General features: G+C 34.5%; 4 protein-coding genes across 7 annotated transcripts; 1 reads left to right on the forward strand and 3 right to left on the reverse strand.

Moving 5' to 3' along the window:
- Positions 1-2,948: 2,948 nt before the first annotated feature.
- LOC111508629 (RNA-binding protein 47) lies at positions 2,949-30,669 on the reverse strand. Of its 3 annotated transcripts, none has more exons than XM_074178938.1 (9): positions 30,470-30,669; positions 26,068-26,588; positions 19,578-19,752; positions 15,368-15,545; positions 12,078-12,162; positions 11,499-11,700; positions 6,160-6,224; positions 4,779-5,100; positions 2,949-3,469 (listed from the first exon to the last, which is right to left on the reverse strand). In XM_074178938.1, the coding sequence occupies exons 2-8, from the start codon at positions 26,574-26,576 to the stop codon at positions 4,779-4,781; spliced, it is 1,536 nt and encodes a 511-aa protein (XP_074035039.1). In that variant the 5' UTR covers positions 26,577-26,588; positions 30,470-30,669; the 3' UTR covers positions 2,949-3,469. The 3 variants fall into 3 exon arrangements, with proteins under 3 accessions (XP_074035039.1, XP_074035037.1, XP_074035038.1); XM_074178936.1 differs by having other exon boundaries at positions 26,068-26,698; XM_074178937.1 differs by having other exon boundaries at positions 26,068-26,754.
- Positions 30,670-40,943: 10,274 nt separating this feature from the next.
- On the reverse strand, positions 40,944-97,047 carry LOC111515519 (probable RNA-binding protein 46). 2 transcript variants are annotated; one of them, XM_074178934.1, is made up of 10 exons: positions 96,947-97,047; positions 96,599-96,885; positions 89,334-89,743; positions 63,753-63,930; positions 61,462-61,561; positions 56,306-56,453; positions 54,636-54,707; positions 52,619-52,696; positions 49,921-49,998; positions 40,944-41,266 (listed from the first exon to the last, which is right to left on the reverse strand). In XM_074178934.1, the coding sequence occupies exons 3-10, from the start codon at positions 89,658-89,660 to the stop codon at positions 41,198-41,200; spliced, it is 1,050 nt and encodes a 349-aa protein (XP_074035035.1). In that variant the 5' UTR covers positions 89,661-89,743; positions 96,599-96,885; positions 96,947-97,047; the 3' UTR covers positions 40,944-41,197. The 2 variants fall into 2 exon arrangements, with proteins under 2 accessions (XP_074035035.1, XP_074035034.1); XM_074178933.1 differs by lacking the exons at positions 96,599-96,885; positions 96,947-97,047 and having other exon boundaries at positions 89,334-90,150.
- Positions 97,048-98,092: 1,045 nt separating this feature from the next.
- On the forward strand, positions 98,093-102,529 carry LOC141483980 (uncharacterized). Its single transcript, XM_074179118.1, has one exon. It carries the CDS (start codon positions 98,093-98,095, stop codon positions 102,527-102,529), a length of 4,437 nt encoding a protein of 1,478 aa, XP_074035219.1.
- Positions 102,530-114,533: 12,004 nt separating this feature from the next.
- Positions 114,534-116,734, reverse strand: LOC141483902 (uncharacterized). Its single transcript, XM_074178935.1, has 3 exons — positions 116,353-116,734; positions 116,191-116,297; positions 114,534-115,243 (listed from the first exon to the last, which is right to left on the reverse strand). The coding sequence occupies exons 1-3, from the start codon at positions 116,588-116,590 to the stop codon at positions 114,638-114,640; spliced, it is 951 nt and encodes a 316-aa protein (XP_074035036.1). The 5' UTR covers positions 116,591-116,734; the 3' UTR covers positions 114,534-114,637.
- Between the last annotated feature and the right edge of the window lie 27,445 nt (positions 116,735-144,179).

Below are 144,179 nucleotides of genomic sequence, written 5' to 3' on the forward strand. Positions count from 1 at the left end.
TCCAATTCAGGAACGTATTCCAAAAACACTTTATTGTGAGATTTTCACTAAATTGTTTTACAAAAACGCAACACGTGTTTCGCCATACAATGGCTTCATCTGGCGTGTCTTTCAACTAATTCTACACATTCAATACTAAATATATATATAGTTTATGGAGTACCTGAAATCAAAGTACCTGTAAACGAAGTACCTGAATTTTAAGTAGCTGATATTTTACCTGAGTTTCTAACGAATTAAATTACCTGCACTTATGTTCCATTTTCACATTTGAAAAAATATATTCAGTAACGGAGAGTTATTGAGTTCTAATTGATTATTCAGTAAATTACCCGAATTCCTGAATCTATTGATTTCTAAACATTCTAGATGATTAAGTTTCAAACTCTTCTCTTCTAAATGTAACACCTCGTACTCATGATTGAACTCGTGTCCTTCTGCTAAAAGATGGTTTGCAAATGTGGAATTGGTCTTTCTATTTACAAAACTACTCCTATGTTCTTTAATTCGTTGGAAAAATGTTCTTCCTGTTTGCCCAATATACAGTTTTGGACAGGAGCCACAAGTCAGCTTATATACTCCTGATCTATCCGACACCAAAGTTTTGTCCTTATTGTTTTTAATAAATTTACTTAGGTTATTATTCGTTCTATAAGCTACGTTTACGCCTTCTTTCTTCAAAAAACGGGCAATATTCCTGTTTGGTTCCCCCACATATGTCAATGTCTTATAACTCACGTTATCGCATCTTGAATATGGGTAGACCAGATCCATGGCTTGCTTTTGTCGTTTTTTGGAAAGAATGGAGTTTACAATATCTACCTTATAACCGTTATTAATCGCGATTTGTTTGATCAAATTCAGCTCTTTCTGGAAATCCCTATCAGACAGTGGAATATTCAATAATCTGTGAATCATACTATTGAATGCAGCAACTTTATGCTGGTACGGGTGTGTGGAGGAATTATGTATGATAATGTCCGTGTACGATGGTTTGTGGAAAATTGCCAATTTACTGAATGATCAATTAGAACTCAATAACTCTCCGTTACTGAATATATTTTTTCAAATGTGAAAATGGAACATAAGTGCAGGTAATTTAATTCGTTAGAAACTCAGGTAAAATATCAGCTACTTAAAATTCAGGTACTTCGTTTACAGGTACTTTGATTTCAGGTACTCCATAAACTATATATATATATTTAGTATTGAATGTGTAGAATTAGTTGAAAGACACGCCAGATGAAGCCATTGTATGGCGAAACACGTGTTGCGTTTTTGTAAAACAATTTAGTGAAAATCTCACAATAAAGTGTTTTTGGAATACGTTAGTTATGGATTTTCATCAAGTATCGGCCGATTCCATCATATATCCAATTCAGGAAGTTAGTCAAACAATTTCTATCTGATAGACTCTATTAAACTTTGGATGAATATTATAACAATAGCTTTTAACTGACTTACTCATATTTTTTATTTTTATTTATTGAGTTCCTAAGTTGTTACTTTTTATGTCTACTTTTTTATAAACTTAACTTTTATTAACGATACCTATATAAGATCTGCCTAGAAGATTATGTCTTATGATAATGAAACATATTATCATTATTATAGCATTCCACCTTTTATTAAATTGAATTTGTCTCGTTTGTATTTTAATTTCTGATCATTTCACGTTTGATAATAAAAACCACCCCCTAACCAGGATCGTGAGGTGACTCTTTCCTCTCTTGAACATCTCTTCGACTCTTCATTGTGGTCTTTGCCTTTTCATGCTTTCTCTTTTCTCTAACATATGCTAATATTCCCTTTACCCCTCCCAAGTCGAAGATGTATTTGTTTCAAGAACATAGTTTTTTATATTTGTAATGTTTAAATAAATATTTTTGTATTTTGCTTGTTTGGTAAAGATATACAATATTACTTCCACTAATTTTTCAAAAATCTTTGGAATCATAGGTATAATTGGACAATAGAAGGATCAATAGGGTCACCCCCTTTCTGCACTAGAATAGAATAGAATTTATTCCTCATAGGACATAATTAAGGTTTTATTTATTCGAGAAATATTCCAGAATTAAAGGACTGGTTTATGAAGATCCATAACGTATTCAAGAAATACTTTATCGTGAGAGAACAGTTTTACAAAAATGTAACAAGTGTTTCGTCACACAACGGCATGTCTTTAGAAGAAGCCATTGTATGACGAAACACGTGTTGCGTTTTTGTATCCATAACGTGACCCTCCGAAATTACATGCTCTGCTAAACCATGTTATGGACTATAACAATACCAGAATCCTGTCTGTATAAAATAACAAAACTAAAAGATTAATTCTTGAAATGGTTCACATTAGTAAAAGTCGGAATCCTTCAAACAAAAATCAGAAATATAAAATTTGAGCAGAACTTATAATTACATTTCAACTTATTAATAAAAATAATAACTCTTAAAATTACCTTAATTGAATTTGTAATACTGGTTTATTTATGTATTTTTACTGGTAATTATGTTCATGGAAATTCTTTATAGACCAAAATTATATTCAGATCCATTTCCTCAGGTGATAGGACTGATTTTTCAACGTTTGTTGAATTTTTCATCTGTCACTTTTTATTTTTGTTAATGTAGGTATCCATTTCATTTTCAAACCTTAGTTTGGGTGAGTTATTTCCTCAAGTTATTCGATTTATTTGCTAAAATATTTGCATTTGGTTCTGCGAATAACATTATAGCTAGTCGATCAAGTACCTACAATTGCTTTTCTGAATTTTTTCATATACATCTTATTGGACACATAATTGTTGTTCCACAATATCCCACCTTCAAAGCAGTAATTTGTTTATAAATAGGTATCTTCAAGAGGAGAGAAAAAGTGTCATGCTTACATGTGATTTTTGGTTAGTTATTTCAAATCGTGTTGATTGAAGAACAATTTGAATAAACAAGTAATCTATTACAAAAGGACAAATTCTTTACAATTGCACATAAAATTTACTAAATGAGAATAAGAAAATATAATGTAATAACTGAAATACAATTTACGTCACAAGTTTGAAATGAAAGTATAGAACATTGGACGACACATACACTTTTTTAACACATAATAAGGAACCTCAGAGTAATGTACACAAAGAAACAAAAATTGTTTATAATAGTCTGTGCAAATTTGACAGAAAATATATAGAGTGAAATAAAACAGATTTCTCTAAAATGCAAAAAAACAGTGTTTTCAAATGAATTGTAGGCTCTGGTAATGAGGCCTGGGTGACAAAAATGCAATTGAGAATGATCGCAGTAGCTCGAAGTCACACTAGAAGTTAGCAAAAAGTCCTGCATGTTGCTCGAAGTCACACTTGAAGTTAGCAAAAAGTCCTACATGTTCGCTGCTATTAGTGTGGTGTCATTTGATGTGTGAGGGTTGCGTGCTTGAATAATGAAAAATCGTTCGACTCCAAAAGAACGAAAACTGAAAAGAAAAAGATGTATTACTTCAAGTTATGGAAGTTTATCATTCTTATTTCTGTGACTGATAACCAATTTCGAATATTATTGACATTTCAAGGATATTAATAGTTTATTTAGGTACCCAGGTATGCATGAATCCAATCAGATGATCTAAAAATATTGTTGGTCTAAATATGACTACAATTGTTGATCAATATTGTTTTGATGCAGGAATGTTTGGGAAGTGATTTTCCACCTGTCTAGTGATTCCTGGTTTGTACAGAATGTTCATTTCATTACAATACAATTGTTTGTTTCTACTGATACTGGCAAGTAAAACATATTTTTGTTACTTACTATTCTCAGAATGATGTACCAATAACATTTTCCTACAACTGGATTATATTAATGTTTAAGATATGTACTTAGACTACTGGTTTCATTCGACTGACCATTTACGGGAGTCCTTCTGCCTTTCAATTCAAAGACAGACAAATCCAATTGAAAAGATAAGTTATATTCAAATACAATAAGAATATGTCTGCATTCAAATCATTTGGAAATAGATACAGGTCTTCAATCATGAAGGACCAGAGAAAAATTGGTTGATATTAGTGGGAATATTTAGGAAAATGAATCTAGAATAAAAAATCTAAATATTATCAGTTACCTAAGTAATTTGTTTCATTTTATAGTAGCCTACGAAAATGCTCTGAATTTGGAAATATCTACTATTGCCTGAATATTCTACAGGAGTTTAATGTGAAACTTATGACAGGAAGCCTTTCAAATAAAAATCTGCCTCAAGATTATGTTTCCTAGTGCTCTAGTTGTACAAAGAAACGTCTGAAGTTATAACCTAAAATCGAATTCGAAAAGGATTGTGGTACAACCATGAATTTTCAATTTTCACCACGTCGTCAAAATATTAAATGCTTCACATTCAACTCTAGACATATAGGTAGACATTCCTCCTGTAGCATTGCTTAAAAAATATATTCAACAAGCTTAGGTTTGTGAAATTATTCATGTGGATTTAGCCGACCCACTTTATGGAGAGAACTCATGGATATATTTGATACACGGCCATTTATAAAGCATTCTTTCGCTATGTATTTTAGATTGGACCCAAAGTGAGTTGGCTAAATATAAGTTCAGATTCTTAATGAAGCCGATTGCTTTATTTGGTGGGTGATATTTTGAGTCAAGTGACAAGAATAAAACTTGGTCAAATTGTGAGAACCTAATTCGCTCTGCAAAATAGGGCAGGCGCATGTGTTCTACTGTATCATCATATCACAAACATATCACAAACAAACAAAATTACTCACTTAATCATGAAAGTAAGTTCCCATCTTGGTTTTTGGTTTTTCACCATATAGTTCGCTCATTCGCCTTTGGTATTCCTGAATCGGATCGTATTCTTCAGATGTTCTCATGGATGCAAAATAATTGCAATCAACTGGATCAGGATTTCTAGGCAGAGGGAGTGAATTAGTACATCGATGAGCCAATAACGTTGAACTATCATTTGCGGAGAAATTAGGTACAGTAAAAAGTGGTGGAGTCGAGTGGTATCCAAATCTAAGTGGTGATTCAGCATGACATCTTGTGATGAAATGTGCATTACATTGACATAAAGGTCTGTACAGGCTGGAAAAATAATAAAAACGTATCATTTAAATCTGTTTGCAATCTTGAACTTTGGAAGTATTCAATTAATAATATCTTCAATGGGTTTATTGACATGGCTCTACTTTTTTGTTACAATGAATTACTATATTTATTGTAAAAAAATATTGATTTTATGAAAAAAGAAGGTATCAAATAATGAATGCAATAAAGAAATCTAACAAATATAATATCAATGAGAATTGCAAAATCAAGAAATAACTTATTATGATTCATTTCAGTTTAATGATCATTATAATGAATACGTTATGATTTTTCAGGCCAAATTAATTGAGGATTCTCAATCTATTTTTGTTGTATATAATGTGTAAGAAATCAAATACCAAACTCTACTAAACGAAATTCCGATTGCAAAAATCAAAATATGCAGGTATAAAATAGGGGGACTCATCATCATACAAGGTAAAGAATATTACAAGAGTTTTATCCCAACACCAAGACGTTATTTTTAACACCTCGACACGTATTTTGATCACCATATGATTATCTTCAAGAAGAAACTCCAGTAATATTCATTACTACATCAAAGGTTCGAAACAGTGCATTACAAATTTTACAAAGTCCTATCTTTTATCTTACTTGAGGCCCTCGTTTGTTAAAGAAACTCAAAAAAAAATAAAAAAGCAGGGGAAGAGTAGTTAGTTGTTTTCAGCAGGGTAGGGGGTCATTTTAAAATTAGTAAGTTGGTAAGCACAGTAGCTGACCATATTCTACTATGGTTTGATTATGCCAATGTTAAAGGAACATCAGCTACATTTTCAATATTCATTGTATTATATTATATTAACCAAAATAACATTTATCAAGATCAAACTTTGTTCTTGAAGGATTAAAAGATTGAGTAATATTTCCGAGGTATCATTCCCTACTTTTGAAAGAGAACATTTTTCAATTGTCAAACTTTAAATGAAGATCTCGTTCATAAATAGCGGGCATCATGTGTGAGAATGTTGAAATGTGAGTAAAAATGTTAGCAAATAGATAACTTTGTAATAATAAATGATAACAAAGTTTGCTTACCCTCTCGCAGCTGAATCATATGCAATTCCACACATGAAATTGTCTGTAGTCTCTGGTCTCAATTCCTGTAATCAGTTCAAGAAATTGTTTATCAGAATAACGAGTATTTATTAATAATGATAATAATCAACGCATTTCATATAAAGCTGTAGATGGACACAATCTATTTTTTATTTAATCTAGACCTCGCCAGAAACTTAGGTTTCGAAATTTACTAAATTGTGTAAATCTCCAGGAGAAGGCAAAATATAACAAAACAAGTGTATAACTTATAATTTGACTGACGGGAAGTAAAGGTACTTCCCAGACTAGTCTGGAAAGAATCACATCATTGTATCTTGTAACTTCTGTGTGACTCTTATAATTGGAACTTTTGTTCTGTCGAGTTGCCAAAGCTGTAAATAAATAAGTAAATAAATGAATTGTTGTCATTGTAATTATGAAATACTTGGTAGATATGGTTTTGATAAAAGTAGCTGATCATTACCATAGCAGCGATGTAACGACTGACAGCTAGTTGACATTTTGATTTTCGAAAGTTTGCATGGTTTTTGCTCGCAGTTATCACAATAAACTATGGAAAGCAGCAGCGATAGCGAGTTTGAAAATGTGCCTTATGAAATTTCCAATGCAACAGCTGGTGTTACAGCAGAACTATTACTGTCAAATCCTCTACCTTGTGGAACATGTACTCTATGTTGAAAAGTACCATTTCATTAAAGAACAATGGAGACACCCTACATTTTGTTTTATGAGAGAGGAAATTGTTAGATCAAGATCTTCAGATGATGTGGTGCTGCAGGTTTTTCCGGGTTTTCCTGCAGCTGAAAAAGCAAATGCGCCACTGGAATCAGTGAAGTCGCCCCGGAGCGCCAATTAATTTTTATTGTTGTATTTATTTTATTTTTATCGTTGTTTTAACACTAGGAAATAAATATAAAAGAACAATGTAAACATAGCGAGCAGATCAACAAATTATAAGAAAGCAAATAATCAAACATATTTAACGCTGAAGGTAATTTTCAACAGAATATTTTGATTGTAGGATATAACTTAATTTGCTTCATTTTGAGGTAGCAACAATTATTGAGTAAGCCGGCACTTGTAGAATGTTTTTGTTAGTATCTATCTTCTGTTCCAATGTCAATAATTATCATAAATCAGAATTAAAATGTTCGAAATTTTGTTCTGGTTTTTTGGAAAGACTTGTTCTGGAGTTATCTACCAATGTCAATATTAGTTAGTGAATTCCCAATTTCTAATTGTTGAAAAAGGCAGCAGACGATTAGGTAATATAAATTCTGATCTAGCGTAATACTCCTTTAGGAAAAAAGCCAGCAATGCATTGAGTCTTCATCACCTATCTATCATATTGGTTTGAATTTATAAAAATAATTTATTTGGCAAAATCATCACAAATCATTATTTGATAAAAACGTCATGCTTTCATGAATATGAAATTGGCAAAAAATTACTGGTAGTCTTCTCCATGAAACGACATTTTTTTGGTATTTTCACCTTCCACAATATGAACATTTTGATGAAGAATTTTATACACGTGTATAATGGCAAACTTTAGTTACTCCGATAGAATACTGCGTAAATTCAAAGTATTTTTCACAACTTATTATGCACTGTTTGGAACCTTTGGTGTAGTAATGAATATTACTGGAGTATATTTCCCAACACCAAATCGTTATTTTTAACACCTCGACACGTGTTTTGATCACCAAGTGATCATCTTTAAGAGGAAGAATAAATTAAAAACTGTTTCTAGTTTAATCTTCCTCAGGAACATGAGACTGTCAGGCATGTCATATGCGAGTGCCCAGAGTTATCGTCAATAAGATAGTGTGTGTTCGGCGAGTCTTGGCCTACACCTGCTGATATAAAGGAGATGTCTTCAAGTGACCTGTCCACCTTCCTGGAAAGGACAGGATGGACGATGACCTAGAAGAACAACTCTTCGGGAGGATGTACAATGGGTCACATGTGGCCTAAGTGCTGTGGGCTTACACTCACCCTCCCTACTCTACAGATACAGATTGTGTTGTTCAATATATGCGTGAAGCCCTTCATGCACTCGTTTGTTCTGCAACAGTCACCTAGTGACTGATGTTACATACTATATCGATTAATGTTGAGCTGTATGAACTTGTAATACAAAATACTATTAAATAATATCCATCAAATCAAAATCAATCAAAATGAAGTTTTTGGGATTTTAGTAGAAGGTATGAGTCTTGAGAGGGAAAATTTTACACAATTATCTAACTGAAGTAGGTACTCAAAACTATTTCTTATAAGTCAAATTTCACCCATTTGCATTTTTTTATTGACCAAGCCAAATGAATGTTATAATTCTGTTTTTGAAAACGATAAAGATTGTCATTATTATCATTATTAGGCATACTACTTGTCACTAACTACTGAATTATGTCATACTAACAGTATGTAAAATGTCTTCAGAGAGTAGACACCTACTTATGAAACTTTTTAAAATGGAAATGAATTCCTTCCGTAATCAATTCTGTAACTTTTACATGTGTAGCTTTTTCAAAGGAAACACCCTGTATCAGTTTATAGTTTAATTTGTTCTGCAATATTTTTCAAGCATTCTCAGTAATTTTTGTAAAACTGGCAACGCTGTCGACAGCCTCAACTGATTTTCTCAACGAATGCTCTTTTCAATAAATTTGAGAAGTTGGCCATGATTTAATATTTTTTTGAGACAATAGATTTCAAACTGGTAAAAACCAGTTCTCATTTAGATATCATGCAGTTTTGATGTAAAAAGCAGTGAATAAATGAATTGATTTTTATTGAGTCTATTGTGAATGTGTTTTAAGCATAATATTAGTGACAAAAAAGTGTAATAGACTTTTGAAAAAATCAGTGAAATGCTATACACGAACCTAAATGTGAGTCACATTTTGAATATTTATCAATTCTATTTTGTATTATATAGAAAATGTAGAATGTATTATATAGAAATGTAAAAAAAAGCAGAATTTAAGGGATTTTTCTAAATATGGTCATATTTGCTGTGGTCAAGCATGATGATGAAACTAGTCAATAGAGAAACAATATATATAAAATAAAAAATCTTGTTCATCCAACATAATCAATTGGAAATGTATTTTTAATTTATCGCCAACTAAAGGATGTTTGTGAATGTCAAAATCATTAATTATACTTCACTTTCCGGAAACTGTACTGTAAAGTGGCTATATCTTATCTAGTTTCGAAAAAGGCAAGCAAAACCCCCTCTGTACTATTTCTGCATTTTTTGCAACCATTCGATACGTTTTTTGAATTTTTATCAAAAGTTCTTTCTGACATTTTCAAAATGCAATACTAATGCTGCGGCGTTGTTTCGTCAAACAAGTAAATAGACTTAAGTATTTGAATTTTCAAAGTTATCTTTAAAAACACTTGACCAAAAAATATGTTATTTTCCCACAAAAATAGATTATATGATTAATAAAAGTAAAAAAACTTGAATATAATAAATAGTGAGTTGGGATGAAAAAAAGAAGTCTTGTACTGGAAATACTATTACACTTACTCAAAATTCAGTTGTGGTGGATGACCCACCTAGCATAGCTGAATTATTTGTTGAACACTTCGAATTCTGATTTGCAATAAATTCTCACTTAGGTTAATAGAATAGAAATTTATTTATACTGAACAACAAACAAAATGGTTTCCACTTACATGATGCACAGTTTTTTTTAAAGTTCCTTACATATATTATTAATTGGGCATCATTGATACAGTTAAAATAGATATAAAATATAACAATATAAATCAATAAATAATAAAATGATCGTTAAAAATTCAGAAACATTAGAGCATTAGAAGGAGTTGTATCCTCTGTAATACTGAATATATCCAGTTCACAGATCCTCACCCTTTTGTTAACGGTTTCGAGACATTGTTGAAGAGGAGACAAATTGTTTGAGACACCAAATAGATTGTCTCTTCTTCTCAGTCTTACGCCAGGTACAATAAAATCTAGTATAGAGAATTTCAGGTACTTTCAGAATGTTAAATACAAAAATCACTTCCGAGGAATCATGGCGGCCTTTCAATGGTTGCGTATTAAATTAATTAATAATAATCATTTCTGGACTTTTTCTATAGTATCAAAATATAAAAAGGTATCTGGATTCCAAATGACACAACCATATTCCAGCTTAGAACGAACAATGGAGTTAAAGAGTAACAAACAAGTAGGTATCGTGAGTGAATTCACGGCTGGATCTTAATACAAAGTTCATTTTTCTGTAACATTCAAATACTAAGTATTCAATGTGCTGAGAGAAACTGAACACACCAGTAAAAATGATTCTCGGTAAATTGGTGTGATTAATGAAATAGTCCTTGATAGTGGGTGACTTCCTTCGTGTGAAACTCATTATTTTGCATTTAGCTTCGTTGAGAGATAGGTCAGATACTGAAAAGTAGGTAGATAGATTATTGAGATCATCCTAAAGCATATATCAGAATCTTTTTCGCTTTCTATTCTTCTAAAAATATTGGGATCATCGGTATATTGGAGAAATTGACAATGCCTGATACATTGAGAAACGTCATCAACTAATAACAGGAAAAGGAGAGGTCCCAAAATCGAGCCCTGCGGAACTCCAGAAGTAGCAGTGAATTCGAACGAAGATACGTTGTTGAACTGTACGAACTGTATTATGTTGGATAGATAGCAGTGAAAGAAATCAAGTGTGTTGTTTGTGAAACCGAATGCTTTTAATTTCATGATAAAAACCCCGTGGTTAACTCTGTCGAATGCCTCTGGATCCAAAGGATCCAAACATATTTCAGTATTGATATTCAAATATCAAGGGTTAACCTTATCAAATATCATCCAGTTATTTTTGGAAAAGAAATATTCCATTTATCACTCCAAATTTATTGCTTTTTTCATTCCTTAGGAAGCTTCCTACAATTTTTTGTATAAATATTGAGAAGTAAAAAGCCAAAACCTTTCCCAAAAATCCTATCATATAAAATCCCCCTTTCAATTTAAACAAAATTCCTACGACTGGAATTTAATCGAATAAGCGAATTAATGTTATGCATGTACTGTCACGATGAAATGAGTGGATTCGACCCATTTCCTGACAAAAAGTCGTGATTTTATGAACGATTTGAGTGTTTTTCTTATAAATTTATCCGTATTTGATACTGAAGAGCCAACAAGGCAAGTACCTTATGGCGAAACATCAAGTTGTCTACCAGTGAGGATGGACCTAACCTAACCTATTACTCATCAGTATGAAGGATCACATTTTTTCCTACTGTTCGTAAGAAGTATACATCACCTGTTTATTATCTATATCCAATTGATTTAATAAAATTGGAGGAGATTCCTGTGATACTTTGCAAGTCTGCGTTTCTTTGTCAGACTTGGCAGATTGTTCCAATGGCTTGGGACTCCATCTAGAGGAGCTGCATTCATCACTATTCTGCGACAAATTTGATGAGGAAGAGCATGTTCGTGAACGTGGCTTTGAAAAACTACATCTGTAAATTGAAGGCAAACAATTCATTATGAATCAAAATAGATATATTTTGAAAGTTTTACATTTTTTGTGAATGTGGATTGAACGAGTTTCATGAATTTTCAAATGTGAATTGTTTGAATTGAAAATATCCTTTTAAGGAGTGATTAGTTATAGGGGAAATTAGAAATTATTGTTTCAGACAAGTCTTTCAAACTCATCTGATTTATACTTTTAGAGTCTTTGAACCGTACCATACTTTTTTCAATAATCTACTTTCATCTTTCCCAAGAAACATTGGTTGTTTATAATAAGAAAATTTAAACTCAAGATGTGTTTTAGGAAAAATGTTATGTTTTTAATCTTGGCTGGCAGTATAATCTTGATTAAAATACTTACATCTTCTGATGGCGATATTCTGGACTTGTATATTTACTGGGTGGTCTGGCCCATTCAATTTCCACAAGAGTATCCTTATAATGATCTGAAAATGAGGCATTCCAAGATAAAAATGCACCAATCACAAAATTATTTGTAACTAGGGTAAATAATAGGGCACAATAAACTGCTAGGTGTTCAAAGAAGGAAGTTATTCTGGAGAAGAAATATAGTTTTCATAATTTTCTGGTCTATTTTTAATTGGTTGTGTATAACATACATTGTTTTTATCACAATGAATTTCTATTAAGAGGCATCAGTTTGAGATTGTATGGAGATACAAAGTCATCAGCAAACGAACGAAGTTCTAGCCACGGTTTATTTTTATATCATATATGTTATGTTGAAATAACATAATTAATACACCTCCTTGAGGTACCCCACAAGAATCAAGTATCATGCTCTCTTAAATAACTAGAATAATTGAAGAGATAATTAATTCAAAAACATAAATTTTTTTGAAAAATTTATCATCTACTCTTTCACTATCGACTTTATTACCGAAACCATTAGCAATTATAGAAAGTTAACTTATTGCTCTTTGTTTGAACTGTGTGATTCGGCTATCAACAACTGTAGAAACAGGAAACTTTTTGTTACTATTTATATTTCTGAGAATCTATTTTTACAAATTACTTGATGGATGGACATTTATGATTGAAGTAGAGAGTTAATGTTTTGTATAGCTTTGTTCTGAAGAATCAGGAGTGAGTCCGCTCATTTATGATATGTAACAAACTATAGGACAGTTGAATATTGAAAGTGGCAATAGATGAGTGAGAAATATAATGAACGAACTGGATATCTTTGGAGTGTATAGGTTAAGTTTTTTCAAAATTCCTACTGAGAAGAATTTTTTTTAGCCAGTATGAGTTTTCTTTGACAAATCTGAGTCTTTATATCGACCAAGGTACTTTACTTCATTTGTGTATTCTATTTTACTAGACCCCAAACCTAATTATGTGTTGATGTAGATATTGATGATAATGTATGCTGACTTTTTTGTATTCAGTGTCAGTTCGTAGTTGAAAAGTCAAGCTGATACTTCTATTAAGTCGGAGCTGATGTAACTTTTGAAGTTCTGAACAGATTAATCAAAATACAAGTGATAATGAGGAAGCACTACAGGAAAATCCTGAAGGCGCTCTCAGAGCGGTGCCTGTGCGAAAGTAGCGATTCACATTGGATTTGAATTGCTAGAGATTAAATCCATTTGGGAAAACGTTCTCAGGAAGTTTACTCCACATAAACTCAGTTCTTCAGATGAAAGAGTTAAACAGTGAAGTTCGAGGTGTATTGAGTTGAACCTTAAAACGATGAGCATTCAGCAGTCACAGTGTGTCACGTATTTCTGATATGTACCGCTCTTGGTGGAATCAAATGTACCAAGTCACTTGAACACTTCCCGTGAAAGTATCTATAGAAGACAGACAAATATTCAACCTTTCTTCGAAGTTCCAGGCTATCAAGGTTGCATGTGATTTTCGCGTCTCCAATCAGGCGGATGGCTCTTTTCTGGATGGAATCCAGCAACTTAAGGGTATGTCTGGGGGCAGATCTCCATATACGAGTACAATACTCCAAAGAACGTCTGATCTGAGCTTTATAAAGCATCAAAAGTTGCTGGGTTGTGTACAGTTTTCTGGTTTGGAACAATGTTCCAAGCTTTTGAGAAGCAGCCTTTGCAATTCCAGCGACATGATTGTGCCAAGACATATTGGTGTCCATTTCAACCCCCCAACAAACTTATCGAAACAGAAAGCGGAATTGTCTGACCTGACATCATTATATCTGGTTCGGAGACATTTATCTTCTTGGAGAAAACCGATGCCTGCGTTTTTGTGGCATTGAATTGAACCAGGTTACTTTCACCACAATTCGAAATCACTTTTAGATTGTCATTAAGATATGCAACGTCCTGCTGCCGTTGAAGATGTGCCTCCGTAGCCGATGTCATGGAATCCAAATGGAATGACAAGACAAGTGTGCTGTCGTCAGCAAAGCAATATATTGGATTCTCAATGTTTTCCAATAAGTTGTTGATATACAATAAAAAAAAAAGTTGGAGACAATATGGATCCTTGGGGAACACCAGAGTTGATGCATGTGCATGTGTTTTCATGTAACTAGTAACTGATTTCAATTAAATGGTTTTATTTAGCTTGGCCTGTTTGTTTATTTGAGTCATATATAGTAATTGAAGTTTGACCCCCTTCCTATTCACCAATTAATCTTATATTTGGTACATACATACAGTTTTGATGACATTACAATTATTTCACAGCTACGTCACCATGGGTATCAAATGACAGGGCTTTACTAGTAGAACAGTAGTTCACTTTGAAAAAGATGCAAATTCAAGATGGCCGCAGCTACAAAATGGCGGATTAAATATTGCATTGTAATACTAAGGCACTAAATGACGAAACAGGATGATAATTCAGCAACAAAATTAGAAACTAAAAACTTGAAAATAAAATAGGTGAAACATTTTTAATTTTCAACTGTTTTATTAAAAAGATAATAATGATGCAGATAATCTAATAAACTAAAAATAACTCTGAAGATCCTAAGTAGAAGTCATCACACCATTCACCTTAGCAATCTATGGTATTTATTTATTCAAAATTTGGGATACAAACAAGTAGATACCCATAAAAGCATCCACTGCTATTAGTGGTTACAGAGATAGGTACTGGGTGTCAACAGATACCTAACGATTTTATTATTATTTCACCTGATCAATACCGTAGATTGCTGAGGAGAGTAGTGTGATGACTCCTACCTAGGACCTTTCGAATTCTTTAGTTTTTAGTACATTATTACTTACTTACATTATTACTACCTCATTATCATCTTTTTTTCAATAAAACCGTTTAACATAAAAAAAATAACTTGTTTTATTGATGTTAAGATAAAACTGGAACCTTTGGCAAATAAATAATTCAAAGCAAGCACTTTTTCCAATTATCAGACATGCACTACTCCTCTCGACGCGCGTTTTACCAACTAAGTTGGCGTCTTCAGAAGATGAACGCTCCAATTTGGTTGGTGAAACGCGAGTCGAGAAGATTATTATATTTCTGGAGATTGGAAAAAGTGCTTGTTTTGAATGTTGAGTATGTTCATGTTTATGTAAAGCCAATACTTTGGTTGATTATACTCATATTTATGTTTTGTGTATATTTGTTGCTTTGCATTAGGATTGATCATCTATTCCTCTCTCTGTCAACTCAAAAAATATGCAGTACCTTTCAAGAGTACCATCAGCTTTTCTGCCTCTTCTCTCGTTGACAAATGGACGAAGGCGTAATCTTTGAATTTATATACTTTCTCGAGACATTTTTTTTCCACGTATTGAAGCAGCATTCCTTCAAGATTTTCTGGTGTCTCAGTAACCTCCAGGTTTCTCAGATAAATTATCTTTACCTTAAACAAAAAACATAACATTTTAGGATAGTTATATGTTCACATATACAAAACAAATGTATACATTCCTTGGTGTTTTTTGAATTTTTAACCTTCCAAAACGAAACAGAGATCAAGAAACGTCAACTTTTCCACAAAAATAATGCCTTTCAAAGGATATTGAGTATACAATACGGATATTGGTTAGGATGTGAAAAATCAATAAAATTTAAAAACGGTATATTTTTCATTACTTTCTCCATTCAAGTAGTTGAGTTTCAGCCAACCAAAATTATATATTATGAATGAATTAGAATCACACCCGTGATATGGAATACAATCGAGGGGTTCGTGTAGACACGAATGTTTTCAAAATTCATATTCGTACTACAGAAGAGAATTTTGAGATACAAAACAAACAGAAGGGATTCATGTATATTCATCATTTATTTTGGAAACAGAAGGTCTCAAAACATACAGACAAAAGTCAATTATATTCAGAAAATGTTTAGAACTCTTTGCATACAGCCTTAGTATGTGATAACTATATGCGATATGTAATAACTATACAGGATGTAAAAGCCAAATGGAATAAACTCATTATTTCGGTTACGGTGCATATTTTAACAAAATCCCAAAACACGTCAAATTTGAATTATAATTTGACATACTTCAAAGGAAAAATGCTACCCCTACCTTCAACCCCCGTCGAATGACAGGTACAACCCCCAATTTTTTAATTGGGAAGTATTGTTCGAAAGGTCTCTACATTCTCTATTCAAAAATGGTATCGCTTTCAAGTTTATTGTAACAATTAAGATAAAATAAATTAAAATCATGTGGTTACCGAAATTCGATAAAATACACTCAAAACTTATTGCAGTATACTCAAAACATATTTCGTGTTGAGGTATTGATAATGAGAAAGTAAGCAAAAACCATAGCATTGTTCATTTTAGATGGTATACTTAAAAAAAACTGTAAATAATGTCTGAGGCAACGGTAGTTTAAAACGTTTTGTCAACATGTTTTGTAAGTTACAACATTAATTGTCAGTATTTTAATTTGAGTTTAAAATTCGTTAACTTCGAGTCTGACAAATGGTTAGATTAACGGAAATGCATAAATTAATAGTTTTACAAATGATTGGTTACGGAGATAAAACCCGAATACAAAAGGAAGTAGCTTGCCTATTTCATGAGGAATTTTTTAATTTACCACCCATATCTCAAGGAATAATGAGCAAAATAGAGAAGCAGTTTCGCGAGCTTGGTCATGTGGGGCAGATGAAAAAAGCAGCTGTCAATGCAATGAGTGATGAACTCAAATTAGATGTGATGCTTGAGTTTGAGGAAAACCCATATACATCGAGTAGACAGGCATCCACTACATTCAATGTTAGCCATACATCGATAGTAAACATATTGAAAGAAAATAAAATGCATCCCTATAAAATGATACCTACTCAGGAGCTCATTGAAGACGATTTTGATTGAAGAACTCATTTTTGTGAGCAAATGATGGACATCTGGGATAACAATACCATCCAATTAGAGGACGTTATGTTTTTTGATGAGTGTACTTTGTCTCTGCTAATCTGGTCATGCTAATCTGGCTGTTACTGGTCAACAGAAAATCCTCACTGGATGAGATAAAGGTTAATGTTTGGGCAGGGATTATAGGAAACCATATCATTGGTCCCTTTTTTCATTAAGGGCAACTTGTATGGCGATAATTATTTGATACTACTTCAAAATTATTTCATTCCAAATTTAGCAAATTTATATCCTGATACTGGAAACCATCAAGTTCCAGTGAATACGATATGGTGCAGGATAGAGCACCACCACATTACCAAGTGAATGTCCGGCAATACCTCAATACAACATTTCCCAATCGGTGGATAGGTAAACGAGGATCGATTGAATGGCCAGCGTGATCACCTGATCTTTCATCATTAGATTTCTTTTTATGGGGATACGTATAGAGCAATGTGTACAAAACTAAACCTTCAGATTTGAATGACTTAAAAGAACAAATTACGCTTGCGATTATGTCGGTCACGCCTGATATATTAAATAATGTTTTAAGACAGTTTTATTTGAGATTAGGATGTTGCCAAGACGTTCTCGGTGAACATTTTAAACATCAACAAGTCAACATCCATAGTTTTTTCTTATTCTACATTTAATTACGTTTTGCATTACATTTCAATTCTAGTGTATTTTATCGAATTTCGGTAACCACATGATTTTAATTTATTTTATCTTAATTGTTGCAATAAATTCGAAAGCGATAACATGTTTGAATAGAGAATGAAGAGACTTTTCAAACGATACCTATATCACAAACCTATACTTCCCATTTAAAAAATTGGGGTTGTACCTGTCTTTCAAAGGGGGTTGAAGGTAGGGGTGGCTTCTTTACGTTGAAGAATGTCAAATTATAATATACATTTGACGTGCTTCGGGATTTTTTTTAATATGTACAATAACTGAAATAATGAATTTATTCCATTTGGCTTTTGCATAGTGTATATGTAATATGTAATACAAGTACCTGCACTTATGAGATGTAACTGAGACAGTAAATAAAGTCTTTGAAGTATTTAAAACTTGATCACGGATGCCTGGTACAATTTAAACGAATTTTATACATCCTACTTCAATGGGTCATTCTACATTGGAACCACGAAAAGAAGTATAGATACGCGTCTCTCTCTCTCTCTCTCTCTCTCACTCTCACGAGTATGGCAATAGAAAATAAAAAACAGGGATAATTTCAATAGAAAAAAAGAGGCAATGAACATTAATGAAACCTGGCTACCTGTCCTTAATTGTACACAAACAAGGACAGGTCATCCCATTGAGAAAAATCAAGCCATGACCACCAATAATAATATAAAACCAGTATTGTAGTTTCTGCGTTGGGAACAACAATTAGAGCACTGCACACATTACCTCATCGGCTTTGATGATATCTACGGCAGTAGTAGGCATAAAAACCTGCAGACCACGGCCAAAAATCCCGAAAAATAGTTCTCACATATTGATGACTTTGTTACAATTATTGTAACTGTGTATACAGTGTGTCCCACTTCTCATGAATCCATTCCCATATCTCTGTTGTTTAAAATGAATTTCGGAACATATTTGGAACGTTGATGTACATGCGAAATTCTTTCAAATTGACCAAAGTAAAGCTCATCATTCTCGTAGGCGTGCTGTGTTATGGGGGTGGGAGGAAATGGGGTTGATTATTCTTGAAAAGTATGAATATTACTGGAGTTTTTTCGAACACCAAATCGTTATTTTTAACAACATGACACGTGTTTCGATCACCAAGTGATCATCTTCAAGAGGAAAATCAAACTCGGTTTGATCTTTCTCTGGAAGATATTCACTTTGTGATCGAAACACGTATCGTGGTGTTGAAAACAACTGTTTGGTGTTGGAAAAAACTCCAGTAATATTCATTACTACACCAAAGGTTCCAAACAGTGCATCACTAGCTTGAAAAGTGTATTAGAAGTCATTATAAATGAGGATTGTTTACAAATTAGGATTCAGCATCTCCAAAAACTCTTATGAACGTAAAAATTTTGGAAGAGCACAAAAACTAATGTAAAAAAGATTGAAAATCGTGTTTTTTTACAAATGATTTGTCTCCCTGAGACTTTTTCCCGTTCCCAAGATCGAAGAGATCCGTAAAAGGACGGCGTTTGGCGACGATTGAGGAGATAAAAACTAAACTGCACTCTGCACTGAATCGCACTCCTACGAACGACAAACCTCAGAAGTCGAACCTTGTGCGAGCTAATGACTAATGAGGTCTAACCTTTTAACGTGTGATTCCTAACACGGGTTGGACGATAGCAAGTGAAAATCGAGCGTTCAGCCTGGGGCTTGAACCATCGACTCGCACATAGGCCGATTGACTGAGTGAAGGGACAAAATAGAAATTGATGAATAAATATTTTTTGGGTGAAATGAAAATTCACCTTATTTTTTTGAAGAGACAACGTATTTACATGTTTACAATTTTATAACTTACACTTTCTAAAACTGATGTATCAGGTACTGGAATCGGTATAGACCAATCAACTATAGCTGGCTTTCCCCATAATTTCAGCGAATCTACATATTTAACACGGAAACTTGCAGCTTGCTCGTGTGTTTGAAACTCCACAAAAACGAATCCTCGGTTTTCTGCTCTGTTAATGTAACTCCTGCAAAATATCATTATGTAAAGAGATGCAGTTCTGATGAAATAATCATTATTGTGGAGACATGCCTCTTCTTTGTGTCAGAACTCAAGAATACACATTGATTTATGCCGGGAGTCAACGAATCTATTAAAAAAAAATCTGTTTTTCCGTTAACTAGCTGTCGCAGCCCTACGAACGACAACCCTGAGAAGTCGAAACTTGTGCGAGCTAAGGACTAACGAGGTCTAACCTTTTAACGTGTGATTCCTAACACGGGTTGGACGATAACGAGTGAAAATCGATCGCTCAGCCTGGGGCTTGAACCAGCGACCAACACGGCGGTCGATTTGAATGAGTGAACAAAGCACCCACGTCGAACCGACCTTCTAGATTGTAGACTATTAGGTATATTAAAACGAGATTTGGTATAGGTAAATGGTATGTGAAGAGGAGAACTTTCACATATTTTTCACTTCCGGTCACTTCCGGTTTCACCGGAAACAGCTCCGGTTCTAAATTTTTAAATGGAACACCCTGTATATTATAACATTTTTGGATTTCTGAGACAATTCTCGATCAGAATGTGACATTTTCGAAAGTTTTTACGCCTACTTGATGTTTTTGAGTCACTTTTGAAATTGCATCTAGGTGGCCGTGATCGGACGTAAACAAATCTAAGGAAAATTACAATCGCGGATTTTTAGTGACTAGTATGTTAGATATGAATCAGACAAGTTGGCGAAATACATGTCTGTGTCTAACTATTAATTTTCAAATGACCATTTTTTGACAAGCACTTTCCGAAAAAGAGGTTTTTTAACGAATCTAACGGTGGGTACTAATTTATTTGCGATTTGATTACAAATAAGACCTGACTCTAAAAAATTAAGTAAGCGTAAAAACTTTTGAAAATGTCACATTCTGATCCAGAATTGTCTCAGAAATCAAAAAATGTTGCAATATACAGGGTGTTCCATTTAAAAATTTAGAACGGGAACCTATGTCCTGTGAAATCGGAAATGATCGGAAAGTGAAAAATACGCGAAAACTATTCTCTTCACATATCATTTCCCTATGCCATATCTCATTTTGATACACCTAATAGTCTAGAAGTTATGAATTGTCTAATAGATTCGTTGACACCCGGTATATATTTAGTAAAATCAATGATATATTGAGTCCATATTCTCAGTTTTCGATCTTCAAAAGAAGATTTGAAAAAGTTTCTTGGATGAAATAATACTAAAATCAAATCTAATTCATTCAATTCAATGATTCATGAGAAATCAAAACAAAAAATACTTTCTGTCACATTGAAATGTTTTAAGACCCGTCTAGATGAAACAGGAAAACCTAGAAAACTCTATAAAACAGATTTCAACTATTGAATTGAAAAACAGTTTCAAACAAATATTCAAACAACTAAAAATCATTTCTCAAATAGCTTTCCTTAGAAATGACTTTGAGAATCAGAGTATCCTTAACTTGGAAAACAAAATTTATTATATTCATTTTCTGAATCATGTTATGTATTTTTTTCTGGTTCACTTTTCTTGAAATTTGAAGTGATTTGATCTTCGATAAGTTTCATTATTTTTTTTTTATTTCAAACGATTTATAATCATCAATCAAATTATAATTTTTTTTCAAAAAATTCCAACAATTGGGTTATTTCTCACAATATAGAAAAAAAATGTTGTCCATATTCAAAATTTCAGCTACTTGAGATGATTTTGTATTATTTTTTGTAAATTGTTTCACTGATGCAAAGGACTCGGAGCAGTCTACATAAAACTTCTTAGTTTTTTTTGACCACGCCTCATCCCAGGAACGTTTACTTAGAAGTACCGCCATATAAAAAAATTACGTTTTTCTACAAATTTGAAATAGAACTTCTAAAAATTGGTCACAGGTGATGCAAAGTTCAGTTGTTTTTGATTCTGATCATGAAATATCTATTTTTGAAGAAGTAGTTTGTATCTAAAAGTAAAACACATCAATATTAGGAAGATCATTCAATTTTCTTGATATTACTTCAGAGACAAACTCCTTTACAGCTATATATTTCATGAAAGTTCCTTATACAGGATTAAAGACAAAACTGTGAGCATCACCTGTGATCAATTTTTAATTGATTTTGTAGAAACACACATTTAATATGGTGGTACTTTAAAGAAAATGTATACCTGAAATATAGAATAGTCAAGACTAAGGAGTTTTATGAAGATTGTGCCGAGTTTTATTTTGAAAGCTGAAATTTTGCACATGGACTGAAAATGGCATTTGAAAAAACAATTCAAATAACTTTTTTCGATTTTTTGAAAAATAACCTCACACGTTTGGATTTTTTGGAAAAACAAAAATTTTACAGATAATGGGAAACACGTGAATACATTTTTTTGGGTTTGTTTTCATCTTGATTGAAGTAGAGGTAGACGGCAAAGTCAAATTTCGAATAAGGCTAATAAAAAAAACTCCATGTGAAGCGGATTGTGAAAAAATATGCAGATGAAAATAAACATAATGAGCAATTAAACTATTCATGATACAATTTGATGAGACGACATTTTGTCGTTTATTTTTCAATGTCTTTCTATCAACAAAATTCATTAGTACCTATTATTAACGCTCTAATATTGATTTAACCATCGGAAATATAAATTTGTAACATTATTATTATCCATTATAATCTTCATAATGTTCAGTTCCCAAATGAGGTATAAGTATAATTTTGTGGATAATGCACAATTTCTAACTCAATTATCATTGTTAAAGTGTATTGCATAAGGAAAATAAACTGGTATTGTGGATTTCAAGTTAGCAATCATTAGGTATTATGCTTATCCCTTATGAATGAGCTTTCAGAGAAATGAAACTGAAAAACAAATCATACAATTCAGATGTTCCATTGTTCACTCACCTATTGTACTTTATACCGGTTCACAATTTTATCCTGTAATTCTGTATTCAATTATTTCGAAGAAAAAAAAAACACATTTTCGATTTCCGCAAATAAGGCACTAGCATACAGCGTGACTCACGGTCGATGATAGGTTAGACGTTTCTGGAAAACGCAAAACATGTTTTTTCTGAAAATTTCACCTCTCACATTTCCTTACCTGTTCTATCGATCTAAAATATTTTCAGCATTGCGGCGTTGCCACTTCTATCAAAAAGTCCTAGCAAATATATTTTTTTAAATGGAACACCCCGTATATTAATACATTTTTGGAATCGCTCTAGTATTTCAATACTTTTTTGTTAATAATGTCCTATACCTATCTCTATCTGTTTTCGAAATAAAAAATAAATTGTGCTAAATATGGTCCAAAACATAGACTTAATTGAAATTAAGTACATCAGTACTCTCAATTCATGAAAAGTTGATATTTGGATGATAGTTTGGACAAACTCGAAATATTCAAATAACACCAAGAAATCGACTCCATATCATACAGGGCGTGCTGAAATTACTATTATTTCCATTGTACATAAAAGTAGTCAAAAGTTCACTTTTTCAAATAAAACCCCCTGTATATTACTCGGTAAATTGAAAGATGATGGAAAATGCTTCAAGATGATATATCATGTCCCTAGACCTAAATCGTCAAGTTTTCTCAATAAAGTCGCCTCTTCTAGAAACATTTTTTTTTTAGAATTTGGATTTAGGTAGCAGTGGAATTATCAAGCTTATAGCAGTTCGGTTACTTTTATAAGTAATTTACAAAGAGTTATCGACGGTGTTTCGAATCATCTTTCAAAATGAATGCAAATATCGATTATTCAAACGAAGTTCTTATGAAATTATTTATTATACACATGAACAAAGTGATCAAATCATTGTCAGAACGTGTAAAAAATTCAACCAAATGTATGCTGAATCAACACCAATGAACGAGAGGAAGTTTGTAAGGTTACAAAAAATTTCCTTAACTATGGCTCAAAGTTTCCAGGGAATAACTGTACCAAAAATCAGTCATTTCTAGGTAGAAAGTAAGATTTTGTGGGCTAAAACATGTGAAAGTACAGACAATAACAGAATAGGATGATTCAAAATAACAAAATTGTAAACAAAATATCACATTTTCACAATAAATGCTGAAAATGTTGTCCATTACATTCTAAACATTTTTTTTTTGTACGCGACTTGGGGTTGCTTTTTCAATTTCCTGGGGATCCACATCTTCAATACTCCGCACTATTCGCCGTCGCAATTCTTCTTTGGTAGGCACTGGAGTCCTGTATACCCTTTCTTTTAAAACACCCCATAAAAAAAGGCAAGTGGCGTGAGATCGGGTGATCTCGGTGGCCAATCCCACGGCCCTAAACGCCTAAACCAACGATCGTCGAAGAGTTCAAGTTTCCTGGAAACTTCCTGGGTGGAATGAGCTGGCGCTCCGTCCAGTTGAAACTACGAATTCCTATATTCCTCTAAAGGCAAATTTTCAAGAAAATCGGTTACATTCGTCCTTAATATTTGGAGATATCTCTCTGCATTCAGTGTCTTCATAAATAAAAAAGCTTATTTTATTGTTCTTCAGATCACAGAAAACATTCAGGTCAAATTTTTCTTGAAAACCCATTTCTTTTGTAACATGAGGATTATGATCAGCCCAAAAATGTTTATTCCTTCTATTGAAAATACCATCCCTCGTAAATTTTGATTCGTCGCTCCAAATTATTTTTGACAAAAATTCCCGATCTTCCTGTGTATGAATCAAAAGGGATTCACAAAAATGCATTCAACGTTCGAAGTAAATTTATACGGATGCATTCAGTGATTTTTCAAAATTCGTTGTACTGAAGCATGTGATACACCTAAATCTTTTTCTGCACTGCGAATGGAAGCTTCTGGATATGGATAAAAATATGCCAAAACGTTAACAGTATTGACCTAATTTTAAGTAACAGGTTTTGGTAATGTTGAAGGCGCTTTTAACATGGAGCCATAGTTAAGGAAATTATTTTGTAATCTCACAAACTTCCTCTCGTTCATTGGTGTTAATTCAGGATACATTTGGTTGAATTTTCTACAAGTTCTGGCAATGATTTGATCACACTGTCCGTGTATAATAAATAATTTCATTTCGTTTGAATAATCAATATTTGCATTCATTTTTGGCGATTTTTTGAAACACCGTCAATAACCATTTATCAATTACTTATAAAAGTCACCAAACTGTCATAAGCGTGATATTTCCACAGCTACCTAGAAATCAAATTCTTTAAAAATTATTTTTTGTACTTTTTGTTATTGAAAATCTCTTTGATAGAAACGCTTCAATCAGAACACCTACCAAAAAATCATTTAGAAAAGTTCACACATGCAGTTCGTGCTATTGGTAATATTAAATCCCTGTGAAGTTACTGACGATGACGAAGTAGTATTCAGTCCAACTGTAGAAAGTCTTTCATGACTAACCAATAATCCTCCTTAAAATAACGTGACTTGGCGTATGTAGTTGTAACATATGCCTTGTAATCCAAAGATAGTGTGTTCAAATCCCATGGACCCTATAATTTTTTTTATTATCAGCAGTAACGTTATACAAAAAAATTTGTATGATACATTTGTTAAAAGTGATTTTATTTGAATAACTATTTTTCCACAAAAACGACTTCATTAATAAAACTTGACGATTTAGGTATAGGGACATGTATATCATCTTGAAGCATTTTTCACCATCTTTCAATTTATCGAGTAATATACAGGGGGTTTCATTTGAAAAAATGAACTTTCGACTACTTTTATGCACATTGGAAATAATAGTAATTTTAGCACGCCCTGTATGATATGGGGTCGATTTCTTGGTGTTATTTGAATATTTCGAGTTTGTCCAAACTATCATCAAAATATCAACTTTTCATGAATTGAGAGTACTGATGTACTCAATTTCAATTAAGGCTAAGTTTTGGACCATATTTAGCACAATTTATTTTTTATCTCGAAAACAGATAGAGATGGGTATAGGAAATTATTAACAAAAAATATTAAAATACTAGAGCGATTCCAAAAATGTATTAATATACGGGGTGTTCCATTTACAAAAATATAATTGCTAAGACTTTTTGATAGAAGTGGCAACGCCGTAATGCTGAAAATATTTTAGATCGATAGAACAGGTAAGGAAATGTGAGAGGTGAAAGTTTCAGAAAAATCAGGTTTTGCGTTTTCCAGAAACGTCTAAGCTACCATCGACCGTGAGTTACGCTGTATAAAAGCGAAATTTCATAAAAAGCAGGTATTTTCGAGGGGGAAAAATATATTCGTTCAATGAGATTATCATCCATTTATAATTCCTGTTCAATAGACTGTTGAAAAATGAAATAACTTGCCTGTACATGATGACGTCTACGATGTTTTTTACCCCGTTTTTTTCCAGTTCTTGCCAGATCTGATCCTTAGTCTTGAAGGTGGGAATTCCTCCTATGAATATTCGACAATTATTCAAGGAACTCTCGATGCTGAGGAATACATTTGACCGAAATGCGGTACATTTCAGTTCCTTTGCAGCCTTTTTTGCTTCTTCTGGAGACATATAGGACACGTAGCAGAATCCTCTGTTTAAAACTCCGTCATCTGCCATCATCAGTCTCAACTGAAATATTTCACCACATTTTTCGAAAAAATCGACCAACTCATCTTCCTCAGCGTCGAAGGGAATATTCTTTACGAAAAGTTCAGAGCCATTTTTTGGAACAAACTCAGTTTTTTTGATGGGATGATACAGGATTTTTTGAAACCTTATACACTCTGTAATCAGACGTTTGCCCTCCATTGTCATAACTTCACAGTTGTACACTAGATTGAAACTATTCTGGACAAAATTGTGACGGTGCCCCATTATTTGATCCTTCTGAAAGGGTGGTAACCAATTCAACATTCTTCTCCGGGGCATCTCTATTGGTACAGCTATATAGGGGTTCGTTATTATTGGTAGGTAGTTTAGTAGCAGGTAAGAAGATTCTGTGACAATAAAGGTTGGGAATGTTAATCTCTTTGGTATTTTAGGGTTTTATTTTCTGCGAAATGAAAGTTTAAACTGATGTTTATTCTATTGAAGTATTTACGATTCATAAATTATGGGAAACATGATAATATTTACACCACAGAATTATTTAACAAGGTCTCAGAACATAAATTTGATTTGATATATCTATCTACTATGAAAAAAGTATAGAAACGAAAAATATTCAAAATACGAAATTTGAATGAATTCATTGTTAGCAAAGAATTGATTTGTTGACGGTAGTGAATTTAAGGCGCAAAATAAACAAGTCGACTGTATTTAAAATTATAGAAGAGTTATAAGAAACTGTTTTATTTCATGATAACGCTGTCATGGAGTATTTTTCAGATGATATACAGGGCGATAGAATATAATATGTGAAAGTACGTAAGAGTAAACAGTGATTTTACTAAAAGTAGAATAGATTGAAGGGTTTTTTGACAAAATCGTCAAAGCTTTCACCGAGGGGGTTGCTTAGTGTCACTATTTTTCGGGTTTGAATATGTCAAGCAAACACGAGCGAACATGAACGAACACGAGCAAATATACACGAATGCTCGCTCGTGCTCGCTTTTTTGGTGAATACGCACCTTAAGAGAAAGATTGTTAATTAGTAACAGCTCCATCTCGTGAAGAAAGTCTCAAGAGAAAAAAAACATCTCATGTACCAATACTCTGATAGAGATAAAACCGTGTCTGAAGACTGTATTGAGGAGGACTGTATACAGAGTGTTTCAAATTCGAACCTCACCATTGGAATTTCGGAAACTATGAGAGATACAAAGATGGTTAAATTGGGGCAAATTTGCCCATTTACCTGACTAACAATATGCGGTTGTAAAAGTTCTTAAATTCCGAGTATATCCGGAAAAAACAGAAATTCCGGAAAATGGTTTTTATTTTTTTTTTGTTTTATGGTGTTTTCAGATTTGCTATCCGACGTTTCGTCTTCCGGCCACCATCATCAACTTTATTTTTTCTTATGGGCGCTACATTGGATTCTTACTGTTTTGAATAGAACCAGGTTTTACTTTTTCAATGATGTATCATAAGTTATCATTCTTTTTCGAAAAATTGGAGGTATTGAAAAAAAATCAATTCTTATTATAATAGGTTTTGACTTTGATGTTTCTAAATTTGACTTTCAATTTGTTACACTCAATGACATTTTGTCACTGTACAAGTCATCGAATTATTGGTGAAAAATGGCTTTCACGAATAAAGAAAAAAAGAGATATGATAAAAATGTATTACAAATACGATAGAAACAGTGTTAGGACATGGGAAATGTGTTTAAACTTGTATCCCGAAAGATGATAACCAGATTGAACTATGTTCTAGTTATTGGATCAAAATCTCGCCGAGGTTGGTTCATTTGAAAAGCCGAGAAAAAAATACGGAGACAAAATGGACCAGGAAACTTTAAGACAATTTGATAAATGAGGTAAGTCAGACATTGTGTCCTTTTCAATAAAAATTAATAATTTGCAGATAAACATGAACCCGGAAAAATCTACACGTTAAATTTCCTCCGAAATGAATATTTGTCATACAAGTGCTTGGACACATCTCAAAAAAGCGTTACAAAATACACATATCTCTAAAATTGTATCCAGGTGTAATTTGAACAGATGAACGCACTTTTACGAATTGTGGGATATTCAACCGAAATAACGAACACATTTGGAGCATAGACAACCCCTGGCAGTTCCGAAAAATTCGACCTCAAGTGCGATTTAGTATTAACGTGTGGGCCGCAATTTACAAAGATATAATTTTGGGTCCTCATTTATTTGACGGAATTCTCAATGGAGAAACCTATCACCAATTTATAATGTCGATTTTTGAAGACTATTTGGATGATCTACCTTTAACTAACATCTGGTTTCAACATGATGGTGCTCCACCGCACTCTATCAGACGAGTATCTAATTACCCGACTGAAAGGTTTGGTGATGAATGGATAGAAAATATTGGGCCGGTGAGGTGGCCAGCAAGGTCTCCAGACTCAAGTGTTATGGATACATTCTTATGGGGTAAACTGAAAAATTAGAGTTTATGGTCAGAGGGAATATTAAAATATTGAGTACCTTCAACACAACATTGTTAAGAGTTTGGAAACTTGAGGAGAAGGGAAATTAATCGTGCAGTGAATAATATTCGAAGAAAGACACAGTTGCGTTATCATGAACTATGCCAGCATTTTGAGCATTTGCTGTGATTTACTTTTGTCTTTACATTTTAGTTAATTATTGTTATTTGTTCAAAGTTCTATTTTCATTGAAAAGAACACAATGTCTAATTTACCTCATACACACCTCATTTATCAAATTTTGATTGTTGATTATGTCTCCGTATTTTTTCCTAGGCTTTTCAAATGAACCAAACTAGGTAAGATGTTGATTCAATAACCTGAACATAGTTTGATGTGGTTCTCGTATTTCGAGCTACAAGTTCAAATACATTTCCGATGTCCTAACACTGTTTCTATCGTTTTTTTTTTAATTTGTATCATATATCTTTTTTCTTCATTCGTGAAAGCCATTTTTCGCTAAAAATTCAATGACTTGTGCAATAAGAAAATGTCGTTGACTGTAAAAATTTAAAATTCATCGTAAAATCTGGTTCTATTCAAAACAGAAAGAATACAGTGTAGCGCCCATAAGAAAAAATAAAGTAGATGATGGTGTCCGGAAGACGAAACGTCGGATAGCAAATCTGAAAACGCCATTTTGTAGCAGGGAAAAGTGGCAATGTGGAAGTGCAATTTATTTTCGAATCCTTCAAAAAATAAAACCAGAAAAAAATAAAAACCATTTTCCCAAAATTTCTGTTTTTTCCGGATATCTCCGTATATACTCGGTATTTCAGAACTTTCTTAACGGCATATTGTTGGTCAGGTAAATGCGCAACTTTACCTCAATTCAACCAGCTTCGTATCTCTCATAGTTTCCGAGATCCCAATGGTGAGGACCGAATTTGAAACACCCTATAGTAGCTAGTAGTAATAACTAAGAGCTTAGGTCAAAATGCAAATGAGCCTGCTCCAAACTAGAATATTCAAAGATGTTATGGACCTTTAGAAAATAAATTTGATACGATCATTTTGAATTTTTACCAATTATAATAATGGAAAAAATTAATGAAAGAATGTGGAACATTTTTTTGTTCATATGGATTTATTTTCAGTACTTAGTATAATAACATATTAAATGAAGAATAAATGTGGATATGTCAACATGTGTATGAACGGCAAACTTTTTTTTATAAATAGTCGTAATTAATAGGTATTGGGTTTAGTTCTTAGGTATTGTTGCATAAACCCGCTATCGAACTTTCTCCCTCAATGAAACACAACCCCGGTAAAAAAACTATGCCACTATCTCAAAAGTAATTTCACAAAACAGCAAAAATGAAGTTTTCTCACAATAAAAAATAATAGTTCATCATGTCCAACGCGTATGTACGTTCATTTGGGAAATCGAATTACTTTTATGCCTATCATATACTACATTTATAGGTAGATATTTTCTAAAACTAACATAACTTTAATTTCTGCATTTGTTTCAAACAAATTGTTTGAGACATTATTCTTCGAGTACGATATATTAATTTATTGAAAACTTGATATATTTCCAACTTGTTTTATAAAAAAACATTCCGACGATGGGGTTTGTTGTTCATACTTAGAATAGTTAAATTTTGAAAGTAAAATAATAATATCTTACCTTATTTTTCGAAAAATTTACCAGAAATTGAATGAAACGTCCAAGCAAACTCAGTTCATGACTGATTCAACTTCCAAAGAATACTGCTACAAGCTACAACGGGTATTGCGTCGATTGAAACAAAAACTGTAGTCAAAGCGGCCCGATTGTTGCGGCATCTTTGATCTGTGCTCAGGCCAGTAACGTGTTCTTCCCTGTGAATAAATTCAATAATCAGGATCGCAATGTGTAAAGTAAAAATTGGCTAGAGTACAATTCCATAATAGTAGACAATTCTCAGACAAATTATTGCATTAAAACGACAACATTGTTGTCAAGGTTGTGATTCTATATATTTTATCATCATTTTTTCTCATCTATTTAGTATAATTTTCGTACGCCACTGCAAGAGACATATTAAGGCAAAAACGTCAGCCATTTGTGAGAATTTAGTGCCTACTATTTTTGAATTATGGTTTAGCGTTATCGTTTTGGAGAAGGGGTCGATTAGTTACATAGATATAAATATACTTACTTATCAAGTCGGTCGGTAGCCGGTCGGTTCGACGTGGGTGCTTTGTTCACTCACTCAAATCGACCGCCGCGTTGGTCGCTGGTTCAAACCCCAGGCTAAACGATCGATTTTTACTTGCTATCGCCCAACCCATGTTAGGAATCATACGTTAAAAGGTAAGACCTCGTTAATCCTTAGTTCGCACAAGTTTTGACTTCTGAGGGATGTCGTTCGTGGGGGTGCGACAGCTGGTTAACGAAAAAACAAATTTCAAACAGATATAGGTAATATACAGGGTGTAACTAAATGAGTGTAAAACATTCAAGGAGGTGATTCCTCATCGAAAAAAAGATAGGATCTTTCATATAAAGAAATTTCATTGGAGCATCCCTTGTTAAGATACAGCCCCTTTATGCCCCTTAGAGGGTACATAAAATTTGTATAATAATTTTTTTCACAAGCACTGAAAAAGTTACAATATTGAAATTAACCTGACGTTTTGTACTACCAAAAAGACACTTACCCAGTAATTTATTTGGTTTACCCCATGGTTGTAAGGGGTGGAAAACGCAACCCCTAAAATTTATTTCCAATGTAACTTTTTGTCTTATTATTTGTAAATCATTCAAAAATTTATTTCCGATAGCCTGTTTCATTCTAAACAAAAAATGTTTCTTGGGTTTTTTTGCCGAAAATAAACCAGTTCACAGCAACAAATTATTTTAGGAACAACTACAGAGATATATCGTCAAAAATATGAAACTAATCTATCTAGTAGATCGCTATTAGCGATAGTGACAATTAAATTGGTATGATGCTGTCAGTTTGGATGAATACTAATTGTGTGTTGTTGTTCTGTTCCTAATTTGTTACTTTAATAATCCACTTGTTATTAAAATGGCATACACAAATGAGGAAATGGCTGATATGCATTACGTTTACGGTCTGTCGCAGGGGAATGGGTTAGAAGTTTCTAGAAGATATGCTGAAATGTATCCTCAACGGCAGTATCCTTCACATAGAATATTTGCTCGACTTCATCAACGATTACGAGAATATGGTTCATTCGACTAAAGAACGCAGGATTGTGGTCGCCATCGAGAAGTACAAACACCACAGCTTGATAAAGCAGTACTTAATTTGATTGAACAACAACCTACTACCAGTACTACAAAGATTGCTTTCCAACTAAATGTTGATCATATGACGGTATTTCGAATTTTAAAGGAACAACTCTTATACCCTTACCATCTGCAACGAGTACAGGCACTGTTACCGCGAGACTTTCTGAATCGTCTTGAATTTTGCAATTGGATGCTGGAAATGATTAGAAGAAATTGTGACTTTCTGAAGACAGAATTCACAGACGAATGTAGTTTAGTTTTTCTCGAGACAAAATTATCAATTTACATAATTACCACATATGGGCTGATGAAAACCCTCACGCTATTGTCGAAACTAACCATCAAGAACAGTTTTCCCTTAACGTGTGGCTCGGAGTTATTGGGGATGATTTAATTGGGCCTCATTTTCTACCTCCTCGATTAAATGGTGAGGCATACGTTCAATTTTTGAGAGAAGTGCATCCAGTACTGCTGGAGGAAGTTCCTTTGAGCGTCAGAAGGGATATGTTTTTTATGCATGATGGGGCTCCCGCCCATTTTAGTCAAGTAGCACGTCAGCATTTAACTGAGCCATATGCAAATCAGTGGATAGGTCGAGGAGGACCACAGAACTGGCCCGCTCGATCCCCGGATCACAATCCTCTCGATTTGGTTTGTCGTACTCATGTTCGCGATGTAGAGGACTTAAGAAACCGCATCATCGATGCGTGCAGGGTAATCAGAGAGACTCCAGGAATATTTGAGCGAATACGTGGCTCAATGCGCCGACATCTAGACGCATGCGTAATGTCTAAAGGTAGACATATTGAACATTTACTATGATTTCTACATAATGTGTTTTGTTATTAATAATTTAGTTTTGTTTATTACTCTTTAATCGTTCAATGCAGGTACTAACTACAAAATAACAATAAATTCACTTCGCATTTATGACGATGTATCTCTGTAGTTGTTCGTAAAATAATTTTTTACTGCGAACTGGTTTATTTTGGGCAAAAAACCCAAGAGACATTTTTTGTTTAGAATGAAACAGGCTATCAGAAATAAATTTTTAAATGGTAAACAGATAATAAGACAAAAAGTTACATTGGAAATACATTTTAGGGGTTGCGTTTTCCACCCCATACAACCATCGGGTAAACCAAATAAATTACTGGCCAAGTGTCTTTTTGGTAGTACAAAACGTCAGTTTAATTTCAATATTGTAACTTTTTCAGTGCTTGTGAAAAAAATTGTTATACAAATTTAATGTACTCCTTTAAGAGGCTGTATCTTAACAAAGGATGCTCCAATGAAGTTTCTTTATATGAAAGATCCTATCTTTTTTTCGATGAGGAATCACCTCCTCAAATGTTTTACAATTATTCAGTTACACCCTGTATATTGTTACCAATATATTTAGAAACGCTAGTAGCAAAGCAGTTGAGGTAGCGTTATTTGTATTTAAAGTGCATTTACTGCCCCATAACCTACCGTTAGGAAAAAACCCTGTATTAACAAGGATTTTGTTGGAAGATATCTTGAATTTAGTGAATGCATATGGAACATATGATATTATAAAAACCGTGGAATGAAAATGAACATGGTTCGTGCTAGTTTATGCTAATTGTATTCTCTCATGGTTAAATTATTAACATATATCACATTACGTAACTCTGCCCAAATTCATTCCCGATTTCTGGTGGTCTTTTTCATACTAAGAGCCAATTCAGACATCCTAGTCCTTGTCTCTGTCTTCATTTCACTGTAATTTTAGTCTTAAGAAAAAGTTCAATGTCTTCATCCTCAATGAGTGATCTTGAAAGTTCTCGAATGTCAACTCTTACAACTATGATTAAGACAAACAATAATGCGCATCTCCTTTGTCCCCAAATAAAGGTTCTTCTTCATGTGATGGCCTACAAATACGGGTTAATTCAGTTGAGTTGATTGTTGACAGCTGGTGGTGTTCGCTTTGAAGAATATTCTCATTTCAATGGTAGTACAACAAAAGATCATGCTGTTCACCAAGAAAAATTACAAATCACCTTTTATAAAAATGGATGCGATGTGAAGGACATCACAGAACGTATAATTATATTTTACAGGTCTAAAACGCCCTCGTTTGTTTTAATCTGTGTCTTTATATTGCATAAATTATAGCTAAAAAATCTCAATATTTAGCTGTCAGAGAGAAAGTGCGAAACAGTTTGTTAACAATACTTTGATGGCATTTTGGGTCCTTTACTCCTGTTGAAAGGTATCAAAATTGTGTAATGTTATTAAATAACAATATTGTTATACTTCGCATCGTGTAAAACGTGTTAGGGTGAATTGTTTTGTTAAGAAATGTGCTAGTTCGAAAATAAAAAAAACCAAAAAGAGAAATCTTGAATAACATTACCCATTTTCCCTTGTTATGCTACGCACATTATTTATGTGACGCCACTGTAAATGAAACGCTTTCTAAATTATGATGAGTTCTGTTCAACAAAAACAAAGCTCGTGCTGTCATTTGTCTTAATTTTCAGGATTGAAATTATGTTTTGTACATTTGCGAGATGCTATAGTCGGCAGATTTTTATAAGGCTTCTGTCCGAATGAAACCAGCGTCCAAATACAAAGCATCTGGTTTCATCTTCATCCAATAGTGGTCTTGCAGTGAAAGTTACAACACGAGTCTCGTCCGGCGATCGTAGAATCTTGGCTTTTTATCAGATCACCTTAATGAGACAGCTTCTTTTATCTTTGATATTCGTGAAAGGAGTCTTATTTCGAATCCTCAGATGGCATCTTTGGAAGGACATGTTATCGCGAGAATTTTATAAATAGTCGGGTCAATTTAGACATTCGAAGCTACCTAAATTCCCACCAAGCTGAAAATCAGTAAGACTGTTTAAAATATGAATAAAAATAAAATTTGAAAGTTCCCCATATTTTCCCTGTATGGAAAAAAATGTATTCAAGGTCAAAGTTTAAAAAATGAGTTTTTCGCGATTTTTAGCAAGATGGTAAGTTTTATCACAAACATCCTTCAGACAAAAATTGTAGATCATAAATTTATCTTCAAAAAATGTATGAATACTTTTTTCCTACGAGCTACCGTTTTTGAGATATAACGATTCAAAGAGTTGTAAAAGTTGTAATCGTCCATAGGTAATACGCACACGTTACCACGCCACTTATGAGGTAGTGTCCTTAGCGCATTTTTTTAAACATGGTTTCCCCAGTAGGCCTATTCTACGGCTCAGTTGTGATCCTGTTTAATTTGAAACCATTGCAAAATAATGGATATTAGCAGAGATTGAAAAAATAAAAGCAATTTAAGTTATAGAGCACGATCGCCCTTGACAATGTGTACATGCCAGAGAACAAAACAGTCCGGCTTTTTTGCAACCACATTTAGCACTACACTCCTTTTTACAGTTGCAAAAAATTGTGTTCAGCAGTTTTTCAGGCGCAGGTGGAGGTAAAGTTTGGATTGGTTCTAATGAGTTGTTGATCAACTTCCAACCCCAGTCTGTAGGGTCTAGCTGAGAGCCAAGCCACACTTGAACTTGGTAATATACCCGAAAAAAGATGTTGATGAGCAGCAACTGAGGTTGGAGGAGGACAAGGTAATTGTACTCGTTTTTTACTTTTGGTATTTTTAACGAAACATGCATATCTATACTTACCTAAGCAGGTAGTATTTCAGGAACTCCGTACATAGAAAGAAGAAAGCGAATGCCGTTAATGATAATTTCTTGTCGAGTTGAATTACTATTTTTAAAAACTTCAGTACATTGAACTAAATTTTGTTTTTCAAACATTTTGAAAACTGTTATAGTTATAAATATTATTATATATTTTATAAGTGAAAAATATTTTAACATATATTACAACTACAGATATATATATATATATATATATATATATATATATATATATATATATATATATATATATATATATATGATATATATATATATATATATATATATATATATATATATATATATACGTGGCGTACTCATGCATATTATGACGATTACAACTTTTACAACTTAAACGGTGGCTCGTAGGATAAAAAATGTTGATACATTTTTTGTAGATAATTTTATGATCTACAAATTTTGTCGGAAGTATTTTAATGATAAAACTTACCGTTTTGCTGAAAATCGCGAAAACTCATTTTTTGACCTTTGGCTTTGAATAAAAATTTTTACATACAAGGGAAGGACGGGGAACTTTCAAATTTTATTTTTAATCATATTTTAAACAATCTTACTGATTTTCAGCTTGGTGGGAATTTAGGTAGCTTTACTCTTATTTTTTGGTCTAATCTGACCGGCCTAAATTGAATACATGTAAAGCTTTGAAAAACCATGCACTCCGGGAGTAAATGATCTTCCTTCTCTTAACTTTCGAATGGGGCAAAATATCAGAGTCGGACAAAATGTAAAAAGGAATAATTTTTAGTACTTTTCGAGAGAAAAGCTATATGGCACTGTATGGTTTCCCAATATTTTTGCCCCGAGTTAGAATGTGACCCTCTCGAAAAACATGTGGGTTTATGTCTGACCAAAGTCTGAAAAAAGTGCATTCGTCACTAAAACTAATACTTTTCATGCAGTTTCGATTTGCAATCAAACGTTTGGAGATTAACTCACAAAACTGCATTCTTATGCCAAGGTCAGCTTCAATTGATTTACGTAATATCTTCAGTTTATCGGGGTGAAACTTATTTCTTCTGAGGTATTTTTCAACGGTGGTTGATGAGACATCATTCTTTTGAGAAACTGTTGTTGCGGACTGCGAGAGGTTATTTACAAATTACGCAAAACGCTTTCTATCTGTTTCTCTTCCAACATAAATTTTACTCCAGTTCCTTTAGCTCTAACTTACTTCTAGTTATTTGAAAATGTTCAACCAATTCCCTGATATATTTTCGTCAGATTGAATTATCAGGAAATACTGTATTAAACGCCCATTCTGCATCATGCAAATAACGACCGGCCCCGGCGTGAATAAGGATTGCTTTTGTTTATTCCTGTAAAGATCTGTCGCGAACCATGACTGAAAATTCAAACGAAAAGAAGGGAAATCTCAGTATCAATACCTACTAATAGTTGTCAACCTAACACAGTACACTTTGTTTGTTGAGAATACTTAGTTTGAATAGGTTACTGAGAGACCAATTTGACGTATACATACAGGCTGATTCACGGTGGATGGCACATTAGACGTTTCTGGTGAACCAGACAACGGATCACTTTGAAAATTTAATGGAGGGCATATTCGGACATTCTCTAGCCAACTAAAATATTTTCGGCAATGCGGTGTTGCCGCTTCATTAGAAAGCAGTAGCAACTTTGATTTTTCAAATTGAACACTCTGTATATAATATTATTTTTGGAATCTCCAACAATTGCCCGACAAATTTTCTTGATATTTCCCTATACCTATCTGTTACCGTTTTCGAAATAAAAATTAATTTCAATTTTTTTCTTCGAAAATCATGACTTCTAAAAATGCCGATATCTTTTAGTTAAGAAGTACTATGATATCGAAATTTGGTTTGGAGTTAGGTGATACTTGGACACTTCCCACACGTCAGCCTAATCTCCGTTACTTCAATACAGGGTGGTAAAAAAGTACAGTTTTTTCGTTTGCTTGAAAAAGTTGCTGAAATTTGATTATTTTAAATGGAACACCCTGTATATTATTGAAAATTCGGAAAGCTGCTGAAATTTGCTTTCTTTCTATGTATATCATACCAATACCTAACTAGTCAAGTTTCGGACTTATGAACATTTATTTGTGAAAATGTCCCTTCAGAATGGTATTTCCATTCGGTATTTGGTAAGCAGGCCATGATTACTATTTGACAAAAGCGTTGTGACATTCTCCTAATAATATCGACATTTTCGTCACTTCAGAAGTTGTAAATACCTTCAAAACGATGGAACAAAACTATTCAAACGAAGTTCTTATGAATTTGTTTATTATTTTTGGACAGTGTGACAAAATTATCAGCAGAACATGTAGAAAGTTCAATGAAATGTATCCGAATCTACCGCCAATGAACCTCAAGAAATTTATACGAATTCAGAACAATTTCAATGCATTTGGATCAACTTTAAAAGCACCAAGAAACTTGCCTCGACCCGTAACTTTCGAAGACAACCAGATTAATGTCTTAGCATATTTTCACGCATTTCCCGAGTCATCGATAAGAAGTGCTGAAGAAGATTTGGGTATAAAATATTCATCGGTTCAAAGAATCTTGCGAACACATAAAATGGATGATTATAAATTCACCAAAATTCAAGCAATGAAGCCTCAAGATCCTCAACAGATAGTAGAATTTTGTGAAATGTTGTTGACACGCATTCAAGAAGATCCACTTTTTTTGAATAAAATTATTTGGACTGATGAATCGAAATTTTCGAGAGAAGGGATTTTCAATAGAAAAAATCGTCATTATTGGTCCAGTGAAAATCCTCACGTCACAAAAGAAGCCGGATTTCAAGAAAAATTTAGTTTTAATGTCTTCTGCATGTTGATGGACAACAAATTGAGGTACGTGATATACGAGGAGTCATTAACATCCAGAAGCTACCTGAATATTTTGGAGAATACTGTAGACAGTTTCGTGGATAATCTGCCACTCGAAGATTATCGAAACTGTTGGTACCAACTAGACGGAGCTCCTGCACATTGCACAAGAGAAGTGAGCGCAGAACTGGATAGACTATTTGACGATCGGTGGATGAGGCGCTTGGGACCATGGAATTGGCCAGCGAGATCACCCGATCTTAATCCATTAGATTTTTATTTGTGGGGAATGTTTAAAGAAAAAGTTTACAAAATACCCGTGCGTTCGAGAGATGAATTGTTAGAAAGAATTGCCCAAACATTTCAAGATTTGGATCCCAATGAAATCAGATCTGCCACCACGAAAGCAGTCAACACCCGCATTTTAAAGTGCTTGGAAGTGAACGGCCAGCGATTCGAACATATTTTGAAATATTCCACATGATTGTTTTACTTTTTTATAATTATTCATATCAATATTTCCATCATCACATATATATCAATATATATATATATATATATATATATATATATATATATATATATATATATATATATATATATATATATATATATATATATGTGTTTCCCGGAAAACGTGAGGGTTGGTGTCACTCCAATAACGGAAATTTTGTCTGTGAACATTGCCGTTTAAAAAAATGTATATTCGTCACCAAAATAATTATTGTGGAGATAAGTACGATACCTTGCAATGGTTTCTGTCATTATTACACAGAATTCTGTTCTTCGATCAGGGTCATTTTCAATTGAATGGTGTACCATTTTAATTTTGTATGGATGATACCTATTCCTCTTCAAAAGTCTACACACAGTAGGAAGAGACACCTCACAAACATTCGCAACGGAATAAGTAGAGTGTTCAGGATTTACTACCATCTCACCAATTAGTTGCACTTGATGTTCTTTCGGAATGGACGGATGACCTGAGGGCTTTTTGTTATTTACACTACCGGTAGTTGTGAATTTGGACACAAGTTCCCTCAAATATTTTCTACAGATAGGACGATTCGGAACACGTTCATTGAATATCGATATTAATGTGTTCAGGAGATTATTAAATGTTCCGCCATTTTGTAGTAGGTTAAGATATTGACTTCATATTCTAGGGTTGTGAAGTATTCATCATGAACTTCAAAATAACGTGTCACAAGACCCCCCTTTTCATTTAATTTTTTTACCCAGATGGTGCCCAGTCGCCATCTTGAAAGTTTTATCTGTCAATTTCACTTAAAAATAACGTATTCATGCATTAATTTCATTACCCCAAATTTCAATTTTTTTGAGTTGACCCGTTCAAAAAATGAAAGGGGAGGGGGCATTAAAGAAATGCACTGTATGTATTAATCCTTGCATTTTTGTTATGACTATCAGTTCACTGAAAACATTATTATGAGTAAAATTCATGCAAATTTTCAAATATGGTCAGCCAATTATCCACATTTGCCCGTAGACGATTACAGTAGTATTATAATTACTATGGAACTTAAAATATGACTCCACGTTGTTTATTTGACGAAATAGACCCTTGGTTGCAATGTAGAGTGTAAGCTGTGTCCTTATTCCATTATTAATTTTTTATAACCTTTTCTACACGTTCTATTCAACTTCAGAAATAGTACAGGATATATTAATGAATGTTGGGAAAGTCTAATTTTACTTATAACTTCAAAATTATAGAGCCATATTTGTTCCTGTTGAGAACATGAACAAAATACTTTCATTTGAAAAAAGGAAAAGAAACTAATTAAGACTTTATTGTATGATTTTCACTATAAAGTGAAAATCATACAATAAACTGTATTAATTAGTTTTTTATTATGGATTTTCATCAAGTTTTGGCCAGTTCTATTCAATAGAAGTTTGTCAAAATGTGAATTTATTACACCTACCACAGGAGTTTGTTGCGAACATAGTGAATTGAATGTCACACTGTAGTCTTAGCACTTAGCACATGAGAGGAATGAATGAAATGTTCAATACAGCAATCTTCTTATAGGAACACGAGAGAGAAAAATGAAGTAAATTTTTTTCTAATTTTTCGTCATAATAATCTATTTCATTAACTTTTTCCTGATTCAGCCTTGAATATTACTGATATTCTATTCCAACACCAAACCGTTATTTCTAACACCTTGACACGTGATTTGATCACCAAGTGATTATCTTCGAGAGGCAGATTAAACTTTTAAAAGTGGATGTGAGCAAGAGTTGGACAGAATATTTTTTTCTATTCCCAACATGAATTCATCATTTAGTATATATGAAATGAAATGATAAGTTTGGTTATGCAAAATGCTTTATTGATTATAACAATTGAGGAATGATTACAATATTTTAAAAACTATAATGATAAAAATTATTCTACTGTCTAAATTTATATTGATTATATTACTTGATATTAAAATATTTAAAAAAGCAGTATAAAACTAATTCAATTAGGTAGAATTTAAAAAATGAAAAGTGGTTAATAATAAAATGGAATGAAACAAACAAGCAAGTTTCCATATAAAAATATTTCAATAACTATTCTAATCAAAAAGTATGATTTACAAAGTTGTATCCGTTAAAATAATCTAGTGGACCACCAGATTCTGTAAACATCTGAAATGAAAAGAACAACTGGTGAGTAAGATCATCATTGATATATAAAACATCAAGTTATCAATTTGCACATTAATTTGAGTTATCATACATACAAGATTACCCCAAAAAGTTGTTACTCTGGTAGAAACATATTTATCTAAATAAAAAAAATTAAATTAATCTTGTAACCTTTCAATTACTTATGGTTGAGCAGAATTATTCATTAGATAACTTATTCAACTAATTATGATTTTTTTTTGCAAAAGCTTTCAGAGGTAATCTTAGTCTATAATCCCAATCAGCATGCCTGTTATCTATTTCAATTATATTTGTATGATTCAAATACAAATTTTGAATCAATTCAAAATGAAAGGATTTGGAAAAGCTGAATACACTTATTTGAATTAATGAATCGAAGAGGTTTTGTATTAAAGTGTATAATATTTTAAAATTCTTGCAAAGCGCTTTCGACTTTCGTCATCAGTGCTCACTTGTCAGGCAACAGGAAGTATCAAGATAAGTGAATTGTACATTGTAACATTTGAATTATATAAAACAAAATAGACTTATAGCCAAGAAAATACATTTTTGGATTGAGGCCATGTGGTTCATGGCCTCAACCACATTGCCTGTGGAATGCATGGAAAATAGCAGTTGGGAAATCACATCGGCATGTTTTATGAGTACCGTGTCCATGAGAAAAAGAGTAGAAGCATGCAAGTTACCAACAACTTGAACATTTGCCCATTTTCTTTTTCAGTTTTCAGAGTGATTTTCTGTTAGCATTCCAAAATAAATTTAGATTTCTTTTTGAAGCATGGAAGATAATTACATTTCCCAAATATATCTAGGGTAATACCAAAGTTGAATTGAAAGGATTTTCATCTTGAAAATTCAGAACACTTTAGTTCTTTAAGACCTGTAGGACAAATGATTATATGAAGTTTTTCTCGGAATGTACCTAAAAATAAACTCAAATATCATAATGTTCTCGAAACATCCTCTAGAATAGTTATTAAGTCTCACAACTTTCCTTCGAATATGTTGACTACAAAAGTTGTTTCTAATGTTGGAGTCTTATGTCAGTTTGATGGGCCTTCTGAATGTTTTTTGGATTTTCATGAAGAATCAAAAGTAGCCAACTTTCTATTAAAATAGTGTTGCAAGTTTCTTAAAAGAACCTTTGCTACTTCACAGAAATCTGATTATGCCAATCAGAACCATAAGTTTTGTTAAGGATGAGCTACTTCAGAAGTAGCCTAAAATATTTGCTTTTTTGTGTTAACAGCATGGATTACTACAGTAATGGCGTTATGTTTTTTCATTTACTAATATGTTCATTTTCATTTCATTTCAAGAAATAATGTCTTTTCAACAAATGAAACTAGACATAACGTCAGGGTAATGTTTGGTGCCGAATATTTGATAGCCATATGTCTTCATAAAATCAATTTTTTGAAGTAGCAAAGGCAACGAGGTCTTACCTTTTAACATGTGACTCCTAGAACAATGATACCACGAATCGGGCAGATTCTGTATAAAGAAGTAGCATCTGCCCAAACGTCACAAGTAACTTCAATATATTGAAATAAAGAAGAAAGTATCTCTATATCTCCCGTGGGTTGGGCTACCTATCGGGCGCGTCCCCAGGTGGCGGATAGGGGAACGGCCAGGGGACTGGAGGTCCTATCCGGGAAGCCAATGTGGCCTAACGGACGGGGTTGACGGACTTCTGGTCAGTGGCAGAAATACGTAGGGTGAGGGGAACTGAAACCCCCCAAAAGCCCTGCAAAACATGCCACCGCGGACCAGCCTACCCAAGCTAAGATGTAAGGAATCGTGTCGACAGCTGAATGGCCGCAGGGTTATATGCGGTTACGAACGATCCCCTTGAGGAACCGGGCGAAACCTCATTGTAACTAGCCTTCCTCTGGTAATGCGGGGCTCTGCTAGAGGTGACCAACCCTTCCCTTGCTACTCGTGGGAACACACATGAACACAGACACACAAACAAAACATAAAAAAAAATCAACCAATCCCGAGGCTGGACAGCAATGCTCACCTCAATTTAGGGCGGGGGCTGGGGATGAACAGAAATGCTCACCCCAAGCTACCGCTCAGAAAGAGGCTGGACATAGCAGACCACCTCACGATACAACGCAAAGGCCAAGGCGTAAGCGGATCAGCGGCGCCGAGGCCAAGAGGAGGAAGAGAGCGAAAGAGGCAGAAGTGGCAGCAACTATGAGTGCACCCTCCCCCTCTCCCACTCCATCCTCAACAACAAGGGCACCTCTTGCGGAGGGCGCCAAGAGCTCCGCCTTGGAAAAAGGCAAGGAACCGGCTGCCACCGCAGGAAAGCGCCCTCATGCGAGTACCTCCACGGAGGGAACCCCAAGAAGGTTGAAGAAGCTGCGCAGCGACAGAAATGTCGCTGCACCTTCCAAAACCTTCGTGGAGGCCGCCTTGAGACACCTCAAGGTAGCCATCATAGATGAGACTAACCCGTATGGTAAGGTTACCGCAGAACGAGAGAGTCTCATCAAAAAACAACTGTTGGAGGAGCTGGACAAGATCATCTTCTCCGCCTCCAGCAACAACAGCAAACCGCCCACGTTCAAGTCGTGGACATACTCCGGTGAAATCATCAGAGTGGTCTGCGATGACGACGTGACGCTAGAGTGGCTGAAGAAAGCCACAATGAATATTAAGCCATGGGAGGAGGCATCACTTGCGGTCGTCAGTGTGGATAAGCTCCCGAAGCTCACCAAAGCCTCACTCTGGATCCCGGAGGACGTCCACAAGACGACATCCGGTGAAAAGGAGAGGGTGCTGGGTCGGCTGAAGGCGCAGAATCCTGACCTGAAGGTAGCAAGATGGTGCACCTTCCATCATGAGGTTAAGATGAACCCACAAGGACACCTCTTCGTCTTCGGGATCGGAGACGAGGATATGGCTGTCCTGAAGAAGAAGTCGATGAGGTTAAGCTACGCGTTTACCTCACTGACTATTAGGGCAACAATAAAAGAAACAGAGAGTACCTCTGAAGACCCTAAGTCCTCGGAAGTTGAACCACCTAAAGTGGATATTGACCCCAAGGCCACTATGGATCCCGAAAAGGAAGTCGAAGCATCTGAACAGATGACATTCGATGACCTGACGGAGGAGGCACCCAAAAACAGCGAGGCCACCTCCCCCTTAGCAGGGGAGCAGATGGACCTCTAAAGGTAACTTTGTATCCAACAACTGTCTCATGGGCAAGGACGTTGGAAAAAAAGTAAAAATAATACAATGCAACCTTCAACACAAAAAGGCGGCAACGGCAACACTATGTCGCCACCTTGATGTATTGGAGGATGCAATAGCTTTGATCCAGGAGCCCTGGATAATAAAGACCAAAATTACTGGTCTCAGTAGTTTAACTGGTCAAATTTTCAGCTTACCAAGCAACCAGCAACCTAGGACGGCTGTCTACGTTCCTAGGAAATACAGAGCGTTTCCGATGGCACAATTCAGCACCTCAGATCTCACTGCGGTCAAAGTTGAATGTCCAGTTGGGAAAGGCAAATATATGGCGTTGATAATCGCATCGGTGTACCTCCCTTCAGATGCAGCCACCCTACCACCGACCAGAGAAATGGAGGTACTAGTGGACCACTGCCTCAACCAGAGAGTGGAGCTCATATTGGGTTGCGACTCAAACTCTCACCACGTGAGCTGGGGCAGCAAGGATATCAACGCCCGAGGTAAGTCACTATATGAATATATAATACAGAAAGATCTAACTATCTTGAACAGAGGCACGGAGCCAACATTTATTAATGCCCGTAGCCAAACGTTAATAGATATCACGCTCACGACAGCCGAAATATCAAACAAAATCCAAGACTGGCAAGTCTCGGACCATATCTCTATGTCAGACCACCGCTGGCTGACCTATACGGTAAGCCAGGATCTCAGGACTACTGTAAAATCCCGTGACCCGAAGAGGACGGATGTAGATCTCTACAATCGACTCTTAAGAGGAGCTCTGCGGGAAACAGAGGTCCTGACTCCTGGCAACAATGAGGAACTGGAAAGGTACACAGTATCTATCCACAACAAAATAGACACTGCCTATAAGGAATCCTGTCCAATGAGGATGGTTCAAACGCATGGCACAACCAACACATGGTGGTGCCCTGAATTGGAACACCTCAGGAAGATAGCGAGAACGACCTTTAACAAGGCAAAACGTACAAGACTCGAAGAGGACTGGGTTATATATCAAGCCAACCTCAGAGAGTTCAAAAAAGTCTGCAGACGAAAACAAAGAGAAGCCTGGAGAGCCTATTGTGAGGCAGTCGAAGACTTTCCACTAGCTTCTAGGCTACAGAAGGCACTCTCAAATGACCACCATAAGACTATCGGCATCCTGACGAGGGAAAATGGCGACAAAGCCGCCAACCTCCGGGAGAGTGCTGAGATTCTTATGGAAACTCACTTCCCAGGTTCTGTCTTTCCTGGAACGGCGAACTGGACGGATGTACCAATAACACCCTCACAATATGACTGGCAATATGCTAGTACAGTAATTGATGAGGACAAAATAAGATGGGCTATATCGAGCTTTTCCCCCTTCAAGTCACCAGGGCCTGACGGTATAAGACCAGCCCTACTTCAGTGGGGACTGGACACTCTTATGCCACACCTGGTTGGAATATTCAGAGCCTCTCTAGCTCTGAGGTATATTCCCAGTAAGTGGAGAGAAGTAAGAGTAGTATTTATACCCAAACCAGGTAGGATGGACTACACCCTACCAAAAGCATTCCGACCAATTAGTCTCACATCGTTTTTCTTAAAAACCATGGAGAGACTATGTGAGCGGTATATAAGAGATGAAGTACTTGTTAACAACCCACTTCATCCAAATCAGCATGCATATACCCCGGGAAGGTCTACTGATTCGGCCCTTCACCATGTGGTTGGCAGAATCGAGAGATCATTGGATAACAAAGAATCCACCCTAGGTATATTCATAGATATTGAGGGAGCGTTTGATAAAACAACCTTTCCAACAATTACCCAGCAACTACACTCCAGGAATGTACCCCTGGTAGTAGGAGAATGGATACTCCAGATGCTCTCTAGCAGAGCAATAAGTATTAATGTAGAAGACATCACAGTAAAAGGACTGGTCATGAGGGGATGTCCACAGGGAGGGGTCTTATCACCCCTTCTCTGGAACATAGTTCTGGATACCCTAATTAATCACCTTAACAAAAATGGATTCTACACAATTGCATACGCAGATGACATAGTTATCTTGCAGACCGGCAAATTTGTAAACACACTGTGCGATAGAGCGCAGGATGGGCTCAAATTGATAGAAACATGGTGTAAGGAACACTCACTGTCGATCAATCCCAAGAAGACTGAGATGGTCCTTTTCACCAGGAAAAGAAGTTTAACGAGCTTAAAACCTCCTGAAATCTTCAAAAGCCAACTAAACTTCTCTGAAGAGGTGAAATACCTTGGTATTATCCTCGACAAGAAGCTAACATGGAACTCTCATCTACAGAGTAGAGCAAAAAGAGCATACGTGGCTTATGAGCAATGTCGGAGGACAGTGGGACGCGCATGGGGTCTTTCACCCCGTGTAGTCGCCTGGATCTACACTGCAATAATAAGACCTATGTTAACGTATGGAGCCATTGCATGGGGACCTAAAGTTCTACAAGCAACGGCCATCCAAAAATTATACCAAATACAGCGACTGGCTTGTTTAAACATCACAGGAGCCATGAGAACAACACCAACCGCGGCAATGGAATTAATCACGGGTCTGACCCCTCTGGACCTGTACGTTAAGGAGGTTGCGTTAATGGCCATGGTACGATTGCACACGGCTGGTGTAAACCTAGAAGTAGGAATGGGTCGATTGAGGTTGGGCCTGTGGCAGAAAGCGCTTACTGCGCAACCTCTGCTGCAGGCAACAAGTGATGCAATTGAACCCAGGTTTGTGTTTAATAAACCCTACAAAATACAAATCAAGCAGAACACAGAGTCAGATGTTACAAATGCAATACGGATTTATACAGATGGCTCAAAAACCAAAGAAGGCTCAGGATGTGGAGTGTACTCCAGATCACTAAGCCTAAGGATTAAGTGGGGAATGGGAAGAAATACCAGCGTGGTCCAAACAGAACTGGCTGGTATCTCAATCGCCACAAAAGAAATAACCAAGAAAAGAATTTCTGGCAAAAACATTACAATCTGCACTGATAGCAGACAAGCACTATTAGCCTTGAACAGACACCGTGTTACTTCAGGGCTAGCACTAGAGTGCCACGAAGATTTAGCCAAAGCCTCGATAGATAATAACATTATCCTGAGGTGGGTTAAAGGGCACAACAGGAGTAAAGGTAATCGCATTGCCGACTCTTTAGCCAAGGAAGCGGCTGGACTAAGAATTTTAGGACCAAGTGGCACCCACGGCCTGATGACTTCGACAATTGCGGAACTAGTCAAAAGTTACACCCATGCTCAATCTCTAAAGAGATGGGATGAAATCAAAGGATGTAATCTTGCCAGGATCACCTTGGGCGACCCTGGGAAGCTGGCGCCGAAGAAATATCTGGCGATGACCAGGAAAAATCTACGCCTTACAGTAGGATTTCTGACTGGCCACTGTCAGCTAAGGAAACACCTACATAATATGGGGCTAGTGGACACACCTCTATGCAGGATGTGTGAACAGGAAGATGAGACTGTCAGGCATGTCCTGTGCGAGTGCCCGGAGTTATCGTCAATAAGAGAGTGTGTGTTCGGCGAGTCTTGGCCTACACCTGCCGATATAAAGGAGATGTCTCCCAGCGACCTGTCCACCTTCCTGGAAAGGACAGGATGGACGACGACCTAGGAGGACAACTCCTCGGGAGGATGTACAATGGGTCACATGTGGCCTAAGTGCGTGGGCTTACACTCACCCTCCCTACTCTACAGATACAGATCTCTATATCTCTATTCTACAGACTCTTTTCTATAAATACTTCAACTGAACGGCACTACCCAGGTAATAAACAATTATTTATCGAGAGTAACTATTAAAATTCGTCAACGGTGGAGCAGTTTCTTTCAATGAGATATTTTTTTTATTGTCTTTTGAATATGCAGATATTCATTGAGCCCGCAATAGAAACATCTAGTTTGTTATATAGTTTGGGTTCAAGGTGTATATATATATATATATGTTTGTTTGAAGGTGATTGACAATGTTTCGTGATGAATTTCACTAGTTCGGACTTCCATTGTCTATTATATAAAATGATTTGAAATCCCTGAAACAAGTAAAAAAGAATGATTAAAAAGGATAGTTGAAAATAACAATTATATTAAGCAACAATAAACCTGAAATGAAATGATAGTGAAATAACCTACAAGTAAAAATATAATAATTGAATAAATAAAAATTAAAGGAATACAAAAAAGAAAATAATAAAAAATCAGGAATAGCAGACCATGTTTGGACCCATCAACACAACATCGAGTGGTCCCAAGCTGAGATCTTGCACAGAGAGGAACATTGGTTCAGGAGAAAATTTTAGAAAGCCGCATACATGTTGTCCAACAACGTATTCAGCCAGGCCAGCGTAGATATACGAAACATATGGAAACCCATCATCAAACGAAAAATGACCAACTCCATCCAAATCGGTCATCTCTCACGGAATCAGTGAAGCGGAAAATGGAAAGTAGAGAAAGTGAAAGTATTTCAACGACCTATAAAATAGTCATCTCTCGGAGGAATCAGTCCAGTCATCACCCGAAGACGATTGTAGATACCAACAATCGAAACGTCGTGAACTAACGTGACTTGGAATCTCTACACTTTTTTATTTTTATTATTTTCTTTTTTGTATTCCTTTAATTTTTATTTATTCAATTATTATATTTTTACTTGTAGGTTATTTCACTATCATTTCATTTCAGGTTTATTGTTGCTCAATATAATTGTTATTTTCAACTATCCTTTTTAATCATTCTTTTTTACTTGTTTCAGGAATTTCAAATCATTTTATATAATAGACAATGGAAGTCCGAACTAGTGAAATTCATATATATATATATATATATATATATATATATATATATATACAGTGAAATGGGGTTTCTCAGTCAAAAAATCAAAACTTTGCTTTACTCTTGCTTCTAATAGGAAGCTTCTTCAGGGAAGTAAAAATTAGTGAAAGACAATGAATTGAACATATAACTGACGAAAGAAAGTTAAAAATGTATGGATTTTTTGAATTTGCAAATGTCAGTTGCTAAGATTCTCAACTTTATACAACTGTGAGTATTTCCAGCTCTTTGAATGAGTTTCTGCATGAGTGTCGCCATCCTAAATTAGCAATTATTCTGACCAGGTGCTTTTGTCAACTTAATATACTTTCAAAAATACTTTTTAGGGGCCCTTTCATTTAGGAAACGGCGCCCTTGTATAATTAACTTCCCGAGATGGTGTTTCCAAATAAACATAACCTACATCAATTTAAATCCCACAAAAATCGCTAATTTTGTATAGGCCTTACAAAAAGATTTTCATGTAGTGCTTGTATATCTGAATAAATCCATAAAGTGAGTGAAGACATTATGCTCTTTTACTACAAGATACAACAAGAGAAACTGACACTTACCAGAGCGCAAGCTTGAGATGACATTTTGTCAGGAATGTGACCAGTTTTATCAATAGCATAGTAACTTTCATTAGAATCCTGCAAAAAAAGAAGACAATAAATTTCAAAGAAATTTTACCAGAAGCAACACATAAAATGTTCATGAGAAATAAATGATGATTTACAAAATTTGAAAAATATACATAATTATCTACTATGAACGTAGTGTATCTATCCAGTTATAAATAGCCAAACCTCCATGTTACTATTCTGCCCTATACTATTTAATGCTAATAGTTATATTTAAAAATGTGTAGTACTGCAAGATTAGAGATCTTCTATGCTTTTCTGAACCATATTTAAACTTTTTCTGCTTAACTGAAAATTTTGGTGGAATAGATGTTTCATTCTTTTTGCTTTGTGTCCATTCTCGAATATTCAGTATTGCATTGTTTTTTTGTACTTAGCAAAATCTGCTCCGCTGTTCTAAACATCTGGACGTTTCTTGAAGTCAAATCGTTCAATATCAACTTTGCTTGGCAAAAAACATGGCGCACACCTCATATCCTTGTGCTTTGGAGGTGTTTCAATGATGAAATGTTTAGGCCTTTCCTCGTCCAATGGAATCTCCCTGACAGTTACTGGTTCGTTTTTAAGTGGTAGTTTTTATTTCAGTTATATGCCGTTTCACTCTGTGAATATAAAGCCAGGCTTTTCTGTAACCAATTTCTATTTTTCACTCTACTGCCTGGGATATGCTGACGATAGTCACAAAAGGGAAATTTGCAGGCGTCATCTCGGAGCGTATGCAAAGAGCCTTGAACATCGTTGGCAGATGGTGCGAGCATGAGAACCTCTCAGTGAATGCCCAAAAGACCACTGTCGTCGTTTTCACAAGGAAAAAAGTGATAGGAGGACTGAAACCACTAATAGTCAATAAAATGGAAATCCCTTTCGGCATGGAAGTCAAATACTTTCGACCACAGGCTCACGTGGAACCTCCACGTGAGCCTGTGATCCAAAAAACAGCACATAAGGCCAGGATGGCCCTGGGAATCTGCAGAAGAATGTACCGGAAAAACTGGGGGCTGAACCAAAAAATGACAAAAAGTGAGACCCATGATAACATACGGTGTAGTGACTTGGTGGACAAGCCGAGTAAGGCTAGGCTATTAGGCGGCATACAAAGGCTGGCGTGCCTAAGTGTCGCGGGAGCCATAAGAACGACCCCCAACTGCAGCACTTGAGGTCCTACTCGGACTTCCACCATTGCACATCTACATACAAAGAGAAGCTCGACTGGTGACACACAGGGTAATGCAGGGACAAACACCAATCAGCCAGTCACACGGTGTCGAATACTTGAAACTGTACAATGAACTGAAGGCAGGTCCATTACTAGGAATGCCCGTGGATAACACAGTTTCACAGTACAACTTTCAAAAATATTTCAAAATCATCATACCAAGTAGAGAGGAGTGGTAAAACGGCCCACCGGTAAAAGTGGAAGAAACTTGGTATACAGATGGCTCAAAGACTCAAGAAGGAGTGGGAGCCGGTATATACGGAGGCAGAGCAAAGGCGAGAATCGTACTCAGCCTCGGACATAATGCAATTGTGTTCCAGGCAGAAGTAGCGGCCATAGAACACTGTATAGAGCAAATGAACAGGCATAAAGTCACAAATAAAACCATTGTCATTTTCTCCGACAGCCAGGCAGCAATTAAAGCGTCCAGCTCATTTCAAGTCTTCTCAAGACTGGTGGGAAGCTGTCTGAGCGCACCCAAGGAGTTAAGTACCCAAAATAGAGTCATTTTAGCTTGGGTACCCGGACATGAGAGTCACAAGGGCAATGAGGAAGCCGATGTTCTAGCCCGTGAAGGCGCATCTTGGCAAAGAACCCTTCTGCGAAAGGGATAGCAAAATCATGTATGAAGACATCCATAAACTCATGGATGCAAGCTGAATCCATAGATTGGTGGAAGACGGAATACCTGCTAAACCACAACCGTAAGGTTGTAAAGGTAGTGGTGGAACTACTAACGGGGCATAGCCGGCTCAAGAAACATATGAGTAACATGGATCTGACAAAAGAAATCCAATGCAGGTTCTGTCAAGAAGAGAATGAAACCGCACTGCATGTGCTCTGTGAATGCGAAGCGATAGCAAGGCCGAGACATGCAAGATGCTGGAAAAAAACCAAAGACTGCTAGCTATGTGAAGGGGTCAGTGTCAAGGCTATGGAGTCTCATCAAAGAGATCAAGCTAGACAATGAGCTCTAGTAACCAAGGAGCATCACAATAGTAGATCTGAAAAGGTCGCAGTGAATCAGGCCATGGGCTAGCTCCTCGACAATCTAATCTAACCTACCCTTGTAAATGGTTTTCAACTGTTGGGTAATAAATGATATTATTATTATTATGAGTGGCGCATATAGGTACTAAAACAGTCCATTGAAGATTGATGGATGCAAATCCGAAAGCTAGTAGATAACAGCAACAGGACTGAAGTTATTTCATTCAAAGACATCATGTTATGTGTATCCTATTTCTGTTATTTAAGAAAAAACACCATTCTGCTGACATGGTGAGACACTCGAAGTTAGATAATAATTATTCTACAACATTTTAAGAAAATTATACATCGTCCTAAATGGAAAGGTAGCAACATTTTGATTGAATCAGTTGACCCTCAGAGTATTAAATAAATAAGACTCACCAAACCCCAAGCTTCGGAAGATATTTCGTCAGGAATATAAGAACTTGCGTTGCCATGATAAAAATTATCAGTAGCATCCTGTAAAAAAAATGTATTGAGTAACAAAAAGCAACATAAACACAAATGTTTAGATATGTTTTAAAGTATAAGATCAGGTTGACTTGAGTCTAGACTTGTGTTGTGTTCTACTATTTCATGGTTGCTGCGGATTTCAAGTTCAAGGAGGATGTCTACAAACCTTCCTTTTGGCCACGGGGAGTCGGTTACAGAAGATACGACTTCAGAAGAGATCGTTTCCAATATGAAGGACAACAAAGATCTTTTTTAGAACTAAAGCACCAAAACAAACAGAATCGAATCTAAATAATATAAGCTTATCGGAAAACAACGAACAGCAACTATAGTGGCGTCCCAGGCTCAAACATTACTCATGAAAAACTAGGTCCTGTTGAAGAACTAAAAATTCTACATCTAAATATTCAGTGCCTTCGGAATAAGATTTTGCAACTAGATAATTTTGTTAATGGTCTCAATAACCTAAGTGTACTGTGCCTAACTGAACACTGGCACTGAACACTGCCGACATAATCGTATACATGGAGGTACTTGTATCTACATAAATAATTTTTTGATGGCAAAGAAATCAGAGAAATTAAACAGCTATCTCAAGAATTTCACTGTGAACTTGCTGCATTATTCTCAAAGAAATTTTACTTGTATTATCTGTATACCGATCACCCTGTAGTAACTCTGATTTTACGTTTTTAAACATAATGACAGAAGCCCTCATCTATATAGAAAGGCATTATAGCAGAGCTAACGTTGTTATATGTGGCGATTTCAATGTAAATTTCTTAAATCCAAAGAAGAAAACGAACTTAGTCGTTGACTTGTTTCAGCAGTTTAATATGAGCAAAAAAATGCATTCAGTCACCAGAGTGATGGTGAAAGTCTGAAACATGCCCTGATAACATATTCTCAAATATAGAGAGTTCAAATGCAGAAGTTCTTAGTGTTCCACTGGCAGATCATGATCCTCAAATCTTCACATACAAAATCAGGTGTGACAAAAATACTAGTAAGAAATATGAGCTAAACTTTTCCAACAAAAATCTAAGTGTATTCAAAACTCATCTCACTGGAGAATCATGGTCTGACGTGTACAGTAAATTGACATCTGAGAAAATGGCGCTAAAATTTCACGAAAAATTCATGACACATTTTGAAAATTCTTTTTCTATCATTGAATCAAGATCACTGAAAAAACCCACAATGTCGCCTTGTTCCACTCAGCAATAAGTTAGGGATTGCTGTGCTGGGGTAATGCAAGCTATACCCATCTTCAAAGAGTATTTGTCTTGCAAAAAGCTGCTGTACGTAGCATTGTAAAAGCTGAATATAATGAACACTGTAAGCCTTTGTTTGAGAATACAGGAATCATGACTCTATTCTGACAAATTATCTTTGACAATGTATGTTCTGCATGTCAAAGAAAATTATCACACACTCACAACACACTCGGATATTCACTCCTAAAAAAAACACGCAATGGAAATAATATTGTGCCCCTCTTAAGAAGATTGGATAAAAGCAAATTAATTGGCATCACTTGCTTCAATTTACTTCCTGAAAAAATCAAACATCTGTCACTCAGACTTTTCAGAAATACAGTGAAAAAATTTCTCACTAAAAGTAGCCTGTATGCTCTGAGTGAGTTCAATGTTACTCTTAAGGATTCGCTTGGAGATACCTAGTGCATCTTTTTATTCCTGTTTCTTTATACGTTAAGAATTTTTAAAATGCATTTCATACTCTACATTTAATTTTATTGTTACATTTACATTTACGCAATAAAGTTCTATTCTATTAGCTTTGAATTTGTGATGAAATTTTTGAAAATAAAAGGAAATGAAACATTACACTAAGATTTCAGTCTACACGCTTTTCAGATGGAGACACTCTTTTAGGATATATTCAAACAATTTCAGAAAATATATTAATATATATTAAGACTTACTGAACTCCAAGTTCCAGATGTTATTTCATCAGAGATATAACTGCTTGTTTCTACATAGCTTTTAGATGAGCCCTGTAAAAAGACATAATCAATAGTAAAATTCATTGAAGTACAATATATACACAAACACATTCATAATTTCTCAAGTTAACAATTCAAGTTGAATCAAAATTGAAACAATGTTGTAGCAATTTTGAAGGAAAAAATCTTACTACTTTGAGATCTTGGTGTAGGATATTTTTTATAACACAATTTGATTATCCTAACCATTAGTGTGAAATTTAATTCCCTCACAATAATTGGAACATTTTGAAAGCTGGTAACTGAAAACTATCCAATGGAAATAGGAGAGTATTTTTTTAAAATTGATGGTTCATAATGTTCTATCAAAATTCAGGAAGATTTGTAAAAATCTTGTTGCATAACTTATTTGAAGGCATCCCAAACTATTTATACAAGGCCTATTGAAAAAATAAGAGAAGTGTTCAAATTTAAGGAGCTACGTACATTCGATTAGCAATTTTTTCTATTGAAAAAACGAACGAAAGAATTTGCATCAAATTTTGTGTAAAAAAACGGAATCAAGTACTCAAAAATACCTGCAATGTTGACAGTGGCATACGGTGATTGTACTTTACAGAAGGTCAAGAAAATGTGAATGACCTCGCTCGCCCTGGACGACCCAGCGCATCAAATCCGATGAAAATGTTGAGAACGGAAAAAAATTGTCATGGAGAATCGTCGAATCACAACCAGACAAGTTGCTGAGGATTTTGGCATATCGGTTGGCTCATGCTATACAATTTTATTTTGGAACTTTTGGGCATGAAGCGTGTGGCAGCGAGGTTTGTTCCAAAATTACTGAATTTTGACCAAAAAAAACCGTCGCATGAGCATCGCTAAGGAATTGTTGAATGACGTCAACGACGATCCAGATTTGCTTACAAGGGACATAACTGGTAACGAATCATGGGTATATGGTTATGACATTGAAACCAAAGTCCATTCTTCCCAATGGAAGAGCCCAGGAAAGCCAAGACCGCCAAGTTTGACTACCGTGGAGTATTGTATCAGAGGTTCTTGCCACATGGTTATGAGGTAAATAAGGAGTATTATTTTGAAATTATGTGCTGCTTGTGAGATGATATACAAAAAAAAGTCCAGTATTGTGGCAAAACAATTCATGGCTTTTTCAACACGATACTGTGCCCGCTCACCTTTTTTTCAACAGAGCTCGTATAGAATGCAGCAGAAGACAGTTCAGTTTATAATTTGTTTTGTAGTTCTCATACCAGACACACAATATGAATCAGCTCCGACATTCTGGGGCATTTCTACATATTTTGTAACACTAATAGTAGATTAATACATAGAGTTAGCTACACAAAATATATAAATAAATGTACATTTCAGGACAGCACATACAGACAGAAAAGCAAATAGCAGATTCCAGTTTTCAACTATAATTTAATAAATATGTGAATACTCATGTGAAATCTTTAATAGCTGTGTATAATTTCTATTCAAAATCTACAATTAAAATACATAGGATGAATTTAAAATATTATTTAAAGTTTTCCTGAATTGAAAAAGCAGAAATGAAATGGAAATCTCAAGTGATCAATTAGTAGAGAGTTAGCTCATCCCTTAGAAATTTTTGTTCAACTTACCTGTAAAGACATTCTGCTCAGAATATCAGATACACTTTCGCATTGTTTGGATTTTTTTTCATAAGAAAGAACGCTGGAACATCGGCTGGGAGAGTCCAAACTCTTTAGACGTTGCTGAACAAGTCTTCTCATGTTTGGAGGAACAGAGCTAACAAAAAATTTCATATAACATATTTCCATTCATCTACTATGTTAATACATTCATTATATTTTCTACAGTGTAGTAGAGCAAAAACTCAGCGAAACGGACTGTTACGGATTCTGAATATAGACAGCCATGCAGTTGCAACAAGTTAGCAACTATTTTGCAGTTTCCTGAATTTTTTAATAGATATTTAGTTATTGCATATTCTGTCAATGGTGCTTAACATATTTTTATATATTTCCACAATTATCTATAAAGCTGTAAAATGAGTTTTTTTAGCTATTACCTACCTATTGAAAGCCTATTTAATCATTTATCCCGAGTATATACAGACATACCTAGTCCAATTGATGAACGATAAAGTATCAGAGAAATTATGTTTTATTTCTCAAACTGTCTACTGGGTGTTGAAAATATGAGTTCTATCAATTGATTGAATTTACTGCATGAAGATTTGCGACAACTATTGGTAATGGATGTAGGTAAATATAAGCATTCATTTTAAGTGTTCAATAGTGCTACATAAATATATAATTGGAATAACTCTAGTCAATCGATGAGGTGGTTTAGGAGTTTGTGGGTAAATATACATGAATGGTAGTTTCCATAGTAAGGGAAGGCCGGGCAAAGTAAACACCCCAGGCAAAGCGAATACTCCCCAGGCAAAGCAAATACTCCCCACTACTTCTAAATTATTTATTCGACTGTCATCACACCACCGTAGTGGCATTCCGCCATCTTGATTTAGTGCGCGGCAAATACTAAAGCAGGAGGCCGCGTCGCTTGCCGGCCGCAGAGTGGAGATTTGTGTTTTTGTGAAAAAAAGATTGATTTTACGAGGTAAGTATATTGATTTTATTTCCGATGTTATTAGTTCTTGATCTTTAGAAATATTTTAATTCAGTACCATGTCAAAGTAGGTTTTTATTGTATCTTTCACAGAAGTTTAGAATTATTCGTTTTTGTACAAAATTTGTTAACCTCAAAAGTTACCTAGTCGGGCAAAGAGAATATGGTATCAACTTTGCCCGCTATTCGTTATTATTGACTTGTAATTTGAGTTGAGTTGTTAACATATCTGAAGGATATGGATTCTGTTTTTTTTGGACTAACTCGAGACGAGGTTAAAAATTGGCGTTCATATACGCTAAGAAAAATAATTTGAACTATCCGAAAAACTGGAACAAGTACCTACGAAAAAGCAAGAGATGACTGGTTATCGTCATTTTTGTCTCGCCACAATCAAATTTCCCTGAGGACTCCAGAAGCAACATCGTTTGCAAGGGCTAAAGGATTTAACAGACGTGAAGCTGGACGTTTTTATGAAAACCTTGAAGCTTTGACTGCAAAACATGACATTGATGCATCTAGATTGTACAATATGGATGAGACAGGTATATCGACAACCACCAATAAGCCACCTAAAGTGCTATCAACGAAAGGAAAGAAACAGGTTGGCATAATTGCCAGTGCAGAACGTGGTCAATTAACGACGGTCATCGGTTGCTGTAATGCCGCTGATTCGTTTCTCCCACCATTCTTAATTATTGCCAGGAAAAAGATGCAACCTAGACTACTTGATGGTGGGCCACCCGGCACTCAAGGAACCTGTACTCCAAATGGTTGGACTTCAGGAGAGGTATTTCTTGATTGGATGCGTTTCTTCGTGGAACATGTTCGGCCTACACCTGAGAAAAAGATACTTCTATTGGACAACCATGAGAGCCATAAGTATTACCCAGCTTTGGATTACGCTAGCAAAAACAACATCGTAATCTTATCCTTGGCTCCACATAAAACGCAAAGATGCAGCCCATGGATGTAGCTGTTTACGGCCCATTGAAAACATATTTTGAAAGGGAGGTAAATGCTTTCCAAAAATCTCACCCTGGACGCATTATAAATCAATATGATGTGGCCAGACTGCTATCACCAGCTTTCCTGAAATGTGCAGTAGCTATAAATGCCGTTCATGGTTTTGAAAGACCTGGTATTTGGCCAGTGAATAAATATGCTTTTGGTGACGAAGATTACGAACCAGCCGCTGTAATTGCAGGAACATCTAACATGAATATTGGTACAGAAAGCACAAACTCACCAGAAAGGATTGATATTCCAGGATCTTTTGCAGAAACTTCTTCAACCCCTTCGCCTTCGCTTTTGTAAGAATTTATTCCACCAAACCCAGTGGATCCTCTAGTAGAAATAATTCCATCGCTAAACAGAGCTACCCCTTTTGAGCTTGAAGCCCTTGTTGCGTCAATTACAGACTCTTTTAAAACACCTGAAAAGATTAGTAGCGAGGTTGGATGTACACCTCAGCCAGAACCTGGATGTTCCCAAATTGTCTCCGCTGTTGAGCCGCATGTAGCAACAAATGCTCAGACAATTGACACAATGCTGCCAGAGATCGAAGAAAATACTCAACGAAATATAAGCCGTGACAAATCACCAGATCCGGAACCTGGATGCTCAACCTCCCACTATAGCCCTTTGGTTTTGAGACCTATACCAAATCCTGCCAAAACAATGACCACTCGTAAACGGAAACTACAAAAATCTGAAATATTAACGAGTACGCTGATCAAGGAAAACCAAAAGCAGAAATTTGAGAAAAAAGACTGGATGATAAATCAACAAAAGTTACTGTTAAGACTGTTACTAAGAAAACTAAGACTGACAATAATAAGAAAAAAGCTTAAACAGCCAAAGAAAATTAAAGAATTTAAGGATATTTTATGCTTTTTTTGCGGAGAAATTTACATTGAAAAAGATGATAATCCTATTGAAAATTGGATTCGATGTGACATTTGTCAACAATGGTGTCACGAAGAATGTTCCGCATTCGATGGCACGGAAGGATATATTTGTGATAACTGCCAATCTTAATTTTTTAATTATTTAAGTTCAAGTTTTGTATTTTTCAGTTTATTAAAAAAAAAGTTTATTTAGTTTGTTACTCTCGTTTTCAGAGTTATTAACATGAGTATTCACTTTGCCCGAGTACTGTATCCGCTTCACCCAGGGGTCCGGGCAAAGCGAATACTTTCGTACTTATTTAAATTCTATTTCCAGTTAATATATGTTTAATTATTTAGGTTAACTGATGACAGTATTTGTAAGAGCAATTAATAAAGACCGATTTGTACTAGTTATTTTGTTTTTATACGTTATACCTTCTCTGCTATAACCTTAAATATCTTAAGGTATCCACTTTGCCCGGCCTTCCCCTATTCTAATGATACGAGTAAAAATCTAGTGTACAAGACATCATTATCAATGGCCCTTTTTGGCAGGGTCCGGATCAGTGAGCAATACTCTAATCGTGGTTTTTCCTACAAGTTGAATAGAGCAATAAAACTTTCATTTTTCAAATGTACACATCTTCTGAAAATCAATCCAAGCATTATCTTCACTGTTGATACAATTTTGCTTTTCTCATTTGAAAAGTTCAATTTTGAGTCAAAATATCTACCAGGATCTTTGGATAAGTCCAATTGATTTAATTCCTCTTGCCTACTTAAACAATTATTGTAATCCATAAATTTAGTTTTCAACTTATTTCTAGAATAATGACATTTCTGAATGTTGAAAAGTAATTTGTTCCTTACACACCAATCTGTTGAGCAGTCTACATCAAGTAGCTCGTAATCATTAAATATTTTATATCTCTGAATAGTTTCAGCTCATGGGCAAAAAGAATAATGCTCCTAGTTAAATTATTCCGTATGTTACTGACATACATTGAGAAAAGAATTGATGCTAAATTATTTCCCTGAGGTCTTGATACTTCACATATTGAGAGTGACTACTGAGATATAATTTGAATAAGTGCACTAGATTTGTGTTAAACCAATTTCACTAACATTATTTCGTGGTCCAATTTCTAAAAGACCTTTGAAAAATCTGTGCATATTTCTACTCAAGCCTTTTTTTCGATTGCATTGCTGATGGTTTCTGCTATGAAGCCACGTTGATCAAGCGGTATATTTTTTCTGAAATTGATATTTCAAAGGGATTTACAAAATTAGACAATAGAGCAGTTAGACGGTAATTTCAAAATTGGTTATAACTCCAATAGAAATGTGGATGTTCTTATTGCTATGTTAATGATTATTTGAAGTTGTTTGACAAATACATAAGCTCAATCATTCACAAGATTACTTGGAATTTCATCATATCCAAATGTATTCTTAGAATTCAGGTTTTTTCAGGACTGTCAAAATTTCATCTTCACTGAAGAGTTCAATCATTACAGTTGTATGTATTGTATTCAAAAAAACTTGTTTTCGTTTGACTCACAGCCAAAGTTTTCGTGAAGACTTTTGGCTTTTTGAAATTGTAATTGTATTTTCTTGAGAAAATAATTATTTTAAAATATACACCTCTCCCAATGTTCCCACAGTAGGACCTGAAAATTGGCTGCAGGAAAACAACTACTTCCCTGGCTAATATGGAAATATTTATTTTCTTAAAATTTATGTATCTCTCCTCAAAACAGTCGTCAAGACATATCATGATTTCGAGATGCTGTTAATAACAGGATAGAGCTGTTATTAGTTAATAGTCCTTGTCTCAGATGAAGGTTTTCCATCGAGTTCGAAATACTACTGTTTTGGTTGGATCTGTCCTGCATTGACAAGGGGTAATACTCATAAACCGGTCTGTAGGTATCACTCAATTGATTTCAGCGAGGTCCTGCTGCTGGCCGAACAAAAAGCAGCTGCAAGAATTTTCTCTGTGAGGAAATTTCTACTAATGTCTGTTTGCTTTAATGTCCATCGTGATATTAGTCGGGAAATTAGTTGTTTTCCGGCAGGAAATTGCCAGAATATTCCAAATTTCCTTCAGAAATATTTATTTCCTTTGCTAGTTTGTATTCTCACTGGGACAGTCACCAAATGACATAAATAAATCACTGTTAATATAGAATTTGCTGTTGAATAATGAGGTGTGGCTTGAAAAGAAATAATTAAAAAATGATTCTGATAAAAACAGTATAGGTACTCACGTGCAAAAATTGTTGGGACCACAGTTCAGTCTATTTTTTTTGCTAAAACGACGAGGTATTGCCCATTCCACTTCAATCAGACGGTTTCCAATAACAAAATCTATAAAAAAGATGTGAAAAACTTACAGACTTTTAGTTGACGTTGTGAAAATATTACCAAAACGTCTTATTTAACAGTCAACAAAATATAAACAATGATATGTAGAATGTAGGATATAAGTCAAAACATAAATTTAAAATCCTTAAAATAGCTTAATATACAACATCATGAAAACGGTTAATTTGAAAAGGAAATATTTTTAGATGAAAATAGTTTTTTGGAAAGAAGCTTATTGTCTTTCTGTTCAACTGTTCCACATTTTTTTTTTGTTTTTCTAGATTATTTGAAGAATATTGCTTCCAAGATAGATTATATTTTACATCAATACCTATTATTAAATCAAAATCAACTTCTGTAGCCTCGGTAAGGCCTTCTAAGTATGAAGAAAATGTCGCCCAATTGAATTGTCTTTTACACTCGAATAATATACCAATATCACTGGTAAAAACCAAAATTATAAGAGTTTAAGAACAATAAATCGGTATTGAACACGCCTGAAGAAGTTATAAACTGTGTAAAACACATGTTGCAGTTCTTTAAGAAGTTTCATTAAAACACTTCATGAAGTTGTGCTTAAAAATATTAAATTCAAAAGTACGACTCTAAAATTTGAAGTTCCCCAAAGGTCATTAACTCTGGATCACTTCTCTTCAACATCTGCCTAAATAAACAATAGTTTAACTGATTGATAATCAGTTCCACTGAAACAACTACTATTCTGAATGTTTGTTCGATTCAACTACTTAGGTACTATGCACATTAAAAGATGCACAAAAAACAAGATCGGCAAAATGAGAAACAGCTTGGGAATGGAGACAGTAAACAGAGTCTAGCAAATGAAAAATATGATGTAAAGCAACGAAGTCAATGGAAAATAATGATCAAAAAGACGAGTTGTTCACATTAACATCAAATGCAGAACAAATTATTTCGGAACTTCATGAAAGGCATCAAATATTCATTATAGTGCTCATTACAAATGAATCAATCTTCCAGGACACATAGAACTGAGGATGACAAAAAAGTTGTTGTGAAAGATATATCAGCTAGACAGATAATATAAAAGTTTTCAAACTAGGAAATTTTCAAACCAATACTATGCGGCTTTCTCAAATACTGCATATAGATATACAGCAGTTGTGAATTTTGTACATCGAAACCATAAAAATGGAAATTGAAATACTCATTAGTAGAATCCTGCTCTGTAATTGACCAACCGGACGAAATTATGAGCCAACCACAGGAAAATAAATAATACTTCAGGGAAAAAAAGAACAATTTTTGTTGTCCTGATTACATCAAAACGTCGAGAAAGTAATTCAGAATAAACTGCAGTCAACATTGCCTAAAATGACAAATACAATGGAATCTGACCCTGAAAACCTGAAATAATTTTGAAGTAGCCCCTATTAACTTTTTTTCACTACTGCTTGCTTGAGAGCTAACTTTTCTTCCCAATGTGATAAAAAATTGCTTCAATTTGCACCCTATGCACAATGTCATATTTTTGAATATTACTTCATCGTTGATGTTGATTAAAGCTTCATTTTTTCATATACCTATTCCATATCCTGAAAAAACTTTTATCGTTATCCATGTTGAATTCAGAAAAAAAGGTGTTAGAATACTCATATTTCGATAGTTCAAATTTTAATTTTCTTTATGTATAAACAGATTTAGAAGCAAAGGATAGATAATACAATAGAAAAGTAAAAGAACTGTAAGAAACAACTACTCTTAGATTAACAATGGAATTTAGAATATATGTTTCAATTCCATAACGAATTTTTGAAGTACAGACTGGATGAAAAAAAGTGATTTTTGTATAATTCAATGTTCATATGAAAGTTGTTGTTTTGTAAGTATTTTTTCTTTTGTATAATTCAATGTTCATGTAAAAGTGGTTGTTTCAGGAAGGGTTTTTTCTTCTAGTTTGTATCTGAAACTAACTGCACATCTTTGTAAAAAGTTGATTTTGAACTTGATTGGTTTATTCCTTCCTATGGAAGTTTTTGTATAAAGATGGAAAAGCCAAAACCAAAAAGCTTTTTTTCCTTCATATTGCATCACAAATATTTCACTAAACATTATTTTGTACACGTACATTGAAAAATTGAGATATTTATATCATGCGGTGTTGATTTTTAGATATACACTGTCTAGTGTCTGATGTACAATTTCCAATACTTACTTTGGAGTTTCTGTTTCGCAAATTCGGCATCGCTTCTGTTAGAAAAATGAACAAAAGCATAGTTCAACATTTTGTGGAGCTTTGTTACTATCCGAGATCCTACTACACTGCAAACGCAGGTGTGAACTTCCGCCTCAGTATATTTGAATGGTACATTTCTCAAGTATAAAACAGTAACCTGAAATTTAAAGAAAAATTGGTTAAGAGATTATACTGTGCACAAACTGTTTTCAAAACATATGCTTGCATAGCAAACAATCCCAAGTAAAAGTGGAAGATTTTTAAAAGATAGTTGAGGAATAGCTGGAGATATGAAAGACAGAAATTGCATTGAAAGAACCCTTTCCAAATATATAATCTTTAAAAGATGCCTTTTATAGGGTATTCAAGGTCTCCATCTGAATAGAAAATAAATCCAGATCAATAGATAATCTGCAAAGTGTAACGAATTATAATTCGATTGCTTTCGATTGCGTTGATCATAAGACACTGCTGCGGAAGCTGAGCCATTATGGGATAAGAGGAACAAATTTGACCTGGTTTGGTTCATATTTGACAGGACGTCGACAGGTGGTGAAAACATCAAGTGGACAGTCTGATCTCAGTGTCCTAAAACATGAAGTACCTCAGGGGTCTGTTTTAGGACCAATGTTGTTTTAAATATACCTAAATGACCTATTATATGAAGTAATAAAGATATTAATCAGCTATCAAATATGATAAAAATAGATATTCAACAAATTCAAGCCTAGTGTAACGCGTGCTTCAACCTAAACAAAACAAAACTAGTTACTTTCAAATGTATACTAGACGATTTAGATTTGGATAACCACTACATAGAAAACAAACAGCACACTTAGCCAATAAATTAAATTTTAAAGAACATGTATTCCATCTGAGTAAAAACGTATCAGTTTAATCTTCCTCTTGAAAATAATCACTTGGTGATCGAAACACGTGTCGAGGTGTTAAAAATAACGATTTGGTGTTGGGCAAAAACTCCAGTATATTCATTACTACACCAAAGGTTCCAAACAATTCATCACAAGTACTCTTACTTTGAAAAATATCGAGGAATGTTATTCAGAAAAGTTGTTCAGCATAAAAAAATAAATCTAGATTTGAAGTCATGGCCATCTAAGTGGAGTTTTTTTGTTTACCCATTTTTTTAAAATGGGGGCTACAAAAAAAAATTGCTAAAACGATAAAAAGACAGCATCCTGTATACGACGGTTTATTTTAAAAGCCTGTTTACAAATTACACAACTATGGTGTTAACCACGGTCAATTTTTTTGAAGAGTAAAATAATTTTCAAAGTCTTTGGTGCAAAGTTAATTTTATTTTTTTTTAACACCAAAAATTACTCAAAATTATTCAGTATTGTAACAAGAACTTGATATTCAATAATATCAAATCACAAAACATCCAAATAAAATAGGTATTTCGGAACAAACTCATTGATTTTTGGAGATTTTCTTGTCCAAAATAAGTGTTTTAAGTTGGCTTCAAAACCAAACTTATGTTTGACATTTGCTAAATATTCATTACGTAGTTATTGTTATTGCTTATTTTGTTAACGTTTGATAATAAGTACTATTTAAATAATATCAAGATCTTACAAAAGTAAAAGAAACTGAGATTATATTGTTGTGTGGGGAAAATACACCAAGCAGAAAAGTTACAGACATTTTTAATGCCAGGCATCCTAATCGCTATGTAAATCACAATACAGTTACCCGTATTTTAAATAAATTTAAAGAAGGCAGTATTAATAACAATTTCAAAGAACCTCACACAGCTGCAAAAGTATCTAGAGAGGTGGAAGAGGAAATGTGTTTGAGTGTTATGGAAAATGATAAGAAATTAATCAAACAAATATCATCTCTTGATGTACATATTTACTACCGTACAAAAAATTTTAAGAAGAAATAAATTCAAACCAAAATGTATACATACCCTAAAAGAAAGGGATTTTATTCCAAGATTTGAGTTTTCCGCATGATAATACGAAAAAACGCACGTTTTCCGATATGTAAATATTTTATGGAGTGATGAAGCAACATTTACAACTAATGGAACAGTAAGTTTACAGAACTGTAGATGGTGGGCTTTAAAAAACCCTCATTTCACTATAGAGTGCAAGGACCAATACTCGTTTAATGTAAATGTGTTATGTGGACTGTTAAACAATACTGTAATTTGTCCCTTCTTCATTGATGGAAACCTTAATGCCAACCGATATTTGCAATTTTTACAACAAGATTTATTATCAATTTTAAATCAAATGCCGCGTAGACAGAGAGAAAGAATTTGGTATCAGTTAGATGGAGCTTGTGTTCACTGTAGTGTAGCGATACAACAATTTTTAAATTAAACATTTAAGTAATGGAAAATAGATAAGACGTTACTCAGGGTATCCATTGCCAGCGCGCTCACCAGATTTAACCCCAATGGATTTCTTCTTATGTGGTTTATTGAAGAACGAAGTTTACAAATATTGCCCTTTTAGGGATAGAGAACATTTAAAAACTCAAAACTGTGATTACTAATTGTGTCAAGGCCATTCAACCGGAGCACATTATGAATGCAGGATTGTGTAAGAAGAACCGAACTGTGTATGTTGCGGGATGGACATTCGGAAACATGTTTTTGTTTTTAAAGCGAATATAATAATTATTTTGGAGAAGAAAATCAATGAGTTCGTTCCGAAATACCCATTTTATATTGGTGTTTTGTGATTTGATATTATCGAATATCAAGTTCTTGTTACAATACTGTATAATTTTGAGTAATTTTCGTTGTTAACAAAAAATAAAAATAAGTTTGCACCAAAAACTTTGAAAATTATTTTACTTTTCAAAAAAATTGACCGTGGTTAACACCATAGTTGTGAAATTTGTAATATTACAGGCTGCTGTCGTATACAGGATGCTGTCTATTTACCGTTTTAGCAATTTTTTTTCGAAGTCCATATTAAAAAAATGGGTAAAAAAATAAAACTTCACTTAGATGGCGATGATTTCAAATCTAGATGTATTTTTTAATGCTGAACAACTTTTCTAAATAGTTCCTAAGATTTTACTCCTTTACTCCTGTCTCAAAATCAAATAATGGAAGGCTTCGTAGGCTATATAACGTGTGTTTTACTGTATTTTGTAGGTGAAAATAAACCAATGAATACGCGTATATATAGTAATACTACCTAATGAATCACCAACGTTTCACATTATTACCCATCATTCGGTTCAGAATGCTGCCTACTATAACAAGAACCGGTCTATTTCAGTATTTTTCGAGTTTGTTAAATGGTAGGTAGATGTTTGGATTAAGCCACGCGCCGATATCCATATTCAGGTAGACGAGAGTCGAGAATGACCACGTGGTAGGGTCGTGTCGGGACAAATTTTTATGAGATATCCCTTTGTTAAAGTGAAATCGGAGAGTAAAACGAAGTCCTTCAAAATAATCTCCTTTTATAATGTCGACCATAATTTGCGGGGAGGGTATATTGTACTAACATAATTATATCATAAAATATATAGAATCACAACCTGACAACAATGCTTTCGTTTAAATGCAATAATACTTCTGAGATTTTAGTACCTACTATTATGGAATTTTATGGGGTATATACGGAAACCTTTTTCTCAAATTAGGCTCCTGTTCATTAGTACGTCGATGTCTGTCTATAAAGGTCCAATGAGGTTTTACATTCTCAGTTCATAACTTGGTTACGTCAAATTTGTTAAATCTATTTCAGTTTCCGTTGTGACCAATTTGGTTTACCAGTTCATAGAATGAGAAAGTAAAAGTAATTTCTGTAAACGAACACACGTGGAGTTACAATTTTTCTTATTTTTTCTCCTTCCTACGCAGATCGTTGGACATACTAAGTAAAAATGTCAAACAATAAAACTATTTCTTTCGGATTTCACCTGAAAGAATTATCGGTAGATGATCTATCTATATACATATTTTCGTCAGATTTTTTATTGATGTAGGTATTGAAACTTTTTCCATTTTTTCGAAATTTTTTGTCAGTCTAGCTAGGGGCACTTTCAAAATCAAATTTCAATTTTTTACGATAGATATAGATAGTTAAAACTACCTAGAAAGTGAATGAGATTTCAAACAAATCAATTTATAAATCAAACATAGGCCGGTAGAGTGCAAGAAAAAATAGTTGACATCAACACATAAAAACTATTTTCATTTTAGACGCCTCAAGGACTATCTGTCCTAGAACAAACTTCGGACACTCGATTACTGCAAACAGGATTGAAAATAAATGATAGTTTGAAAAACTGAAAAAAAACCCGCTTTAAAACACAAACTGAAAAATGATTCGAAAGTAATTAAAGATTGTGTTCAACATCGATAATAATTCCTATGACTTGATGTAACTAATGACTTAATAAGTCTGAATTCAGAAAAAATCTATTTACAAAAAAATGAATTTTGTTGTAAAAAAGCGTACTATTCTATTACCTACTAAAGTAATAGTATCATCAGGAGGTATGCTGGGAAATAGCAGCATATTAATGTATCCTTTGATTAAGAATTTCTTGTATTGGCATAGATATGTGGATGACGTTTTGGTATGTTTTACAGGTACTTAGAGATTAGATACTTTTCATAGGGATATTAACAAAATTCATGAAATTAGATACTTTTCATAGGAATATTAACAAAATTCATGAAAAGATTAAATTCACTAATAAAGTAGAAGCAGACAATTCAATCAATTTTTGGACTTAACAATTAGTAAAATGAACAACAAACATGTCTTTTCAGTTTATCGCAAACCGTCCTATACGGATATTACTATACATTACGATTTTACCCATCCATATCAACACAAAATAGCAGCTTATAATAGCATGATTCACAGATTTTTCAATGTTCCTCTTTCAATAGATAATTTCAATAAAGAATTGAATATCATCAAGCAAATTACATTAATCAATGGGTTTAGAGCCGAATTAATAAACAAAATACTTTGAAAAAAATCTACGCAAAAGCGATTTGAGAAGTTTTTCCTATTGATAAGTTACATAATCAAAATCAAAATTATAGAGCTTCAATGTATTTTGGGAAAACAACGGAAAAAATGGCTCAATTTTTGAGGAAACGAGATAATAAAATTGCATATAGAACAAGTAACACGTCGGAAGAGTTAGTTAAAAATAATGAAGACAAAACATCCAAATTCGAGAAATCAGGTGTATGTAAATTAAAGTGTGGAACGTGTCCTAAGGCATACATTGGTCAGACTGGCAGAACATTTAGAAATCGAATCCATGAACATCATATAATCTATGTAAATAAGAAAACAAGATCAACATATTCAAATCATCTTTTAGAAGAAAATCGTATCTTTAACGAAGAGTTCGAAATTTTACACATAGAAAATAAAGGTTTGAAACTGAATCATTTGGAAGCAATGGAAATTGATAAACTTTAAAATTAAACATTCTAATGAATGACCAACTGGATTTAAATAGATCACCATTATTGAACTTGTTTTTTTAAAAACCCGAGGAAGTATTATTATTTATGTAGAAGTGAGATATATGCTTCAGGTAATCATAATTGAAAAGGTACCTCAGGTATATAAAATTGTAGAGGTTCAGGTAATTTGATGAAGGTAGTCCCAATTGTAGTTACGTGTGGTATATAAATATTAGCATAAGAATCAACTTGTAGTACTTATTCAAACAAATAATATATAAAATTTGAAATGGGTATTTTTTAGGACAGCTTTTTTTGGGAAAAAAGCTTTTTGGCTTTTATTACTTACTCTAGCTTTATACAAAAATGAGGGAAACTTCCAGAGAAAAAAAGGCAATCAGTTTCAAAATAAACTCTTTTACAAAGATGCGTACATCATGTTGTATAGAAGTTACTTTCAGATACAAACTGGAAGAAAAATTCCTCTCGAAACAACTACTTTCATAAACACATTGAATTACGCAATTTTATGTCACGGATAAGAAAAATTTACTCGAGTCACAATGACAGTACGTAAAGAAATTCATTCATACGCTTATTTGATTCAATTCCGACCATAGAAATCTTGAATACTACTGGAGTTTTTTCCCAACACCAAACCGTTATTTTAACACCTCGACACGTGTTTCGATCACCAAGTGATCATCTTCACAACAATGCCAACTTCACACTACACAGCACATCAAACAACTGATTATTTGAAGGAGAAAAACATCGATTTGATAACTCATTGCTCGTATTCTCCTGATTTATCACCTAGCGATCGTTTTTGTCAAAAAGAATGCGTGGACAGCGAGTATCACTTCAAGAAGCTTTGGAAGATTTCCAAAACCATGTTATCAATGTGTCAGTTTCAGAGTGAAAAACTGTTGATCTGAGTACAAAAAAAGTGTATCAATATAAATCGAAAAAAAAAGATCGAAGTTAATAACTAAATCTTAAAAAAAATGTTTCGTTCAGCTGTCAAAAAAACTATCGTTTCAGTTAGTTACGTTTTACGGGTATAAATGGCGCACACAATCCGCCATATTTTAAACTGACTATTCGATTCGCAGCATCCAACAGACGAAGGAGAGAAAATAAGATATGGCTGGCTTGGGCGGATCTACCCATTATCCGAACAGGTATTCACATAATAGTACCAGTCAGTAAGCCAACAGGTATAACTATTAGTCTGGATGGCAACAAAAGTCGCCGAATAGTCACAATTACAAAGATAATTGGCCAACAGAAAGGTATAAAGATTAATGAAACGTATACAAATTTAGACATTACGATTTACTGTCGGGTTATATATCTAAATTATTGAAATAAATTATGAATTATAATACTTTGGCCAAATTGGACACTTTCAAAGGGAAACTCCTATTTTCAAACTAGATAGATGAAAACTGATGACAGTGTCTGAGGATCAAATTTTATGACAAACTCAATGGTAAAAACCACATATCGACATCTATCATCGTTTCTGAATTACAGCATGTTTTTTGAAAATGTGCCTTTTTGACAAGTGGCTGCAAACTTTTTTCCTGTCAAAAATTTATTGTTCCTATGAAAACATTTCTGAATAACTTTTTTCGTAGAATTCAATGGTGTTAACAACTTATTTTTTCAAATGAGATATCAATAGTTATTGATGGAATTTTTTAATGAGACACCCTGTATATTCCTGCATATTTCAATAAAGCTTAAAATTACCTTTCCAAAAATGTAGAACACTTGATGTTTTTTTTGCTAGAGTTATCTTTGAAATACAGAGCTTTTAGGTATAAACTTTGAAAGACACACTTTGATCAAGTAGGCTTTGGACGATGCGGCGATGAAATAGATAGAAATTATTCAGTAGTAGCTATCAAATGTTGAGGAAAACTGAAAACAATTTATAGTATATATATTTTTTTCTGATTGATTCGGCCGTTACTTGATGAAGATCCATAGTAATTTCAAACTACACCTCAACGATTTGATCTCCACAAACTTTATTTGAACAATATATCACCTGTTTCGCTAATACATTAGCTTTTTCAAGTGATTTGTCAAATCACTTGAAAAAGCTAATGTCTTAGCGTTTGTGGAGATCAAATCGTTGAGGTGTTTTTTGATATTTATAGTATATTTACTACTAATGAATGAAACCTCGACAACAATAATAATGAACAAACAAAGAAATATATTTTTTCAGAGGAAGAAATGACTACCAGCTTCTCCTACACACAAAAGACACCTTTTCGGAAGGTTTTTTGCCGAAGTATTTAGTTTAACAGCAGTGATAGAAGCAAAACTTTGCATCACTACCGCTCCCAATTCGTATCTAGAATTGGTCGGCAATTTAAAAATAACATTTTTCAACCTACCCTAGAGGTAAAAGTCCACAGGCGATAGGTCCGGTGACCTGGCCGGCCAACCGTTGGGTTGCAGCCAAAAAATTGGTAACATTGGGGAATGTTCCTCAATTTGGGTTATTAGGTACAGCAAATGCAAGTTTGAACAAAATAAAGTTTAGTTTAATTCATGAGTTTTTCAAATTCACTTCGAAAACTATTCAAATTGATGTTTCAAATGTTGGGTTTTAATTTTTAAAGGGATTTGTTTATAATTCACATATTGGCAACAACGCCTATATCAAGTTGAAATAATTTATACGTACCTAGGTATTCTACTTTAAAAAAATGAAAATTATATTAATAAATCAACAATTAATGCAAAATATAAATTATAGTTCAATACCACCTCCACAAGCCACATAAACAACAGTTGTTTTGTTATTTATTTATACAGAGGAAGATAGGTTAGGTGCACAAAATGTCATATGTAACAGAATGTCTCGGAACTCGGAACATAAGTGAACAGAACAGCACGCTTCTGGAATATGTCATCTGTGTTTATCTCATACAGGTAACAGGTTCATTGTCCATTATTAGCTATAACCGATGTTGCCAAATGGTGAAATAGAAACGAATCCCTTTAAATGTTGAATGCATTATTTTATTCCTCTTTTTTAAGTATTTAAATCATTTTTTAAAGAAAAAGGTTGAAATGATAAGTTTAAAATGCGTTGTTTTATGGTATATAAATCAATAATCCAACCCCATTTTGATTACTGTGCATCTATTTTATTCTCTTTTGATTTGAACAAAGTGCAACAAATACAAAAACTACAAAATCGAGGAATGAGAATAATTTCAAAATGTAATATGTATACACCAATTTCTACCATGCTATCTGCTCTATAATGGCTCTCAGTATCCAAAAGATTACTCTATTGTTCCATGGTTTTCATTTATAAAATATTAAAAAAAAGACCCAACCGTACTTGCTATCATTAATAACTTTCAATAAGGACATTCATCACCATTCTACTAGGAACAGCAGTCACATTCATATAAATAGAACAAATACAAGAAATAGTATAAGCAATTTATTTTATATATATATATATATATATATATATATATATATATATATATATTTGTTCATTGCATATTGGTGAGCCCGGTATATGAACGGGGCGTTGGTCCACCCAGCACTTCCCGAATATATTTAGGTATATACTTTTCGGAATACTCTTCAGTGGTATGATTTTATTAATAGGCCCATCAGAGGGGTAGATTTTTTCTGAATATAAAAATTTTACATATCCTTTAAACCTTTGTCAGCCCCATGCTGTTGGTCAGCCCATAGTTATACAAATCGCTATATGAAGAGCATCTTGGTCAGCCCTACAATGCTGCCACATCGAAGGGCTGACCAGGAACGCGATCCATTTCAGTGTATCATTGAATTTCATCGTGAGGGTATCAAGTGTTTTTAAAATCCTGGCAAATCCAGTTTTTCAGAGGTAAACTATGTGTTAGTTTACGAGAAAAAATACATTAGGAAAAGAAAAAGATGCCGTTACTATTGACTATTTATGTTTCATATAGTTTCTGTATTATGTATGATTGATTACTTGTTTATTTTGTGGTAATTCATGATCACTTTAATGAAATGAATAAAAACACTTTTGTCTAAGTACCACTAGTTGATTTTATGTATACGACCAGTTTCGGGTTTGACCCCGCATTATTAAGTATTTTTTCAATACTTCAAATCAAATCAAAACTCTTTATTTCCGTAGACCTAGGGACGGCATGGAAAAAGTCACATAACTCAGTACAATTACAATGAGGTCACAATCATAAAACAACATAATTACATGATTACATAACATTCAGACTATAAAAGGGGTACAAAAATTAAAATTTAAAATTCCAAATCAGACTGAAAAAATTCATCAAGCGAATAAAATACCCTTTCACATAATACTTTCCGAACTTTTTGTTTAGGGAGCTTTACACTAGTTATTTTTTAATGGATATTGGGAGCTTGTTGTACAGTTTTTTTGACATGATATGAGGTCCATTAGTCACCTTGGCTAACTTATGACTAGGAATTAAAATGTTATAGTTTTTTCTCAGGGTGAAGCCCGAAAGAAGACATGTATCATCTCTGTTCTAAAACTTGGAGCAATTTGATTTAACGTAGATTACGCAATTAAAAATATACATGCAAGTAACAGTTAATATATTCAACTTTGCAAATAGTGGTTTACAGGAATCGAGTTTTTTTTTAAAACAAATTGTTCTAATATTTTTTTTCTGGAAAATTAATAAGACACTGATTCTATTGCAGTTGCCAAAACAAATAATACAGTAATTGAGGGCAGAGTAAATATATGCATAATAGTAACTTTTAAGAATTTCAATAGACACAAAATTACGCAGATTCCATATAACGAAACAATGGGTCGCTAATTTCTTCAGTATGAAATCAACATGATGATTCCAATTGAGTTGGGAATCAATAAAAACTCCTAAAAATTTTTTATAGTTTACCTGTTCAATATTTTTAATCTCAGACCTAACCAATACACTACAATCAGTTTCCTGAATTGTAAAGAAAATGGTGTTGGTTTTAAGATTATTTAGAATCAAGCCATTCTTAGAACAATAATTTTGCATGTTGAATACAGCATCATTTGCTCTTACTGACAATGTTTCACATTCCGAACCACTGACAGTAAAAGATGTGTTATCAGCAAATTGTATAGAGCACTGTGGATGATTAATTTTTGAAAGGTCATTAACAAATAAAATAAATAGTGTAGGCCCCAAAACACTACCTTGAGGCACACCTGTAACAACGTTTCGAAATGACCCAGTCTGAAACCTAACTTTAACAACCTGTGTACGACCAGTTGAATAGGTTTCAATCCATTTCAGACTTGGACCACGAACGCCCATGTCAAACAGTTCATCAAGAAGAAGACCATGATGACTGATATCAAACGCTCGTGTCAAGTCGAAAAGAACACTAAGTGATTTTTCATCGTTGTCGAAGTTTGATAATACATGATTATGTAGAGAAAGGATGGCATCCTGGGTTGACAAGCCCACTTGAAACCTATATTTGTTGTCAGATACGATATTGTATTTATTTAAAAAGGACACAAGTTTTGATATGATTCTTCAAATATTTTCGAAAATGGAGATAGTAAAGCAATACCTCTGTAGTTCGACATTACATGCTTATCGCTTTTTTTATAGACTGGGACGACCATTGCTTGCTTAAGTCGGGAAGGAAAAATACCTTCAGAGAAAGATAAATTGATCAGATAAATCAGAGGTTCCATTATTTTCAAAGCAGCCTTCATTAAAACATTGCCTGGCAATTCATCAACCCCACTGAAATTTTTCGAACATGCGAATTTAATTATTTCCACGAGTTCAGTTTCATCTACTGGATAGAGGAAAAGACTCTCAGTTTTTACACAACGATTTTCAATGCCACCAGGTGCAGTATTTTTTACTAATGACTCCACTGAATCGACAAAATAACTACTAAATGCTTGAGATATACCGGGACCATCGTCAACAAGTACACCATCGCCAATGTCTTAGATGAATCGTTTATAATAGTATTTTTCCTGATGATAGACCAGGCAGCTTCAGATTTATGTTGAGCCTTGAGGAATTGATTATTAAAGTATTGACTTTTTGGGAGCACAATTTTTTGTCTATGATTTTTTAAGAGTTGCTTATATTGACCCAATAAATGTACATTGGTTTGGCTCTTGTTCAAATTATAAATATCTCTGAGTAATATACCTTCTTCAACGATATCCTTAGTAATCCATGGTTTGTGTCTACTTGAATTTTGATTTTGTTTAATTTTTTGAAACTGTTTAGGAAAGGATATATCAAAAGCTTGAAGAAAAACATCATGAAAATGGGAAAATTTAGTATCGAAGTCAAATTCAGTGAAGTATAGAAAATTGCACTTTTCATCCGATAATAAATTTATGAAATGGAGGATATCATGATCATCAAAATTTCTCTTCAAAAAATAATGGTATATATCAGCGGCGACGAAATTTATAGGTAAGGTAATACTTGGTAATGGGGTCAAACCCGAAAACGGTCATATAAATAAAATCAAATATAGGTAATTAGACAAAAGTGTTTTTATTCATTTCATTAAAGTTTCAGTATTCCTACGGAATCTGCAATTGTTTGACACGCGTTAACTATTTTGGCACGAAACTCTTTGAGAACCGTTACGATCTTTGCAATGGTCCTAATGCTATTTTGTTAATTGGCTTGCCAATATTTTGGTATACTTAGAGAATATATAGGTATATGACGATTACAAATAAATATCATAGAATCTACTTAATTTTAAGTAATTCACTGTTTTCCAATTCCTAACTCAAATGAAATATTATTTTCCTGTGTTTTCATTTTTAGTTCGAATGGATGTTCCAAATTTGGTATATCGATTTGATGTGAATGTGTGTAGAAAGTAGCAAGTATTAGAATAAATATGATACTTCACGGAAGCTCATCATTTTTTTTTAACAAATAGACGTTACAGTTTGTTCAGGACTGTTGTATTAAATATTCATTATGCATGTATTTCTTCAAGCATTACGATATCCATTTATCACTAGTGAATAATGGAATCATTACAGAAAAGCAAGTAGGCAAGTTCGTTGAATATGTCAATTCCATCCACCCGTCAATAAAATTTACCACTGAGAGGAAGGTAAATAATTCATTAAATTACCTTGACTCAACCATTATAAAAAATAACAATGAACATGAATTTGCAATTTTCCACAAACCATCTTACACGGACATTATCATACATAATTCCTCTACGCACTCTTACCAGCATAAAGTTGCTGCATTCAATAATATTCTTCATAGACTATTGAATAATTTCCAGAGAGAGCTGAGTTTGATCAAACAAATCAAACAAAAACTACAAAAGCAAGCCATGGACCATATCTACCCAAATTCAAGATGCCATAACGTCAGTTATGAGACATTGTCATTTTTGGCTGAACCAACCAATAATATTTTTTTGAAGAAAGACTGCGTAAACTTAGCTCACAGAAATAGTAATAGTCCGAATAATAGTGTAAGTGAATTTATTGAAAACAATAAAGACAAAACTTCGGTATCGGATAGATCAGGAGTATATCAACTGAGTTGTGGCTCTTGCCCAAAACTGTATAATGGCCAAACAGGGAGATTATTTTCCAAAGAATTAAAAGCTTAGATGTAATTTTGTGAAAAGAAAGACCAATTTCACATTTGCAAACCATCTTTTAGCAGAAGTACATGAGTTCAGTCATGAATATGACATGTTATATTTAGAAGAGAAGAGTTTGAAATTCAATCTTCTAAAATGTCAAGCAATCAATAGATTCAAGAATTCGGATAACTAACTAAATGATCAATTAGAATTGAATAACCGTTACTGAATATTTTTCAAATGTGGGGACTGGGACATAAGCTCAGGTCATTTAATCCATTACAAATTCAAGTACTTGAAATGTAGGTACTTTAAATTTTAGAATTAGGTATACCAAGCATTAAATTTGTAAAATATAGTAGATAAAGATACGCCCGAAGAAGCCATTGTATGGCGAAACACGTGTCGCGTTTTTATAAAACTGTTTAGTGGAACATTTTTGGCTGTGAGTTTTAGAAAGTATTTTGAAGTGTTTTGTGTGAGAAACTTTGCCAAAAATCCGACAGATATAATTCAACGCGACAAAAGTTGTTTTCTGTTAGGAACTTGACAATATAAATAATTGTTGTATACGTTTTTGTGAGAGATTGTATCAATTAATCTAAAAAGTCGTTCACTTATACTTCAAGGTCCTTCTTCACAGTAAATTAGAAATCAACTCTGAAAAATCATCGTTGAATTCCTGATAAAATCACTTATCCAATAGATGGCATATATGGGGTTATTTTGTTTGATATTTTGAAGAGGAGTGTGTACGCATCTTAGCGATACCTTATATTATTTCATAAAAATTGGGTGTTTCGAGAAATTTACATTACTGTCTTATATATGGAGATATTGAACGTGGTTCCTTTTGAAAAAAAATCCCTATATGCAATCAATTATTTATATTTTGAGCTGTTTTGGAATCATCCGTATCTCTGAGTATAGGTTGGAAATGAGTCAAATCACTTTTCAGAATCGTCCTTCCATTTTTGATTTTTATCATTCATTTTTGGATCCATTTTCAACCCGTTTGATATCTTGATAGAGTTTTTCAACACACTGATCTCATTTCAGATCATCAGACACGCACAGTTTTGAAAACAATAAAACCTTCTCAAAAACAAACTTGGTCTAAGGAGCAAAACGAAATATACTTAGTCAAAAAGTTTTTCGCTCCGAAAAAAAAAGAAGTGCTAGAATTGAATTAGTTCTTGTTTGTATCTAAAATATAAGGAAAAGAAATATTCATCATTATTAAAAAATAGAAACTGGGCTGCAATCAAAGAATACGTTTACTGTTGTTATAGAAAGAAGAAATAATATTAATAATTTTCATTTGATATTTTTTTACCCATGTTGTAGTTTCATTTCATTAGAAATTATGTTATTTTTTCATACTACGTGTTTATTAGTTTACCGAAAAATTTTTGTCAGCAGTTCTCAAATTGAAGAATAATACTCCATTCAAATAAATGTTTATTCAACCTGATCAAATTTTTTCTGTGCTGAAATATTCCAAGTCTTTTTTATTTTGATTGAAATGTCTGCTGCAGGTTATAATCTCCACTTCATTATGTTCAACCTGAACAACATCATACCTCCAAAAACTGAAAGGGAGTTTTCGAAAAAACTATTGCTAAGAAAAAGAGAATTGAAACTTATTACTAATATCTGTTTCACAAATTATATCTTACCTTATGCTAGTCACTCAGAATTTCGTTTCGTCATAGAAAACATACTTAGTGCGATTTTTACCTAATTTTTGAACTAAATTATATATCGGAAATCCGTAGTGCTGCTGCGGATTTTTATATAGAATTTATTGAAACTGTAGACATTCTGGTTATTCACTATTCATTTCTCAATAAATTCATTACCAGATCATTCATCACATTTTAGATTTTTCGTTTGTGAAAAAAATGTCATTTTTCATCTACTCATTTCTACTCAGTCACACTTCGATTATTTTTGTGCAGTCAGGTTTTCAAATCTACAATTTCAAAGTCAAATCCGAAGTTTCCTGCTTAATGTCTAAAATTGATTTACACAACGCGATTTCTGTTGAGGCGTCCATGCCAAATATAATTAGAATTTGAAAATATACATTTGAAAATACAAACAGGAAACGGTTTAAAATATGTCTGTCGCACCCCTACGAACGACAAACCTCAGAAGTATAAACTTGTACTAGCTATAGATTAACGAGGTCTTACATTTCAACGTGTGATTCCGAACACTATATTGATATTTTCAACTTATAACATATTCAAATTTTTGTATCTAAGATAGTGCAGAGGTTAAAATTGCTTCGACACGCTAAATGGAATAACGCACTGTTAGTAATTATATTATTATTATCCTAACTAGAACGGAAACAGTACATTTCCGTACTCGACACCGTTATCCGAAAAGGCTGATTTCGGGTAAGTAGTCGAATGTGGGAAAGTATGAGTTCAGATCAAGCATTTTTCTACAAGTGAACATGTTACGAAGCTCTGATAAAACTTTTATATGCGAAACAATTCCTGATCTAAATTGCTTGTAGATATAGGGTGATGCACGCACACGCACGCTTGTACAAAAAACATACAAAACAGGAACTTTTTCATAAAATTCTACATCTCTCAAAAAAATTTCCATTTCTATTATCGAATTTCTGCACCACGACAATCTAGTTAGAATCATGAAATGCAAGTGCAGCGTTGCCCGATTGTGGGCTGACCAACATGCTATCCATTGAAAGTGTTCGTATAAACCTGGGCTCACAAAGACACTATTCACATCAGGTGTATACAATTACACAGCCACGCCTCCTGGCAAAGTTTTGTGAAAGTAGGTGGTGTATCAGCTATGTGTATATGGTGTAATGGTCGGCCCAACCGAAAATTTGCTAAACGTCATTTCACATGATAACATGTCCAAAAAACACTATATACAGTGGGAAACGTTGGTGAGCCCGAAACCGGGACGACCGACGTTTCCGAGGGCTGACCAGAGTTCACATCGTATATTCTACGGGCTGACAAATGACCGTTTACATATATATATATATATATATATATATATATATATATATATATATATATATATATATATATATATATATATATATAATAATATATATATATATATATATATATATATATATATATATATATATATATATATATATATATATATATATATATATATATATAATATATATATATATATATATATATATATATATATATATTTCAATATTAAATTCTACAATTCTACAAAAAGGATTTGAAGCTTTATATCTTCTATTAATTATCTGCGAGCTCTTTCGACAGTTGGTAGTACTGTCATCTTCTAGGCACTTCTAGGTTTGAGGAGTACCTAGAAGATAACAGTACTACCAACTGTCGAAAGCGCTCGCAGATAATTAATAGAAGATATAAAGCTTCAAATCCTTTTTGTAGAATTTAATATTGAAATACTCAAAAAAAGGAAAATTAGTTGCATCAATCAATATATATATATATATATATATATATATATATATATATATATATATATATATATATATATATATATATATATATATATATTAAAAGTGTCCACTCTGTACCAAAAACTGAAACCACCATTGAAAAGAGAATCATTATTTATTCAAAATGTGCAATGAAAAATGAACTCAGTTTACTACCACTACTTTAGTTTGAAATGTTTGAAATAAATTTCCATTTCTTTCACACAGTACATGACACGAATTATACAGCTTCAAAACTGAATCTTCACATTAATCTTTGAAATATATCAAAAATATTAAATCGCTCTATTTCTAAAATATGATCGGTTTTTAATGACAATAGGATTTTGAAGGAAAACAATTACATATTGTGTAGATATAGATCACTCACAATTGCTTCTTTCAGATACGAACCGAAAGATTTCAACATCAACCTACATACAAAAAAAAAATATCGGTGTTGAAAAGGGAATAGTTTAAGGGAACAGTATTATTTGAGCGAGTGTGTGTGTGTAAGTTTAGTGCCACGACTTTATGACGGAAGCAGTTCAATCAATCGTTTATTCCCTCATTTACACTCAAAAGGGATGTATCACAAGGAATTGTTCTGGTATAGTCGAAGTAAACAATATTGTGCACTCTTAAAGTTAGCGGATCTCTGAAAGGCCAAAAAAACCAATACATAGAGTTTTATGACTGGCTGAAGAGTCATAAAATTAAATTTGAAGTCATGTTACGAATAGAAATCGGGGATGGTTATCGCCGTCGTGTTCAGTTCAGGAACTGATCGCGATTTGAGTGTTGAAATTCGATATTGGTGCAGTTATAATTACTTAAAATTTTTGTTATCTGTTTAAAATGTGGCGTCCTTGGATAAGTACTAATAGTAATAACAAGTGTGATAACAACGCAGACTTTTTCCAGTGTAGTGATTCCAATAGCGATGGTGAACAATGCGAAAAAGGGATATCAGTGAATAAGATTCGGATGCATTTGAATATTGAAACACAGAGAGTATGTTTCAATGTATATAAGAATCTACATTTCAAGTTTGGTTTCGAGAAAAAGAAACTTATTACAAGCAACATCAGATTTGACAGAATTTTTTTTCTCAACTGTAGGTACGTAGTATAGTCAAAAATAAACCTTATGAACACAAAACGCGATGTGATACAGGATTACCAAAACCTTTAGATGTTCATCTAATAAAATCATTGAAAAAAACAATATACGCCTATTCACAAAAGCAATGAGATTCCTACAACTGAAATCATAAGGAATAAATTGGATACTTCCGGCCATAACGTGAGCTGCTGTGACAAAACTTTTCAGAATTGGATAAAGAAATTAGGATTTAGATATAAAATGATAAACAAACGTCAAGCAATTATGGAAAGCAGAATAGTGGAATTGCGTAACAAATACTTAGAACAAATAACTAAATATAGACAAGAACAACGGGGTGGACAGATTGTTCGAATGTGTACGCCTAACATGCCTACAAACAAAGGATCGCGACCTATCATTGTGCATTGCAGAGGAAGTAAAAGACGGATTCCGAATTCTTTGGAATTATGTGAAAAAAAAACTTGAGGACTGCAATTTCGACTATCATAAGAACATGGAAGCTAATATTTTCGAGGAATGGTTTGAAAACACATTGATCCCACATTTGGATGCGAATAGTGTAATAGTTCTTGACAACGCTTCCTATCATTCGCGACAGCTCATCAAAGTACCGAATAAAAATTTGAGGAAAGATGAAATACAAAAGTTTTTCAATGGAAAACAATTTGTATTTTGAAAATTACTATACCAAAAACCAAATACTTGAAGTTTTACAGACAAAAATATTTGAAAAAGTGTATGCCCTTGAGAGTATTGCTGAAAAGTATGGATACACCATACTGAGACTTTCCCCCCTATTTATGTGTTTTAACCCCATCAAGTTATTTGGAGAAAATTGAAACAAAGCTTCAGGCGTAAAAATAATTTTCAAAAATTTGAGAAGTAGTAGAGCTAATTAAAGAATAAGTATCTAATATTACCGAAGAAGACTGGCAGAAAAGGATTAAAAGAGTAATTTTAGTTGAAAAATACTATATAGAGATTGGACACTTCCATATTAATGGTGGAAATAAATTCATTATTGATTTAAACGAATAAAGCCAATATTTGAGCCATAATGGGCGTTTATTCGTTACAGTCTCGATTATAGCTGATTTAAATTTTCCAAGTTTTTATATAATTTTGAAGAAATCAGTAGTTTTTAATCTGTGCCATTTTATGATTTTGACTCCACCTCTTCATCCATTCAACTGGCAGGTAAGAATTCACATTGACTTGACCCCTGCAGTTATGAGCTTTAGACATGAAGTATACAGTGTAAACCAATAGAGCTGCTGTCATGTTAAAGAGGGGGAGGAAATGTATGGCTAATGGCCTTGTCTCCAACCTTGTAAATTGCCTTTTTATATGTATAGGGACAGAAACAAAATGGCGTATTGTAGTTGCCCTATTTTTGACATCTACTCTTAGAATAAAATGATTTTATATACATTTTTCACCTTGCAGAACTCGGAATATTACCCAACCACTCCAACCACTAAATATTATATGCTCTTTTTTCTTCTTTGTACTAAGACCATATGCCTGGATAGAAAAATGACAAATTTGGATGAAAAATGAAAAAAAATCATTTTGTGAATAATAGGTAGCAAATGATTTTGAATAACTATTTTTGATAACCTTAAAGCATGCTAAAGCAAAATCCCGATGATAATAGATTGCCTTCATATATCTTTGTTGTTTGAGCAAAAGGTAATGAAGTTTATTTTTCCCTAATGCATGTTTTGGTGGTTTCTTAGTGAAAAGATACAGAAGTCGTTTTGAAGTTCAACTCAGTACACCTCGAACTTCACTGTTTAAAAAAATCTTTCATTTGGAGAACTGCGCTTATGTAGAATAAACTTCCTGAAAACGTTTTCCGTTTGGATTTAATCTCCAGCGATTCAAATCCAATGTGAATCACTACTTTCGCACAGGCACCGCTCTTAGAACGCCTTAAGGATTTTCCTGTAGTGTTTGTGTTTTGTCCTTCAAAAGAATGCTAAGATACTGTATGGGCATAAAATGAGCATCTTCAAAATTCAGGAGAGAAACCAGGGATTAAAATCTCTTGAAATAAGAAAAACCAAGCATTGTACCAGTTATATTTTAACGGGAAAAAGTTTTTTCTTTCTACATCATTATATAAAAATGTGGGAGACTTCCGAAGAAAAGAAGAATGTTATCAACTTCAAAATAAACTCGCAAAGATATGTACCTATATGATGGACAGAGGTATCTTTCCGATAAAAACTGGAAGAAAGCTCATTTGAAACAACTACTTTCCAACATATGAACATTGAATTACACGAAAATCAATTGAAACAAATACTATTTATAGGAAGGCTACATACACAGGGTGCCTTAATAGTAAAGAGTTTATTTTGAAGATAAATTTTCTTCCTTTTTTGTTTGAGTTTCCAGCAAAAATGTCTATGGTTGAGATCAAATGAAATAACCCTATGAATGTTTAAGTTGAAAGGGTATATTTTTAGAAGAGATACATTTTTGGGAAAGAAAGTTTTTGGTCTTCTACCTCTTCATCTTGATACAAAAAATGTGGGAGTCCTCCAAAGAAAGGAAGGAAGCGATGAATTTCAAAAAAATAACTCTATACAGAGATGTGTAGATCATGAAAAGAAGTAACTTTCAGACACAAACTGGAAGAAAAAGCCCTTCCGAAACAGCAATTTTCATATAAACATTGTATTACACGAAATAAAAATTCTTTTGAAAAAAATACTTTTATATGAACTTTCATCGTGGCAAGAGCAAAATTGATAGTTGACATTGGTGCTGATGAGTTGAAGAAAAGTTTTTTCGATCCAAAACAAGTAAGGATGATAGATAATATTGTAACTCGTTCATATATTTTTTGTGAAGCATCCTATGAATTATATCTGTTTCCATTTCTAATCGAATGGACTCAATTAGAAAAAGTAATGTTCATGTAATTCAATGTTCATGTAATTCAATGTTCATGTTTGAAAGTAGTTATTATAAATGGGCTTTTTTTTAGTTCGTACCTGAAAAAAACTTCTGTGCATGATCTATACATCTCTGTAAAAAGATTATTTAAAAGTTCGTCACATTTTTATACAACAGAAATATAGAAAAGTTAAACACCTTTTTTACACAAAAAGATATTTCCTTGTGAATTTAATATTTTAAAATCATTTAATTTTCTACAATTTTGATAAATTATGACACATTTGGAACTAAATATAAACATATAATCTTGGATCAGGTAGGCAGATGGTGGAACTTGTGAGTGGAAAATGACATTCACATTCATCCCTAATTGGTGAAATGCAGTCATAGAACATTCAGTAGGAAAGACGCTAAAAAGTAGTTGGCATTCCAATGATATAAAAAGAAAATTTGTATAGTACAAAAGTTTTTTCAATATAACATGGGACAAGATACACATGTTTGGATTTGTTTATTGAAAAATAGTAGTGATTTGGGCGAAATGAAGAAACAGAAAAATAAGCAGAACAATATGAATATTTGCATGGAAAGGATTAGAAACACTATCATAGTCCCTATCTCAGGAAAGGAGCACCTACAATTTCTGTATTTCGTTATGTGACTCAACACCTTTACAGTGAACACATTGAACCGAAAGGTTTCAAACTTATTAAGATGAGTTGAAGTGTCACCAGTTGAATTTTTTTTATTATAAAGCTGAGGCAACTTATGATTTAGTGAAGTGATAATTTGTAGTGTACTGATATTAGTAATAATTTGAGTAAATTCATTAAAAACTATGACGTGTTGCATTCGGAAGCAACATTGATAGATCAGATATTTTTGCATGGACCTGATGTCCCTACATACATAGCTAAGTTACAGAGCTTCTGGAGTTGACTCGATAGTGGATTTCAAACTGAGAATCAACCCCAATTGCCAGATTTGATGGTAGTTTGTAAAATAATTAATATATTACCCAAAACGTTCAAACCGTTCAGCATATATGAAGAACATTTTATCACAGACAGATATAGAAAAAAGGATACATCAGAGGCACCTATTGCTACTGGCAAAAATTCCAATCAAATAGGAAAAAAGCTCTTATATACAAGAAAAAGTGCACACAGGACAGTATCTGTAGTTATTGCAAAGGACAAGGACACTGGGTGAAATAATGTGACGTCTTTATATGAAAAAGTGTGTTCAGATATGTTTCGTCAGTTTTGTTCGATTTGAAAGTTCTAGTTCAATAAAATTACTGTGAAAGAGAGTATAAATGTACTTGGTCATATCAGAGCGGGCAAGAAATAACATTAAAAGGCATATGGTATGTTCAAATAATTCCTAAACACAATTTTTTATAGCAGCAAATGATAGAAATTATATGAATTTGTTTAAATTAACTCCTAGAAAATATTGGCTATTATAGGTATATGAAGTGCAAGCACTGTAAGGTGTGAGTAGAAGTCATAAGAGCTTAAGTAAATATAACTATTATAGATCATTCCCATCTTCAATTTTATCATGAGAGTTGGAAAAACATCATATAAAAAATTTGATGTAAAACAAATTGGGTATAAATGTAACAGTTGAAGAAGACTTGTATGAACTCTGCATCCATGGCAAAGCTCATTGCCTACGTACCAATGCTGGGTGGTTAAGATGGCTAGAACTTTCCAAGTATTAGAATCCAGCTATTGCCATTCCACCCGCAATGAACGTCGCTATATACATTCCAAAAGTACTGCAAAATCATCTGTCGACGACAAGAATTAAACACCTCAGAATTATTGTTTCGGTTTGTTTTTCCTATATTGCCAGTCTTTCTAATAGCATACGAAGGAAATGAATAGTACAGAATATATAAAAAGAGCCAGTTAGTTATACAGTAACAGAAGAAGGAAGTTATCACAATGAAAATGTAATTTCACTCCAAGAGAAAACTTAAAGAAAGTTCGTTGGGACCACCTGAAAGGTTTGACGTCTAGGTCAGATGTGGCAAGTAGATATCTAGTCAGTATGTTAAACCGTTAAACATTCGAAGAGGTAGTTGAAAATAAGGGAGGAGCCAAATGCAGAATAAATACTGAAATAGGTTCGTTAAAATAAATCAGGGTTGAAAGATATTAAAGGCAGGCTAGCAGTATAAGGATACGAAGTCAGATTATTTATTATTCAAACATTTAGCATGGATTCGATCTGTCGATAAGTCAAGCCATAAACTTTTGGATTTCAACATATCAACTTTTCATGTAGATAGGCAGGGCACTGCTGTATCTAATATTATGGAACAAAGCCGGTGTGTGTAGTTCTGTTATGAATCCAACTATGAAAGATGTATAGAAGAAGAAGTTTTCAGATTTAGCAATTTAGATTTTGAAGTGGTCATACGCCATTCCAAAAAAGTAGTATCTCAAGTTTGAGGCATGCTATGGTTGCAACATCCACCATTGAAGCTGGGATTGTAGCAGCCAGTGGAGCCAACTAAAGAACTAATTTGATGAACAAAATTGTTCAGCAAAATCTGAAACAAGTTCCTGTTCTATAGTAATTAAACACATATTCATGAAAATGTTATGGAGGGGTTGAAATGATTCAGCAAATTCCAACTAAGCAGCAAGTTGCAAATATCATAGATAAAAGTTCAGCAAGATCATGTTTACAAGTTATGCTGGTAGAACCACTTTGAATTTTTCATTTCCATAATTTTGTACCCAAGGGTTCCACTAGCTCAACGTTAACAACCCCAGTTCATTTTAATCTCAGGAACATTTCATAATATAAGAAATAAATTTGTAGAGAGACATTTTGGACATTGGAGTTTTGATTACATTTTTTCTTGAACTTATATTCAATATTTCTTTGAATATTCTTAAAACGAAAATAAAACTGCTAAGAGGGTGGGGATTATTTACCTCCACACTGTATGATGTCCTAGATCGCAAGAGGATTTGACATATGATGATATACTTACATTTTGGAGACATGTTCATGTAATTTCAAGAGCAAAATTAAAGTCTTAAGGAGCATATTTTTGTTTACTTGACAGTGACACTGAAAACAAACTATAGTGGCCAGAAAAGGAGATGAATTAAACGAAAAGTAAAATATCTATGATATAGATACTAATAAAAAAGGTTGCTAGGTTTTTTCATATTTTACCATAATTTATCTTCATTTCCATTTTTCCTGTTTGTATATTAATTAAATTTCAAACTGAAAGGGGTATATTTTTCAGGAGAGATTAGTTTTTGGTATAAAAAGGTTTTTGGGTTTCTACTTTTCCATCTTTAAACAAAAAATGGATGAAACCTCCAAATGAGGGATTAAAAGAAATAATTTCCAAATTATGTCGTTTCGAATATATTTAGATATCGTATATAAGTTTTGTTTCTGCTTGGAATCTAAGTGACTTGTCTATTTCTCCCAATTCCATTGAAAATACTTCAGTCTCATTTCATAATGTGGGAAACTTTTGAAAGGAGGAAGAAAGTAATCAAGTTCAAAATTAAATTTTTACAAAGATGTCTAAGTTACTTTCAGATACAAACCAGGAAAAAAAACTCCTGAAACAACCACTTGCATTTGAAGTTCAGCCTGAAACCACTTATGAGATCTATAGCGGATCGAAACAGCTGTCTGGTGTTGAATCATGAATGCATTGTATTTGTGTTCTGGTTTCCAACTTTAGTTAATTACTTTTTCCTATTCAGTTCACTCCAAATATTCGTACAACTCCATAACAAATATTTATGATCCCTTCAGTTCAAACAAAGGCAGAGTTCAATCTTCCTCTTGAAGATGATCACTTGATGATCGAAACACGTGTCAAGGTGTTAAAATAACAGTTTGGTGTTGGGATAAAACTCCAGTAATATTTATTCATTACTACCCCAAAGATTCCAAACAGTGCATCACAAGGGATATGAATGTCTTTACTTACAATTATGGAAAAAAACGATTTTCATATAATTCAGAGTACATATGAAAGTAGTTGTTTCAAAAGTACTTTTTCTTTCATGTAATTTAATGTTCATGTGGAAGGAGTTTTTCTAGGAAGGCTTTCTCATTGTATCTGAAAGTAACTTCTACACATTAACTGCACATCTTTGTAATGAGATTATTTTTAACTCAATTGATTTCTTTCATCCTTCAGAATTTTCCCCCATTTTCTGTATAAAGATGGATAAGTATAAAGTAAAAAATTTCATTTAATTCTCATTGTTTAGTTCTTCTCATTTTTTGTTATCATTTTCTGTCTCATATACCTAATCTGAATATTTCAGGTCCAGTTTTTATAACATATCTTATCTCAGATGTCAAATCTGATAAAACATTTTTCAGGAAATGGCAGTCCAAACCTCATTTGTATAATACCTAATACCTGATTTGTATTTGTAATAATACCATTACAGTTCTAAAGAAAATACATAAATTAACCATCTTATTGGATGATGAGTTTATCTTAAAATAGGGGAAGTTGTCTCTTGTATACTAAAGGTTTAAGATTTCCAGAAAATATTAGGAAAATGTAAAAATGCAATATTTTCCACCTTTTCCAATACCTATCCTATAAGGTGCCCAATCATTCCATAAAAGTCACAAGAAACCAAAATAATTTGTATTATTGATGCTCCACACATTCTACATCATTTCCCAGTCTTTGCCTCAATCAGAAAGTAATTTCATGATTTGCATACAATTTCAACAAATGTGATTCTTTTTGTATAATAAATAACTCTTACCTCAGTCCTAAAAGTTGAAATTCGGAAACTTAGACAAGGAAGTGAAATGTATAGTTACTTTTAGGGAAACATATACATTGAACTTTTTTTGAGCCTAAAATTAAGACTGAACTTGAGACAGAGACAAGGACGGTACTTAGTTGGATTACTTTGGGGTTATAGATGGTAAACTGTGCATTTCTTACCTTAGTCATAATTTTGGGATCAACTTCAGGTAGTGGATCGGCCCAATCAACATGCATGCGCTGTCCCCATGCAATCAAATTATCAGGGGCAAATTGTCTTCTAGCCATGGCGGCCAGACGGTGAGTTTGAAATTCTACGAAAACGAAACCTCTACTCAGCCAAGGTTTTTCGTAATTAGGGTACATAATCACATTAGTTATACCATCCACGTATTTGCTCAGCATTTCTACTACGTCTTCTTTTGTCTTGTCTTCCGGTAAATTTCCAATAAATAAGCGGCAGTTGTCAACTGACTTGTACACGCCTATGTGCAATTTTGGTCTCATCTCGTAATTATTCAGCTTAGCAACAGCTTTATTGGCGTCCTGGGGTCTAAAATATGTTGCGAAAGCATATCCTCGGGTGTTCTCTGTAAAATCCAACATGAGTCTGAACTTGTAAAGAGGTCCAATTTTTTCAAAAAGAGGTATAAGTTCATCTTCAAATATATTTTTGTGCAATTTTCCGATGAAAATCTCGCACCCTTTCGGAGGTGGCCGAATGTTTCTTGAAGCAGGCGGTGCATATACTCGTTGCCCATTTGTTTGAATAATTTCGTAACCGTTCTTTTTTGTTAATTCGATGAGACGTTTCGTGAGTTCACTTCTCTTCCTTGAAACAGTGCAATCTTCAAACTCTTCTTTTGAAAAAATCACCATTTTTATAATTATTAACAATTCCGCTCAAGATACACCCTACACTGAACAAGTTTGACTGAGATCTGAAGATTCTGAACCAGATCTGACGGAGATCGTTCTCCCTAACGATCCCTTCTCCAACGTATGGAAGAAAAGAGACGCTGTTTGAGCGGGAGATTTTTTTATTGGTCTGGAGAATATTCAAAGCGCATTTTTGAGACAGAAGTTACTAAGTACCTCAGATTCTAAGAAATGTGTTTCATGCAAATCCAACTCTTTTGTGATATATGATTTATGTAGAGATTTTGTTGAAAATGGCCAAAGTACCTCTCATGATATGGTAAACAAGGTATGAAATATTGTCGGTATTTTTTATAACTCGGAGACGAAAGTATATAATAATAGGATTATTCAAAGATATTGGAATAGTAAAACAAGCAACAACGGTTTGTCTGTTGAGTGAAAACAAAGTCTAGCTTTTACTCGTATTTTGGAACAAATTAGCAAATTTGGCACGGAATGCAAGAATTTATTTGGAAACATCTTTTAAATTAGGTACTCAATATTCCAAAACAATAATAATCACTAAATAATATTAAATGGCATCAGGCAGCTTCTGTTATTTCATAGTATTATAACATTATCCACCTAGGTGAACATAAAAAGGAGTCCTCAACCTTTTGAACGTGAGAAGATAGCTATCAAGGTCGGGCAAAATTCACGTGAAAAGGTATAATTTATATCCCAATAATTGTTCAAAGTGTGCAACTTTCACTTTCTGACAATATTGACGATTGTTTACAAATTCATTTCTTACATTATGTAGGTAATGTTTCAGGGGTAATTTCGTTAGGAGCGCCCCTTATTATATCCATGAGCTATAGAATAGACTGATGTAGTATAATGTATGCTTTCATAGATTCCATTAATCCCCACAAGAAATCTATTTATCTTCATATCAGGTGACCTAGCAGGCCATTCTTCGAAACCACGTTTGCCTGTCCGCTGGTTTGTTCAATTGTCGACTATAGCCACTTTAGAATCAAACCGTCGCGTCGTAATGAGGAGTTGCTCATCTTTCTGAGACATGATTATGTTCATCTCAATTATAACTGAGTCGAATTAGGATTTGACAACGCAAACATTTTTAGTGGCAATTTTCTTTCGGAATTTTTCGGTGTCAGACCTGTTACGGGTTGATTTTTATTTATTGAATAACTCATTTATTTTCAATTTTACACGAAAAATAGTCATCAAAAAAGTTGTTCAAAATTAAATTTCCTACAATTCTGATTTCCATACATTTTTTCTTAGGATCGATATTTTTAGATTTACATTCGAAAAAAGGGTGTGAATATTTTTTATTGAACAACTCGTTTATTTTCAATTTTACGAGAAGAGTTGTAATGAATAAAGTTGTTTGAAATCGAATTTTCTACAATTTTGGTTCCTATGAATTTTTGTAGGAGAAAAGGAGGGGGTAAAATGCTATCATTGTATTATCACGTTTATTTCGAATCTTACGGGAAAAATTGCAATGAACAAAGTTGTATACAATTAAATTTCCTATAATTTTGGTTCCTATCAATTTTTTTCTCATAATCATTTATTTTCGATGTATGCCCGAAAAGATGAGGTGAATCGAAAATTATCAATCCTACGTAAAAATTGATGGGGATCATAATTGTAGGAAACTTAGTTCTTCACAACTTTGTTAATCACAATTTTTCTCGTTTAAATGAAAATAAAAGTGATAATAGAATGATGAGATTTACCCCCTCCTATTCTCGGCTATAAATAGAAAAACATCAATCCTACGAAAAAAATTAATATTGACCAAAATTGTAGGAAATTTGATTTGCAACCAATTATTTAGGTACACAATTTTTCGTGTAACTAAATAGGTCATATCCGAATGAAAATTTTATCCATCTCAAAATAGAATTGAATTATTTATAAAATTTAAATAGGTTTATGCAGGTATGGTAGGTACCATCACAAACTTTCAGTTTGACTTCACACAAAATTATGGCAAGTGTCATTGCCATAATTTCACCCAAAGTGTTATACGATTGCGAGCCAAGTTATACAAAAAAATTGTTTTAAAGTTATAAACAATTTACTTGTTTGGAACCTTTGGTGTAGTAATGATATTGTAATTGTATTGTAATAATATTGTAAACAATTGAGTTGAACCAAAAAAAGGATTCAATATTTGCCAATATCACAAACTTTGAAAACAAAATCCCCAAAGAGCAGAAAAGTTACTAAAGAAAAGTTTCAGCTCCGAAAACTTTAGGACTATAGTTTCAATAGTCTCGCGCACGCTTCGACCTATTCGGGTTCATCAATAAACAATATTTTTTCAACCCATTACATATGAATATTTAGGAAAATGTTGGAAAGTAGAATGAGTAATAATTTACCAGCAAAAATATTGTACCTCAATTTTTCTCTCGGAAGGTTTTGTTAACTAACCCTTTTTTTCAAGTGGAAAGTTCAAGAGGACGCGGGAGAAATGTGCGCTGTGAGAATTGGGCACATCATGACAATTTCAATTACGCGCCAAGTACAGCGCTCTTCGCCATTCTGCGCGCACTCTTCCCATCCCTTCGCGCACCATTATCCGAAGGGATGAGGATAATGGTGATCATTTTATTCCTCACTTTCCCTTAATGTACCTGATCACGAAATTGCTGTATCTATCCATCTATATACAATCTATCTATACTATTATTAATGTGAAAGTTTGTGAGGATGTATGTATGTATGTTTGTGGCTCTTTCACGCCTGAACGACTGAACGGATTTAGATGAAACTTTATATAAATACGGTTTATACATAAGAATAAGATATATGCTACAATTTACAAACGTTTTGTGTGATAATATAAGTATAACGATAAGTATTAAGTAACTCGGAAAAATTCTTGCTGCCTGAGAGCTATCTTGGCGTGCGATGCCTATAAAGTTGGAGTTAGATGAAGATAATATACCATTAGATTGTTTATCTTGAATAGTTCTAAGTAAAAGTCCGCGATAGCATATAACCTATTATGTGGTAGCCACTATATGCAAAATACTGAGCCATAAATACAATTAAATTGGATACTTTCTTTACACAGCACATTCTAGAATATCTGTTGAATTCTTATAAAAATTGATACAATTGTCATTTTAAGTATTCAATATAGACAATCTTTGTCATTTAGACTAAGTAATTTGGACGAATCGTTTAAAAGGTATCATGATAAGATTAAATTGACGCAACGCAGTAAGCCATTAAGCGTCGCGTCTACTGTAAGATGACGGGGGACGATGTGCGGGGGTAGAAGGGCGGTCTAAGCAAAGAAGCCTTTCGCCGAGAACACAAGCGAACGCGTGGGGGCAGACGTTGTTGAGGGTAGTGTTAGTTTTGCGAATTTTTTTATAGATAACATAATTCGTTTCTCGAAACTATTCAGTACTGAGCAGTTGGCATATTTTTTCAGTTACTGGTTTTTTACAGAAAAAATATAAATTACTAGCTGTTGCATGCTCTTATATTAACACATTCCCTGCCAGCTATATTTTCACATTGTATGCCTCTATGGGCCAATGTTATTATATCGTAGTTTTTTGTATGAGAAGCCTTTCCATTTGGTTATTTAGTCAAAATTATTTTATTTTTTCCAAAAAAAAAAAAATAAATATGCGTTGGTCCCATCGGACCATAGGAACTGCTACAAAAAAAATTCTGAAACACACGGACGAAAATATGCCATGAACAAAACCAAAAAAGTAGACACATATTGTGAAACATGTAAAAATGAGCCACATTTTTGCATAGACTGTTTTAGTGAAGTTCACAAATAATTTTTTATGTACTTATTACGTCGTTAATACGACAGTTTATAAATACATTTAACTAAGAATTTTAGTTTTTTATTTTTATCACCTTCTATAAAATAACTGGGACCACAAATTACAATTTCCAAATAATAAATAAACTATTCTTACAGAATATGCCTTCTAGGCCACATTGGTCCTGTAATGTAAGATAATGCACATAAATATGGACCAACAGCCTAACAAGCATTCAAAAAGATGTTGGTCCCATGGGACCAACGTTGCCCATTAATGCAATACTAGTGTTGGTCCCATGGGACCAACGTGGCAGGGAATGTGTTAAATTACAACAGAAACTACCGAACCTAGAATCTTGAAGTATACAGATAGATTCTTTGTATCTGAAGCGAATCAGTAATTTTCAATCCAAGGGGGAAAAATAGGGATTCAAAGATTGTACCGAATTTCATAGGTTTTGAAGTTGGAAACCTGAAGTTTTGAGTTAATAAAAAAATCGGGAATCTATATATTGGTGTAAAAATCAGTTTTCTTTTCATATGTTTGTACCTCGATCCACGACGGTCTGCTTTATACCATTCATGTTTTAAATATTTAATAAATCAGACTCAAATTAGTGCTTTTATTTATATTATATGTGAATATTCATATTAATATTCATATAGAACAATAATGATGTAGATAAAAGCTATAAAATAATTCGTATGGTCCTAGGTAGCAGTCATCACCCCACTCTCCTCAGCAATCTACGGTATTGATCAGATTTAAAAATAATAAAATCGTTGGGCGTAGCGTAACCTGAGTAAATATGTGAATACTTCGCCCAATGATTTTCATCTGATGAGTATTAGATACTATTTTGCAGGTCTGCAGGTCAGCAAATTTTTCTCAGTAGACATTGCTCTCGTAATCTTGAAGGACATAAATTCTTGCAGGTCGGGTCTGCCATACATGAATCTCGACCAGGTTAATCATTTTCGCCAAAAACAATTTCGAACCCCCACCCAAAAATTTCACAATTCTCAAAAAGTGGGAAATACATTTTGCAGGCCGGCGGAAATTCTTGCAGGTCCGGTCTCCCAGATATGAATCTCGACCAGGTTAATCATTTTTGACAAAAAAATAAACCTTGCAGGTTGGCGGAAATTATTGCAAATCGAGCCTCCCAGACATGAATTACGACCAGGCTAATCATTTTCGACTGGGAGACCCGACCTGCAAGAATTTCCGCCGACCTGCAAAATGTATTTCCAATTTTTTGAGAATTGTGAAATTTTTGTGTGTAGGTTCCAAATTTTTTCTGTCGAATATGATTAACCTGATCGAGATTCATGTCTGGCAGAGCCAACCTGCAATAATTTCTGTCCTCCTTACAAGAGCAATTACTACTGAGAACAATTTGCTGACCTGCAAAATTAGTATATTATGCAACGATCATGTAATGATGGTTATTAAGACACGAGCATTAACCGGGATACGAAACGAGCCGAAGGCGAGTTTTGTATGGTATATGCGAGTGTATTAATAACCATTACATGAGAGTTTCATACGCTATTTTTTCTAAACCCGATAAATAATGAAAAACTATAAATATTATATTTGTATTGAACACATTTACAGTAATTAACTCATATTTAAAAAAAAACACAAACTTAATGGTATTATCATGGATATATGAAAACTATAAAGATTCTAATTATATTTATATTGAATATAACAACTGTAATTAATCTGATCTTTTAAAAATATTGGAGTCGATGGTATTCCTTCTATATCGCTGTTTTCAGACATTTTGATAATATAGGTAGGTAATATGAAAACTGATTTTGACAAATAAAGCAGTTAGTTACTTAGGTTAGAATCTAGGACAAACAAATGGTTGATAATCTGTATCGTTATGAAAAATCTGTATCAAAATGGATATCATTATGAAACGAATTATGGTCATATAAGTGTATTGTTAGAGTACGGGTGTAGAAAATAGTTATTTATACCCACTATTAGTTGGCCCTTTCATCTGTAGATAGATTATAAATTGAGATGAACAAGGAATGGTCAGTGTATCAGTCGTTATTTCCTAGTCGCTAGTCGGGCTAGTCGCTTTGCGAAAAAATAAACCTGCCTGAATCACAAATATAATGCTAGTTCATTTAGCATTATACTTGTGCCTGAATATTGAATGCGCACCATTCAGTTTCGGGGTGCGGGACGGGAGGAAAGCAGAGCGAAACTTTCCAGTGGCGGCCCATAAATATATTTAAGAGCATAACAAGGCGATACATAAAATAATACCAGAAAAATAAAAGAAGAAATATTTGTTTCGGGAATATGAAAGAGAAATATTATATTTTGGTTAAAAAAAATAAATTTACTGGTTTCTCACCTACCTTTTTCAATTCATAATTATATAAATATAGCTCTTATTTGTTATTTTAAATCGGAAATTTTTGAAAGTATAAGAACGGTTGAGAAATTTCGAAATAAGCATCAACATTCAAATACTCGTTTCACTTATATATACATACCTACATATTCCGTATATGAAAGGATATATGTTTAAGGAACATACACTTACTCGAGTATGACCACTTACTCGTTTAGAGTGATCGAATGGCCTCGATCCGTTTAATATAATAAGTTTCCGAATGACAGAGACCATTTTTGGCTATTTTCAAGTGTATTCTGATGGTCATGATGGTCAATATGTGGGGGTTGAATATATGACAGAGATAAAAAACATACCATTAACAATATCTTCGAACACACTCGACTTTACTCATCCTTCACGAGTTGAATCTGATGCGTGGGTGTACCCAAAAAACTTTAGGAGTTTTACTTGTGTGGTCGTCTTCCTGTTAACGGCAACACTCAGAATTTGAAAGATGTACAAGGTTGTAGAGGAACTTTAGGAGAAGGCACTTTCTAAAGTCCCGCTGGGTTTAGGTTGAAGGTGGGTTCAACAGAGAGATACCAGAATTCAGAGACTCAAAAACAAAGTTTATTCTTGGATTTGTTTGAATATAACAGAGCTAAAACAATAGAACTTTTCGGTAATGGAATAGAAACAATATTTAAACAGACTAGACCCACCTAGAACCAGGTAACACTTGATATTTTGATAAAAATATCTAGGTTTACACACTCTAAGGCTTCTAACATTATATATTCAATGAACCAAAAAAACTAATCTCATTCCTGATCGAGTTTTCAGAGTTGGTGGTTTTTTATAACTCTCAAAACTAAAGATTTTCGTACCTTTTGATTCTCCTACTGACATCTCTAGGCGAGAGGCGCAACCCTTCCAATTCTGGTTAGAGTTCTATAATAATTGTTGATAGATTATAAATCATGCCGAGATGTATATTGTTCCGTTACAAGCGAATCAGGAAAGATTATTTTTGTGCAAATAAAAATGTTAAATACGTAGGAGGGTTACAGAGGGCAATTTTGGATAAAACGAATTTCAAAATTAAGAATGGCGTTAAGCCAGAAGTAGTACAAAAAAACTGGACCGAATGAGAGGAATCGGTATTATTGACAACCTGCTAAAAGGTTTCAGATGATAAGTAAGTGTTGAAACCTAAAAAACGAATTGAATTTTAGGATGACATTAGCGTGATGTATACTTTTCAAACTTCATTTAAATATTTTAAGTGTGATTATGGTCAGCCTTAATTTTTTTATAACAGTTCACTGTTATTGAAAAACGACCTTGTTATTAAAGTGTGGCAGGATCAGGCTTTTTTGACGCGAAATTCAAGATTTTGTTCATTGGCTATATCTAATACCTCAACATTCATCAAGAAACGGCATTAGACATTGACACGTAGTTTATTACGAAGAGTGATCTAATGTTGGAATGTTGAAATTCTACAATGTGAAGAGGGTTCCGCTTTTAAGCTAGCAAGTAGGTACATACACTGTACTTACTGTACACTTACTGTACCCAACTACTTTCAAAATATTACTTTTGTTGTGAATTAATTTCACATCTAGTATTGTCTAGTATTGAAGTTGAGATTATTTATTTGTTTTATATAGTTACCATTATTGTTGTCAGTTTTGTTTTTGATTAAAAAGCAAAAAAGTCAAATATAATCTTATTTTGCCGAAAATAAGTAGTTTGCCCAAACATTTTGGTCCTTCGAGTTTTGTTCAGTGCCTTTTCGAGTTGAAGACGCATTCTAAAAAGGAAATTATTGATTGCTGTCAAATTTGTAAAACCCCAATTGAATGATGTCACGAGAGGAAGGTGCTGTTCGAAGAACTAGCAGAGCCACTGCTGGAATCCCGCCGTCGAAATATACGCCAAATGAATCAGTTGAGTCATCAAAATCTATCAAGTCAAGTAGATCAACTGCAAGTAAATTGAAAATATTGAAGTTAAAGAAGTTGCAGGCTGAAAATCAACTACAGAAAGAATTAGAAGATAGGCAATTGAAATTCGAACAACAAAAATTAGAACATTTAGAACGTGAAACTGAAAGAGAGCTAGCTATTTTGGAGATTCAAACGTCTATAGAAGCAGAAAAATCTTCAAAAAGAATTGAAAGTAGTAGTGAGCAAAGTGAAAGTGTGGAAAGTAGCATACATAAAAAAAGCATTGAAAGAAGTAGCAAAATGAATTCTCTTCGATACTCCAAGTTATCAGATATTTCAACAGAAAATACTCATGTCAAAGTTGTTGACTGGTTATTGGACAATAACTTTCCGTATTCAAAGCAGTTAAACCCAGAAACCGAAAAATTAATGAATGAACCTAGCACAACACATCAGTTTATGAAAGAATTCACTTCAGCAATGACAGATGCTTTCAAATCAGTAACCAAACAAAATCAAATCCACAACGAATCTTCTAAGGTATTCTGCAGGAATGTTGTGGGGAAAGAACTTCCTTATTTCTACGGAAATGTTGAGGATTGGCCGATGTTTATTTCTCTATATCAACGAACCACTGAAACATGTGCTTACTCTGATGAAGAAAATTTGCTACGCTTGCAAAAAGCCCTGAAAAATGAAGCTTTAGATGCAGTGAAGCCACTATTTGTATCTCCAGATAATCTCAATGACATACTTAAGACGTTAGAGGCTAGATTTGGACGACCTGAATTTATAATGGAATCCATGATGAATAAAGTGAAATCATTACCACCCGTAAATACTCGTTCTCCAATATCCTTTATAAAATTTGCCAATTCGGTTCTTAATCTTACTGTCACCGCAAAATCGTTGAAAATGGAAACCTATATCAACAATAGCCAACTTCTTAGTCAGCTCGTTCAAAAATTGCCAGAACACCTTCAGTTCCAGTGGGCAAGAATTATTGTCAAGAAATACAAAGACATACCTACACCATCGTTGAAAGAGTTTTCAGAGTGGTTACAAGAAGAATCTTCAGCAGCTTGTTTGTTATGTAAACCTTCTATTTCACATTCTGCATCAACAGTCCCGTATATGGACAAGAAAAATAAAACGAACGTTTTTATTGGATCAGAAAACTCATCAATGGAAAAGTACTGCCGATTTTGCTCTAAATCTACTCATTCCATATACAAATGCGACCATTTCCTGCGTCTCGACACTGATAAGAGATGGGAATGGGTGAAAGAACAAAAAGTTTGCTTTTCTTGCCTCAATTCGTCTCATCGTACTTTCAAATGTAAAAATCGAAGACGTTGTGGTCTGCAGAAATGCGAAAAATACCATAATCGCTTACTCCACCCGAAAAGTGTTGTAAATCCAAACCAATCGCAGGGATACAACTTGCAAACTCAGTTAGCCGCTTCCAATATCACAGCTGAGAAGAAAGAAGAGGAATCACAGAATCCTGATTGTTTTAATAATGAGCATTTTCTTCAGATTCAAACCGAATATAAAACCGTTTTACTTCGAATAGTTCCTGTCACTGTCATCGGCCCCAAAAAGTCGATGAAAACATATGCGCTCTTTGATGAAGGAAGCACGGTTACATTGATGGACTCCAACCTTGCCGAGGAGATAGGAGTGGATGGTGTAAATGATCCATTAAAAATGTATTGGACCAATTGTACTTCCTATACAGACGACAAATCGAAACGTGTCAATTTGAAAATTCAGGGAACGCTCAATCAGAAAATTTTTGACATGTCAAATGTAAGAACAGTTTCAAATTTGAAGCTTCCTGTTCAATCTGTAGATGTCAAAAATTTAGCGACAACTTGGAATCATCTGTCACGAATTCCATTGGTCAATCTCAGGAATGCTAAACCGCTGATTCTGATTGGCCAGGACCACATCGATTTAACAATAGCCAGAGATGTTATACAGGGGCCTCCCAATGCACCTGTTATTTCAAAATCCAAATTAGGATGGGTGGTTCATGGAAACTCTTCATATTTCAAACATCGAGTCGACTCTCATTATTCTATGACATGTTATATGAAAAATGATGTTTCTGAAGATGACGAATTGAAAGAACTAATGAATGAAACTATTCTGATGGATAATTTGGGAGTTGAAAATGATAAATTCAATCATATTTCAGAAGAAGACAAAAAAGCGTTCCAACTCATGGAAGAAACATGTCGCCAAGTAGAGAACAACCACTGGGAAATTGGTTTGCTTTGGAAGAAAGAAAATATCGATTTGCCAGAGAGCAGAGCTACCGCGTTGAATAGATTATTCACTGTAGAGAAGAAAATGCAGAAAGATCAGCATTTTGGAGAGCAATATTCCAAAAAAATAGAAAATTTCGTTGAAAAAGGATACGCAAAAGTTTTGACTTGCGAAGAAGCCGCCGTTACGTCTCACAAAACCTGGTATTTGCCACACTTTGCAGTAAAACATCCTAGTAAACCACAAAAATTCAGATTTGTATTTGATGCCAGAGCCAAAATAGATGGAATCAATTTGAACGAAAATTTATTAAAAGGTCCTGATCTTTTGAATTCCTTAGTAAACATTTTATTCAATTTTCGTCAAAATCGAATAGCTGTAATGGGAGACATCGAAAAAATGTTTTTAAGGATATACATACGAAATGAAGATCAGCGTTTTCTGTGGAGGGGAAGAAATAAAGACGGACCTATCCTTACTTACCAAATGGAATCCATGATTTTCGGAGCAATCTGTTCTCCAAGCTCTGCGATCTACGTCCTTCGTGAAAATGCTAAAAAACATAGAAAGAAACATCTAGAAGCAGTGAAAGCTATTGAAAAATATCGTTACATGGATGATTACTTAGACAGTTTTGAAAACGAAGCAGAAGCCATTGAAATTGTTCACGAAGTCATAAACATCCATAATCAAGGCAAATTTAGAATGATAAACTGGGTCAGCAATTCTAGTCATGTCCTGACAAATATACCTGCTGAAATACTATCCAAAAGTAGTACCGATACTGAAAAGTTACCCACGTCTGAAAGAACTTTAGGTTTAATATGGTATACAAAAGATGATGTTCTCAGTTTTCCTGATACATTTTTGAAAAAACATGAAAAAATAATTGTAACAGACAATATTCCCACGAAGAGAGAACTATTGAAAGTGGTAATGTCAGTTTATGATCCACTTGGCCTGTTAGCAGCTTTCACTATACAAGCCAGAATTTTGATGCAAGAAGTATGGTCACATAAAATTGCTTGGGATGATAAAATCACTCCTGATCTATTTAGAAAATGGAAATCTTGGCTATCTGCAGTGTATAAAATAAAAAAATTGAGAATTCCTCGATGGTATGGATTCAGCAGTCAAATTGTTGAAATTCAACTACATACTTTCACGGATGGCAGTGAAAAAGGATATGCTGCTGTGTCATATTTTCGAATGAAAGACTCCAGTGATCAGATTAAAACGTCTTTGGTAATGGCTAGGTCAAGAGTCACTTCCTTGAAACCCATGACAGTACCTAGAATTGAACTTCAAGCAGCTCTTCTCAGATCAAGATTGGCTAAAACTATCGAAAATGGCCACAGCATAAAAATAGATAAAAAATTCTCTTGGATTGATTCTAAAATAGTTTTAAGTTGGATTGAGTCGCACCCAAGGAGTTATAAGACGTTCGTTGCCAACAGAATTGGAGAAATTTCTAATAATACAAATCCTGATGAATGGCATTGGCTACCGACAAAGTTCAATGTAGCAGATGAAGCGACTAGGGGTGTCTGGAACATTGATAACTTTCAGAATTCGTTTGAAGGTCCTCAGTTCTTGACTTCAGAAGAAATTTTGCATACTCTTATAGTTGAAATTGAGTATACAGTGAACAGCCATCCCTTAACTTATGTGTCTTCTGATCATCAAGATGTGGAAGCTTTGACACCCAATCACTTCCTTATTGGGAAGTCCAATGAAGTGAATCCACTAGGTATTTCTGCTGATACAAATTCACATCTTAGAAAACAATGGCGAGTGGCACAAAGATATGCGGACCTTTTCTGGAAACGGTGGATACGAGAATATGTACCCTCGCTGATAAAGAGAAGCAAGTGGCAGTTCAATAGTAGCGATGTTGCAGAAGGAGACATCGTCATTATTGCGGATGATAGTTTTCCCAGAAACTCATGGCCAAGAGGAAAAGTTACGCGAATTTTTCCTGGTCCCGATGGCAGAGTACGGGTAGTCGAAGTGACTACAGCAACAGGAGTTTATCGTCGTCCTATCACAAAAATCATTTTGTTGAAGCCAAAGCAGTAATTTGCGAACCCCGGAGGATGTTGTGAATTAATTTCACATCTAGTATTGTCTAGTATTGAAGTTGAGATTATTTATTTGTTTTATATAGTTACCATTATTGTTGTCAGTTTTGTTTTTGATTAAAAAGCAAAAAAGTCAAATATAATCTTATTTTGCCGAAAATAAGTAGTTTGCCCAAACAACTTTTGCTAAAGTCTGGTGCGTTTGGAATCTTCAACAATAATTATTTCTCCGTACTTCATTTTTAACAAAAGATTTATTAGTATTCTGATTTTTAAAGACCGTATTGAAAAAACTTCAATAACTCGAAACAAAACACAGAAAATGTTTTTCAGATTCCGTGTAAGAGAATGAAATTTTTATTTTTCAAAAAATTCCATGTCATTTAAAAAATGTCCAAACTATTATCTATTGAAATTTATTTAATTCCAAATTTCCAACACCCAATCAAGAAACGGCATTAGACATTGACACGTAGTTTATTACGAAGAGTGATCTAATGTTGGAATGTTGAAATTCTACAATGTGAAGAGGGTTCCGCTTTTAAGCTAGCAAGTAGGTACATACACTGTACTTACTGTACACTTACTGTACCCAACTACTTTCAAAATATTACTTTTGCTAAAGTCTGGTGCGTTTGGAATCTTCAACAATAATTATTTCTCCGTACTTCATTTTTAACAAAAGATTTATTAGTATTCTGATTTTTAAAGACCGTATTGAAAAAACTTCAATAACTCGAAACAAAACACAGAAAATGTTTTTCAGATTCCGTGTAAGAGAATGAAATTTTTATTTTTCAAAAAATTCCATGTCATTTAAAAAATGTCCAAACTATTATCTATTGAAATTTATTTAATTCCAAATTTCCAACACCCAATCTTTATGCTGACGGAATTAGTAAACTTGTGTTACCTACGTCGGCAAACTTATAACGATTAAAATGGCGCTTATTTTGATAAAATTAAATAAGTATTCACTGAGATATACCTATTACAGTTCCAAGTAGACTTATAAAACCGGACAAAACTTTCGAAACCACCTAATATTTATTGAAAGTAGGTACTGTGTACTGTATTTAATTTTCACTATATTTCAGCCATTTCACAGAGTTTGTCTTGTTTGCAATTCGTCAAATTTTTGTTTCCATCTTTGCTCGATGTATTTTGATACGTGAAGAGAATGAATAACTTTTGACGGGTATGACAGGAATAATATTAGTCCGAATAGAAAACCCCTTAAATAAATGCCAATAAAATATACCTAAAGAATTCTTGGCCCATCAAATTCAACACTACCCATGGGGATCTTGAAAAGTACAGAAGATAAATAGTTGTTTGAATAGGGGCGAAGCAGGGCCGTCGCCATGAGGGGGGATGGGGGGAGCCTTCCCCCTGCTTTTTCGACTTGGAAAAAGTTGGGAAATTTTGGGCCGTGAAGATAGAAAAAAAATAGTAAAAAAATGAATGAAAATTAAAAAAAATCAAAAGAGAGAAAAGAAAGAGAGAGGTAATAAGTAAAGGGGCAGAACCAAGAGAAGGTTGGGATTTCTCAACATGCATAACTTGGAGATCCCATACTTTGAAATTCTGAGTTGTTTGAAAACTTCAAAAAAGTTTAATTTCTCCCAAGTAAGAGAACAGTCCTGAACAGTACACAAATTTTAAAATGACAATTTTACAAAATTAGCAACTTTTCGCTGTTTTTTCGACTTGGAAAAGTTGTGAAATTTCGGGCCGTGATAATAAAAAAATAATAGTAGAAAACAATAAGCACAATATTATTCAAGTGTTGTTTCCTTTCATTTGTATTGATTATTCCTATACATGGTAGATATGATGTAAGACCAAGGACCAAGGTCCTTGGTCTTTTGTATTCTACTTTGGACCAAAGTCCAAAGTAGAATAATTCCCATTATTATTTTTATAAGTACCAAAATTTATTTTTGTTTGTGCATATCCTAACGGGCATAATCATTCAGCCAATCTTTGGATAGCTAAGTAAGAAAATCAATATATTATAGTAGTAACTAATCCCTCGGCTTTTTTCGAAAGTTGGGAAATTTTGCTGGTGGGGTTGGGAAAATTTAAATTCCTTCCCCCCCCCCTCTCCTCCCGGTATTCCTTTTCGCTACGGTCCTGGGGCGAAGTTATGTATTTACTTACGTGATTAACACGATGTCCGGAAATATCTGAGAAAAATGGTTTTCATTTCTATTTAACTTCATTTGGGGACATTTTCAAAAGAATTTATTTATATTGTAACTTATTTGTCAAAACAAGATGATGAATTTGTAAAATTCCGATTAGCTCCAGACATCACATATAATCGGAACCTCCATCATCTCAATAAGCTATGAAATTTCTTCCTGATTTAACGGAATTTGTATCTCTCACGGTTTTCGATATTTTCTTACTGGCTCTCATTCTCTTGGACACAGATTATATTTCAAAATTTCTCTAGGGTCACCTTAGTAGCTAATCGACCTTCCGAATCAGTCAGTACAGTTTTTTGTTATGCGAATTCGGAAACACTTTTTCCAAGCTTTCTCTAGAATTCACGTTGGTGGATTCTTTTTTGTTAAAGACGAAACAGAAGCACTACAAGAAAATCCTTGAGCCGCTCTAAGAGCGGTGCCTGTGCGCCTGTGCCTTCCATTTGGAAAACCCCTCTCAGGAAGTTTATTCCACATAAAACCACTTTTTCAAACGAAAGAGTTCTTAAGCAGTGAAGTTCGAGGTGCACTGAGTTGAACCTCAAAAAGATGAGCAGCCACAGTCCATCGCGTATTTCTGATATGTACCGCTCTTGGTGAAATTAAATGTCCAAATCACTTGAACACTTTCCGTGGAAATATCTAAAGAAGGGAGACATATATCCAACCTTTCTTCGATTTTCCAGACTGTCAAGATTGCAAGTGTCTTCAATCAGGCGGAAGGCTCTTTTCTGGATGGATTCCAGCAGATTCAGGGTATGCTTAGTTTGCATACATGTGAACAATACTCCAAAGAAGGTCTGATAAGTTTTTGTGGAGAGGCTTTTGCAATTCCAGCGACATGATTGTGCGCCAAGACATATTAGTATCCATTTTAACCCCCAACAACCTTATAGAAGCAGAAAGTGGAATTGTTTGACCTGACATTATTATATCCGGTCCGGAGACATTTATTATTTTATAGAAAACCAATGCCGGATAAATTTTCAGAGCTTGTGAAAACTGAAAATATTCCAGGGGATTTATGAGGAAGAATGATGGCGGTTGATAGGCGAAAGATTGGATGACTAAACAAAAAATATAGGAAAAATTTTCCAGAATTTTTGTTTCTCAGATATCTCCGGAGATACTCGAAATTATGACCCTCTAAAATACATTTTATTAGTCAGAGGAATTTAAAACTTTGTCCAATTCAATCTTCTTTCTATCTCGTATGGATTCTAACATCCCAATTGTGAGTTTATTTTGAAATACCCTGTATACCATTGATGAAGTGGAATGCCAAAACATATTTTTTGGGAGTTATGTAATATAAATAAAGTTATAATACCTCCGATAAACCAGCCATACTTTGCATTCCCTGAAAAACCATTGTGAATATTTCGTTTTTCCCTGATATTCAACAAAGATCATCAAACTAGCGTTTCCTAGTGGCAATATTTCTCGATTGTCGTGTGCGGAAGAAACAGAAATCATCAGTACCATCTGAATCTACTAAAAAAAGAAGAATTCTTTCATATTAAAATCGGTCGATTTTGTATTTCCACCTATCAACGTAAGGGCATAAGGGCGGTATTTATCAGCTATTCTTCACCAGAGGGCGGCACATGAAAGACGTCGTTTTGGTCTCTCATACCTCAATGTAGTTCCGATATTTTGTGTCTATGTCTATCTATACTGATGCATGTGTCATGTTTTTATTTTATTCTCGAAGATGAGTCTGAGAGCTCTTTATGATATTCATGAGATGACTGGTATCTATTCCATTTCGTACAAAAGTACAATTTATCAACTTCACGTTCAGTTTTGTTGTCGTACCCAGTCTTGAATAAGAAGTCATAATTTTCCTCATACTCCAAAAAGTACCTACCTATCAAATGCTGGAAATTTGAACAACAAAGCCTAATTTATATACAACAGGTTGCTTCTGATAAAACAAATGTTTTTTCTGATATTTTTAGTTTCAATGATGTTCAAGGATTTAAATTTTTGAATATTCACGTTTTAACTTTTTTGATAAATGTTGGTCATTTCAGAAATTATAAGTATTGTATTATTTATTGAAGTCACTGTATTTCATTTTTACATTTTAGTCATTGTACATTATCAATTTTACTTTCAGTTTTGCTGTTGTACCCTGTCTTAAATAAAAAGTCATAATTTTTCTCATACTCCAAATAGTACCTATCAAATATTGGAAATTTGAACAACAACGCCCATTCATATACAACAAGTTGCTTCTGATAAGAAAATGTTTTTTTCTGATTTTTTTTATTTTCAATGATGTACAAGGTTTCAAATTTTTGAATATTTACGTTTTAACTTTCCTAATCAATGTTGGTTATTTTAAAAATTATAGGTATTCTATTATTTATTAAATTCATTGTATTTAATTTTTACCATATTTTAGTCATTATACATTATCAATTTCAATCAAAAGTGGAAACTATCGAGGAGAGATACATGCGAATAAGGAAATGAATATTTCGAAATAAATTTCGAAATAATAATCTCTCCCAATTACCTACACAGTAGGGTGTGGTAAAGGTCTGGCGAAAAATAATTAATTCCCCGGCTACAACTACGCTGGATATTGAATTATATCCGACAGACATTTATGCAAGATTTCTCTCAGAGGCTAGTCTCGCAGAAGTTTCTCGTTCATCCAGCAGCAGGACAATGCTGAAATTATTCAAGTTGATCACCTGCAGACCGTGGTTTCGAAGTATTACCTCCCGTCAGTACAGGAAAGACCCTACCCTTCTGGGACTCGAGAGTCCCAGACTCTCGACTTTCGAAATTAGTTTCGAAATATTCATATATATTCAAATATTCGAATGATTCAATTTGCAAAGTTTATTTTCGTTGTAGTGTAGCGGTAGCTTCAGTTATCGAGTTTGTGATTGGGCTAGAATGCAGCTGATTGAAGTAACCTTTTCTAAAGTAACCTTTTCGTTGCTGGGTTTTCAATCTTATCACCACAAATGTTTTGCTTTCAATTTCGTAATTTTCGTGAATTGTTAATTTTCATAAATCCTATTCTATTGAAATGAACGCTAGCGACGATTTAAAAAACAATCAAGATAAAGAGTTCGAAGTGGTTAATGGGATATACGATGCTGTATATAATGAAGATGAATCTTCTGCAAGTTCTGGCTAGAATATTACATCAGAAAATTGTTAAACGGAGTATGCTGAGTTGGAGGAGAATTTGAATGATACACAACTGAATAGTTCTCACATTAGCGTCGTAAAACTTGAAGACTCTTTCATTACTGTTCCTTTACGTTTTTTCAGCGAATCTGTTTAAAATCTGTTTTTCCGTTAATCAGCTGCCGCCCCCATACGAACGACAACTGTCAGAAGTTGAGAAACTTGTGCGAGCTAAGGACTAACGAGGTTTTACCTTTTAACGTGTGATTCTTAACACGGTTGCAGAATCATCATCCCAGCTTCAACCAGATAAATTCTCTCGAGATGGTTCTGAACATACGATTGATAAAGGTGTAAAAATTTTTTTTTCGCAAGTTTGACGAAGTTAACATCAGTATGCTGTCAAGAATCCGAAACCATCGTTAAGTCAAAACTTTCATCTCTCTCTCAAATGCTTTTAAATGATAATATCACTATGATATATTTCCTATACGATCCTTAATTAGGTACTATTTTTTTGAGTTACTCAAAGGAATTTTTTCAAATTCAAAATGATATAAACACTTAGGGACGGAAATAAAGAAAATGAATAATTGTGACCTGAAATGAAAATATAGAATACATGAAGGAGATGTTAACAGAATGTCAATAGAATACAAATGATGATGAAAAATATTTAGAAATGAAAATGAAAGAGAAATGATCAACAACATATACAAAAAAAGGATAGGAAAGGATTTTAACCCAAGCTACTACACGATGTTTCAATAAGGGCAACCACGGAAATTCTTGCCGCGAAAGAGCACTGAGGGGCGTGAGGTCAGTTCTCATATTTTTTTACTTCATTTACAAATGGGTTAATTGAATTGAATTATGTTAACCGCAGTATACTCAGAACTGATTTCTTATGTGTCCTAACAAAAATTATTGCGAATAGTATTTATAGGTGTTACCATTTTTGTAATCTGAAAATTATTGATAAAAAAAGTGTGAATGTGAGGTTGAGATTAATCAAAATTCTAGGACCGAAATATCCCGATGAACTATAGTTTATTTTAATTTTTCCCCATCTGTTTAGTATAATTTCCGTACGCCACTGCAAGAGACAAATTAAGGCAACAACGTCAGTCATTTCTGATAATTCATTGCATATTGTTTTGGAATTATAGTATAGTCTGAAAAAGGAATATTGAAAAACTGTGAAAAGATAATAATAATACCTGATGGTATTAGATGGTTATGACATCGGAACCCAACTCCAGTTGTCTTAATTAAACAGCCCAGGAGATCCAAGATCCAAAAAAAACACGTCAAGTTCGATCAAATGTTTAGATTTCACTCACTGCTTTTTACAACTACCGTGGCGTATTACATGAGGAGTTCTTGGCTACATGGTCGTAGGGTCAATACGGATTATTATCTTGAAGTTATGAAGTTAAAACAACGTCATGGCTTTTGCGTCACGATAATGAAGGTGCTTACTCTTCATTGTTTGTTCCTAATTTTTTGGCCGAAAACAACACCGTTATCAATGCTCAGCCACCGTATTCACCAGATCTGTCACCTTGATTCTTTTTTCTGTTTCCAAGATTGAAGAGACTCATGAAAGGACGGCTTTTTGCGACGATTCACGAGATAAAAACCGAATTGCTGAGAGAGCTCAAGAACATACCAAAGTATGTTGAGGATTGGAAAAAACGCTAGTAAAAGTGTATTATATCTAAGGAGACTACTATAAAGGGGACAAAATGGAAATTGATGAATGAATTAATACTTTTTGAGAAAAATGAACAAGTAATCCTCGGTTTTCAGAATGTACAGAAAAACCGCCACCATTTTATATCGGAAACTGGAAGAAAGATATTTGTTGAGACAGAGTAAAATGGGTTGGTCCTACCCAAAAAACTTTTTGGAAACATAGAAATTTGAGACTCACGCCTGAATAAGTATTTTGAAAAATGAGAAATTAAACTTCTTATGTTTTCATACCAATTGTGTTTGTAACTATCGTTACTGCCGCTTCGTCCTATCAGGACATTTTCAAACGACAATAGGACAATAGGAAGCCCAATTTTTACACGCTTTATATTAGCTTCACCTGCATGTATGTATGTTGTTTGTTTGTATGTATGTATGTTTGTTTGCTTGTAACTATCAAGCTCGGGATCTGTATTGACAGAATTATCGGCATTATTGCTTGATCTATTCGCGGGCAGATGGCACTGTACGTAACCGCCTTGATATTTCTTGATCTATTTGCGGGCAGATGGCGCTGTATGTAACTATCAATTATTGTTTAATCTATTCGCGAGCAGACGGCGCTGTACATAACGCCCTTGATATTTCTTGATCTTTTCGCGGGCAGATGGCGCTATACGTAACTATCAATTATTGCTTGATCTATTCGCGGGCAGATGGCGCTGTACGTAACCTCCTTGATAGGTTGGAAAATCAAAATGAAAAACATATTTTAAGAATTTTTCACTACAGATGAAATTTTTAGATATTCAAATATTTTCAATTACCCGTGATTTAGTACAGAAAAAAGTTTTGAACGAAACGGGAGATATATTTTAAGATGTAATTCTGTTATTTGAAAGCAAACCAGAATATGGATTCCAACGATGAAAACTTTATCGTAAATTGTACACCTGAAGAATTCAGTTACTTGAATATTTCAAAAAATCGAAAAATTAAAATGAAGGTGCTTGACATACATATTAAATCAAAAGATTGATTTGAAAAATAAAATTATTCACTGAAAAAATATTTTTAGTCCATTATTATTTTGAATAAAACTTCATATCAGAACATCAAGACTGAATTGTTTTTGGAAATTATTACTGCAAATTTTCTCTTTACTTCGAAATTTTACAACTGTCCGCCCTCTGTTGGAGACTTACTGCATCTCAGTATTACTATAGAATTTAAGACCTAAAACTTTATTATGTTGTTTGAGAGGAATTTTACATTCGTGTTTAAGATTTATAATACTAGTGAATAAAACTTAAAAAAAAATAGTTTTTGCTCAAAAAAACTAAAAAAAATACGCTTTTATAGCATTTGAAACTAAAAAGTAAAAAATAAATATAGTTTTAAAAAACTAAAAAACACGCTTTTAAAGAACATCGAACTAAAAAGTAACAAATATTTTGAAAAAATAAGTTAAAAACAATAACGAACGAAAAATACCAGTAGTATTGTGAAAAAAGCGTGGGCGTGGTCATATTTTTTGTATATCAAGAGCCCGTCACTTTTTTCACAATAATACTAGTATTTTTCGTTCGTTATTGTTTCAAGCTTATCTAAAAAAAATATTTTCAACTTTTTATTTCGATGTTCTTCAAAAGCACGTTTTTTAGTTTTTTAAAACTATATCTATTCATGATTTCTTCCTACCACGTAGTAACGAATACATCCATCAATTTATCAAAAAATATTTACTTTCAGACAAAAATTATATGACCAAAATTGCTTAGAATTAGTCAGTCTATCAATTTCCTGACTTATTTTCAGTGAAACATTTTTCAACCCTGAGAAGAGTTGGCATCCACTCCCGGTACAAAGTCAACTTTGAAGTAGAAGGTGAATGAAACCTAAATCCAAATGTTTGCAAACATCGGTGGTGACAAAATTTTATGGGTTAGTTTAGGTTAGGTTAGGTCCAAAGTGAGTGGGTCTATTCGACCCTCTACCGCAACCTGCAAGGGTTTATTGTGGCTCACACCTATTCAAACTCGACCAAATAAACCCAACTTCTTAACGAAGCCGATTAGTTTGTATGGTGAGTGGTCTTTCAGGTCAAAGGGTAAGAATACGGCTCTGCCGAACTCTAATAACTTGATTCGGTCCCCAGCGGGGCAGGCACAAAGTATATGTTCTGCTGTTACATCGTTAATGAGATAGTCGGATAGTCAAGGTGCAAGATTCCCACTTTGATACCCGCGACAACCTTCCCATATGAAAGTTTTTGCACGTCAGCTACACCTGACGATGCTTTAGATTCAACCGTGCACGGTTTTTTCGCTTCTGGTTTTGTTGAATCATCACTTGAGCGTAAACGTTCGCTAACCTGCTCATGGGAAGTTTGTTCCTCCACCTGAGACAGATTCTGCGTACGCCGTTCAAATATTTGGTGCAAGGCGGTTTCATAAGGTACCCCGCTTTTGAGGAGACGACTCAGTCGTCTGCACCACCTGGCTGCACCACCAAATTTTTTTTTGTTAGGTTCAGTTATTGGATCAGGAGTTGGAAAGTTGAGAAGCTCCCGATCCTAATCTAAATTTACAGGGAGTTCAGTTGGAGTCATAAGGTTGACATCCATCTCCTCTGTAGACTCAGCGTTAGAAAGAAATTTAAAGTTTACTCTGTCCATAAAAGTCCCACTAGTAGCTAGGGAAAGAAGGTCAATCACGGCAGACCCCCGCATTACCGTGACAAGGCGATGCTACGACAAGAGGGCGCCCGGTATCTCGAAGGTTCCTTAGAGACAGCTGATTGGCTCAGTGTCATTCATTCTCTCGGCACGGATACACACACATCTTAGGATTAAGCCATCGTTGGGATGTCATAACAGAAAACCACAAGTGATTCTACAAGACTACGTGGAAGCAGGCATCCGATGGCCGGTTTGCTCAACCCCCACATCCCAAGCCAATGCACTCGCCAAAAAGAGCATGCACAGTGGTTCAGGCAGTGAAAGATGAACAAGGACAGCCCCCTCGAAATTTTATGTGAAAAATGTAAATGATTGAACTGGTTACCATAATCAGAAGTTGAAGAAAATTCATATGATCTGCTACAAATATAAAAGCTAATATGTATGGTAATAATATGGAGATAGGTACTTGCTTTTGAGAAACTATCCATAGTCAACGTCGCGTCGTGATATGAAACCTGACTACACTACACTATTTCGAATAACTGAAAACATCGTTTTTGGTCATTATTACCATTTGATCCGTAGCAAATTTAGCTGATAATAACTCATAGTGTAATTTTATTTCAAAATCATTTCTATCCAATCTGACCCATCCCAGGAAATACCCATAAGGTTTGATTCCTGGTCATGAAACTTTACTTCCAGGCAACTATTGAAGCAATTACCGAATTCCAATCACGAAAGTCATTACGAAAATCACTTCCAGTGAATAGTAAACTGAATCTCCGTATCGTTAACAAAAGCGAAGCACGTTTGAATAGGGTGGGCCACTGGAAATGAAAGTAGGCCGATTTCTCTTGATTGCCGATTGAAAAATCTTTCCAATTTAAAAAAAATGTAATGGAAATCTTTTACAGTAATTAACGACATGAAGCTGCAGTTTCTGTTGGTAATATGATTTTCCGTTTATCAGCTATAGCCTCCTCACGAACGACAACCCTCAGAAATCGAAACTTGTGCGGGCTAAGGAATAAAGAGATCTTACCTTTCAATATTCGATTCCTAACACGAGTTGGACGATCCGCAATGGAAATTGATAATGCGCTAAAGGGCTCGAACCATCGTTCCACATACAAGTCGATCGAGTGAATATAAGAATTGGACCTGATTATCCTATTCTATTTCTTTAATGATAACAGTCTGAATGGTTTTTTTTTGAGTTGATGTTTTTTGTACTACATTTCATTTATTGTTCTCTTGTTTTATATTTATTTTGAACCTTTTTAGACTTTGTTAAAAATATTCTTAAGAAAAAGTATATTTTGATTGATGGATTGAGAAAAGTTGAATTATTCGCAATCATAATGAGTCTGGTGACTGTACGTTCCTCCACAGTAGGTTTCGATAAATGCCTGCCGGAAAAAAACTTTCAGGGCTATTGCCATGATGGACATTGAATTATATCCGACTGTCGTTTATGCAAGTTACCTTAAGCCGGGTCCACATTAGTAAAAATTTACGTTGTGCGGGGCATTCGGCACAAATTTTTATGCAACATACAAATTTATGCGAGTGTGGACGTTTTCGCACGTGTTCGCCGCACACAAAGGTACGCAAAATTTTTCGCCGCATTCAACGCACGCCATCCGTGGCTTGTCGGTTTTTTTTGGAGATTAAAGGAATTTGCGTCACAAAATCGTGCAATTGTGGACGTATGTTTCCAGAACGCAGTAATTTCATCAAGTGTTATTGTCATTGTTTTGCTTTGGTGTTCTGTTGATATTGAAATCAGAGAGTGCCTATGTCTGATAATTTAATAATGAAAAGGAAATGGGCTGCTTTCCTTGTTATGCACCATCTTATCATCAAAAAGGAAAAAGAGACAAAAACAAAAAATATGAGGCGGTATTGGATAAGGCATCTGTATCAAAACAGAAAACAATTAGACAGCATTGAATTAGTGAATCTATTATCCTTGGATGAGAGTACTGGTCATTTTAAAAATTTTTTGCGGACGGCACCAAATGATTTTGAGTTTTTAATAAATAAGATTGGACCGAAAATTGCCAAAATGGATACAAAGCTTAGGAAAGCCATACCTGTAAAAGAAAAATTAGCTCTCACACTACGTTTTCTGGCAACGGGGGATTCATATGCAAGCCTTCAATATCTTTTTAAAATATCTAAACAAAGCATATCACTCTTCGTTCCAGAAGTGTGCAGTGCTTTAATTGACGAATTGAAGGATTATGTTAAGGTAAGTAATAAGATTTGATTGATGCTTTTGCCATAACAGAAAACACTTTTTAATAAAACGAAACGTAAAGTAGAATTCACATCATCTCAAACATATAATTGATTAAAGTGTAGTGAAATAAACAAAGTCTTGTAGTTCTGCTGCTACTGCTTCTGATGTAGTATGACTGACTGAGGATTGTGTATTTGCGTGTCCATCATTGGAATCCAAAACCTCGTTCGAAAATGGTGAACGAGTGGATTCATGTGAATACAATGATCCAGGACTTGACGTATTGTACTTTTCCATCTCGGCGTCAAATATCAACTGATTTATTTTATGAACTAAAATTGCCTTGGTTCGGTGATCAAAGGTGTTAAGTCGGTCCGCCACATATTTTGCAAATATCAATGATGACTCGTCTGGTGGTATCGGCTGCTGCAGAAACTGAAAAGCCTTTTCAATGCGAGGGTCTTCCTTTTCTGTAGTTTTTGCTCGTTTTCTTTTAGGTGTCGAAGGTTTGACAAAAGATTTGGATGTTGATGCTTCCTGAGTATTGTCAGTCACCTGAGTCACCTCTATTGATTTTTTTCTTTTTGAAGTGCCTGGAGCAGGGGGCTCAAGGGTTTGTTCAATATTTTCTCCAAGTTCTGGAAATGCCGGGGTTTCCTGGTGCAAATGTACTTCGCTCTCGACTTCGCTAATTTCACTATCATCAGTTGTTTCACTCTGAAAAAAACACGTAACGCGTTATTAATTATTTACTTAATTATTATTTATCCTAATTGCAGATGCCGACAACGCCAGAAGAATGGTTAACTGTTGCAGAAGCGTTTGAGACAATGTGGAACTTTCCAAATTGTGTAGGTTCTTTGGATGGAAAACACATACACCTTCAAGCACCGATAAACAGTGGAAGTGAATACCATAACTATAAGGGATTTTTTAGCATCGTGTTATTCGCATTGGTCGATGCAAATTACAACTTTATGTATGTTGACATTGGATGCCAAGGAAGAATTTCAGATGGTGGGGTTTTTCAAAACTCTGATCTTCATCATAAAATTGCAGGTGACACACTAAACTTGCCGCCAGCAAAACCTCTTCCCGGAAGGCAAAACGATATACCTCATGTATTCATAGCAGATGACGCATTTCCACTTACTGAACATATCATGAAACCATATTCAGGAGCACACCCAAGAGGATCAATTGAAAGAGTATTTAATTACAGGCTAAGCAGAGCTCGAAGAGTTGTTGAAAATGTGTTTGGAATTATGTCGTCAGTGTTTAGGGTGTTGCGAAAACCCCTTCTTCTGGAGCCTAATAAAGCACAAGTAGTTGTTATGGCAGTAGTATGCTTGCACAATTATTTAAAACAAAGTAAGACGTCAAAGAACATTTATATTCCTCCTGGAATGGTTGACTCGGAAGAGCAAGACCCCCTAATGCAAGGGAGCTGGAGACATGGTGGTGATTGCTTTGGAAATATGCGAAATTTGCCACGCCGAGCGACTATCACTGCTAAAGATATTAGAAAGGAGTTTGGAGAGTATTTTACAACTGTAGGTGTTGTTCCATGGCAAAATGAATATTCATAAATAATGTTAATTTGTGAATGCGTCAATAATAAACTGCTTAATACATGCATGTATAGGTCTATTAGTTCTACTTACATCATTTATTTTTTCCGAGCTAATGGTTTGTCGTGGATCGTCCTTTTCCATAAGAAATGCGAAACTGTTGAAGGCAAACCAATCCGATCTATATATATCTTTTGCACCTAAAACAACTTGTATATTAATTTTATTACTTAAATTAATTAAAAACAAACTTACCTTTGCCGGTTCCCATCGTCTTTCGTGCTTTCGCTTTTTCTCTGCGAAATGAGCCCAGCAGGCTCGATATTTTCTTTTTTGCGTCTTCTACATCTATATTTAAAGCTGTAGCGACTTCGTCCCAAGCATCATTTTTTTTAATTTTATGGAAATACCACTTATCTGTTGGGTCCCATAACATCCTGTGTTTTTGATATTCTTGAATTAACTGGAGACTGTCCTCTTTGTTTAAATTCATTTTTGTTTATTTTCTCGATGTACTAACTCGGTAGGTACCGCGAAAAAACTAAATTCAACAAAAACAAACCACCACACAACTTCGCACACGTGTTGAGCAGGGACGCACGGCGCACAACGTAAAAATTTGTGCAGGGAAGTTAACCAATTTGTGACGCAAATATTTATGGCGAATCCTCAATTCAACACACAACGCAAATATTTACTAATATGGACCCGGCTTTACAGAGGCTTTTCTAACAGATGTTTCCATTTCATATACGGTGGAATCAGATGATTAATTCTAGACTAGTTTTAACTACCTGGAAATACCGGATATATTCCTTAATCCAATGGGTGCTAGTGAAACCAGGTTAATAAATATATGATTACTACATAGTAAATAATTTAGAGGAACTGCGTATGATTTTCTGGTAAGAACAAATTCAGCAGCTGCTATTCGAATACATTTTAGTTACGAACAATTTTTTTGAACGCTACCATGATGAATTGGTTTTGTGTCATTTCCATTAGCTCACCATGTATTGATAACAAAGCTCTACAAAAAAAAATTGTGTTGCCCTGGATATTTTTGCAAATTTTTATGTTTTTGAGTGCCTAAATCACGAATATATTTATGAAAGTAATGAATGTGCTCTATTTTTTATGATTTTTCGTATCTTGTATTTTTAATAATAATCGGCTTGTTAGTGAAAAAAATGTATTTTCTCAGTCATGATTAGGCTTCTGCGCAACTTTTTTGCGCGTACAAACATCACGTGATCCCCACTTCTCGGGCTCCTTGCTCTGCAAAACAGCTGAGAACTCAGTTATTTGATAATATTGAAGTACTAACACGGAAATCTGGATAAAATGTTATATGTTAATATTTTGTTTCAATTGTTGAGTGTCCGTTCTATTATATTTATCTTGTCTTTTTAAACATGAGTTTGTCACGAAGGAAGTGCAAATAAAGTAGTGATTTATTTAGTTATATTTGTGGAATTTATATATCAAAAAAACAAAAAAGAAATATCACAGACTTTATGGAAACTTATGCTAAATATTTAGGTTTTAAAATGGACAAATTAGATAAATCATGGGTTCCTAATAAAGTTTGTAAGTCTTGCGTTGAGTCTTTGCGGTTGTGGAAAAAAGGAGAACGTTCTGGATGAGACTTTGGTATTACTATGATCTGGATGGAGCCTAAGAATCATTTCGATGATTGTTACTTTTGCGTAGTAGATGCTAAAGGTTTTAATCGAAATCAAACGTGGAGATATCCAGACTTACAGTCTACAAAATGTCCTGTTTTACACAGTGAAAACTTCCCTCGGCCTATTTATGTTTCAAAAGTGATTCGCATGCCCTCAGAAACAATTATGTTGCCAAATTCACATAAATCGAATCAGTCTACCAGTGGAAGTGAATGGGAGGGTGAAACATCTACGCCAAAGTTGTTTTCTCAAAATGAACTCAGTGATTTAATACGTGATCTAAATTTATCAAAACAAGGATCAGAACTGTTAGCTTCAAGATTGAAAGAAAAAAATTTATTGGCTCCGACAGTCACAATTACAACGTACAGAACGCGAGAAAGTGAGCTATTATAATTTTTTGATGAAAATGAAGGATTGGTATACTGTAATAATATTGCGAAGCTGCTTCTGGACATGGGTTTGAAAGAATACAAACCTACTGAGTGGCGTCTTTTTATTGATAGCAGTAAAAGAAGTTTAAAATGCGTCTTACTGCATAATGGAAATAAATTTGCATCAATTCCAATTGCCCATTCTATAAAACTCAAAGAAGAATATGAAAATGTCAAATTAGTTTTAGAAAAAAACCAATTACTCGGAGTATCAATGGTCGATCTGCGTGGATTTAAAAATGGTTAATTTTTTACTTGGTCAACAACGTGGATACACGAAATACCCTTGCTTCATTTCTATGTGGGACAGTAGAGCAAAGCAACGTCATTGGGAACAAGATGTTAGGCCTGAAAGAAATTCTTTAACTGTTGGTAAAGCTAATGTAATAGGAGAGCCGTTGGTGAGCAGAGACAAAATTATACTTCCACCATTGCATATTAAGTTAGGAATGATAAAGCAATTCGTAAAAGCTTTGGACAAGGAAGGAGATTGTTTTAAATATATTTGTAGAAAATTTCCAAAACTTAGTATGGAAAAGTTGAAAGGTGGAATATTTGATGGTCCTCAAATACGGCAATTGATGAAAGACACTGATTTTATTAAAGTTATGACTGTTACGGAAAGTAAAGCTTGGGAAAGTTTTGTGTTGGTAGTCGAAAATTTCCTAGGTAACCATAAAGCACCAAATTATGAAGAAATTGTACAAAATATGCTGACAAACTTTCAGATTCTAGGAGCAAAGTATCAAGTTACACTATCTTCGCAATCATTTGGATAAATTTCCAGATAATTTAGGAAATTATAGTGAGGAGCAGGGAGAGCGGTTCCACCAGGATCTAAAAGTAACGGAAGAAAGATATCAGGGTCGATGGGATTGTCACATGATGGCCGATTACTGCTGGTCTTTTAAAAGAGATTGTCCTCTGAAAAATTATAAAAGAAAAGCTCTTAAAAGGCGTTTCATGGAAACATAACATGTTTTCGAAATTTCCCTCTCTATTTACTTCAAAGTATCCATTTTTTTGCAAATAAAACTGAGATTATAAATATATCTGTTATTTTGTTTCTTGTTTTCGAATTTCTGTAATGTAAAATGAAAATAAATATTTAAAAGAAAACGAGAGCAAATCTTACAAAACCATTGATAATTTCATGAATTGTGAGTATAAATACATCCAAAATCAATCTTATACTTAGGGCAACAAAACCACTGTAGACCAGTGTAATAATGATATGTTTAAAAAATCTGTTTAAAATCTGTTTTTACGTTAATCAGCTGTCGCCCCCATATGAATGACAACTCTCAGAAGTTGAGAAACTTGTGCGAGCTAAGGATTAACGAGGTCTTGCCTTTTATCGTGTGATTCCCAACACGTTCCTAATAATGATAATAATAATTATGATAACAACAAAACGCTTGTTGCCCGGTTCCGCCATATGCTTTGGGGGACATTGAATTCGTTGTGGGAAATGAGTGGGTAGTGCTGATTTTATAAGAACTAGTAATTCGCCATCCTTACGCTGATACATGCTGGTGAGCTGGTGAGCCAACAGAGTGGGACGATATTTGTCTTGGGGTTTTCAGCTACAGTTTAGTCGATTATTGGCCGAAAAAAGGAAGAAAATCGAATTGAATATCGAGATCGTTTCTTTGACCTGCGCAGACTCTATCCAGGCCACGCTGCTAAAATGGTTACTCTGGTTGGCGAGTTCTTGGTGGAATGAACCCCTTTCTACTCTCAAATCTCAAGGTGATGCCGGCTTGCCGTAGTGAGGCAGAAATCTTGTCCGGATGAATGCAGACAGATGTTATTCTTGCGTCTACTCAGGGCACATGATTCTCGGACCCGATGTTGTAGCTTAGGGGATAGGGCCTGACCAGCTTACCTTTCAGGAAATGATGATAATGATTAAGTATAATGAATTTTCACAATATAGATTTTATTTAACATACACGTTTCATTACATAATAACATTATCAGTTGGACCAGTCTAATATGTTGCGAAAATTTATAATTATTATGAAAAGTGTTATTGATGTTCACCATGCAAGTAACGGGTTAGCGTATCCAATAAATAATAATAATAACATCAAAAGTAACTAATATTTGAAGTACCCTGTATGAATATAAATGTGTCTCAGATCACTTTATGCTTTTTTGATGTGCTATTTCACCAAAATTCGTAGAAAATTTATAATAGTTTCTCTCACGGAAAAATATATGTACATGTACATGTACATATACATCTGAAACTTATTTTGTATAGCTTTTAATATATTTTTTTATTTCTATTCACTTTATCGATATATTCAGCAAATTCAAAAATTCCAAAAAAATTCTAGTGTATACAGGATAAGGGATCAAAGTGACTGATGAGCCTTCCAGGACGCCTTGAATACATTTTCTGTGTTGTTGATAATAATGCACTTTCCCTCAATTTGGAAAAATGTCTTCACATGAGCTTCACGAATAGTAATGAAAATAAAATAAATGCTAAATGCCTAAATGCAATCAAGCAGAAACCAATCCAAAAAGTAGGCGATAGAAGGGATTTGGGAATCATAATGGATGTCAAACTTAATGTCAAAGCACATATGAATGAAATTGCAAACGAAACAAATAAAATTATGGGATTCCTCATCAGGAACAGCGAAGATTTTAAAAATCCTAAAACATTAATTTCATTATACAATGCATATATGCACAGTAAATTCAGTTTTTGTTCTATGATCTGGAACCCAATATATGCAATAGATATCAATAGACTAGAAAAAATCCAAAACAAATTCTTAAGACTCCTGGGATACAAAACCAATTCCTCTGTACAGGCTAGCAACTACATCATTAAGAAAAATTCAATATTTCCGGACTGGCCGATAGAAGAACTCTCGGTGACGCATCATTTTTAACCAAAAATCATTAAAAACCAAATTGATTCGCAAGAATTACTCTTCCACCACCCTCAAGGACTGATGGAGATCCTTCTTTCCAGAGGCATAAAGTTTAACATCATCCATAGAAAACAAATGGGTGACCTTGTGCCTCCGGTTTCCGGGGTGCCACAGTTATACCCTCGAGTATTTTTGAGCGCAACGGATAATGACAATAGTGAGATGCAGAAGAGAAGGAGACTGAGGGAATCGCCCTGAAATACACCGCTTCTGAAAGTGACTCACCCTGTTTGGACTCTGACTTGTTATGGTGAAGCGAGTTGGCCAGAGTGGTATCAGTTGTTCAATACATCTCACTATTTTATCGGATACCGCAAGGCATCTGAGCAAATGCAAGATGAGCTCATGCAAGATGAACTCATGCAATCTATCATGCTCATCTATCCGTTCGAACACTCGGGTAATTGCGGTGAGTATTCGTGTGTAGAAGATGCTTGTAAACAACTTATAACACGAATTCAAGCATGTTAAGGGGCTGTAATTCTTAGGAATCGACAAATCTCCGCTTTTGGGAATGAGGACGGTCCGTCCTTCGACAAACCAATCAGGAATCAGCTGCTCTCCGTCCAGTCATGAGTTGAAAACTCTGGCCAGATAGCGGATGCTTGTTAGTTTTTTCCACCAATAAGTGGTCAACCCATCTGGGCCTGGAGCAGTAAAGTTCTTGGAACCCACAAGGGCTCTTCGAACGTCATCCGAGGTTATCGGGTTGCACAGTTTTTTGAGCTCACGCTATCAAAGCTCTCTGTTGAACGCTAGGGCTGCGCTAGGGCAATAATATCTAAGTTGAGTGGCTGCGGGGTTCATAGATATCCTTCCAAAAGGATTACACCTGATCAGCGGTCGACAGATTATCCACAACACGTGGAGGCTCTTGGAATGAGCAAGAAGGCTTCTCGTGGAACATAAGGTTTTCCGCGATACTTCTCGCTCGCCTCACTAGTGACTTCTTAGCAGCCACTAGCATTCGTATCCTATCAAGGCAGTGCTGTTTGGTGGTCAGCAGCACGCCTTGACTCAAAGTGTGATCGGTACATCGTAGTTTAGCGGATATTTGCCGCACTACGGGTGTGAAAGGCCTATTGCCCGCCCTGTAATCCATCACAAATTGGATACGAGACGCGTGTTGTCTCGCCGACGTGATCTTAGCCTCCATCTTATGTACAGGCCGTTCAATCTTCCGAATTGCAAGGCCGGGATTTCGTCCTTCCGATTCGGAAAACGATTGAACAACGCTAAACACGGCGGTGTTGATTTGCCAGATGTCAGTACCTTCTGTTAGAACACTATGAACTTCCGTATCCAATCAAGCCAGTTCTTGTGGCTTCAGGGGCCTAATTCTGTGGGGCGCCCTGCGTGTTCTGATTGACTCCATTGGTGACATGATGCCATTCTCCTCCTCAGCCGTGCCAACGGGTGGTAGAACTATCACTTCTACCACTTCTTCAGCAGGCTGGGAAGGTGCCGCATAGCTCTGCCGCCAAAGATAGGATCCGTTATCCGGATGTATTTTACACCATAGAGCATGCATTCTCGCCATGTACAATCTTCGCACAGACTCACTATTCTTGTAACAATGCATAATGCTACATCTTAGGTCATGCGTCCACTCAAAGGGTCAGTTGTCATTGCCAGGGTTGTCATCGGTAGGCAAATTATCGTTATGGGCCCCACCACCTTGCCTCTGACTCCTCCGAGCGGGTCGATTGTGTGGGTCCCTTCCTTGATTACTAGAAACCAAGTTTTGGGTCTACCGGGTGGTTAGCCCTGTGGACCCACGGTCGGCCCTAGAGGGAGAAAAGAATTCTCCTTTCCGGGTGCGCCTAGGCTGTCGCTCACCAAAGGCCAAGGGCGTTAGTGGCCATCCCTGCTTATTTATTATTATCATTATTATTATTGTGAAAGTGAAACTTACTATTGAATGCCGATACTTCATGCTGAAATGGACGTGTCGAAGAATTTGTGATAGTCAAGTGAAAAAAATTAATTGAGCTATTTACCTTCAGTCGAAAATCTTGAAATGGTAACCCTGTAAATTTTGTTTCTCTTGTATAAACTTTCCCTCTGTATTCCTGTCAGCTAATCCTACCACCCTGTTGAAAAAGATTTGGTTTTACGTGCTCTCACGAAATAATACTGCGAGAGCAAACGAAACGACTACAATAGACATACTTCCTCTCAAGTCTGAATAGTAGACCTTTACACGTCTTGACTAAGAGGGGCAAATGTGAATAGTTCTCAACCTATAAAAACAATGTCTGACATTAATTAGAGTGCGGCCTCGTTCTTTGGTTTACGTAGTCTCCAGGGATCGATGAACACCGAGACGAAGTCGTGAAGAAAAAGAACTTCAGACATTTTCGTGCTTAAGTGAACATGAAGGTAACAATGTGACATGTGAATCCAGAGTCGGACTAGGCCGGAAAAGCACGGTTGGCGTGTAGCTCTCACAGGGCTTATACGAGTCTCTTATTACTGAAAAAGCGTATCAAGTATGGCGACTGGACAACACATACTCTTCCGAAACAATGTATAGGCGGATCCTGAGGATGGGATGAGTTCATATGAATATAATAACAGAAAAATGTTTATCAGAGCAAGGCAAAACTGAAGTGAAATTCATCCACATCAACAACATGAGTTAAGGAAATAAATATTTCGAAATGACTTTCAAAATGATAATCTCTCCCAACTACCTACACAGTAGGGTGTGGTAAACGTTTGTTGAAAAACTTCCCCGGCTAATACCACGCTGGATATTGAATTATATCCCACAGACATTTATGCAAGATTCCTCACAGATGCTAGTTTCTTGTTCATCTAGCAGCAGGAGCATGCTGAAATTATTCAAGTAGATCACCTGCAGGCCGCGGTTTCGAGGTATTACCTCTCGTCACTACAGGAAAGATCCTACCCAGACTCGAATAATTTCAACACAGCTCTGCTACATATATGAAATCTTCGTCTTTTCTGTACTGACGAGAGGTAATACCTCGAAACAGCGGTCTGCAGGTGATTTACTTGAATAAATTCAGCACGGTCCTGCTGCTGAATGAACGAGAAACATCTGCGATTCCTCTATGAGGAATATTGCATAAATGTCTATCGGATATAATTCAATGTCCAGCATGGTATTAGCCGGAGAAGTAGTTGTTTTTCGATAGACGTTTACCACACCCTACCGTGTAGGTAGTTGGGAGAGATTAATATTTCAAAATTTGTTTCGTGATGGCAATTTAATAAATTCTGTATCATTGTAAATCCAAGATGGCCGAAGTTACAAAATGGCGATTTTCATATTTTTCACAACTACTTCAATATGGCTATCAAATGACAGGGCTTGAATAGTAGAATAGTAGAACACTTTGAAAAAGATGCAAATTCAAGATGTCCGCAGCTACAAAATGGCGGATTAATTATTATTTCAGGAAATTTCCCCAAAAAAGTCCTAACATCTATTAATTAATTTTCTTGCATTTTTCTCAAAGAAAATATAATAATAGATGAAAAACCAAGTTGATTTTGAATAAAAAAAATTACATCGGTTGCAGATTGAAACAATAAACACTTCCTCGAAATTATACCATCATATTTGCGTTATTTATGATGCTTATGATGCTTAAAAAGTCGCTGAAAATGCCAAATGTCCGTTATTTTTATAAACAAATGCAGATAACAATAGAATAGTGATAGTTACAAATTAGTTGGAAGGCTCATTTGGAAGAGCTATAAATTCTCTATAAAAATGTATTCAATGATTATTTTTATACTTTTGATAGTTTAAAAGTTATATTAATTTTTTGGTTTACATATCGAGTGGTTCATGCAAATTTTGTAGCACATAATTTTTAAAGTACAATAAGAATTAAAAAAATTCTTAGAAAATTTGAAATGTATGATTGTTTTTGTAATTTTTATCAGATTTGAAAAAAAAATATATCTCGGTTGGGAATTTGTTTATAACAACTTGTATAGTTAGTGAACAATAAAAATATGAATAACTTTTTTTATTCATTTATAGAGAACTGTCAATTAAGTATGACTTTTGGAATAGAAAACATTCCTCTACTGACTATTTAAATATTTGAAATATAGAAAAAGTATTATAAACAATTAGAAATTGTTGTTTAAACAATTATTTTTCTAGTGAACATTATATTATGGAGACCACAGAATTAATTTTTTTTCATCAATTTGTTTATGGATGATTCATAAACAAATGGCGTTTAAAATGTATTGTTCAACTTACCGAATATGTTTATTAATATAAAACCGGGAATATGATGGTGAATTCATTTTTCATTACTATGAAAATTATAATGAACAAAATATTGAACTTTTTGAAACTTGTATGGTGTGTTCTTATTGAGTACATTGATAAAAAGAGTTCTATGGGGCGAAACTGTTTTTTGATTTTTTTGTGGTCGTTAATGAAGACGCAAGTCAAGTATAATATTATAATTTGATAATTACCTAGCTTTTTATATTTTATATAGTGTTCGAATACACCCTTATTTTTATAAATTTTTTAAATTATTCTTTAATAGTTGATTCCCCAAATTCACCCGAGGAGGTCTATTTTCGGCATTAAATTGAAATTATAAATAATATAAAGTAAAATTTCGGTGGGTGGGACTTTTTTTTTTAAATCTCTTTCTCTTGAGGATCTTTTTGCGACAATAGATATGTCTGGTGTCCGAAATCGGATATGTGCTGCGTGTTCTTTGAAACGTGCTTTCATTGGCTCGCCTAATATGACCGATATATTTTTTGTCATAGTCCTCACAACTCATTTCATATATCCATCATTTGTTGAAGTGAGCAAGTAGTTTTGAAGGTTAATTTCACGTTCAACAATTTGAAAATTCGATTTTAGTGTACTTTGGTTCATACGGAAGGAAAATGTACTTTTAGTCTATTTGAGCAGTCGAAAATTTACGAATATTCTCCCTAAATTTACGTTTCCTAATTAAGTTATCTATTATACAGTGCATTTCTTTAATGTCCCCCCCTATTTTATTTTTTGAAATTTGGAATAATGAAATTATTGCATGAATACTTTATTTTGAAGTGAAATTGACAGATGAAACTTTCGAAATGGCGACTGGGCGCCATCTGGGGAAAAAAATTAAATGAAATGGGGGGGTCTTATGATACATCTTTTTGAAGCTCCTGACAAATGCTTCACAACCCTAGAATATATTGTCAATATCTTCAACTAGTACACAATGGCGGAACTTTTAATAATTGCCCGAATACATTGTCATTTAACTACATAATATGAGGTAATAAGCTTGAGTTCAGATAAGAAGATGCTCGAAATGGTTGCTTTGAACTTCTTGATATACAGTGTGTCAATTTGAAAACTTCCCACCCTCAATATCTTCCTTCCAGTACATAATATGAAAAAATGGTCAGACAGGTCAACTTTATTTGCAAGGGGGACACTCTGAATGAATATTTTCAACCCTCGGGGTTCAACCCCCTAGGAGGGGTGGATGTTACCCTCAGAATTTCAAATGGAAAGGGGGGTCAAGTGGCACATCATTTTGAAGGGCATTCAATTCGCTTGCCGACGGTGCCCTCATTTATTATTTTCCGATCAGCAGTATCCGAAAATGTAGTTCTAAACTAATAGAAGTAATTAGAATTGGCCTATACTAAAATGCCTGGTTATCAAGTTAGTATGCAAAGAAATACAATTTATTGACTCTCTTATAAGTAAAACTTGTGATGACGGGTCAGCTTTTCAACTTTCCATCAGGGGTAAAATTAGACAAGCCTCAAAAAATTTACATTAATTAGTTATCTGATTTCGGTGACTTTCATTTGGGTTTATTATCGGATTTAAAACTCTTATCCCTTTTTTGTTACTTCTGCTATAAAAAGTATCGTTTTTTGAGCAAAAAAGGTGTTCATCGCATTCAAGCCATTTGGTAGTACTATCATTTCAGTTTCATTTGTTGAGCTGATCAGCGATACCTTAGAAAGTGTATAAATTGTAAGAATGGTTTACACTATCCAAGACCGAATTGAAATAATTTTTATTTATGGAGAGGTGGGCAAGTGCGCATGAAGGGCGGCATCTCTTTTTAATGAAAGAAATCCAAATCTTAATATAAGTCACCGGTATGTGCTTGATTTGGTGACAAAGTTTTCCGAAACTGGTTCGGTGAAGAATAAAAAAAGGAATAACCCCAGAGTACTGAATGAGGATGCTCAAATTGAGGTGTTGGGAACATTTGCTGCAGAGCCGACTAGCTCCTTACGATCAGTAGCAGAACAGACGGGAATGTCACACGAGACTGTAAGGAAAGCACTGAAAATGCACAAATTTCATCCATATAAAATGCAGATTCTCCACGAGCTCCATGAGGATGATTATGACAGAAGAATAGAATTCTGTGAAATCATGACTCTTTGAATCAATGCTTTACCTAATCTTCTGTTCAATATCTGTTTCAGTGATGAATGTTCATTTTTCCTGAATGGCAATGTTAATAGGCAAAATTGTCGCTATTGGAGTGACGAAAACCCTCACAATTTTCGAGAAGGACATACACAACACCCACAAAAAGTTAATGTTTGGGCTGGTATTCTTGGAAATGCCATTATCGGACCTTTATTTTTTGAAGAAAACTTGAATGGTGATCTGTACCTAGATATGCTTCAAGCACCTATCGATCCACTTATAACTCACGAGCTCGAAACTCAAATTGATGCACACGGTAATTTACTGTTGCAGGAAGATTTGTTACATTTCCAACAGGACGGTGCGCCACCTCATTATTTTCGCCCCGTCCGACAATGGTTGAACGAGCGATTCCGGGAGAGATGGATTGGCAGAAGGGGATCAATTGAGTGGCCACCGAGATCACCGGATTTGACTCCATTAGATTTTTTTCTTTGGGGATATCTCAAATCTGTCGTTTATAAAACACAGCCCACTGATATGGATGACCTCAAAGGACGAATTACAGCAGCATGCCGGTCAATTAGTGGTGAAGTTTTCCAAAATGTTCGAGAGGAGTTCGAAAACAGACTGTATTACTGTTTAGAGCAGAATGGACAACATTTTGAACATATTATCAGATAAAGCGTAACAAGATGGTTGAAATTTGTTTTTTGCAATTTAGTATTTTTTGTTTGCACTCGATGCGTATTTCGTTAACTAAGTAGTTCTACATTCCTCTCACATCCACGAATTCGAATATTACTCAAGGGTTGGAACGATGCTACCTAGTACGATGCTCACCTTTTCCAATAGTCCATTACAATCATTTGTTTTGAATACCAACCTGAATACCAAACATCTAGTGCGGGCGAGTTTTAATCATTTATTCTTATTCACTTCTAATCACCGTTCGTTTGGAACGTTATTGTTCAAAAACTGCTCATCAAAAACTAATGAAAAAGGTATCATTGGCAAGAGAATTGAATGCCCTTCAAAATGATGTGCCACTTGACCCCCCTTTCCATTTGAAATTCTGAGGGTAACATCCACCCCTCCTAGGGGGTTGAACCCCGAGGGTTGAAAATATTCATTCAGAGTGTCCCCCTTGCAAATAAAGTTGACCTGTCTGACCATTTTTTCATATTATGTACTGGAAGGGAGATATTGAGGGTGGGAAGTTTTCAAATTGACACACTGTATGAACAGCCTATCTGATATTTCACGCCGAACATTTTCGAACATAGTAACGTCAATATCTCTTCAAATATTTATTATTCTAGGCCGTATATCCAATATTGAAGCAGGTTCAGTTTCGGACACCTTTGGCTTCAAATAGTCCAAAGGTGTCAAGTCTGGCGAGCGGGCTGGCCATTCTGTAGGACCTCGACGGCCAATCCAACGACCGGGAGAAGTAGTATCCAAATAGGTCAACAGTATTTTCGAGCACATTTAAATACGGTTTCCCTGTAAAATTTTGATCAATAAATAGAGGTCCTACAATATGGTTTCCCAGTATTCCTGCCCGAACGTTAATTTTTTCTGGATATTGGGTATGTGTTTCCCGGAAAACGTGAGGGTTGGTGTCACTTCACTAACGGCAATTTTGTCTGTGAACATTGCCGTTTAAAAAAAAAGTACAAGCCTTGCAATGGTTTTCGTCATAACTTCGCAGAATTATGTTCTTCGATCAGGGTCATCTACAGTTAATTGGTGTACCATTTTAACATTGTATGGATGATACCTATTCCTCTTCAAACGTCTCCACACAGTAGAAGGAGACACCTCACAAACATTAGCGACGGAATACGTAGACTGTTCAGGATTTACTATCATCTCACCAATTATTTGCACTTGCTGTTCTTCCGGAATGGACGGATGACCTGGAAGCTTTTTGTTGTGTACACTACCGATAGTTGTGAAATTTGGATACAAGTTCCCTCAAATATTTTCTACAGATAGGACGATTCGGAAAACGTTCATTGAAAATTCTTTCGGACTCGTGAAAGTTACGCGTCGCACCGTAAATAAAAATCGCTTCATTTTTTCTTTCAATGAACAAGAATTGACCGTGTCAGAGATTTTTGACGTTGTACCTTTCTACTAGTAAAACCGAAAACTAAATGAAAATATCCTAACTGAACAATGATGTTCATTGTCGTACTGAAATTTTTTGTCGTTTTTATAAACAAAAAATAACTTAACTAACCAAGCGGGTTGTTGGAATTGCCATAAGACAGATAAAAAGAAATATTATTAGAAATATCGATATTAATGTGTTTCTTTTCAGGAAATTATTTAATGTTCCGCCATTTCGTAGTAGGTGAAGATATCGACTTCATATTCTAGTGTTGTGAAGTATTCGTCAGGACCTTCAAAATGATGTTTTACAAGACCCCCCTTTCCATTCAATTTCTTTTCCCAGATGGGCGCCCAGTCGCCATCTTGAAAGTATCATCCGTCAATTTTACTTCAAAATAAAGTATGCATTAATTCCATTATCCCAAATTTCGATTTTTTGAGTTGACCCGTTCAAAAAATAAAAGGGGGTGGACATTAAAGAAATGCACTATATGTATTTGTAGAATACACGTTGTTTCATCTATGTTCCTGACAACATTTTATTCAATATCGTCTTTTGTTTATTCGAAGGAAATGCAATAAGCCTTTTGGCACGAAAATTAGGATCTAGCATTTTGTGTTATGGGCAATATTGTCAGCTATCAGGTATGTATCTGAAAGTACTGGTATTCAAAAGGTTAGTTACTTCTATTTACATGTGACTTGTGAGCCAGGAGGTGAGTAGGTTCGGGGCTAAGGCTCGGTTGGCAAACGCCACAATGACTATATGGCCAGTCCGACACTGTTTGAATCGAATCCTTCTAACGACATAGGAATAAACTGTAGGGATTACTTTTTGATTAGGAACATGAATCACTTCGAATCGTTCGTCTCGAAATAAGCGATGAAATTGTTACATTTATGTCGCAGTTTCATAACGGAATTTATTCCTCAGTAATTGAGAACTTCAACGAGTTATAGAAGTGATGATCGTAAATTCAGTTTTGAACTGAATTCAAACAGTTTCGTTGATATCGATGATATAGGTTTTTAGAGCAATTTTCATGTAAGCGGAAAATTAATGATAATTTCGACTTTTTGGGTTGAAATTGGAGAGAAAATATTGAAACATAAACATGAGTAGCGAATATTAATAATGAAAAAACATTGTTTTTTACTGAAACTTTGTTCAATAGCATTTTGAAAATGCCATGATAAACTTTAACTAATTTCCTAGATTATCACTATCACTATCACTACATAGTATAAAACAAAGTATGAAACAAAGTTGATTCAAATTTAATTTTGATACAACTGATTTTTCTGAAGTTATGACTTTTTCAGTAGGTTCGTTGACATTTTTATGAATTTATCTCGTTACAGAACTATTAAATCGTCTTGATCCTAATACTGATTGCCATGAGTTTCTGAGTTTCTTCATTTTATGTGTTTTATAAATCAACAAAGTGGTCTAAAGTTTTTTATCACTACATGCTGTAAAACAAAACCGCTTGTCGCTGTCTGTCCTTATGTATGCTCAGATCTTCAAAACTACGCAATGGATTTTGATGTGTTTTTTTTGAAGATAGAGTAATTCAAGAGGAAGGTTTATATCTATACTAGCGACCTGCCCCAGCTCCACACGGGTGTGATGTTGACACTGAATATAAATTCACTCACCGGAAATTCGAGGGCATGGAGAAACAATGATGAAAAGTAACTTTATTTTATGAACGCACCTTTTCCTCCTTCGGCTGGCGCCCCAGTTGGAGTATAGTGGCACGAAGAAACAGTGACGAAAAGGTAATTTTTATATGTATACGCATTCTTTTCAACCCCAATAGGGGTGCCCTAGTTGGAATATTCAAAAATCCTTTCATACGAACCATATGTAGCGTAAATGTAACGATAACGAGGAACGGTGATAAAAAGGTAATTTTCATATGTAAATGTGCCCTTTTTTATCACCAGTGGGGGCGCCCCAGTTGGAATATTTGAAAATCTTTTCTTATTTCACATCTACAGCATAAAATGAACCTACATATAAAATTTCAGCTTTCGAAAATATAACAGTACGGAGAGAGTGATGAAGAGGTAATTTTCATATGTATACGCATCCTTTTCAACCCCAATGAGGGTGCCCTAGTTGGAATATTCAAAAATCCTTTCTTATTGCACATCTTCAACATAAAACGAACCTTCATATAATGTAGCGTAAATGTAGCGATACGGAGAAACGGTGATAAAAAGGTAATTTTCATATGTAAATGTGCCCTTTTTTATCCCCAGTGGAGGCACCTAAGTTGAAATATTTGAAAATTTTTTCTTATTGCACATCTACAGCATAAAATGAACCTACATATAAAATTTCAGCCTTCGAAAATATAACAGTACGGAGAAACATTGATGAAGAGGTAATTTTCATATGTAAATGTGCCCTTTTTTATCTCCAGTGGGGGCACCCCAGTTGAAATATTTGAAAATCTTTTCTTATTGCACATCTACAGCATAAAATGAACCTACATATAAAATTTCAGCCTTCGAAAATATAACAGTACGGAGAAACAGTGATGAAGAGGTAATTTTCATATGTAAATGAGCCCTTTTTTATCCTCAGTGGGGGCACCCCAGTTGGATTATTTGAGAATCCTTTCTTATCGCACATCCACAACATGAAATTAATCTACAAACACAATTTCAGCCTCCGAAAATATAGCGATACGAAGAAACAGTGATATAAATGTTATTCTCATATGTAAATGTGCCCCTGTTATCCCCAGTGGGGGGATAAAATGAACCTACATATGAAATTTCAGCCTTCGAAAATATAACAGTACGGAGAGACAGTGAGGAAAAGGTAATTTTCATATGTAAATGTGCCCCAGTTGGAATATTTGAAAATCCTTCTATCCACAGTATGAAACGAATCTACAAACACAATTTCAGCCTCCGAAAATATAGCAATACGAAGAAACAGTAATAGAAATATCAAGAATGATCAGTGAAGATCAAGAAACGAGTGAAGGTGAAATATCTTGACATTGTCCTTGATAAAAACCTAACCTGGAACGCTCACTTGGAAAAAGTTTTACACAAAGCCAGAGTGTCCCTATGGACATGTCGAAGGATTTGTGGTGAAAGTTGGGGTTTAGGTCCCAAACAAATCCATTGGATTTATCTGATGATTGTAAGACCAATAATTACTTATGGTGCAAATGCCTGGTGGCCGAATGCTTTACAGAAAACGGCTCAGGCGAAGCTTTCTGGCCTACAGAGGCAGGCTTGTCTGGCCATCAGTGGTGCCATCAATGCTACACCATCAGCGGCCATGGAGGTACTTCTAGATCTATCTCCTCTCCACATTTTTATAGAGAGAGAGGCTAGATGGACCGCATATAGACTTGTGTACATTACCAATTGCATAATTCAACATAATGCAGAGTGCACCAGACTGTTGGTTGATACTGGAGGTCGCAGCATTCTGGAAATGATCTCTGACTTTATGCCTCCAACTGTCAAGTAATGTTCCCGAGTAGAGAGGACTGGATGCCTAGGAACCTATGCGACTATATTTCAAACGGAAATTTAATCATAATCACTTAATCAATGAAAATATTCTTGGACAGTCAAGCAGCGTTGGAAGCTCTTGGCTCCTACCGAGCAATGTCTTAATTGGTAGCAAATTGTCAAAATCGACTCTCCTCGATACGAAGACTCAATAGATTGTCTCTGGTATGGATTCTTGGCAATAGGCTGCTGACTCCCTTGCAAAGGAGGGTGCTGCAAGCAGCTTCATCGGAGCAGAACCTGTCACTGGCATTATTTTAGGCATTGTCAAACAAAGATTAAACACCAGGATGGCATGAAGATTTATGGACTGCTGGCAGAATCATCCAGGATTGGCTCAGTCTAAGGCATTTATTCAACCTTCGAAGCTTGATATCAAACAGTTGGTGGAACATAGTAGGGATGAACAACGATGTCTAACAGACCTTCTTATAGGTCACTGTCATTTGAATCATCATATGCAGAGACTCGGACTGTCGGAAGTGTCGCCTCTATTTGGAAAACGATGAAACAGCAGAGCACATACTTTGTGCCTGCTCCTCTGGGGACTGAAATAGGTTTTTATAATTTGACAGAGCTGTACTCTTCCCATCTGGCCTGAAAGACCATTAACCATACAAACTAATCGGCTTCGTTGAGAAGCTGGGTTTATTTGGTCGTGTGTGAATAGGTGTGTTCCCTTGCGGTTTGCGATGGATGGTCGAATAGATCTACTCACTTTAGACCTAACCTAACCTAACAACTACATGGGTTTTTCACTGAGCGCCTACAAGAACAAACAAAAAATGAAGGTATCTCCACCTTAAACTTATTGGAATGAGAAACCTCATGTCGTGATATTTACGGTGGGCAAAAGTAAATGAGAACGTGTAGATATGAAGTTATTGAATTGGTTGAAAAATTGAATGACGATGAATGAATTTTCAAGCAACCTCTGGAGGAACTGTGCTCTCGAATTGTGTAATCCTTCAAAATCAAAAAGAAAGTTGAAATTTTTTTTTGTACAATTCTCCAAGGTATGCTCTGAGACAATGAACCAGTAACGGTATATAGTATCCACAATGTTTAGTTGATATCATTCCGTTTACGTAACCAGTAAAGAATACTATTTTTACTGCGATAAAAAAACCATTTCGAAACCATGATAGGATTTACCTCTTCATGAATATATTATTTTGTGTTGTCCTCATTAGAATTGAAAACAAAAATTACTTTTACTTTTTCAATGTGTACAACAAACTTTCTTGATGACATCTGTTTTGGGTCTCATTATTGATGTTTGGTGTGGAGAATCATTTGTGATTCCGATGTTATTGAATATTCTTGGGAAATAACATGCTTGTTATTCCGGTATGCACCTGAAACAAATATCTGTGAATGATGATTCGATTTAATTATCGATTTCTTTGAATTTTGCAAGATCTTTGGAAGGTTATTTCATAACAAATGAACGTTTTGATTTCCGTATTACATACGAAAATGAAGTGACGATTTGTTTAGAAGTAAAATCAATTACGAAAGTATTTTATTTTTAATTGAATGCGTTTTTTTTCAGGTAAGTTTGGACTTGGGGATGGAAACTTTGGAATATTCGCAAGGTAACTTGTAGTAAATATATGTCATTGAAGATTATGTTGATGAATTCAGTAGTACCCCGGGAAAACTTGAGATAATAATGCTCTTTCAAAATTTTCTGTTGTTGATACATGATATTTTGCATATTTACTATGAATTGGCGAACCGTTCCGTACGTCAGTTTTTACAATTTAATTAGTATACCCGTCCACGTATTATTCATTTGTGGAATGAAAACTATGTAAGTTTTTTCTCCAATATTTTTTTAAGAATACCGGAAATCCAAACCACTTCATTAACAGACCTGTAATATTTCACAAGTACACTTTCGTTAGAAGAAAATAATCTCTCTTTCACCACTGAGTGCTGACTTTCTTTTCCTTGTGCTTTTAATGCGTTTTTAATGGTTTTAACAGCAACTTTCGCACCACCATTTGATTGTGGACTGAGTGGTGCTGAGATTTTTGTAAAAACTTTTCAAATTCTGTGCTCGTGAAGATTCTAGCATTATCAGTGCAATTCAAACCTGAAAAAAAACTGAATGTGAAGCTTTAATAGTAGAAGTAATGTCTTTTGTAGGAAAAACTTCTATCCATTTTGAGTTTGCATCAAAACTACCAAAAAATACATATTTAATAATGGCCCAAAATAGTCAACATGCATTCTAGCCATTTCCAAGGAACTATGGTATTTTTAGCTGGACTCATTTTATTTATTGCACAAGTTTCGGAATATTTGGCCAGATTTTCAATATCTACATTCAGACTAGGCCAAAAAATGTATTCAAGAAACGCTTTTTATTTCAACTACACCCAGAATTGAAGAAGTATAGCGGAATTTGTTTCTTTGAGGTTTCAGAAATAACAATTCTGTGATTATAATATCGTTTACGATGGTCAACTCATTCATAATGCAGCGAAATTTTGTAAGATTCGGTGAAACGACACGATGCATTTGTTTGATTGGCCCTTCCGCATACATCACATTTTTGCTCAACAGGAACACCACTATTCGACTGACACTTCGATTGTAAACGTGAGTCACCAGTTCAGTTTATATTTTACTCAAGAAAACTGTGCATATTTTTTTTTGAAAGTCTTCAAGTCTTGAACAGAAATTTTTTAGTAAATAAGTCACACATTATCCACTTTGAAACTTCTGATTCAAAATCACAACTCGCAGCTTAACTGTCTATTCTCGCGGCCCAAATGAGACAAGCTAATGCAACAAGTCAATGTCAGATTTACTTTCGAACGATGGTAGCTTTTTCTGCAATTTTAATGTCCAACAATGCGGGAGCAGCTTTAAACATTTCAATTAGCTCTGTCACTAGCTCTTTGATCAATATCATCTTTGCTGCTAGATAGAATAACAATGAACTATATTCTAAAGGTTTTTAAACAATAAAAATACATACATATAACCTACCTGATAGATGTAGATTGTGATGAAAAGGCTCATCAGTGACTCCACTTGTTGACAACACCGTTTAGACTGAGCGATGTGTTCCATGTGAAGGGAAAAACATGGATACAAGCAACAGGCAACAAATTTCTTTCATGTTATGCCGCTCGATGTTGACGAGTATCCATCAAACTAGTAGCTTGTTGACGGGATACACGATGACAACACCAATATCAACACGTTGCCAACATGTTTTTGACCGGTCTCTACTTACCTTTACGGTTTTCGATTTCTTCATACTGACCTCTTTATATTGGGTACAGTGTATAGATAATAAATAACTTTCCTTTCACAAGATCAATATTGAGTTTTTTACTGTATCCGAAGCGAGGATATTCTTCACTGAAACTTTCGGGTTGCCCGGGAATGGGATAAGTTTTTTTCTGTTAAGCTGCTGTCATTCCTTCACGAGTGGTAATTCTTAAAAGTATCAATAACGACATTTTCATTTCATGCTGAATAATGTGGTAAAATCAGTTCAAATTATTATAACATATGGAAGAGCAAGAATCAGTAGATTTCATTTTCGATACCCATAACTGTAGTGCAGTGTTTATTCCAAAAGTAGGACATATGTACCTTCCAGCATATTATTCATTGAATAGAATTTCATTTCTTTTTGAATACATATTAGATATATCGGATGTTAACGAAATCATTGTACACGGCGCCATTCAGTTATTTATGAGGCTAGAAATTTGAACTTCAAAATAAGATATAATTTTTTTGAAAGTGGTTGACAATGTTTCTTGCTGAATTTTACTAATTTGAATTTCCATTGTCTAATATAATATAATATCATTTGAAATCTCTGAAAGAACAAATAAAATAAAAAATTGAAATGAAAAGCTGGAAATAACAATTATATTGAAATAAAAATATGCAAAAAATTCAAAATTGAAAAATTAAAATGAAATGATGATTAAAAAGATTTCAAACCAAGTTACTTCACGATGTTTCGATTGTTAGTATCCACAATCGTCTTCGGGTGATGATTGGACTATTCCTCTGAGAGATGACTATATGTCATCCGAATGCTTTCACCTTTATCCTCTTCCCTCTCTCCGCTTCACCGGTTTAGTGGGAGTTGGCCGTTTTTCCGCTTGATTGAAGGTTTCCATAAGTTGCGTATCTCTACGTTAGCTTGGTTGAATGCGTTGTTGGACAGCATATATGCAGCTGTTTGGAACTTCCTCTTGAACCAGTGTTCCTCCGCGTGTGTGCTCTCTGCTTTGGGTCGATTGATGTTACGTTGATGAGTTCAAATATGCTCTGCTATTTCCAATTTGGTGGTTTCTTCTCGCGGTGTGTTTCTCTCATGCTCGGCAATGCGAACTTTCAATTGCCTCTTGGAATGGCAGTGCGCTTTGGGTGGGCCTGTTATTCTTGAGGATGCGAAAGTGGCGATTCTATAGGTAGTCTCTGATCTTGCGTAAAGAATTCGTTCTTCAGTTTGAAATATCAGTTCCGTATACAGCATACTAGTAAGTTAATGTATTTCCACGATGCAGTTAATGGAAGCTGATTCTTTTATTGGTAAAACACTTGAAAATCTATGTAGGGTTACTCGGAAATGAAGCCAAGTCAAGATTTTCAAATGATTGGATATAAAATCCTCTTTTCAGCAATACAATTTGGCTATTTCCGTTCAGAATGGCGGAGTAGGAGCCATTTATTCCGAATTCAATATGTCGGCAGTAGGAGCCATTTAATTCAAATTCAATATGGCGGCACACCTTTACGTCATGCATAGAAATATTGTCAAATAACTCTATGCAGGGAGAAACAAAGGACAATAATTGCCCAGTGGAAGTGAGTTTATAACTACCCAATCACTTTTTCACTGGCACAGAAGAATGAACAGCATAGAGTGACAGTATGCTTTGGGTACCGGTAACTTTGGTTGAGGCACAGCACTGCTGGCCTTATCGAAGTAGTGCATAGCGCAGCTGCGAGAGAGAAGTATTCGTGAATATTTGGCAGACATTTCTTGCATTTGAAGTTGTCAGTAAACTTAATGTGACACCCGTGCTTTCTGGATAACGAACGTAGATATTTACTACTCGTTTCCTGCAGGTATATAACAGACAGTTATTATTAGTTTGGCTGCTTGCTTGGTGGCTGGGTACTGCTAGGTATGCTAAATTTATACCCCCTTTCAGGGATGTCGATTGTTGATGTACACACTCTAAAATGAATTGTGATAACGTTTCCTCCGGTGGTTTTTGTTGCTGACTACGTCCCAGCCGAACCTATTTGCTTCCCCCTGAGTCCCCTAGAGTCTATTTTGTTACAATAGTATCTTCGACATAATTTTTTAGTACAAGAGGTGAACTTTGATGAGGAAGTTTTGAAAATATTACTTCATATCAAGATTTTTGAGTTATATGAAATACGTTATTCGAAAAAAATTAGGACTAAGCACGTGGATTGATGAAAAACTTTTGAATTTTTGTTCCAAAACTTGTAAAAAATCATCGTTTATTTCTCCCTTCATCGATTTGTTGGCCAATATTTGTATAGATGACGTCATAGTGCTGCCATATTGAATTTAGAGGAAATAGCTTCTAGGCAGCTATTTTGAATGAAAATGACCGCATGTGTTATATCGTTGAAAAGAGACTTTTAAACCCGATCGAATGGTTAAAAAATATACAGGTGGATTTGGTTTCATTTCCGGTTGACCGTGTATAGATTTAGAAGTATACCATTATTCCAAATTTCGAATTTCTTACCTCATGAACAATTGAATGCCGCCGTGTACTGTCACCTTCTTTCTATCAAGATATAGAAATAAGGCGATAAGTGCTTTCGGCTAGCTTTTTCAGGGCGGCAAGGGCGTAGGTCGTTACAAGGTGAAGGTTCTCAGAAATCCAATTTTTGACTGAGAATAAGCTTGATTTACCTTGATGTTACTTTGGACGCCATCTACAGTTTTTAAAGTGGTTTCAAACTTATTCTCAGACCCGTCTCTGTAGAAAGACTTTCTTGGGTGTCTAAAATCCCCAAAATGCAAATGATACAAATCAATTTGTTTTATTAGTTTAATTTGTTTGTTGGGATCACTTCATATGAAATAAAGTTTGCTACAATTTATTATGAAATACCAAAATTGAACACAGATGGGAACACTGTCCCTTTTTACATTTCAATACTTGAATAAAAATTACCGTATAGTTTCTTACCTAAGGATGAATGCATTCAAACCTTTTTTGTTTAAAGAATAATTTCCATAAAGACTAGTTTAACTCCTTTTATCTGCCCAGTGATAAGAATGTGGTGGTAGCTCCCAGAGATCTCTAACGTGGAGTTCAGGTCCGATGGAACTTATAGGTTTCCTTCCATTGTCATATGAATAAAAAAAAAACACAAAACTCCTCAAAAAAAACTTTCTTGCTTTGTCTTCCACTTTTTTTATGCATACTAATCTTCCTGTATACCAAACCTGTATACCAATTTTCCTATGTATACTAATTTTTCCTAAGTATACTAATTTTTCTGAGTATACTAAATTTTTCCAAGTATACTAATTTTTCTAATTATACTAATTTTCCTGGCAGAACTAAAAGAGACAGAAAGAGAAATGAAATTACCTCTTAAATGTGTCTAAAAAAATATATATTTTTATATTTCTCTTGAAGCTAATTGAGATTATTACTTAAATGAAAATAATGATATTAGATATTTACCTCTTGACTTATTAATATGGAATTCACTATCTTATAAGGTTTTCAGAATCTTTTTTATTTGTTAACCTCACATGAGTTCTTAGCGGCGCCAGGACAGAAAATGGCCAAGCACTTCCGTCCTCTCCAATTCCAAAAATCTAATTTCAATAAAAAACATTTCCTATTTTCTAAAGGTTACCAACAATTTGGAACATAAATCCCAAACGAAAATTCGCGCTTGCGCTATGACCCATATATTCCACTAAATGATCATTTGAGAATCCGTGTTAATAAAACACAAACTAGACAAGTGTCTCTCAATTCTACCGCCTGATTTACTAAAAATGAAGAAGAAGAGAACAAAGCAGTGTCACTGTCATCGTTCTTTTCACATAACCAAAACAGGACTGGATTTATTTTCAAATTAAATCAATAATAAAAGATACTTTTCGGTTGAACGCAGCATCAGAGATCTCGGTGAGCTGTGAAAATAAAAGTATTATACATCGAGAAATCACAATTTATGTATGCCTTCAATTACACAAATTTATATGGTTTACAAGTGATAATTGAATGGAAAAAGGTACACTTTATTCTTCTTTGATGAAGAAAGTAACGATTACACAATTGTAAACGTTACAGTACAACGATTTCGTTGTCACCTGGTATTGAAACGCTTTCTGTTGCCACAATGCACTTTCGCCATTAATTCACATCCACTGATAAATACGACAATGTCTGTAATCAATCATTGTTGGTGATAACAAGCCTAACTACAAACTACATCCCTTCTCTCATGCAAATCAACTTGCACAATGAATTACTCACTAGAGTCTGATGTTCAAATTATATTACCGGCCGTTGATTTCTGTTTAATTAGAAGGGCGCGAGGAATCACCGCGTTTGATGTATCAAAGTGCGCCGTATTGATCATGTGGAAGAGAGATGCATTTGATTTCAAAGCAAATAATTCAGATTCAATTTCTTTTGAATAACTGGACAATCATGAATGGCCCCTGACGATGGGCCAATTCATAGTTATCCTCTTCGTAACAGAAGTCACTATCTCCCCACACTGGGTTGTTTTTATTGAGAACAGACTTGTTCAAAGTTGCATCCATGATCCAGGCAAGTATCCCCGATGATATTTCTGTCACTCTGGTTTTAGAGTGACAGATAGAGGAAGGAAGCAATTTCTCAGTCGATGATATATAGTGAGCTTAGTTTCGTAAGGCAATTGTCTGGGGTAATGTAGTGGTGCTCCATCTTGTTGGAATACAATATCCATATCGAATTCATTAGGATTCGCTTCGACGATTTCAGTCGTGAGAGGGTCAAAAGTAGTTTTCAACATATTCAAATACAGTTCAGGATGTACTACCATCTCACCAATTATTTGTACTTGCTGTTCTTCCGGAAGGGACGGATGACCTGGGGGCTTTTTCATCAGTTCGGACTTCCATTGTCTAATATAATATAAATTGATTTGAAATCCTTGAAAAAATAAAAGATTAACCAAAAATAATAATTTTGTTAAAACAAAAAACTGAAATTACAAGGAAATAACATACAAGCTACAACCAGAAAATAAAAAATTGAAATATTAATAAAAGCTGAAAATCAAAAATATTATTAACAAAAATGAAAATGAAAATTAAAAGATTCCAAACCAAGTTACATCACGACGTTTCGATTGTTAATATCCACAATCGTCTTCGGGTGATAACTGGACTTATTACTCCGAGATCTGACTATTTATAGGTCATTCGGGTGCTTTCACCTTTCACCTATCCCCTCTTTCCTCTTTCCGCTTCATTGGTTTTAGCGGGAGATGACCGTTTGGTGGGAGTTGGTCGTTTTTCGCTTGATAAGAGGTTTCCATATGTTACGTATCTCTACGCTAGCTTGACTGAATGCGTTGTTAGACAATATATACGCGGCTTCCTCGAATTCTCTATTTTCTATTAATCCTCTTTGTGGATGATTTCAGCTTGAGCCCATTTGATATTATGTTGATGAGTCCAAACATGCTCTGCTATTCCGGATTTGCTGGTTTCTCTTCGCTGTGTGTGTTTCTTGTGCTCAGCAATGCGAACTTTCAATGACCTCTTAGTTTCACCGACGTATGATTCTCCTCACTCGCAGGGTATCCGGTAAATGCAATTCTTGGAATCGCAGTCCGCGTTTGGTGGCCTGGTTTTTGTGAGGCTGCTACGGATAGTGTTTCCAGATCTGAAACAGGTCCTGATGTTATACCTTTCCGATAATCCTCCGATGTAGTACTGGTTGTGGCGGCTTCTCTTCCTTGTGGAGCTCTTGCTGTCTTCTAGCTAAAGCCTGTTCTACCATCACTCTGGAGTAACCATTCCGATGAAGGTCATTTTTGATGATGCCTATTTCTTTTTCGAGACCTTCCGTTGTATTGCAGAGCTCGAAAGCACGGTCTAGTAGTCTTGATGACTCCTCTCTTAGTCGATTGATGATGGTCGGATTTCTGGTTTAGATACTGTAATGTGTGAGTGGGTTTTCGATATACAGATGTTTCCCATTTAGAGTCGGTCCTCTTCACCCATACGTCTAAGAAATAAACAGTGCTAGATGCATTCATAATGGAAGTTCTAGAAACGATTCGAATTTTTCAACAATTTCCACTTCAAATAATTAATTGGCAACCTAAGAGAACTGTATTTTTTAATTCATATATATATATATATATATATATATATATATATATATATATATATATATATATATATATATATATATATATATATATATATATATATATATATTATATATATTATTTTTATGTAAGTTGTTTCATATGGTATTAACTAGTGAATTTTTCAGACCTGGTACATCAGTCTTTTTTCAAGCTGTTCGGATTGACTTCGTATAAACTATAATTATTAATATTGGAGATAGACCAGAGGTTGGTAAGTAGTTTTAGATGGGGTCAGAACACTGTCGGAAAATTATTTTATTTTCAAATCAAATTCTGAAATAAAAAACACAAGACCTAAAATCAATGTGTGAAACTACATAGACTGTGTTGAGGCAGGAACAGCGTGGCCAACTCCATAGCTAGTTTCTTGCAATTATCATATTTTTCTGGGACATGTTTGGCCGAAAATTCTTCATCGAATACAGTTTTTTACATTTGCAAATACACATCTTGCAAATCAATTATTTCTATTTGAAGTGATGGCTTTGACATATTGAAAAACTTGGCAGCTACATCTGTCCATTCTGCCGCTACATCAACTTCGAATGGCAGTTTAAGAGACGGAGATTGCCCATCTTAGGAAAGTTTTGGAATCTTGTAGCAAATTCGTTCTTAAGATCGGCTAGAAATTTTACAAACACGTTCAGTCTTCTTCAGAGTTTTTTCATATTCAAGAATTGTCGGCAAATGGATGAATTCTTGTCTTGCAATATCTTTTTCATAGATATCCAGCTTGCGATGAAAAGCAGACATGCTCTGTATCAGATAACATATTGATTTTTGATTTCCTTGAAACTCTGTATTGAGCGCATTTAAATATATAATTATTTATGTTACGTTTGTTATGAACCTAAAGTGCTTTCTGGCTCCCTGCGTATTTAAATTTTGCAAAAAGGAGGTTATTTATTTTTTTATTAGTCAGAAACGTTCACTAGCTTGATCTTTACTTAGTTAACAAACATTGTTGTATTGCAGTAAGTCAGATACGCTGAATCACATTTAGAAGAAACTCCTTGCAAGGTCGATGCTGAAAAACAGAAGGAGATCTCATAAACTTATTCAACTTGACCAAGCTGTCCATCACTTCTTTCAGTGTAGCACTAAGTTTGCCACAAAGGGCTACCTGGTGAATTATTCACTGATACGATATTAGACCTGGGTTTTTATCCCTTATTCTTTTTACTACACCTTTTTCTTTGCCAATCATTGATGAGGTTGAAAGTACATATTTCCGTTAAAATGGTATGTAGTTCAACTAATGGATGTTTCATGTGCGTAACAAATATTTAAAAATATTTAAATCGCAAGAGATATTACTAATTCGCACAAACCCACACGCACACACAGGCTAGATAGGAATTGATCGAACCATATCAGTTGTAGGTACTTGTAAAACAGATTAACTATGTGGTTTAAAAATATCATTTTAATTATTAAAGGTGGAGTATACCTTATCTACGTATTAATTCATACTTGGTATATAACACAATACAAT

This window comes from Leptinotarsa decemlineata, unplaced genomic scaffold (genome assembly GCF_025532065.1).
Source record: "Leptinotarsa decemlineata unplaced genomic scaffold, Ldec_3_MD MMD2_tig00004307_RagTag_RagTag, whole genome shotgun sequence".
Taxonomy (NCBI): domain Eukaryota; kingdom Metazoa; phylum Arthropoda; class Insecta; order Coleoptera; family Chrysomelidae; genus Leptinotarsa; species Leptinotarsa decemlineata.

Bases quoted from the DNA above. Each gene is read 5' to 3' on its own strand.
- LOC111508629 (XM_074178936.1), bottom strand. From the start codon at position 26,630: ATGCCCCGGAGAAGAATGTTGAATTGGTTACCACCCTTTCAGAAGGAT. The intron at 19,753-26,067 runs GCAAGTTATTTC...GATATTTTGCAG, and splicing joins GTAGACGTCATCATGTACAG to GAGTTACATTAACAGAGCAG. The intron at 6,225-11,498 runs GTGATGTATACT...AACTGATTACAG, and splicing joins TGGATATAGATAATAAACAG to GAATTGAGACCAGAGACTAC.
- LOC111515519 (XM_074178933.1), bottom strand. From the start codon at position 90,032: ATGGTGATTTTTTCAAAAGAAGAGTTTGAAGATTGCACTGTTTCAAGG. The intron at 63,931-89,333 runs GTAAGAAATGCA...TTTAAATTTCAG, and splicing joins ATCCCAAAATTATGACTAAG to GTTACTGTTTTATACTTGAG. The intron at 41,267-49,920 runs GTAAGTGTCAGT...TTTTCATTTCAG, and splicing joins CATCTCAAGCTTGCGCTCTG to ATGTTTACAGAATCTGGTGG.
- LOC141483980 (XM_074179118.1), top strand. From the start codon at position 98,093: ATGTCACGAGAGGAAGGTGCTGTTCGAAGAACTAGCAGAGCCACTGCT.
- LOC141483902 (XM_074178935.1), bottom strand. From the start codon at position 116,590: ATGAATTTAAACAAAGAGGACAGTCTCCAGTTAATTCAAGAATATCAA. The intron at 116,298-116,352 runs GTAAGTTTGTTT...AAGTTGTTTTAG, and splicing joins GACGATGGGAACCGGCAAAG to GTGCAAAAGATATATATAGA. The intron at 115,244-116,190 runs GTAAGTAGAACT...TGTTTTTTTCAG, and splicing joins GCTCGGAAAAAATAAATGAT to AGTGAAACAACTGATGATAG.